Consider the following 144,179-nt stretch of genomic DNA (forward strand, 5'->3'; position numbering starts at 1 on the left):
GATTCTGCAGAAAGTCTTGAAGGCGATGTCGTCCATGCTACAAGATAACAAATGTATCGTCTACATATTGAAAAAAAGCAAGAGAGCTTGTAGACTGCCGACTCGAAAGCTGCTTCTTCAAAAGCCTCCATAAACATATTGGCCACTACTGGTGATAGTGGACAGCCAATCGCTGCTCCATCTGTTTGTTCATAGTAATTCTGTCGAACAGAAAGTAAATTAGAAAACTTTTGTCACAGTTGGTCTGAGTTTTTCCCTTATGAGTCTTAGAGAGTCTCTAAGAGGTACCCTAGTAAAGAGGGATACCATGTCAAAGCTCACCATTGGGTCTTCTTGGCCCAGTTCAGAGTTCTGGAGCTGCGGACCACATGGAAGTCGCAAGAAGGAGGCTGTGGGAGGAGGGGAAGGGGGGGGGGGATTATATAAAGTCAGCATCCATCAGAGATCAATCAGACTCCAGGAAAGCCTGAACATGGCAAGAAGTCGGCTTGCTGAAATATCGCACCTATTTGACGATGTCATCCAGCTGAGCACCCGAGAAATTTTCAAGACTTAACCAATCTCTTCACACTGAGCATGGTGGTGGTGGCAAATCATCCAATTGGATACACCAAAAGTTTTGGAGTGAAAGCAATCAATTTTCTTACACTGTTCAGGTGGTGCCACGACATCCCGTCCTTTAACAACTGTACAGAAATTGCAAAAATGTTGTGCTCAATAACAGCAGTGGTGGCAAGATGGTCTCTGCCGTTGGTAAGGGCCTGTGCTGGATTATTTCTTTTTCCGAGTCATCAGTCTTCCGACTGGTTTGATGTGGGCTGCTACAAATTCCTCTTCTGTGTCAACCTCTTCATATCAGAGTAGCACTTGCAACCCATGTCCTCAATTATTTGCTGGATGTATTCCAATCTCTGTCTCCCTATACAGTTTTTGCCCTCTAGCTCCCTCTTGTACCATAGTAGTCATGCCCTGATGTTTTAACAGATGTCCTATCATCTTGTCCCTTCTCCTGGTCACTATTTTCCAAATACAGTGGAACTTCAATTTTACATTCTCCGATTTTATGTTTTTCATGGTTCTACACCATAAATTTATAGTCCCTGTGAAAAACCCTATAAGATCTATGCTAAAACTTGCCTGATTTTACATTTCTTCCTAGTAAGGTTTACCATGATTATAAGTTCTTACTCAACATCTTGCTTGACTTCATCCCATTTCTTCCTATTGATATTTGATGTGAATGAATGAGTTATAAGTGGCACAAAAGACAGATGGTTCACACCACAGGTGGTGGTAGAGTTGAGGGAATATTTTAAGCTGTTGTGGAGAGGGGACACGTAAGATAGGAAATGCTGATGTAATCCATGATAGTTGTTGCCAACACAACTTGCAACATTTAGCTTCACTGTGCAATTATGATACAACTACTGAAAAGCAACAATATCAATCATCAACCTTTTAAGCTCAGACACTGAGTCTCAAAGACTACATTTGGTCATAATCGAGGAAACGTTGCCCATTTCCAGCTAGTGAACTCTTATTGGCTGGCAACTTGTTAAGTCACCCAATATAGCCAGCGCAGCCACCACACCACACTAACCCAGAGAAAATGAGCTCACATACTGGATGTGTGTTATGAAACACTGAAAATATACTTTTTGTGCAGGTGAGGTGCTATGATAGAGATTTCACATGGGAATATAACAAAGGTTTAGCAATAGCCCAATTTAAAGACTTCCGTGTATCTCATGTGCTGCTCTTGCAACAACTATGTACAATACTCATGTACATACTTCGCACCATACGCACACCAAACACAGTGGATCACAGAGGCTGGCAGCGGTAATAGAGGGCATGAAGTGAAACTGTCGCACCTGAGCTTTCTTTCATATTTACATTTTATATGGTATACAGAAATTCAATGAGCTGGCTTCTAATAAGCTTGTAATGTCAATTGGTATAGTAAACTAATTTTTTCACTCTGTTTCTCTCATAAAGCCTAAAACAACACCTTTAATGGTGGTAGGCATATGAAGTGTGAATCATAGGAAAAGCATTAAAGAATAACAGCAATGGTGACAAAGTATCTCATTAAGCAGATGTTCGCATTTATGCTTATACGAGGGTGGTTTGAAAAGTTCTCAGAATCACCACGAGAGGTCAGCACTAGTGCAACGAGTTGTTTACGTGATATTCATTGGACTGTTGCCGGTAAACACATGCCATGTCAGTGATCTTGGAAGAGAGCTGTGGTGGTGACGTGGCTCCATTGTTGTTCCCATGTAGTGCTTTGCGAAGGTGGAAAAAAAAAAAAAAAAAAAAAAAAAAAAAAAAAAAAAAATCGAGATTCGAGCAATGATTTAGTACTTCATAAAGAAAGGTATGAAAGCAAAAGACATTCATGACAATTTCCAGAATACATTGGAGAACTCTGCTCCTTCATATTCAACTGTTGCCAAGTGGACAAATGAATTTAAATTTGGTCAGGAGAGCTTAGATGATAATCTGCACAGTGGTCAGCCAAGGTGTGTCACTACTCCAGAAATCATTGCAAAAGTGCACAAAATGGTCATGGAGAATCGCCAGTTGAAAGTGTGTGAAACTGCCAGATTTGAGATGAATGTTGAAAATTATGTGGACTGATAAGGTAAAAAACTGAGGAGGTTCTGCACAGACTTAGAGAGGAAAGGAATACAGTGAAACCCCAATTTTACATTCTTGTGCGGTTGAAACTTAAAAAACGCAAAATTGAGAAGACTGCAGAATCAAGAAAAGTGTTAAAAAACCCCAAAATATGAACAAAAACACGTGTAATTGGCATATATGGTTAAAGTAGCAATCTCCTCCAATACTGTGTATAAAATCTGTCAAAGGGAAGGAAATTAAATATGGAATACAATGTTTATACAATAATTTGTGGTAATGAATTTCATCAGTTCTTAAAAAATAACAGATGTGTAACAGCAAGTAAAAGCTCATTAAAAAATTGAGATTGGTGTCTGGGTACAAGGTAATCGGGCAGTTTTCCGACATGCTATGACAACAAATTATACATTCAAGACTCGTGTTTTTGAGAGATCATCCTTTGTGCTCCCACAGAAAAAAGCAAAAACTGATGAACATCTTGAATTAAACGAAAAACATCACAGCAGTTAAACTACGAGGGTGGTTTGAAAATTTCTCAGAACGGAATAGAAAAAAAGTACTTAAATCACTGCAACTTTTTTTATTTTTCAATGTATTCTCCTTGTAGATACCATCTTAGTATATATATAGTTAAGGCTCACCAGCCACTTGACCATCTTCTTCTTCTGTGCGAATGCACAAACCGTGCCCGAACTTTTATGGGAATCTGCAACGCGCCGCGAGTAATGAGTATAATGGGCAGGGGCACTACGAAGGTGGTGCGGGACAATACATTGAGAATGTGGATTTCGTGGGAGACGTGCCAGAGATAAATCCCTGCAGTCACGCTATCTTCTGTGTCCTCGGTGGCTCAGATGGATAGAGCATCTGCCATGTAAGCAGGGGATCCCGGGTTCGAGACCCGGTCGGGGCACACATTTTCATCTGTCCCCGTTGATGTATGTCAACGCCTGTAAGCAGTTAAGGATGTTCATTTCATTGTAATACCTATCTAATAGCTAGCATGTCCACCTTTGTCACGGATAACAAAGGTGACCCATTGTGGCACGGAAGCAATGAGGCCTTGGTAGGTCACTGGAGGGAGTTGGCACCTAATTCCCGTAAATTCCAGAGAGGCAGAGATGAGCTCTGACGTTGCGTTCAGTCACTTCCCAGATGTGTTTGATCAGGTTCAGATATGGTGAGTTGGAGTGCAGCAAATCAACAAACTCACTAACGTGTTCCTTGAACCACTCCGTTACACTCCTGATCTTGTGAAATGGTGCATTATCTTGTGAAAAAATGCCACTGCTGTCAGGAAACATGATCGTCATGAAGGGGTGTACATGGTCTGCAACCAGTATGCGGAACACCTTGGCCATCATCGTACCTTGCACAAGCTCCACTGGACCCATGGATGCCCACGTGAATGTTTGCCAGAACATAATGGAGCTGCTGCCAAGGAGTTGTTCATCTGGAAGATGATGGGTTCATGCCCTCCCCTTAGTATGATAAGGAAGGTATCAGGATTCATCAGACCATGCAATGCTCTGCCATTGCGCCAACGTCCAGTGCCAATGGTCCTGTGCCCATTTCAGCCATAGATTTTGTGGTGTTAACATTGGCACATGCATGGGTCGCCGGTTGCAGAGGCCTATTGTTGGGAGTGTTCAGTGCACTGTGGATTCAGACACACTTTTACTTTGCCCAGTGTGAAAGTCTGGTATCAATTCCATCACAGTTTGCACCTGTCCTGTTTTACCAGTCTGCCCAGCCTACAACATCTAAAATATGTAACGAGTGTTGGCCGCCCAACTCAATGATGTCTGGACGAGGTTTCACCATGCGTTGAACACACCACAGCACTCCTCAAAAACCAAAAAGTCATGCAGTTTCCAAAATGCTCAAGCCAAGCCTCCAGGCCATCATATCTTCCCCATTCTATGCATGGGCAGCACACTCATGGATACTACATGCACCGTGTGTGTGTGTGTGTGTGTGTGTGTGTGTGTGTGTGTGTGTGTGTGTGTGTGTGTGTGTGACTAGCAGTCATTCCTAGTCAGGTGACGCTGCTATTGCCTGGATGGGTTTATATCAATAATAGGTCCGTGTTCGTAGGATTCTGGCTGATCAGTTTATAGCTGCCACTCACTATTGTTGTATGTACAATTCCACTTATCACCCTCTTGGTTCCTAGCAAAACCTTTTTTGCCGTTCCCATAATGTTCCTTATTTCCCTTATCATCTCACCTTGCATATACAGAGACAACTTTATAATTTCCATTGCTCTGAATCGGATTATCCTCTGCTGAGCTTTGTTTAGCATTTATACGACTTGTCACCTTGTAGCCATAATGGCTTGATTCTCAAAGTCTCTCCTCAATAGTACCACTCTTGACCACCACAAAAGATGGGATGGTGTTTGCTCATAGTTGTGCATGACAACTCAATTTAGTTTGCACTAACACACACATCTGTTCTTCACTAAGATAGACGATTAGTAATAGTAACCAGTTTGTCATCTAAGCAAATCTATAAGCACATTGAAACAGAACAACATCTACAATTACAGTGGTGAAGTTAATTGTTCTATTGTGGCACAAACAGTTCATATTTACATGAAAATGTAACAGTTCTCACTTGGCACTGTTCTTTAGTAACTTACTAGAGAAAAAATGCTCTGTGGTAATTAAATGAAATCCGTCTATAATGAAACTATGTCCAAGAATCACTAGTTTTGATGACAACATTCCCCACTCTTGCTAAACACAGATCAATAAATATTTTCATTAATTTGGGCTATAGAAATCACTCGAAAGTCTTTAATGTGTAAAAAATCTTGAATTTCGCAGATGTCAGTGCATGTATTTTCATGTAAAGAATGCACATGATTGTGGTATGGGCCAACATCGAAAGTGCATCCAACATAGATCTCACTCGTAGGCTGTCTAACTGTGAACTGACAATTTTGGGCATAAGAATAAACTTATTCCATAAACTACATTAGACTCCAAAAATTGGATAGTCTAGATTTTCCTGTATTTGGATGACCTACAAGAACCAATGTGATTCTGGCTTATAGAAAATGTTGCTGGTTAGAAATTTAGAAAAATAACTGGACATTATTATTCTTACACAACATGAGTCCCCTTGTTTACATGTAGGAGTGCCATATTGCAGATGTTAGTAAATTTCAAAAAATTACTAATTAGTGAATTAATTAATTGATGCTTTATTGTCATCTTGTATAGAAAAAATTAAAGTAACAAAAATATGTAGTCAAGGTTTGGGATATAACAATGGTTATGACAAAATGCAAGATGGAAAATGGGGCTGCTTATGAGTCTGAATGCTAATTATCTCTTCAATTCATAAGTTTCTAATAATTTAAATAACTTTACAGGAAAGTTGTAATGCTTATTTCCTGTTTATATATGGGTCAGTATACAGACTTATACTGATTGGCTCACAAAGTTTTCCCTGTACTGAACTATAGCACTGACTATAAATTAATTGCAACTTTTAATAAACATGCTCTATAGCCCACCCAAAAGGAATATCTGAACAAATTTAAAGGGGGAAAGCTTAATTACATTTTTGGAATATCAATACAAATGCCACATATTACAGAAAAAACAGTATTAAAAATATATCAGAAAATTAAAGGGAAAAGTCAGTTAATATCAGACTTTGAAAACAATTCTGATAGGTTAGTCACAATGCCTGCATCACAAAAAGACTGCTTATCTGATGTGTTCTTAGCTCAGGACTAATATCTACTTCACTGCATGGCACCACGATAGCTTTCAAAAGACGAGTGGCGAGTAATAGAAACTTGTTTTTGACACTTTGTTCTTTCTTTGTGGCTACCTCACCTGTTTGTGTTAGCAGTACACTCTGTAAAATATTTTGATGGATGTTTTCTAGGTACATTCACTTGCACACCGAACAGCTTCAGTATACTGTTGCTTTTCACTAGTATAATTATATATATCTGTCAGTTTCAATAGTCTGACTCATCTGGAACTTCATTTAGGGCGTTGGGTTACCCTGTATGTTATTTTGCACTATCTGCGTCAATAGCTGTGCATTCTCACTATGACATACTCTGTATAGAGACATTCTCCACTATTATGTTTAATTTGTGGTATTTCGGTTTGGCCCCTTCTATATTTTATTCTATGGTTTTATTAATTTCATTATACCTTTTTATTATTTTTATTTCTTGACAATTGCATTATATATATTGCATGCCTTGCTTTTATTGTTTGCTCTCTACTAGGCATATCTTAGCTAACACCATGCGTAAGGTGGTTTTAGTGTTATTAGTAGTTGGTGGCATTTTGGAGGAAACATGGATTTGCATCTGCGTTTATAGTTATGATTTCTTTGGTGGTTCCAGTGGCAGCCACTCTCTGACGTATGTGTGTCCACAAGAGTCTCATCACGGTTCACATGGCAGTCTGCTGACCAATCCTGCTGGGCTTATATGATATGTGGTGGACTTTAGACTTATATGGTAAGCTACTTTTGAAGTTCACAAATTGACATTCTGTTGCTTTTATGGCTTCATTTTGATTTCTTAAGTGCACACCTTGTGTTGTCATTTGCAGCTGGTTTATACGTTACAGTAGGCTGGTAGTGTGTGCTCATTTGCTGTTACATCCATGGGTGTTTTTTTTTTTTTTCAATAGGTCCCATTTGCTGGTTTTGGTTCTGGCTGACTCAAGACTACCCTTCCATGCCCCACTTGCACAGGATCTCTCACACTACTTGACAAATTTGCTGGATATTTTTCATGAGTGGTCCGACTTTCTCATATGCCTTTTATCCATTGTGGATGTGGAACACTGCGACTGTGGTGTGTTGATGATGTTTTTGGTTTGTGGGGCGCTCAACTGCGTGGTTATCAGCGCCCGGCGACGGCGACTGTGGTGTGAAAAGGTTTTCAGAAATTACTGCAACCAGTCGCCTTTGGTTGCAGTAATTTCTGAAAACCTTTTCTCATATGCAATCAAGGTATAACCCGATGTTCACATTTCTATGAGCCCTTCTAACATTAATTAATTTTATGAAGAATCCCTCTTTGTTTTCCTGTTTATAAGCACCTGAAGATGGGACTTACAGCCTGAAACCTGGGCCATGTGCACGATTTTATCCAAATAAAGGGTTTGTCAAGAATAACATGAGAAGATTTATTCATCACAAACAGATTAAGCTGAATATTTACCTCAATGTGTGTAATATTTTGATGTCTGAATTCTTGGTTGCATACACTTATACACTTAATAGCTTTGGAATTAAATTGCTTTCCACTTGAAAGTCTCATATTTTCTTCTTTTAGTAATGCACATTTCTTCTTAAGGATTTCAGTGTTGCTGTTAAGTAGAGTTGCCTTTTTTTTATAATTTACAGCTGTCTTCAGCTTCAACAGTTTACCACAAACGCAATTATGGGATGGCCACAAAAACTTGTCATTTATAAATTTTCAGCTTTCTTCTGCACACATTTTGTGCCACAGGAAGTTGCATTTCCACAACAGGAGGCCTTTTAAAACATGTTTCTGGCATTCCTTTCATGATGAATTAGTTGGCGTACGGTGTGGTCCTAAGGACCAAATCACACAGGAATGGTGTGGCACAGATGTCTGGTGACAATGAGGTTCTGTTCCACACTACTACTACATTAACAATTGAAGCAATTCACACAGAACTGTTGTGGTGAAGACACGTCACTCCATGGCATGTATCACGCCCGTTTATAGCCGCGAGTGCTACACCAAAGCGACGACTGGCATGCTGCTGCTTTTATTAGTTTTAAGTCAAACTGATGTGCCTCAAAAAGTTTGTTTTGCATAGATGAAGCAAAGGTACATTTGTCTCTGTAGATAGTTTTTCAGTGAAACATTTCCTTTTCACATAAAAAATTAAAAATCACTGTCTCGGAATTCACACACATTCTCTGCTACACAATCTCTCTCATTTGAGTTTGAGGAAACTAATCAGTATGTAAAAAATGATTCTTCCATGTCTTATAGCCCAAAATCACAGCTCAATAGTGAATTGATTTTAATTTGTGATTTTGATATTTCCAAACTATGTAAACCAATGAGTATATTTTAAAAAGTCTGTAGTCACCGGTAAGTTGATATTTGGTGGGTTTTAGGACATATATTGTTGCATAGAAAATATAGCAAACATATTGAAATTGTTTTTAATGATGGAAGGAGAGTGATACATCTTTTCAGTCCTGAGTAAATAAGCGATATAAATTGATGTTTGGTTGCGAGGAGCTACAACACGCAACACTTGACATATTTGTGGTTTGAGCTTCTCTTTTGTATGTGGTTTATGAAGTCAGTTACAGACATATTTTAAGTTAATATTACTTTAGGAATTATTTTCATTTTAAAACTAGAGGTAGAAAACCACAGATCCAGCAGTAGAGTTAGTGTAGACAAGAAAAATTTATGTATACAGTATACAGCTAACAAGTTCATTAATGGCACATTCAATAAATGCTTTTGTTTACATATTGCCAAACAAATGGCATGTATTCCAGAGAGCAATGAATGACAAATAGGATTTTTTTATTGCTGCAGATAAAGTACTGTGTATTCTGGATATTTTATGCCTACTTATTTTATGTTTACATATTTAGGTTTTCTTGCAGCACGCATGGTATGTTAGGTAAAACAGTATTTTGCATACTTCTTGAACAGATTATAACACAAGTACTTGTTCTTTTTCAGAAACTAGCACTATCTTTTTTATTTTCCTGGACAAACAATGTTGAATCTGTGTAGTTACAACATTGTGCTGCTAAAACACTGGTTTTTCTGTGTTATTTATTCCAAAAATAGAAACTTTATTTTGAGGACGTACAACAACCCAAGTCAAAACACCCAAGGTTTACTGCATTACAAATCTTCACAAGCAGTAGCAGCAGAAGGCAGAGAAAAATTTAACATTATTCCTGTTGCAATTACACTAAACAAGTACAGTCAAGCATTACATTCTCTGTCCTCAACCAACTGGTTTTGCCAGACAGACATGTAAATCCACTATTCGCTTGGTACTTGTTCACAGAAATGCTGTCTTTTGGTTGGAATATACTGACAAATGTCAAGTAAGGACTTTTCCTAGGCACTTTTTACTGGCAGAATTTTATCTCACAACATACAGAAACTAATGTTGTCTAGTGGAAGATTTCTTTTCCCAGTACCTCCTGGCTTGTCTGCAATGCTTTGACGAATCCATGGTTGCAGAGAATTAACCATCCTCCTTCCCCTTAGGGTAGTAAGATGAAATTTGTAGCCAGTTATATAGAATGAGCCTCTGTGCACCTGAGAAGTAACGTGTTAAGATCTCTGAAATCCTCTGGTTTCATCTTACACAGAAGGAATCCATTGCCTTTGATGTTGGAAATGACTGGAAACCAGTTTTCTGGGTGAAAGGATATTTTGTTCTTCTCTATAAGGACAAAATCTCTGTCACATGGTAGTAAAGTAAGCCATGTAACAAGGAATTTAAGTTCTACAAACAGATGGCCATATTTTGGAAAAGTGTTCCAACATTTTGAACATCTCTTGCACAATCAGCAATATTTAGGCTTATGTTCAAATGAATATCATATGAAAAATAGGAAATAGGATCAAACCGTTCCAGTTTTATTGCTTTTCTCTGAATGCTGTCTTTCACATTGTTTACTGCAATAAGCAAACACTTTTGAGACATTCTGTAAAAATGCTGGAGACATGTGGGATGTGTGTTCAGTGTTTTCATTATGTAGAATGTGCCATTTTCTTCCTTTTTTTCAGCCATAACAGATGTACCCAATATCTTCTTTGTTGCTCAAGATTTGTGAGTTACAAAAGTTCCTCTGAATCAATATATCCATATGAACAACACATTCTAATTCATTTGTAGCACAACCATCTTGCAGCTTTGTGACAGCACCACTTCAGTGTGAGTTGCTCACATCCCATCTGCACCCCATGTGGGAATTGAGCCTAAGGATTTGTGTTTCAGTTTACGCATCTAAAGACAATTTTTATGATATCCAAGCAAGCATTACAATTTAAGATAATGCAAAACAATGTGAAAAAGATAGGGATGTAGTTAGCTGCTCTATCATTTTCACGAATGTATGCTCAGAATTTGCATCTCCCGATGCTGCGAAATATTTTGCTACCTCGATGACACAGAAGTAGATGACATGTGACTAGGTACAAAATTCCTGATTATTTTTATTACCAAAATACTGTGATGGCAATTCTGCTGAGGCATCCAGCAGGTAAATCAATCCAAAACATCTAGAATATGCTTTAGGTCAAAATCAGGGGAAAGTTGAGTCACTACATTATCAGGCTATTTGAGTGTTGGGGGAGCAAATGATTTGCAATACTGCAACCAAGGAAGCTTTAAGTTCAAACCATGTAATTTGCTGCACTATCCCCCTACATGTTGAACTCGCACTGTCAAGCAGATCTCTGATGTGGCAATAGGACGACGAGTATTTGGAACTGACAGGAAACAAGCTGTGGACAGCAAAGCCAAGAACACAGCTGCAGTATACTATCCTGCAACCATATGGTTACATTCATAAGACTTTATTCTGTGCATTTTAATTCTGTAATGCCACTAATGGTATGAATTTGGGTACCCTAATTTGATGATCAATCAATCATTATAGTATACTGTTTGTTACATTAAATTTGTTGTCACAACTGGTCACTAGAATATGCAACATACACAGATGAGGGTTGGGGGTGGGGTGGAGATGTTGGTGGGTGGGGGTGGGGAGGGAGAAAAAATTCAATTTGATTTTCTGAAGCAAGCCTTATCTTGTCTGCAAAAATGTATACAAAACATCACTTTATATGAAACATACAATATACTGTTTTATACTCATACTTTTTCCACTAAGGAGCACAATTATTCAATATGGAATATCATCAGTTAATCACTATACAAACGACAAGGTTTACTAATCATCTTGATCGAATTTCACTCCTATTATGTGTCTCAGTTTGTCTTCTAATTCAGCCAGAAGTAAACTCTCTGCATGAGTCATTTTGGGACTCTCCAGCAATCCTGAAACATAATATATTAGAATAAAATGGTTAACTTCTGTGGATTTGGAGACCTGAAACATAATGTAACATTCACATACTAAAATGTAAATAATTAGCAAAAGACAATTTCATAGAAGAATTGAACAGCAAGAGGTGCGTGAAGAATGAGGAGACGTTTTTGACATACGTATTTTAGTTTTCAGGACACAGGTGATGAGTAGCCTCCTCTTACAACCTTTTATAGAGGATGGGAGGATTCTGGGAAGGAGGTTCCACTTTAACATGTACATATTACTATTTAACATTAAAAAACAATGATCTAAGAACCACACCTTACTCGTTGTTGTTGTTGTTGTTGTTGTTGTCGTCATAGTCTTCAGTCTAAAGACTGGTTTGATGCAGCTAAGCATGCTACTCTATTCTGTGCAAGCTGCTTCATCTCCGAGTAACTACTGCAACCTACATCCTTCTGAATCTGTTTAGTGTATTCAAGCCTTGGTCTCCCTCTACAATTTTTACTCTCCGAACTTCCCTCCAATAGTAAACTGATGATCCCTTGATGCCTTTGAACGTGTCCTACCAACCGATCCCTTCTTCTAGTCATGCAGTCCCACAAATTCCTCTTCTGCCCAATTCTATTCAGTACCTCCTCATTAGTTGCATGATCTACTCATCTAATCTTCAGCATTCGTCTAAACAATTTATTGTCCATGTTTCATTTCCATACATGGCTACACTCCATACAAATAGTTTCAGAAAAGGCTTCCTGACAAATGTATACTCACTGTTAACAAATTTCTCTTCTTCAGAAATGCTTTCCTTGCCATTGCCAGTGTATATTTTATATCCTCTCTACTTCGACCATTATCAGTTATTTTGCTCCCTGAACAGCAAAACTCATCTACTACTTTAAATGTCTCATTTCCTAATCTAATTCCCCAGGCATCACCTGATTTAATTTTACTACATTCCATTATCCTCGTTTTGCTTTTGTTGATGTTCCTCTTATATCCTCCTTTCAAGACACTGAAAATTCTGTTCAACTGCTCTTCCATGTCCTTTGCTGTCTCTGACAATGACAGTGTCATTGGTAGACCTCAAAGTTTTTATTTCTTCTCCTCGGATTTTAATTCCTACTCCAAATTTTTCTTCTGTTTTCTTTACTGGTTGCTCAATATACAGATTGAATAACATTGGAGATAAGCTACAACCTTGTATCACTCCCTTCTCAGCCCCTGCCATCTGATTTCTGTACACCTTTCTCATGGCTGTTTAAAACTTGAAGATCATCTCCTCTCACCCCCTGCAACTGACACCACCACACTCACAGCAGTAACTGTAGGGCAGTGTATTTGAGCAAATGCATGTGTTTTATGTCACTTAGTTCCAAAGGAAAACATTGTCAGAAAGTTTGGCTACATTTTCAGACTTGTTTAAATGACTAAGTTACTTATCAGTTCAACTGTATGGTGAAAGGATACTGTTACTCACTGCAGTATTTGTATTCCACCAAGAACTTTCCATATTACATTGAAATTACAAATGCTTCATAATAAATGCTAGCTCTTGCAAAACTCGCTATGTACAGTACAGACATATCCTCATGGCATGAAATTCATTAGTAACTGTCATGAGTAAACAGCATTTCTTACAGACTGTCAGATATGAATATTTTTTAAAATATTAAAAACTAATATGTCTAATCATTTTTTGTCATTTTGCATGTACAAACCTACAAGCGCTAAGAGAGAGCAAATATTTACAACTATATACTCCCAATAAGTTGTTTAGAGTGATATTCTGAGATGATATATCAAATTGTTAAAATTTGTGTGCAATGACTTCACTTCTCTACCCAAACTGTCAGCCAGTCCATTCCCTATGACACCCACATGACTTGGAACCCAGATAATAATTGAGCAAGCAGTATGACTAAGGTTATGGAGGAGGTCATGGATAGCAGATATCATAGTATGACAGGAGTAACATCAATCAATAGAAATTGCTCATTGAGTCACTACAAACTAAACTGTGGTTGAGGGAGGTCTCTTGAATAAAACATATGGCTCTGTTAATGGCTATCACCAGCTCCACCATAAAAACACTACACACTCCTGGCAACAAATTTTCTTGACCAGTGGAAGATGTAAAAGCATTTCTTGTTCTAGCTACAATTTTAGAGTTATCAGTGTAAATAACAGTAGCACCCTGACAGTCCTGAAGAAATGAAAGGAAAAAACACTAGCAGGTCATAAAGGTAACTTCAACTTTAGGTACTCTAAATAGATCGGCCCTTATTTGTGGCCTGGGTACTAATCAGCCTAATTTGTGGCCTCGATGCTAATCACTGACTTGGGGGGGGGGGGGGAGGGGGGGGGAGGGGACGACGACACTTGAAGCATATCCTAAGGGGGCTATGAGGAGGGCCTTGAGGTACTTTCCAACTGGTAATACAATCCAAGGGCAAGTTGTAGGAGGTCGGTAGCCCTTGTCTGCAAAAAGAATTTCGTAAATTGGATGATCAGAAAAGTGTCGAATGGTGACTGAATAAGTGAGCAAGAGATGGTATCATCTGAACTGAGGAGGGAAGATCCCTGCTTTGGCAAGGAGACTTCCTACAGGACAAGGGCAGGACTAGTCCAGAATTTTATTCAACGATGATGGACTAAGTCCAATAATATCAAAGACAAATGTTCCACAGAGTCATAAATTAGGCAACCATAATCCAAAGGAGATGAGACCAGAGCACAGTAAATATGGAGGAGTGTAGCATGGTGTCCAACCCAAGAGATGTGAGCAAGAAAGGAGAGAGACTTGAGTTTTCACATGCAACTGGTCTTTAGTTGATGAATATGGGGCAGCCACATCAGCTTTTTTTTTTTACAAAAGAAGGTTCTCAGAAATCAGGAGTGTGCAACAATATCCAAGCACTGGATATGCAAGTACAAGTTTGGGTCAGAATAGAGTATGGTAAGATGACAGAACGCATGACTCACTTTTTCATCAGAGATAATCTGGATCCAAGGGAAAAGGCCTGAATGAAGGCTCTTTGGATGGCCCCCAGAGCTGGCGTTTAGCCAAGGCTACAGATTAGGAACTATATCAAATGCAAATGTCATCCACATATAGCACCGAGTTGACCACTGGCCCAATGGACGCCACTAACCCATTGATGGCAATGAGGAAGAGTAACACTGGGCAAGGAGCCCTGTGGGATGCTATTCTCTTGGACTCATGGGGAACTGAATGATGTACCAACTCCAACCCAAAGCAAAAAAAAGACAAAAAAATAAATCAGGAGGGAGCCTCATAAGCCCCAGTCATGGAGGCAGTGTCAAATGTGGTGTCTTCTGCCTTATGTAAGTCAAAACAGAGGGCAATGAGTAGTTGGTATTTAGAAAAACACAGCCAGCTTGTCATTTCAAACATAAGCAGATTGTCAACTGTGGATCTTCTCTACCATAAACTACAATGTTATGGAGACTAACGGCTCTATGATTTGTGAACCCAGTATAATGGTTGGGTATCATTCTCTGACTGTTTGAAAAGAACAGTAGGGAAGTTAAGTGGTCAGTAGCTGTTGAGTAACACTCAGGTGTTGGATCAGCTAATTATTAATTAAATCATGGCTTGGGGCTGTATTGTGTGAATAGTCAAAAGCCTGAAGCACTTTCCAGTCAGTGAAAGGTTCATTACATAGCTCTGTGTGACCCAGGGTAAAGGATAGTAAGATGACTTCAACTTGTCTTATGCGTTTGAAAGGTAGTTCGGTAAGAAGACAATGCCAACACTGCCACAAAGTGGATCAGAAGGTGTTCAACAAGGATCAAAACATCAGTAGAAATATCACCATGATTGAAGAGACCCAGACAGTTGTTGATCTCCAGCACCCGAAAAGACTACACAGTTTAGTCCACACCTTGGATAGAGAGATACAAAGAGATATATTCTCAAGGATGAGACATTGTGCTGCCAGTATTCTTTCTTACTGTGTTTAATTTGAGAGATACTTAGTTTGGAGCCACTTAAATGTGACGAGAGTGGCCTGTGAAGGATGCTGGAGGGGCCTTCAATGGTGCTGAATATTGCAATGTCTTTGGTCCACTATGGCATCAGCCAGCAGTGGAGAAGGCCTGTAGAAAGAAGAATAGCAGTTTCAGTGATGCAGGTGATCACGTCGGACATGTCTCCCATAACCTCGCTGATGTAATCTGACAGGTATGCAATTACCAGTTTGGCCTTCGAAGAGCCTGACATGATAATTGGTCTGTCGGGTGATGACAATGAAATGACGGGATCACCAGCAACATGGTTACCGTCATGAAAATTATTGTATGGAAACCGCTGTAGTAAAGCCAAGAGATTGGGTGAAGAGATCATAAGAGTGATAGCTGAAAAGGTGCCATGGATGGTACTGAAGTGGATAGGAGTACCATCACTGAGGGAAAAAATAAAGATCAGAAAGAAGCTGGAAAATCAGAAGGCCTCTCCAAGACAATGAGGTACTTCCCCCACAGGGGGTGGCGTGTACTGAATTTTTCAAGTATTAGAAAAGGTAAACACCCTGGATATGGGTAAATAAACATTACAATTTGTGATCATTAAGGCCATTTACACTCTTACTGCTATTCCTTCTGATGTGGTACAGAGGAGAGTCCATTCACTGACAACATGTGTGTTTACCAATGTACAGACCTCTCCAGAGGCTCTTTCAGGGCCAGTATGGTTCTGACAGAATGCAAGGTAACCTCCAAGAGATGGGGAATGCTCAATGAAATGTGGTTCTTGGAGACCTACAGATATCACCGAACCGGAGTAAATTAGTGTTGTTGTTCTGGCAGGTGCCAGTAATGTCCACTGCACCCCCAATGAATTATCACATTATGGGTGTCCTCGTTAGGTGTGATGGGCCCAAAAGGATAGGTCACACACCAGGATCACTGTATGTAACCAACGGAGGTGGAAGAACAATGAACACTGATTCAGAGGCTGGTGGAGTAAGGAGGATCTGGAGCCTCCGGGGTCACTGGAATAGCCTTCTCCTGAGAGTTGTTCTTTCTCTCTTTCACTACTTTTGGTGAATGGAGTCTTGTGAGACCTTATTTGGTGTGGCAGTAGGAACCAAAGAGGAGTGAGAAACCATGAGACCCACAGTCCACGCTACCTTCAGCCACCGGAAAATGATGCTTCTCCAACCAGATGCGGGGTTCCTACAGATGGTGCTGGATGAACCATGAGAGGGGAGAGCCTATTGTTCCCAGGGTGTAATTTAATTGTGTGACTAGTGAAAGTCCATGTTGAAGGAATAGATACTTTAGGTACTGTCAACAACCTGGCCACAGTAGTGGCAGAAGTCAGTATCATTGAGACAGGATAGAATCATGTTTTTCTGAGCTTCAAACCAAGAGGGACAATAAGACCTCCAGTTCTTGGAGTTTGCATTCTTTAATTAGGGTAGTATATTTTGGGGATGGTGATAATTTCTACAACTGTCTGCAGACAGATAGCAGTGCACAAGGTAAGTTTTCATGAAACGGCCAACCAGTCTTTACCAATTGGGTTATATGTACAACAGGAAGACATAAAACTTCAAGAGTTGGGATTTATTTTATTTATTTATTTATTTATTTATTTATTGTTCCGTGGGACCAAATTAAGGAGAAGTCTCCATGGTCATGGAACGAGTCAATACATGAAATTATAACACGATATTAGAAACAGATAAAATGAAATATATATATAAAAAAAAAAAAAAAAAAAAAAAAAAAAAAAAAAAAAAAAAAAAAAAAAAAACAGATTCAGGTGACAAGTCATAAATTTAAATAAAGAAAATCAGCAATGTAACACTGGAATTTGCTTAATTTTTTAGCTCTTCCAGGAGCTCCTCGACAGAATAGAAGGAGTGAGCCACGAGGAAACTCTTCAGTTTAGACTTAAAAGTGTTTGGGGTACTGCTAAGATTTTTGAGTTCTTGTGGTAGCTTATTGAAAATGGATGCAGCAGAATACTGCACACCTTTCTGCACAAGAGTCAAGGAAGTGCATTCCACATGCAGATTGGATTTCTGCCTAGTATTAACTGAGTGAAAGCTGCTAACTCTTGGGAATAGGCTAATATTGCTAACAACAAACGACATTAAAGAAAATATATACTGTGAGGGCAATATCAGAATTCCCAGACTATTGAATAGGGGTCGACAAGAGGTTCTCGAACTTACACCACATATAGCTCGAACAGCCCATTTTTGAGCCAAAAATACCCTTTTTGAATCAGAAGAATTACCCCAAAAAATAATACCATACGACATAAGCGTATGGAAATATGCAAAGTAGACTACTTTTCCTGTTGAAGTGTCACTTATTTCAGATACTGTTCTAATGGTAAATAAAGCAGCATTTAGTTTCTGAACAAGATCCTGAACATGGGCTTTCCACAACAGCTTACTATCTATCCGAACTCCTAGGAACTTGAACTGTTCCGTCTCGCTTATAATATGCCCATTCTGTCTGATCAAAATATCGGTTCTTGTTGAATTGTGTGTTAGAAACTGTAAAAACTGAGTCTTACTGTGATTTAGCATCAAATTATTTTCCACAAGCCACAAACTTATTTCATAAACTACGTTATTTGATACTGTTTCAATATTACACACAAGATCCTTCACTATCAAGCTGGTGTCATCAGCACACAGAAATATTTTTGAATCACCTGTAATACTAGAAGGCATATCATTTATATAAATAAAAAAACAGCAGTGGCCCCAGCACCGACCCCTGGGGAACGCGCCACTTAACAGTGCCCCATTGGGACTGAACATCACTACCACTCTCAATATTGTGGAGAATTACCTTCTGATTTCTGTTCTTAAGGTAAGAGGCGAACCAATTGTAAGCTACTCCCCTTACTCCATAATGGTCCAACTTCTGCAGTAACATTTTGTGGTCAACACAGTCAAAAGCCTTCGTTAAATAAAAAAAAAAAACACCTAGCATTCGCAACCTTTTATTTAATCTGTCCAAAACCTCACAGAGAAAAGAGAATATAGCATTTTCAGTTGTTAAACCATTTCTAAAACCAAACTGAACATTTGACAGCAAATTATGTGAATTTAAATTCTCCAGTAACCTTGCATATACAACCTTCTCGATAACTTTAGCAAACACCGACGGCATAGAAATAGGTCTATAATTGTCAACATTATCCCTGTCTCCCTTTTTATAAAGTGGCTTCACTACCGAGTACTTTAATCGGTCAGGAAACCGACCACTCCTAAAGGAAAAGTTACATATATGGCTAAGTACTGGGCTAACATACATAGAACAATACTTCAGTATTCTTCTAGATACCCCGTCATATCAATGAGAGTTCTTGGTCTTTAGTGATTTAATTATTAACTCAATCTCCCTCTTGTCAGTATCATGGAGGAGCATTTCAGGTAACAGTCTCGGAACACTTTTTTCTAAGAGCACTATATGATTCCCTGTTGGGACTAGGTTTCTATTTAGTTCACCTGCTATATTCAGAAAGTGATTATTAAATACTGTACATATATGCGACTTATCAGTAACACGGACATTCCCACTACGCACTGATTCTATATCCTCGACCTGCCTCTGCAGACCAGCCACTTCCTTTACGACTGACCATACGGTTTTAATTTTATCCTGAGACTTAGCTATTCTATCTGCATACCACATACTTTTTGCCTTCCTAATAACATTTTTCAGCACCTTACAATACTGTTTGTAATGGGCTGCTGCATTTAGATTTTGACTGTTTCTAACGTTTTGATATAATTGCCACTTTGTTCTACAAGATATTCTTATCCCTCTAGTCAGCCACCCAGGATCTGAAGCATCACATCAGGGGTGGGAAATACAGCTACACATCACAGCTGTAAACATGATTTGGATCTTATGAGGAAGCAAATCTCCCTCAAAACTGAGAACGAATGCTCTAAGTGTTAACCTTGTGGTATGGCAGGTCTCAACATGCAAAACAGATTCTACACTTCAAGTGTTTGTGTTTTTCTTCATCTGTCAGCAGTGCTAAGTCCTGGTGTAAAATTATACCCATACCATTACACTCTTATGGGATGTTACAGTAACAGGTACATCAACCTATTTGCAAGGTAGTAACATCCAAGACTGGGTAATGTTCAGTATTTTAATTAAGGTGGAAACACTTCATTATTTACTAAGAGAAGAGAGTTCTCCAAATACGTTTTCAATATCGCCCTCAAAAAATATTGGCTTAATAGGGAGAAAGGATCCTCCACATGTCTAACCGAAAACCAGGAAATGAGAGGAACAAGTTTCTGGAAGCCACTTTATTTTGCTTTCCTCCCATGATGTGACTAAGGAAGGAAAAGTTCCTAAAATCATAATGATCTACACTGAAGATTTCATGTCTTCATGAAGAGATTGCCAAGAGCCTTTCAGTCACTCGCCAATAGCTTAGGTCATTTCAGGGTGCCATATACTCCCCTACTCCAAACGAAGGCTCTCCCCATGGGTGCCAGAACAATGGCTTGATGGCCACTGTGTGGAGTCTTGGTGCCCCCAAATGGACAAACACCCACTCTTCAGCATGCGCAGTGAGGTAAAAGTTAGGGCATGAATGGTTATGTTTCCTGCGTAATCAGTATGCTGCCACCACATGGGTACCTGACGAGGTTTCACATGGACTGGCTGCAATGCTGGTTATTGGACGACCTTGCCCGTATGGCTAGCACTTCTCTAAAACCTTTTGGAAATGTGGAGGTCAGACAAATATAGGGACCAAACATAGGTGGTATAAAGTTATGAAACAAAGTGAGAAAATCCATAATCAACGACCTATGAGCAAACGGGGAATCTATCCTAGAGAAAAAGTCTTAGAAAATATATAATTGGGCATTGAGACTACAGCACAGAAAAGAAAGAAGTACTGCAATGGCTTGGGGCTCAATGTTTGTCACACATGTATTCACCAAATAATTGTGAGCCTCCGCATATTGTTGTATGGGACCCAAACAAAATAGGACTAATGGGGGAGGAGGCGGGAGGCGGGTACTGAACATTTTCAAACAGCAGCATGAATTCTCAAGAAATATCTGAACTGACAGCTGCTTTAAGATAAAATGCGATGTATCCCACAAAACAACCTACTTACAAAGTATCAAGTACCAGGAGTAAGTGAGGGACCTACAAATACACTATATACTGATTATGTAGGGACTGCAAAGACAATATCTGACTAAATAAGCATGAACAGAGGCATTTAAACAGCTCCTCCTCCCCACACCCCACACGCAAATTGAACAGGAAGAATCTAATGCATGGTATAATGGGAAGTGCCTTCCGCAGTGCACTTCATCAGTTTGCATAGCATAGATGTAGAACAGGGTTCATATCACTGTCTAACAAGCCATATGGGATATGTTTAGAGTTTCTGTTATCCCCCTAAATCTCTTTGTGTGATGTCCTTCCTAGTCTTTTTTACGCTGAGCTTTTACTTTTTTTTTTTTTAAGTATCATGGTAAATTAAACCTATACCACATTTAGCATTTACATTTTTCACTACAATCTGAACTATGTTATTCTCTGAGACTTGCATTAGGCCACAATCGCCATATGCACCCATGTGTTCTAAAGGGAAACACAAATGGCCACTATGATGCACTGATATAATTTTGGGAATGCACAGCTTACCTAGAAATGAAGTACATAAAAAATCATTTATGAAACAGATCCTATATAACTGATTATCTGTCTGGAGTCCTTATCATATTGGACTAAACAAAGAAACACAGGAAACTGAATCAAAAGTTTGTCTCATAACACACAAGTTAAAAAAGTGGCTCATTACAAAGCTGACTCCTCAATATTATACTACAATAGATTACTGTTTTACCGTATTTTGTTGTTGTACAATCTAACTGTAACACATCATTTTCACAAGTCCGTCCTGTCAATTCATACTATGCAATATCACACTTAGGGATGTAGGCTCTATGGAGGGTGAAATCTATGAAATAGCACACCACATACAGAGAGACATCAGTCAATTGTTGTCGAGGTGACTGTGAGGTGGTCTAGGACATGCGCTAGTGCTGGCAGTTGCTCTGGAAACGTGCTGTCATTGCAGGTATTTACAACCAACAACTTGGTGAGCTGCACTTGCGAACTGTGTGGGCTTGTGGCGACAGGTTTGTTTGTGACAGTGGGTAACTAGGGGCAGGCTTGACCATTCTGTGTGTGGCCTAAGGGAAATGGACACACTCAAAACAAGTCTGTACTGCTTGTAAAAAAGGAAAACTATTACTGTTTGTAAACTGGATATGTTGGTTTCTATAAGCTTTTCTATAATTTTTGACGAGGTATTTTGTTATGACTGGTAAATTTTTATCGAACATTTTGAGACTCTCCTGATATGTTCTACAGTATAACACCACTTTTATGTGCCCAGAATTAACATTTTCCCACTGTTCACATCATTTTTTTTATCAGTCCCATCAAATTTGCTATACCCACAATGTTAATCTGCACCCAATTTTGCATCAACATATTTATCATTTTCCTGCGATTCACGCATTACGAAAAAATGTTTGTGGAGAAAAAATGACGCTAACATGATGTTGGCCATCTAGTAGTGTTTACAAATATTACGTGATTAAATTTCTTGACACCACGGCACTCTACTCAGCAGATTTGAACCAGTAAACATGTAAAAGTTGGAACAATTTGTGCCTTATCTCCCGCCGCTCCCAAGCTCTACTTGGCGTAGCGCATGATGAGAGTAATCAGCTTCGTTCGAATGAAGATATCATGACCAATCACAATCATTTCCAAACTATCTCTACTGTGCAAACGCAGTTTTGTGATTGTTGTGATCATGACACCTTTGTCGAACCATATTTAGTGTGATTCAGTGTATGGCCACTTGAAGTGCTAGTTGACAGTCATTCACTTTGCAATGCTCAAATGCTTTCAGTTTAAACACAGCAGGGGTTGCATATTTTATTCACGCTGAGCAAAATGTGTTTCGAGAATTTATTCGCTGCAGCCTACACCCAACTGTTTCCCCTTCTTTAGTCCTGCCCCCCTCCCAATTAATGTCCCCAAGGTGCCTTCAGTGTGTGCCACTTCCCACTGGCCACTACAACTCTACTACTTGCCAACCCTCCCTCCCACATTCCTAAAAGGCAAACTAACCTCCCTCTGAGCCACTAGTCACTCACTAACAGTCCCTCGCGCGCGTGTGTGTGTGTGTGTGTGTGTGTGTGTGTGTGTGTGTGTGTGTGTGTGTGTGTGTGTGTGTGTGTTTTGTTTCCTTGTATTTTATGGCATTCATTTATTTTTCATTGTTTCTTACACACACACACACACACACACACACACACACACACACACACACACACACACACTTTTTTTTCCTCTCCTCAGTTTCTTATTTTCTTTTTTTAATAACTTTTCTTTTAAGTGGTTCATTATCATTATTTACTATACAAACTTTCATTTTCTGCGTTTATAGTTTTTAGAGATCATGAAAACTGTCACAACATGTCTACAACGAATCATAATCTATGAATTTCAGGTTTACTGACTTCACAGGAGAGACCGAGAAAATGTTACCTCATGCCACCACCCACTGCACCCTCACCTATCCAGTGTACACATGAGGAAATAATAAAATTAAAGACATTAGAGCAACTGCAATAGTGTACAGGCTATTGTTATTCCTCTCCCAAGGATATTCGCCAAATTCCTTCAACATCTATTTTCTATTTACGCAAGGTCTGATGATTCTTTTTTCAATTTTGAGGACCTGATCAGTTATTTCATTTTTATTTTGGAGCAGCCTCACAAGCTGATGCTGCTTTTGAGATAGTTACCATTTTATATTGTTGGATTTCAATATCTCTTATCAATCATTTCTTATCCCATGTTCACAAGGTGAAAATTTCTTTATTATTTATTTTACTGATTCTATTTTTGATGTTACTGTCTTGCTTAGGCTGTGCATGATGATTTCTTCCAGGTATTTAAATTACAGCACTATGTTACTTATCTGATTTATGGAGATGTTAAGCGATCCTTTTGTTGCTTCTTGGTAAAGCAATATAATTATTATAAATGAAAAAGCACAATATTGCGTATATTCTACAGCAAGGTTGGGCAACCAGTGGCCCACGGACTGGATCCAGTCTGCAACTGGTTTCCATCTGGAAGAAATTCACAAAGCTACTCCTAATTATTTATTGACTGAGATTGCCTATCTCAATGCTGTATTTTGTTTTCCTAGTCTCTGTCTTGTTAACATTAGTAAATAGTTATTGTCCATAGTGGACATATTAAAAAACTACAACTGTTGAAACTGAAGGTAATCTATAATGAATTAACTCCAACCAGTTGTTTTCATAGATGTTAATTTTCCTATGATGACATTTCCAGATTCCTGGGAACTCATCTTCAGTTGTCTATACTTGTTTATGTTTCATCAAGAAAGTTCCTTTACTAAAAGTGTTGAAGAATTTTGTGAGGGAATTTTTAAGACAGCTAATGTAAAATGTCTTAAGTAAGCTACAAATGAAACAGTCTACAAGGAAATAGAATTAGTAATGAGTACAATCAAGAAGAAACATATTTCATTTTTTGGACGTCTAATCAGAACACCAGAGAACAGAATCACCAGGAGAATAACAGAAAAACTGTGGAATAGCAAGTGCAATATTAAGTGGATTACAGGAATCAAGGAAGATATGGATGAGCTAAAGATTACATTCGAAGACCTAAGAAACAAAACTGACAAAATCAGGAAAGAAACCAGACTGCAATTGAGAATCAACAAACAGACAATAGGAAGGGTGATTTCCGATAAAGAAAGAAGGATGAGATCCGAGAGAATGAAGAAGTACTGGGCTGACAGGAAACTGAAAAATTCTTTGTATAGAGTTGGCTAGAGTGGTCCAATGAAGGCCATAAAATGTAAATAATAGTAAATATACACTGTACATGACTTGTTAATTAATGTGAACACCTGAAGATTGAGTGAACGTAAAATGCATGTACTCAAAAAGTCTGTTCTAAGGCATAACTTGTTGGCATGGCAAGTCATGAAAGGGTGTCATTCATATCACTGTGTTACCCCATAAAATTAAAATCGCACATTCCAAAGTTTTACCTTTATGCACTAGGAGCACTGCTATTGCTACATGTGCATAGTTGGCCTGCAAGTTTAAGTAAGTATTTGAAACAGGCCTGTAGATCACCAAAGGTTGCCCATGCCAATTATACAAGATTAATCTATTTAGTTAACCATTTTCAGCTTGCAACACCATCATCAGACATTAACTGGCTATCAAATGTATACCTGTCCCTTTTTCCCCCTAAGGTAAGTCTTTCCGCTCCCGGGATTGGAATGACTCCTTACCCTCTACCTTAAAAGCCACATCCTTTCGTCTTTCCCTCTCCTTCCCTCTTTCCTGATGAAGCAACCGTGGGTTGCGAAAGCTTGAATTTTGTGTGTGTGTTTGTGTTTGTTAGTGTCTCTATCAACATACCAATGCTTTCGTTTGGTAAGTTACATCATCTTTGTAAGTTACATCATCTTTGTTTTTAGATATACAAATATGAAAAGAGTTTCATACGCTACCCCTTGTACAACAAAATCACAATCAGTACCAAATTTAACAGCTAAAACATTAGAAAGAAAAGTACAGAGTCAGGATCTGTTTTAGAATTTCACCAATAAATTTGTAAATTTATCCTACCTTCTTTCAGACACTGTCGAACTTCCATAGCTTCATAACGTAAACCTGCACTGTTGTTGAAATTAAAAGGTTTTGATGCTGTTGGCAAAATGAAATCATAGTTCTTTTCTGGTGTTGATAAACTTGTAGGACACCAGAAGCTCGGCAACTGCACACACAAAGGAAAACTATTATCATCATTGGAAATTATATGAATGTTTTGTAACACATATTTACCATTCAGCTACACAAAATATGACACTGACTAATTTGGATGCTCAGGCAGGGAGTGAATGAAGAAAAAAAAGACAGTAACATTTAAAATGAACAAATTTATCATACTGGTTTTGTCTGGAAGGGAATACAATTAGTAATTTTGGGAAATCAGAAAACTAATATAAATCAGTGTGAATCAACTTGCAACTGACTCATTATTTTTTCAAGATAAGTTTAGTTTTGAATACTGTGTTGTCTTGTTTTGCTTCACATAATTTGGATTGAGTTTTCTGAGTTCCATTAAAGATAGATAATTTTATATGAGCAAGCTTTCCTTTCATCAGTTCTCTTATGAAAAATATAAAACATAGTTACATGATAAGCAGAAAACAGCACACAAAAAGTACTTCAAACAATCCTTTCCTATCATACAAAACAATCTTCATTTTGTAGTGCCACCATCGTTTAGGACAGGGAAAGTTAGTTTTGTGCAATATTCTGAGCACAAGTTAGAGCCAGGTGTGGGCCGGATTGCAGTGAGTTACCCATACCAACAGTTGCGAAGTAGAAAAGAGGCCACAGGGCCATCAGATTGCTGAAAGAGTATACGTAGTGGTTTTGCATGTCGCAAATCACAGGCAGAAGGGGCCCACTGGCCAACCTAATGAGTACATGACGCAAAGTGGTGCATATGGCAAAACAGAGGCGCACAGCCGCGTATCAATAGGTGTGGGTTTCTAACGAGATTCATTCAAGTGTGGCAGCTCTCATGGATGGTGGGGCATGTCACACCACCAACTACATGCAGAAGTAGATGGGGCGCCAGTGTTCCAAACCAAGGTGGGTCGCTGGTTCGACCCTCTGAGGTCGGCGCGGGGTCCGTAGCCAGCCTGGACTGTCGTGCTGGCTTCAACACACGCCGGAGGCATCCTGAGGTGAGGGCCGCAGATTCGGATGCCAGATCGCAGACGCTTGTTGTCACCGTGATCGCAGCCATGCCAGCGAGGGATCATGGCGCACACCGTCTAGCAGTTGTCAGCAGGCCACTCGGCGGCCCCTCGTAGTGGCGCTGAGGCAATGAGGATGGGGACAGCTGAGTCGGTAGCCAGCACATCCTGATGCCATTGGAACTCCGCGGCTGGCCAAGGCCGGCTTGACACAGTATTGCATTGCATGGGCCGCTGGGGTGCTTCCTCAGCATTGCGGGGCCCTGTGACACAGACCGAGGTATACATGGGCACTGTGGGTGGAAAACATAAGTCACTCGGAAAGCTCAGACGAGTCTAATACGGTGACTTCTACCTCTTCCCGCTACATTTGGTGGCAGAAGTTGCCACTACATTTGGTGTCAGAATAGCATCTGTCCAGTACGACGATCAAGCCCACCGCCTGCATTACAGTCACAAGTTGTGAGTTTTGACAAGTTTTCTTTTGAGTGTTGGATATTTTCTTTCTTGTTTGTGTTTTTAGTATGGCCTGCCAGGAGCCACATTTTAGATGTTTTGCGTAGGTATATTATTATTATCTTCTTTCCTTTCTCAGACACTAGGTCTGGTTAAAAATGGAAAGTGACGCAGAACTTGATCAAGTGTGACTTCCTTTTAACTCTACAGTATATGTTACATTGCATTTAGGAACTTTCGGGTAATTGAACATGTATCAATAATAACAGATTTCTGTAGTTGTATATATAAGTTTGGATGTAGCTGTATTGTGTTGATGTACTGGTGGATATTGTGTGGTACGACTCCTGTAGTTGATAGTATAATCGGAATAATGTCAACTTTATCCTGATGCCACATGTCCTTGACTTCCTCAGCCAGTTGGATGTATTTTTCAATTTTTTCTCCTGTTTTCTTTTGTACATTTGTTGTATTGGGTATGGATATTTTGATTAGTTGTGTTAATTTCTTCTTTTTACTGGTGAGTATGATGTCAGGTTTGTTATGTGGTGGGGTTTTATCTGTTATAATGGTTCTGTTCCAGTATAATTTGTATTCATCATTCTCCAGTACATTTTGTGGTGCATACTTGTATGCGGGAACGTGTTGTTTTATTAGTTTATGTTGTATGACAAGTTGTTGATGTATTATTTTTGCTACATTGTCATTTCTTCTGGGGTATTCTGTATTTGCTAGTATTGTACGTCTGCTTGTGATGTGATCTACTGTTTCTCTTTGTTGTTTGCAAAGTCTGCGTTTATCTGTTGTGGTATTGGGATCTTTAATAATATGCTTGCTGTAATATCTGGTGTTTATTGTTTGATCCTGTATTGCAATGATGAATCCTTCCATCTCACTGTATATATTGCCTTTTCTTAGCCATGTGTTGGATGCGTCTTGATCTATGTGTGGCTGTGTTAGATGATACGGGCGCTTGCCATGTAGTGTTTTCTTTTTCCAATTTACTTTTTTCGTATCTGCTGATGTTATGTGATCTAAAGGGTTGTAGAAGTGGTTATGAAATTGCAGTGGTGTAGCTGATGTATTTATATGAGTGATTGCTTTGTGTATTTTGCTAGTTTCTGCTCGTTCTATAAAGAATTTTCTGAAATTGTCTACCTGTCCATAATGTAGGTTTTTTATGTCGATAAATCCCCTTCCTCCTTCCTTGCTGCTTAATGTGAATCTTTCTGTTGCTGAATGTATGTGATGTATTCTATATTTGTGGCATTGTGATCGTGTAAGTGTATTGAGTGCTTCTAGGTCTGTGTTACTCCATTTCACTACTCCAAATGAGTAGGTCAATATTGGTATAACATAAGTATTTATAGCTTTTGTCTTGCTTCTTGCTGTCAATTCTGTTTTCAGTATTTTTGTTAGTCTTTGTCTATATTTTTCTTTTATTTCTTCTTTAATATTTGTATTATCTATTCCTATTTTTTGTCTGTATCCTAGATATTTATAGGCATCTGTTTTTTCCATCGCTCCTATGCAGTTGCTGTGGTTATCCAATATGTAATCTTCTTGTTTAGTGTGTTTTCCCTTGACTATGCTATTTTTCTTACATTTGTCTGTTCCAAAAGCCATATTTATATCATTTCTGAATACTTCTGTTATCTTTAGTAATTGGTTGAGTTGTTGATTTGTTGCTGCCAGTAGTTTTAGATCATCCATGTATAGCAAATGTGTGATTTTGTGTTGGTATGTTCCAGTAATATTGTATCCATAATTTCTATTATTTAGCATGTTGGATAGTGGGTTCAGAGCAAGGCAGAATCAGAAAGGACTTAATGAGTCTCCTTGGTATATTCCACGCTTAATCTGTATTGGCTGTGATTTGATATTATTTGAATTTGTTTGGATATTAAGTGTGGTCTTCCAATTTTTCATTACTATGTTTAAGAACTGTATCAATTTAGGATCTACTTTGTATATTGCCAATATTTGTAGTAACAATGAGTGGGGTACAATATCAAAAGCTTTTTGGTAATCAATGTATGCATAGTGTAGCGACCTTTGTTTAGTTTTAGCTTGATATGTCACCTCTGCATCTATTATCAGTTGCTCTTTACATCCTCGTGCTTCTTTGCAACAGCCTTTTTGTTCTTCATTTATAATTTTGTTCTGTGTTGTATGTGTCATTAATTTCTGTGTAATGACTGAAGTTAATATTTTGTATATTGTTGGTAGGCATGTTATGGGGTGATATTTAGCTGGGTTTGCTGTGTCTGATTGATCTTTAGGTTTCAGATAAGTTATTCCATGTGTAAGTGTATCAGGGAATGTGTATGGGTCTGCAATGTAACTGTTAAATAATTTAGTTAGATGTGAATGTGTTGAGGTGAACTTCTTTAGCCAGAAATTTGCTATTTTATCTTTTCCAGGGGCTTTCCAATTGTGAGTAGAATTAATTGCTTGGGTGACTTCATGTTGCAAAATTATCACTTCAGGCATTTGTTGTATCATCTTGTATGTGTCTGTTTCTGCTTGTATCCACCGTACATGCCTGTTATGTTGTACCGGGTTTGACCTTATGTTGCTCCAGAAGTGTTCCATGTTTGTTATGCTTGGTGGATTGTCTATTTTAATGTGTGTGTTATCTACTGTCTGGTAAAATTTCTTTTGGTTTGTGTTGAATGTTTGGTTTTGTTTCCTTCTATTTTCACTTTTTTTTGTATCTTCTAAGTTGTTTGGTCAATGCTTGTAATTTCTGCTTCTTTTCATCTAACTGCTATATCGCTTCTTGTTGTGAGATTTTATCTAACCTTTTTCGTTTTTTGTCTGACATTTCATTTCTTATAAATTGTGTTAGCTGTCTGATGTCTTTTCTGTTTTTCTATTCTGATCTGTAGCCTGTGTTGCCATGCTGGTTTTGTGGGTTTCTTCTGTGTGTGGGTTGGTTCTGATCTCTGCCTAGTGTGTATATTTAGTGTAGTGAGTGTTCCTATATAAACCAGTAGTTGTAACTCTTCCATAGTTGTGTTTTCATTTATTTTGTTGTGTATGATTGTGTTGATAGTTTTTATTGTTGTTTCGACTTGTGGGTTATTTGGCGGTCTATGCAAGAATGGTCTAATGTCTGTATTTGTGTCTTTGTTTTCTATATATGTCAGCTGAAATTTTTCTTCTATATCTAACACGTGTGTCACTTCGTGTTCTATTTATGCTTGTTCTGGTGCCTGTCTTAAGATTTCATTTTCCTCTGATTGTTTAATTGATGTGTGTTGTTCTTTGTTTGTTTGCTCTGGGATTTTTGAGTCCATTACTGTATTTTCTTCTTCTTCTGATTGCACATTATTTTGTTCTAGTATTTATTGTACTTGTTGTTTGATGTTTTCTAATTCTGACTGGGGTATCCTGTTATTTTTGATTATTACACGGATCTGATCAGCTAGTCGTTGTTCTTTTAAAAATTTTAATTCTGGGTATCTGGTAATAAATGTTGTGTATACTTGTGATCTGTATCCAGTTGTGTTGGTTCCTAGGTTTGTTGCTTGGTAATAACAGAACATGAGGTGTCGGTTAACTTCATCTGACCATCTCATCCTGTCTGTTTTCCTTCTAGGGTGGTTGCAGGAAGCATATTCTGCAAAACACCTCTATTTGGATTTAAATCATTTTCCAGTTGGCTAGCACTGTCGTTACCATTGTGGGCGGGCATAGGGTTCAAGTGTCATCCCCGACCATGACGGCGCTTGTCCAAGGCTTCTTTAGTTCTATCCTGAACCAACTAATCACACTAAAAGGGGGTTGGCCCTATTAGTGGTTTGTTCTTTTCGTTGCCTTTTACGACTGGCAGAACATACCAGAGGCCTATTCTTTTCCCGGGCCTCCACGGGATTTATTATTATTATTATTATTATTATTATTATAAATGTTTTGTTTCGGAACTAACTGGGAACGAAAACAACACAATAGCAGAGTCAGACACGCGAGGTGTGTCGGAACCAGAAGTGGTACGGATTTTGTTGGAAAAAGTAGCACAATTGACAGCAGAAAATACATAGTTGAGAAATGAATTAACATCTAGAAGTGAGTGGGAAACCGCATCTGATCAGTCGTTGTTGCCTAGAGTGCAGGGGACTGATCCAGCTGCTGCGAGTTTGATTATTCCATTTTCTGGCAAGGTACCTGAGGATGTGCGCTCATTAGTGGAGGACTTGGAGACTTCAGTGGTGATGGATGGTTGGTCTCATGAGCAGTTGTTACATATAGCCAATATTAGATTAATGGGTGAAACAAATACATATTATGGTGTTCTGAGGCCTTAAGGAATGCAGGACAACTTAAGCAGTTAAAGGAAGGGCTTTTACAAAGACACAAAAAAACAGAATAGCACTTGGTACTTTGGAGAGAGGTTAAGTAAAATGCCAAAGAGGCAGGGGGAGACAATAGAGAAATTTACAGACAGGATAAGGGAAATTAATGAGTATACTTACGAGTTTGGTCAGAGCGATGAAGCGAATAATGTTCTGTTGCAGGAGGCTGAGCAAAGGGCACTTTATATATTTTTGAGAGGGTTACCGGCACATATGCCACGGAAAGTGCATGAAGGGATTTCAAAAGCTTTGTATTCGGTCATTCAGCTGTCAATTCAATGTGAGGAAATAGATGTGGCAACAGGGGTACGCAGGAGGCAAACAGTGTTTGCAGCAGGTGTGAAATGTTTTAAGTGTGGTTGTATGGGACATGTGCAGAGGCAATGTACCCAGTCACCGAGGAATAAAGGAAGGGGTGGAAATCGGCATCGGGGAGGATGGAGAAGTGGAGATAGGAGAGGTGGACAAGTGTTAAAAGGCAGAGGGGGCCCAAGACCCACCTTCGGTAGCTCTCGTTTAATTTCAATGCTACGAATACGTATGCAGAGGTGGAATGTTCAGTGGTAGGATCCACAGCAACTAAAAAGTTTAAGATTTTGTTGGACACAGGGGTGCAAGTGTCAGTGGCTACTAGGAATATAATGGGACGAAGGAAGCTAGACCCACCACGTTATAGGTTTCATGGAGTAGGGGATAAGGAGGTCACGCCTTTGGGGTCGGTGACAGTTGACTTTCAAATAGAGAAAGTCCGATTTAATGCCTGCATGGAGGTAGTACCATGGGTAAGCGAGGGCTATGACATGATCCTAGCAGTAGATTTCTTGCATCAACATCATGCCAAAATTGACCTTGGACAATGAACAGTGGAACTTGGTGGAATGTTATTTCAGCTAGGGAAAACTGTTGTCAATGCAGAGCTGTCGCGAGGGGCATTCAACATAATGAACAAACCAATTGAACCGTGTACATTAGCATTAAGGCTTAATTCACATGAGTGTGTGTCTAGTGCCACTGGGAAGTCGCTTTGGGTAGGTGTGGAGTAAAATCTACCTGTGGGTACAGTATGTGGTATTGAACCATTACAGGATAATGAAGTTTTGGGTCCATTGGGTTGTTTTGTGAAATGTAGTATTGTATGTGTACAACAGGCGAGTAGTTCCCATGAACGTTGATAATTTTAGCGCTGTAGATGAGAATTTGAGGAAAGGAATTTTAGTAGCATATCTGGATGTGTCAGATGACGAAGACTGGTGTTCGAGATGTAGGAGAAGCGATCAACCACTAGCTGCTGATAGAACTGCATTGCGTGACAAAATTAAGCATTTGAAAGGAGGAGAAAGATAGCATACGGAAGAATTATTGTGGGAATTTAAGGATTTGTTTTTTCCACAAGGGCTGTTACCAGCAACTCCATTAGTTCAACATAGGATACCGACAGGGAATTAAGCACCTGTTTACCGTAAACCATGTTGTGACTGTTGTGACTACTGATACCTCAATAATAAGACAGTAACAAACACATATCCCATTCCAAACATATCGGAGACTTTGGATCATTTAGGACAGTGCCAGTACTTTTCTATGATGGATTTGACAAATGATTATCATCAGTTAGAGGTGGCTCCAGAGGATCGTCCAAACACTGTTTTCTCTACTCCTGGAGGCCATTGCCAGTACATTAGAATGCCATTCGGTTTGAAAAACACTCTGGCAACTTTTCAGAGGTTGCTAGACAGTGTCTTGAGGGGTTTGAAACCATGACAGTGTCTGGTCTATTTGAATGACATTATAGTGTTTTCAAGTACACTCCTGGAAATGGAAAAAAGAACACATTGACACCGGTGTGTCAGACCCACCATACTTGCTCCGGACACTGCGAGAGGGCTGTACAAGCAATGATCACACGCACGGCACAGCGGACACACCAGGAACCGCGGTGTTGGCCGTCGAATGGCGCTAGCTGCGCAGCATTTGAGCACCGCCGCCGTCAGTGTCAGCCAGTTTGCCGTGGCATACGGAGCTCCATCGCAGTCTTTAACACTGGTAGCATGCCGCGACAGCGTGGACGTGAACTGTATGTGCAGTTGATGGACTTTGAGCGAGGGCGTATAGTGGGCATGCGGGAGGCCGGGTGGACGTACCGCCGAATTGCTCAACACGTGGGGCGTGAGGTCTCCACAGTACATCGATGTTGTCGCCAGTGGTCGGCGGAAGGTGCATGTGCCCGTCGACCTGGGACCGGACCGCAGCGACGCACGGATGCACGCCAAGGCCGTAGGATCCTACGCAGTGCCGTAGGGGACCGCACCGCCACTTCCCAGCAAATTAGGGACACTGTTGCTCCTGGGGTATCGGCGAGGACCATTCGCAACCGTCTCCATGAAGCTGGGCTACGGTCCCGCACACCGTTAGGCCGTCTTCCGCTCACGCCCCAACATCGTGCAGCCCGCCTCCAGTGGTGTCGCGACAGGCGTGAATGGAGGGACGAATGGAGACGTGTCGTCTTCAGCGATGAGAGTCGCTTCTGCCTTGGTGCCAATGATGGTCGTATGCGTGTTTGGCGCCGTGCAGGTGAGCGCCACAATCAGGACTGCATACGACCGAGGCACACAGGGCCAACACCCGGCATCATGGTGTGGGGAGCGATCTCCTACACTGGCCGTACACCACTGGTGATCGTCGAGGGGACACTGAATAGTGCACGGTACATCCAAACCGTCATCGAACCCATCGTTCTACCATTCCTAGACCGGCAAGGGAACTTGCTGTTCCAACAGGACAATGCACGTCCGCATGTATCCTGTGCCACCCAACGTGCTCTAGAAGGTGTAAGTCAACTACCCTGGACAGCAAGATCTCCGGATCTGTCCCCCATTGAGCATGTTTGGGACTGGATGAAGCGTCGTCTCACGCGGTCTGCACGTCCAGCACGAACGCTGGTCCAACTGAGGCGCCAGGTGGAAATGGCATGGCAAGCCGTTCCACAGGACTACATCCAGCATCTCTACGATCGTCTCCATGGGAGAATAGCAGCCTGCATTGCTGCGAAAGGTGGATATACACTGTACTAGTGCCGACATTGTGCATGCTCTGTTGCCTGTGTCTATGTGCCTGTGGTTCTGTCAGTGTGATCATGTGATGTATCTGACCCCAGGAATGTGTCAATAAAGTTTCCCCTTCCTGGGACAATGAATTCACGGTGTTCTTATTTCAATTTCCAGGAGTGTAGTATGAAGCAACATAGACAGTGGTTAAGGGAAGTCTTCATGAGGTTAAGAGCAGCTCATTTGACATTGAGTCTGGAGAAGTGTCATTTTGCATTAGAAGAAGTAAAATATTTGGGTCATATTATCAGTAAGGATGGAGTGCAAACAGATCCTGGATTTTCGGGAAACGAAAACAGTTAAGGACGTGCAGTCATTCATCAAAATTTGCAATTTCTATTGACATTTTGTGAAGGGTTTTGCAGATTTAACACAGCCGTTGACGAGATTGTTACAGAGGGGTATGAAATTTGAGTGGACAGAAGAGTGTCAGAAAGCATTTGACAAACTGAAAGAAGTGCTAACATCAAGTCTGGTTCTTGTGTTTCCAGATTTTCAAAAGGAGTTTATACTAGCATGTGATGCATTGAATCAAGCATTATGGTGTGTTCTTCGTCAGGAAATTGATGGGAAAGAACATCCTGTAGCCTATGCATCTAGGCAGTTAAATGCAGCAGAGAGGACTTACTCAACAACTGAGAGAGACATGGTTAGTGTAATCTATGAAATCACATATTTTAAATGTTCTTTATATGTGAGAAGATTTCGGGTAGTGACAGATCATGCTGCATTGAAGTGGTTGTTGGGGTTGAAGGATCTGTCCATCAGGCTCGCTAGATGGCCTTTAAGGTTTAGTGAATTTGACGATGATGTGGTGCACAAGCCTCGGAAGAAGCACGGTAATGCGGAGGCACTAAGTAGGTAGGTGGCAAAAGTAGAAGTCATACGTTATGACCTAGCGGTGTGGCAAGAATTACAGGACGCGGACAACAATTTTGTATTGTATCAGACACAGCCATAATTTAATATGTATGATGGTCTTCTGTGCAGGGAAATGAAGTTAGGGCCAAGGGTAGTAGTGCCAGCAAAGTTGAGGGAAGATGTTTTAAAGGAAGCACATGATCACGTGTTATCTGGTTATGGAGGTGTAGAGCGATGAATAGGAGAGTGGTGGAGAGGTATTGGTGGAGAGGTAGGAAAGTAGATGTGGATCAGTATGTCAAGAATTGTGCACCATGTGCGTAGAGAGCAGATTTGAGCCGGAAACAGATACAGCTACAACGATTACCAGAAGCGACATGTCCATTTTCCTTGCTGGGGACTGATGTCTTACGACCTTTCATGCGAACACCATCAGGGAACAGATTCGTTCTGAAAATAATAGACCATTTTTCAATGTATGTGGAGATAGTGGCTGTGCCAAATCAACAGGCAGCAGTGGTCGCACAAGTGTTAGTAAACAAGTGGATTTTGAGGGTTTGGTGTACTGGAAACAATTACTGATGAAGGGACCAACTTCAGGTCAGACTTAATGAAGGAACTGTGTTGTTGAGTGTAAAGAAGTTTAGGACAAGCACATTGCATCCACAGCCGAACGGAAGGACAGAACGCATGCACAGAACAATCGGGAAGATGTTGAGTTTTTACGTGGATTCTCATCACCATCAGTGGGACGAGTATTTGAAGTATATTGTACGAGCATACAATGCAAAACTCCATACAAATACCGGTTTGTCTCCATATGAGGTAGTGTACGGGTGAAAAAGGACGTCGCTGTTTGATTTGGTGAAGTTACAGAAAGGAAGGACCGAGGAATCTGTACATCAATTCGCAAGGACAATTCAGGATGTTTGGAAACAGGTACAAAAGGCAAATACAAAGGCTTTGGAAAGGCAGGAAGACACAGTAAAGCAGAAAGGAAGTTTACCGCAAAATAGAGTGGGGCAATGGGTAATGCTGTCCAGCTCCTATACGCAAAAAGGGAAAACGAAGAAGTTCCTCACGAGGTACCAAGGGCCATACCAAGTTGTTGAAACCACATCCCCCGTTAATGTTAAGCTTCAGCTGTTAACTAGAACAACAATAGTACAAATTGGGCAGTTTGTGATTCCAGGTGTGTCACAGGAAGCAAAGAGGAAGAAAGAGAGAGTGAAGAGAGGTGCTAAGCACAGAGAAAACCAGGAAGATAGAGTACAGCATGAAGTACCATATGCTTTGCAATCCAGAGAGTAGTAGAGTATTTGTAGTTTTCTTTTTTTTCCCCCTGTGTCATGTAGCATTGGGTTAGCGTAAAGTAATTAGACATTGTAGTTTCACACATTGTATGTATTTTCAAATATAGCTTGCTGCGGACAGCAGTCCTTTGGAAGAGGGAGTAAGGGTGATGGCAATCCCTGTCCTCAGGTCATTGAAAATGGAAGTGTAGTGTCTGACATACGTGGGGTATTGTTGGAGGAGAAATCAAACACAGTTCTGGAGAAATAAATGCGTCTGAGTGAATTTTGTGACAAAGCTGTGATAAATATGTGTTGAACGATGTCAGAGTCATACGATTCCCTGTTTAAATTTTTAGTTATCGACAGTGCTGGGTCAGGAATATCTTGTTTATTGCACCAGTTCATATAATGTAAATTTAAGGACGAAAGTAGTCACACAATCGGTGCTGAGTTCGGATAAAAAATAGTGAATGTTGGAGGAAAATCTGTGAAGCTACAAATACGGGAAAAGTGCGCAGTGCAGTTATTTTTAGCCAGAGGGGAAAGGAACAGAAAGTCCAGGGGACATCGTGGAGCCAAAGTTGCGCTTGCAACAGGTTGGGATGCATTGGATCTTCTCCACCTACGAGAATTTGCTAGTGGTAACAAGTCATTTTGAGCGGGGAGTATTTTCAGAAGCAAAACGTATAGATCTCGATGGGGGCGGAGTTCTAATCAATGGATCTAAGTGTGACATAATAGGACCAACCTTCCACCTGCCAGCATCAGTTTCAGGAGTCATGCAATTGAATGTTATGGCAGCCACAGTTGTACTGGCCAGAAGCCACTTTTAGAGTTTTTTCCAAGGCAGAATCTGACCTTGTTAAATCAAACTGTGGAGCCAGGTCTGTTGAGATCCATAAACCAGTTGATTTTAGAGCAAGAGGGGCGCATATCAGCCAAACAGCTTTCGCAACATGTCGCTCAGTGCAGGGAAAGATAAAGGCACATAACAATCATTCTGAGCACCTCTGTGCCAAGTGTCATTGCAGCCTTCACTTTGTTACATGTTGTTTTCTTTCTGATCAGGTGGAGAGCTCATTCCAAGAGGGAACCAAGGGTAGTCCAAGTCCCAGTGGATTGGATACTGAGGGCACGAGACAAGTAGGTAAGGGGTTGATCAAGCAGTGGTCGTCCAGTAAGGAATTTTTACGTTTCGTTTCATGTCATGGTTTTAAGGGGCACTAGACCACATTTAAGTTTTCTAATAGTAAGAAAATATGTCACAGGTGCCGACCCAAAGAAGTTAAGAGATAGTTAGGGGTCGACCCAGGGACCAGGTCTTTCCGAAGAGGGGAATAATGTAGCGGCACCACCGTTTCAGATAGGGAAAGTTAGTTTTGTGCAATAATCTGAGCACAAGTTACAGCCAGGTGTCAGATTGCAGTGAGTTACGCATACCAACAGTTGCGAAGTAGAATAGAGGCCACAGGGCTGTCAAATTTCTGAAGGAGTACACATAGCAGTTCTGCACGTTGCAAATCACAGGCAGAAGGGGGCCACTGGCCAACCTAGCGTGTTATGAGTATGTGATGCGAAGCGGTGCATATGGCAAAACAGAGGTGCACACCTGCATATAAATAGGTGTAGGTTTCTAACGAGATTCATTCAAGTGTGGCAGCTCTCCTGGATGGCGGGGTGTGTCACACCACCAGCTACATGCAACAGCAGAAGGGGCACCAATGTTCCAGTCCACAGTGGGTCGCCGGTTCAACTCTTTGAGGCCAACGAGGGGTCTGTAGCCAGCCAGCAGCGGGCCACTCCACGGCTCATTACTGCGGGCAGTCGTCCTGACTTCCAACACACGCCGGAGGCCTCCCGAGGCGAGGACCGCAGATCCAGATGCCAGATCACAGGCACTTCTTGTTGCTGCGATCTCAGCCATGTCGGTGAGGGAACACAGCGTGGGCCATTTTGCAGTTGTCAGTGGGCCACTCGGTGGCTCCTCAGAGCGGCACTGATGCGACAAGGACGGGGACAGCAGAGTCAGCAGCTGGCGCATCCTGATGCCATCGGAACTCCACAGCTGGCCAAGGCCGGCTCAACACAGTATTGCATTGCATGGGCCACTGGGGGGCTTCCTCAGCATTACAGCATTACGGGGCCCTGTGACGCAGACCGAGGTGCATGAGGGCACTGTGGTTGGAAACAATAAATCATTTGAAAAGCTCGGACGAGCTTTAATATTGTGCCTTCTACCTCTTCCTGCTACATTTGGTCATCCTGATTTATTTGGTGGCAGGAGCTCTGACTACAATTTTTAATATATTGCTTCATTAATAGATATAGAACTGTCTGCCCTCAAACCAAAAAGTTTCACAGAATAAATTAATAAATAGCAATAATAATTCTGTTGTAGTTAGTTCCAGGACTGTTCCAGTGCTAGTGTGATCCTTTGTCACTTGGTCGATTTATTAAAAACAGGTTTGTATGTTCAGTATGGCGAATTAAGAAAACTGCACACACCAAGTACTGACAATTCTCATACACACTTGCCACCCTTTTACACCAGAAGATGCTCATTCCCACATCCCACATATATGAAGATGAGCAGTCATTTTTGAATGCAGAAGATCTCACACACATGTAAAGACTGACAGTATTCTCTTCATATAGCTTGCTCTCCTATCAGATGACAAATAATCACACTACAATTCTCTCTCTGCCCCCTCTCCTTCACAATACTCTCCTATGTAATGTCTCTATCTATCCTTTGTCACTCCCACTGGCAATCGCCTTTTCACACATTCACAGATCATGGGCAAGAGAGCTCATCTGCAAGACCTGTTCCTTATACTCAGAAGCAGGTTCCCTTGTAAAAGCAACTGTGTCATAACTTTCATTTTCATGACAACAAGTCAGTTATATATTAGCCATTGCCAAGGTCTGTTTCATGCAAGCATGTTGTTCAGTAATATACAGTTAACTTCAACAACTGCCTTCAACAACTGCTTTATAATTCACAACCCGCAAGTCTTCGTCCACACTGGCACTACTTTCACAAGAATCTCTGCCCACTGCAGTTAGATTGTAACACTGGGAGTATTTTCTGTGCATTTAAGTAGTTCTGTGAAAATATCCCTTTGCTCCTTCATGTAGCCTTTGAAGAAGTAAATGCAGAAATAGTCTTTGAACGAGAATGTGCAGAAATAAAAATGAGGAGGAGGAAGAGGATATTCAGTCTATCCAATTTCATACCTTTTATAATTTCTAGTAGCCCTATTTTGTAAGCAGAATGAAACAGCAATGAAGAAATGTCTCCTCCATAAAACCTACACTTAAACTGCAGTTAATTAGACTTATATTTATTTCTACAGCCTAGCCTCCAAATAAGTAGCTGTAATGATAATCAAGTGTTATCAACAGAGTTCACCTCTGCCACTGTCAGGTGGTAAATGACAGCCATAGTCTTGCTGCTATACAGCTGCAGTGCTGGCTGTGAAGTCACTGGTGCTAATTTCCTCACAAAATATGGCAGTGATTTTGTCCCGTGTCCATTGCGCCCACTTCACCATCATGATGGCCAGGTTCCAGGCTATGCTGAGACACAAACCACGACCCTTACTGTTGGTGTTTTCAGATTTTATTCAGGTTTTATTCCTATGTATTTTATAATGCTATCTCAGGATCCGTTTGTCCTCATGACGACAGAAGTTTCATCGAAGATAATCCTGGGTTGATTTTCTGAATCATGTTCTGCAATGGCTGATTTTTTCAGATAGCATAGGGGTAAACACCTCATCTTCCACCTGGATTTGCTCTACAGTGTGTACTGTTTGCCTGACAGAAGTGACAGTGACATGGTATCTTTTACACTCCTGGCATTCTGAGCCCTAGATCATACTTCACAGTCCTCATTAGCTGTCATATTTTTGCTGTGGGCCTGAACACTGATGAACTGCTCTCTCTCTCTCTTCAGGGGCTGGCTAATCTTTCTTGATACAGTGTCGCAGAAAGGCAAAAATGCAGGTTTCTTGGTACCTTCTTTAGTGGTATTTCCCTGTGCATATCACCAGAAATGGCATGTGATGCTTGGCAACTACTGTGGCCATTTTCCTGGAAGAATCTTCGGATGTGGTTTAGTTCTAGTGGTACTGGCAGATGATGTGTCATTGATGTAACAATAAAAGCAACTTGGCTTAGTTGGAGCCGTGTCAAAGGTGATGTCTTTAAATTCAGCTCTTTGTCCCACTGTAAAAACCACTAAGTCCCCAACTTATAGACTGGAAAAATATTTGGGTAGCCTCCTCACACCTTATATGGGTCACTGTGTACATCACGTCGAAAACACCAATGAGTTTATCAGTTGAGTTATGCATCTTTGTTTTGGGGAAAGTGAAATAACAGTCAGCTTTGATGTGGTCTCTCTATTTATGTGCATTCCTGTCAGAGACTGTATAGATCTCTTCTCCTACTTGTTTGATAGTACGATTGTGAGATTGTTTAAGCACACGTTGACACTGTCATATTTATTATATGGTGGCATGAACAGGGAGAGTTCTCAAAACACTTGGATGGCATTCACAACCACATCAGGTTTATGTAGAGATAGATGCATTTCTTGACATCCTTGTTCAACAAAAACTCAATGGGCACCTCAGCCACAGTGTCTACAGAAAACCCATACACAGAGATTGGTATCTGCACTCTGAGCCACCACAATCTGACATATGTAGCATTACAAACACCATCATACATCATGCTAAAGTCATCTCAGACACAGAAAACCTGCCACTAGAACTAAGTCACATCTGAAAAGTCTTCTGGGCAAATGGCTACAGTCACTGCCATGTATCACAGCCCATTTCTGGTGATACGCACAGGGAAACTCCACCAAACAAGAGAGCATGAAATGTGCTTTTTTGTCTTTCTGTTGCATAGTGTCGAGAAAGATCAGCAGACAGCTGAAGACAGACAACAGTTTATTAGTATTCAGACCCCCAGCAAGAACATGACAGTTAATGAGGCCTGTGAAGGAGACCTAGGGCTCAGAACACCATAGGAGATAGTATGTCAATGTGGCTGCTACAATGTCAGGCAAACATTACACACTGCAGAAGAAGTCAGATGCAACATGAGGCGCTTATGCCTATGTTATCAGGAAAAATCAGCCTTGGCAGAACACACTTTAAAAGATCGAAACTGGATTATCTTCGACAAAACTTCTGTCATCAGGAGGACAGAAAGATTCTGGGACAGCATCATAAAAGAAGCTATAGAAATAAAAGTAACTGAAAACAACATCTCAGCTCAGCCTGGTACTTGGCCATCACAACTGCGAGTCAATGATAGTCATTTAACTCTTGACAATGGCTGAGGAGAGCTCAATAAAAAGCTAATGGGATTTTAACCACTTCCTTTAAATTTTTAATACCCCCAATACAGTGCTTTGGGAAACTTATTTTGAAGAGCAATTTTAGAAAGATATCTGAGGAACACCCTATCCAGTCTGTCAATACAACTGACAGTCCTCTTAAGTTTCACTTTCCTAAATCACTCCATACAATTCGAATAATTCTCGGTATGGTCCGAGGAAAAAGGCCAAAGGAAATTCACTTATCAGCCAACAGAGCTAGTGCTTATTCACTAGTGATTGAAATAGTGACAGGACTCTAAGCTCCAAGTCACTGTGTGCTACTCCCATTACCACCTTCCAGTAATGGAAAGGCACTAGAAAGCTATGGAGCAAAATCCCATACAATGACTGTGTTTGTGCACACAAATTACCCAATAAATTCTCACATAGTTACAGAAATATAAAGATTTTTAAAAATAATGAAACCAGAGCTTTGGAAAGCTCATTCTGAAGACTAATGTCACAGAGATCTGAGGAGTATCCTATAAAACTGTAGTAAGTAAAATCACCAACTGTTCTTTCTGCATTAGAGATAGAAGACTGAAGGTCGACAACTTATTGGGAATCCTCAGTGGATGTCTTAATGGCAGTTTTACTTCCCAATGACAATTCTGATGAGACAGAACTGCAACTAGGAAATCCTTACTGAAACAATAAAGGGCAATTTTGATTTGTTCACAAAGTATCTTCACCAATAAAGAAAATGTGATAGGTCCAAATGCAATTCATGTTAAGTTTACTACAAGTCTCTACCAATTACATAATTCACAATTTGCAGTACTCATCTCACTGTAGTGCAGGATTTCTTCCACAGGAAGCAAGTCCAGGTAAATATTCTTAAGAAAAGGGAAGACCCAAGCTCTTATAGGTCGTTAAGATTTTGAAGTGAATAAGGAAAAATACAACACAAGCTATTGCATGGCATGTGAAAGAGTACAAAAATCTCTTAGGATTTAGAGAAGATAAACGTAACTAAGGATACCGTACCTCAGTTGTTAAAACTGGCCAACATTTGATTGGACGAGTTATAAAATTGGTGTAATGGTACAGGCAGCCTCCAATAGCCTGCCTCATGGTCAAGACTGAGGCAAATAGTGCATCAAAAAAGACACTCTGACTGATGACTGCAAGTGCACTATGTCCAAATTTGAATTTCAGAGAAGTGATAAAAAACATATAATGGAGGAATTTCCACATGGTGTTATATGCAGATGTGGTGGGATGTCACAACAGCCCTGCATAGCGTGTGTTAAGGAAATAAAATAGCCACAAGAGCCGTTTAACATTCCACAGGAAAACTGTTACAAATATTAAAAAATGTCTCGTTAATCAGCTCTAAACATCACACACAAAATTGCAACAGTTATCTCATGATAAGTTTTACCTGCCCTAAGAACCAAAGAATATACCAAAGCAGTTTCAGCTAGCTCTCTCTTGGAGAACAAGGAAAGAACAGTTAGCTTAAACAAACCATAAATTTATAAGAATGTGGCCTAGATCTTCTAATCAAACAGTGCTGGTTATCAGTAGCAGGAAGGAGGGGAAAAAAAAGATAGAAGGAGACATCAGAGCAAACATACAAATAAAGAAAATGTAGCTGGAGAGAAATAAAGATGCAAGACCACATTAATTGCAGTTGAATTTACTAGCAGAATGTGACAATGGAACAAGCAGCAAGACACTGTACGTTCTTGTGAGATATACATAAACTGGTCGAGCATGGATGTGGGAAATGGAAATTAATCTTCCAGGAAAATGCCTCTGACGAAAAATTAATCTAATGTAGAAGGTGAGAAATTTTAAATGGTACCTACGATTTCCTTAACAGAATGACAATGAACTTTAAGACCGTGTGAATTAACTCCTAAAGGAAGTCGTCATGGGCTGCAGTTGCTCATGTTCTCCCACTCTTTAACCCGTTGTAAGAAGTTGGAGAATATGAGCTATTACAGCTTTTATGATTCCTAAAGCTGCTCTTTCTAACATAGGGCAGAGGGATACCATTTTTTTTTTAGAGGCAAAGAAGGATACACATGAAAAGCAACTTCAATGCCAGCAGAAGAGCTGAACACATCTTTGTATAAGATGGAAATGTAAGAGCAAAAATTGCTTAGTTATTCCAAATACAGAGCAAACACTGTAGACTTGTTGTTGTTGTGGTCTTCAGTCCGGAGACTAGTTCGATGCATCTCTCCATGCTAATCTATCATGTACAAGCTCCTTCATCTCCCAGTACCTACTGCAACCTACATCCTTCTGAATCTGCTTAGTGTATTCATCTCTTGGTCTCCCTCTACGAGTTTTACCCTCCATGCTGCCCTCCAATGCTATGTTTGTGATCCCTTGATGCCTCAGGACATGTCCTACCAACCAATCCCTTCTTCTAGTCAAGTTGTGCCACAAACTTCTCTTCTCCCCAATCCTATTCAATACCTCCTCATTAGTTACATGATCTACCCACCTAATCTTCAGCATTATTCCGTAGCACCACATTTCGAAAGCTTCTATTCTCTTCTTGTCCAAACTATTTATCGTCCATGTTTCACTTCCATACATGGCTACACTCCATACAAATACTTTCAGAAACGACTTCCTGACACTTAAATCTATACTCAATGTTAACAAATTTCTCTTCTTCAGAAACACTTTCCATACCATTGCCAGTCTACATTTTATATCCTCTCTACTTCGACCATCATCAGTTATTTTGCTCCCCAAATAGCAAAACTCCTTTGCTACTTTAAGTGTCTCATTTCCTAATCTAATTCCCTCAGCATCACCCAACTTAATTCGACTACATTCCATTATCCTCGTTTTACTTTTGTCGATGTTCATCTTATATCCTCCTTTCAAGACACTGTCCATTCCGTTCAACTGTTCTTCCAAGTCCTTTGCTGTTTCTGACAGAATTACAATGTCATCGGCAAACCTCAAAGTTTTTATTTCTTCTCCCTGGATTTTAATACCTACTCCAAATTTTTCTTTTGTTTCCTTTACTGCTTGCTCAATATACAGATTGAATAACATCAGGGAGAGGCTACAACCCTGTCTCACTCCCTTCCCAACGATTGGTTCCCTTTCATGCCCCTCGACTCTTATAACTGCCATCTGGTTTCTGTACAAATTGTAAATAGCCTTTTGATCCCTGTATTTTACCCCTGCCACCTTCAGAATTTGAAAGATAGTATTCCAATCAACATTGTCAAAAGCTTTCTCTAAGTCTACAAATGCTAGAAACGTAGGTTTGCCTTTCCTTAATCTTTCTTCTAAGATAAGTCGTAAGGTCAGTATTGCCTCACGCGTTCCAACATTTCTACGGAATCCAAACTGATCTTCCCTGAGGTCGGCTTCTACCAGTTTTTCCATTCGTCTGTAAATAATTCGCGTTAGTATTTTGCAGCTGTGGCTTATTAAACTGATAGTTCGGTAATTTTCACATCTTTCAACACCTGCTTTCTTTGGGATTGGAATTATTATATTCTTCTTGAAGTCTGCAGATATTTCACCTGTCTCATACATCTTGCTTACCAGATGGTAGAGTTTTGTCAGGACTGGCTCTCCCAAGGCCGTCAGTAGTTCCAATGGAATGTTGTCTACTCCCGGGCCCTTGTTTCGACTCAGGTCTTTCAGTGCTCTGTCAAACTCTTCATGCAGTATCATATCTCCCATTTCATCTTCATCTACATCCTTCTCCATTTCCATAATATTGTCCTCAAGAACATCGCCCTTGTACAGACCCTCTATATACTCCTTCCACCTTTCTGCTTTCCCCTCTTTGCTTAGAACTGGGTTTCCATCTGAGCTCTTGATATTCATACAAGTGGCTCTCTTTTCTCCAAAGGTCTCTTTAATTTTCCTGTAGGCTGTATCTATCTTACCCTTAGTGAGATAAGCCTCTACATCCTTACATTTGTCCTCTAGCCATCCCTGCTTAGCCATTTTGCACTTCCTGTCGATCTCATTTTTGAGATGTTTGTATTCCTTTTTGTCTGCTTCATTTACTGCATTTTTATATTTTCTCCTTTCATCAATTAAATTCAATATTTCTTCTGTTACCCAAGGATTTCTACTAGCTGTCGTCTTTTTACCTACTTGATCCTCTGCCGCCTTCACTACTTCATCCCTCAGAGCTACCCATTCGTCTTCTACTGTATTTCTTTCCCCCATTCCTGTCAATTGTTCCCTTATGCTGTCCCTGAAACTCTGTACAACCTCTGGTTTAGTCAGTTTATCCAGGTCCCATCTCCTTAAATTCCCACCTTTTTGCAATTTCTTCAGTTTTAATCTACAGTTCATAACCAATAGATTGTGGTCAGAGTCCACATCTGCCCCTGGAAATGTCCTACACTTTAAAACCTGGTTCCTAAATCTCTGTCTTACCATTATATAATCTATCTGATACCTTTTAGTATCTCCAGGATTCTTCCATGTATACAACCTTCTTATATGATTCTTGAACCAAGTGTTAGCTATGATTAAGTTATGCTCTCTGCAAAATTCTACCAGGCGGCTTCCTCTTTCATTCCTTAACCCCATTCCATACTCACCTACTACATTTCCTTCTCTTCCTTTTCCTACTATTGAATTCCAGTCCACCATGAATATTCAATTTTCGTCTCCCTTAACAATCCGAATAACTTCTTTTATCTCATCACACATTTCATCAATGTCTTCGTCATCTGCGGAGCTAGTTGGAATACAAACTTGTACTACTGTGGTAGGCGTGGGCTTCGTATCTATCTTGGCCACAATAATGCCTTCACTATACTGTTTGTAGTAGCTTACCCGCATTCCTACTTTTTTATTCATTATTAAACCTACTCCTGCACTACCCCTATTTGCTTTTGTATTTATAACCCTGTATTCGCCTGACCAGAAGTCTTGTTCATCCTGCTACTGAACTTCACTAATACCCACTAATTTAACCTATCCATTTCCATTTTTAAGTTTTCTAACCTAGCTGCCCTATTAAGAGATCTGACATTCCACGCTCCGACCCGTAGATCACGTTTTCTTTCTCCTGATAACAACGTCCTCCTGAGTAGTCCCCTACTGGAGATCCGAATGGGAGACTATTTTACCTCCAGAATATTTTACCCAAGAGGACGCCATCATCATTTAACCATACAGTAAAGCTGCATGCCCTCGGGAAAAATTACGGCTGTAGTTTCCCCTTGCTTTCAGCCGTTCGCAGTACCGCAACAGCAAGGCCGTTTTGGTTAGAGTTACAAGGCCAGATCAGTCAATCATCCAGATAGTTGCCCCTGCAACTACTGAAAAGGCTGCTGCCCCTCTTCAGGAACCATATGTTTGTCTGGCCTCTCAACAGATACCCCTCCGTTGTGGCTGCACCTACGGTACGGCTATCTGTATCGTTGAGGCGCACAAGCCTCCCCACCAACAGCAAGGTCCATGGTTCATGGGGGGGAGGACTGTGGACTTACACTTAATAATTTTGCAGATTCCACAAATGCCTGTAAGAGTGTGCAATTCAGACCTTAAGTATTTGTAAAACATATACAGGATGGCTATATGTTTACAACACATAACAGTAGTTTTATCTTTTGTACAGTAATACATGAACATTGTGTACACTTAGCTTTTTTCTAATTGATGATGAAGTATATTGTTTTGTAAAATACCAGGACGATTCAGAAAGTAACCTCCGATCGGTCACAGTGCGGGTTGTGGGGGGAGTAGCGGCGCCATCTGTGCGTTCACGCACTCAACAGGTCAGTCGGCATCAAGCCGTGGTCGAGTGAACGTCGTACCTGCGCTAGTTTAGTTTTTGTGGCAGTTTGAAATGTGTGCTGCAATAGAAAACCCCGCCAAATGTGAAGTGCGTGCTGTCATAAGGTTTTTACAGCCAAAGGATATTCTGCAGCAGCTATTCATCGTGAGCTTTGTGCCGTGTACGGACCAAGAGTTATGAGTGAAGGAGTTGTCCGTGAATGGGTACGTTTATTTAAAAGTGGACGAGAAAACGTTCATGATGAAGAGAGGAGTGGTAGACCATCATTGGTGACTGACGAACTCGTTCAGACAGTTGATGCAAAAGTTCGTGAAAATCGACGTTTCTCAATGTCGGAGTTGTCTACTGGTTTTCCACAGATTTCTAAGACTCTCCTGTACGAGATAGTGACAGCAAGATTGGGTTACCGTAAGTTCTGTGCACGATGGGTGCCCAAAATTCTTACCGACCACCACAAAACTCAAAGAATGGCCTCTGCATTAGACTTTCTGTCACGTTATGAGGACGAAGGAGAACCATTGTTAAACAGAATCGTGACCGGTGACGAAACCTGGATTAAGTACGTGAACCCTGAGACAAAAGAACAATCAAAGATGTGGGCACATTCAAATTCGCCGACCAAATCAAGAAAAGCCTCGCAAGATTTTTCTGCCAGAAAACTGATGGCAACGGTGTTTTGGGATGCCAAAGGGGTGTTGTTGGTTGAATTCATGGAACGTGGTACGACCATTAATCAAGACGTGTACTGTGAAACAATAAAAAAGTTACGACGGGCTATACAGAACAAACGCCGTGGTATGCTGACTTCCGGTATCGTTTTTTTGCACGATAACGCCCGTCCTCACTCTGCTCGCAGAACAACGGCCCTTCTTGAGTCCTTCAAGTGGGACGTTATCAACCATCCACCTTACAGCCCAGACCTGGCGCCAAGTGATTATCACCTCTTCATGCATTTGAAGAAATGGCTCGGGTCACAGCGGTTTGATGACGACGAAGAGCTCAAAGATGCGGTCACAGGCTGGCTCCAGGCACAAGCAGGTGATTTTTATGCAGAAGGAATTTCAAAGCTTGTGAAGAGATACGATAAGTGCCTCAATCGCTCTGGAGACTATGGAGAAAAATAGTGCAAAGATGTAGTTGTAAGATGTATATATTAAAATATTTTTATTTAACTTGGTGTATTTTTTTAAATCAACCGGAGGTTACTTTCTGAACGGCCCTCGTATAAAGAAAGGAAAGAACAGCTTAACCTTAATGACACTTGCCAGACAAGAAGCACAAAGCAAGGGAAAAAAGAAAAAGATGTGTTCTGTAAGGGTATCACCACTAAGCAGTTAACAATAATAATAATAATAATAATAATAATAAAATTATTATTTATATTGCCAAGTAAGTAGAACATTTAAATAAAAAGGTGGATAGTTGTGAGTGCAGTCAATGTAAAAAAGAATAGAAAAACATTCACAGTAAAATTACGTTTCCTTCGGAATTGGAAAATTGTAGATCTGTATACTGAACAGAAGGGGGGAAATAGTAAACTGCTTTTCCCAGTAAATTTATTATTGCCAACACTTGTGTCCCATGTTTCATTATTCTTTTCTGTAATTAACATTTCTCTCCTTTTGCTCTTTTCATTTACAGACTATAAATACAGAGGCAGTTTGTGGTAATGTAGCTCATAACTCAGACATCTGATGCTGTAGCTGCATGAATTACACGTTGAATCAAACAACAAATTGAAATTTCATTTGAAGGTAAACAATTTTTTTTTACATTTTGTTCAGTTGCCCCCCCCTCCCCTCCCACCCTACACACACACACACACACACACACACACACACACACACACACACACACACACACACACACACACACACAGTTGCTTTTCACAATATTGTTGTATAGTAGGGTTATCAATAACAAGTACTTCAATACTTTGCGATTCACAGCTTCAGGTGTGTAGTGATACAAATGATTGACCCATGGAAACTGCTTCACTTAAAAAAAAAGTTATTTTTTACACTATAATAAAAGTACTTACTTTTATACTACCTTTGGTCCCAACTATGTAAGCTTCATTTGGAAGAGTTACACGAGCATTTGAACTAAGAACTGCAGTTTTACCACCTTCATATTTTAAAACACAGGCCATGTTCCTGTCACATCCATTTTCATTTAACTCCCCTGCAGCTACAATCTCTTTCGGATGCACAGGTCCAAATATGAATAAAGCAAACTGCAGACAATAAACTCCCAGGTCAAGGATGCTGCCACCCCCAAATTCTCGCAGTCTGAGAACAAGAATTAATTATCAATCAGTTAAATACTTAGTGACAGAAGTGACTTAAATTATTTCAAATTATAGTAAGTAAAAACAACTCCAAGAGTGGAAATTACTATTGCAGCTGATGTTTAAAGACTTATAAGCTACATTTTAAATGTCTGTTTCTAATTGTTTCTATTGTTTTATTTACTGATCAAATGCAGAAAGTGATATTTAACACTCAAATCAGGCAGGAGATTAGCATCCATTAACCAACAGCCAAAACAGGAGCAGTTACAGCAATGATGGCAGGTGCACACATAAACACTAGGGAGAAATTCAATGACTATTGGACTTTTACAAGCGTTTAATCACCAGGAGCAATAGACAAGAAGTATATACACTACCTGCCCAAAAAAGGTGATTTCTCAGAAGGCACAGTTAAATATCAACGCGACTTTGTATATATACACACACACACACACACACACCATCGACAGATGTGCAAATGATTAACACTTACAGCATGGTGCCCGTACGCCATACGGGCGTGGCCACCCTGACGTTGGCGACGGTGCCCGTATACCGTACGGGTGAGCCTGTATTTGCTTCCATAAGTGCATTTTGCGCGTCTCTGAAGCAGTTTCGTCAACTAATGTGAAGGTATTTCATTCTTCTTCCGCAAGAGGCAAGCATTTATTGGCTATCTCATCCTGGGAGCAGCTGTGAGCACTGCAAAGACGAAGTTACCTGCAGTTCATTCACAGGTGTTTACGATCGTGAAAATATCACGCAGCGAGTTGATGGAGGCAGAGATCTTAGATATTCTTTATGGAGATGCAGTATCTGACATTGACGATTCTGACAAAGAGAATTCGTACTCTCCAGGCGAAAGTACAAGTGATGATTCAGGTACGTATATATCTCAATTGTTCATAAAGTGAAGAGTTCATTACAACATTTTGTATTGTGAGTAATGTTCATTACTTGATTTGCATTTAGTACCAATCTTAGTATTATTTTTTTCTATGCAGACAATGGTACAGACCATCAGTCACCATCTGTGGTACCTGGCCGTGTGTGGCTCACTGAGCACAAAGAGCAATATTGGTCGGAACTAGATGATCAGCCAGTACTGTCAGATTTCCAGAGAGTAATCGGCGTAGCATCGCATTTTTCAGATGCCACTGAGGAGCTTCGGTATTTTAGTTATTTCTTTGATGACGACCTTATTCGGCTCATCAAAAGTGAAACCAATCTCTACGCTGGTAACGTTATTATGACAATGAAACGCAAAGGTAGCCTGAAAATAAACTCTGTTTGTCATAAGTGGCCTGCAGTAAAATTGCAAGAGGTTTACTGGTCTCTCAGTATTATTTTGCAAATGTGCGTCGTCAAATTTCTGAAAATCAGTGATTATTGGTCAACAGACCCATTTCTGCAGACAGGATTTGAGAGTAAATTGTTGAGTCGCGATCGATTTTGCGCTACATTGTCGATGTATGACAATGCTATGTTCATTAGCAGAGGCAAAGAAAAGCACGACCCACTTCACAAAGTAAGGCCTTTGTTTGATTTCTTTATGAATAAAAGCAAAATTAGTTTTCGTCCAGGCACGAATCTGACAATAGATGAGGCAATGTTTCTCTTTCATGGAAGAACAAGCTTCGGAGTATACATGAAAAACAAACCCAATAAATATGGAATAAAATTGTATGCTCTCTGCGATTCATCAACTGATTATATGCTAAAGTGTGATGTATATACAGGTTCTGCAGGCAGTGTTGACAATAGTATCCAAGGCCTTGTGAAAAGGTTGTGTCCACAGTACTTTGGCAAAAGACATTGCATTTATATGGATAGGTACTACACCAGTCCAACTCTTTTGGACATGTTGTGGGAAAATAAAGCTCTTGGAGTGGGAACTGTAATGAAAAACAGGAAAGGTTTGCGACGAATATTCAGAACACTAAAACTAAAAAAAAGATAGTTTTTCAAAGGAAACACCATCTCTTGGCAGCGAAGTGGAAATCAACACGAGATGTTTTTTGTCTTTCCACAAAGCATAAGTCTACCAGCACTAGTATTCAAGTGAGGGCCAAAGGTGGGATAGCAGAAATTGTAAAGCTAGACGCTATTATTGACTACAATAAGAATAAAGCTGGGGTTGACAGAGCAGATCAGTTCTCCAGCTATTATCCATTTGCCCGGAAAACTTTGAAGTGGTGGTAAAAGCTGTTTTCCCACTTGTTTATAGTGTCAACTGTCAACACTTTTATTTTATATAAAGAGAACACTAGGAAGAATGTATCCCTAGTAGACTTTATTGACAGAGTGGGGAAGAAATTGGCTGAGAAGGGCGGAAATATTTTTCAGCAACAAGCCGCTTCATCCTCACAAATTGAGAGGACATTTGCAAGGCACATTCCAGGGAAGGTCCCACTGACTGCAAATAAGGTGAATACTACTAGGTATTGCAAAGTATGTTCACACAGGGGCAAATAAGAGATGGGTAAGCGCATCAGGAAGGAAAGTAGATGGTGGTGCAAGAACTGGCGTTGGTCTTTGCGTCCCACAGTGTTTCCAGGATTTTCACACAAAGGCTAACTACATCTGAACTATTAAAATACTCTAGTTTACAGGTACCTGCAGTTAAACAGTCCAGTGATATTTTGTTTTAAATTTAGATACAGTAATAATGGCAATACTCAAGAGAGAGATCATGTAAAACTTTTTTATCCCCGATATTTTTGTGTTACCTTTTTTAATTATAACAACCATTTGTATTTTATATTGTAAAATAAACTCACATTCATGTAAAGCTCTTACGTTTTCCTTTTAAATGATGCAAGAACCATATTCGTATCATTTTTCTGTTCTTTGCAATCTAATTTCAAACATCCATTAAATATGCCAGTTCACAGCCAAGTGCCAGGTGTAAAGAGGGCGGTGTTGAAAGTGTTAAGAGCTGCAGTTCTCTATGAGAAGTAGAATGGCCACTAGAGTGCATTAGTGTTGTTACCAGACTGGTCGGGCATATAAGTGCCATAAACAGCCTCAGATGTTGAGTGATCACTGTGAAGGACACACATGCTGTGTGCTCATGTGAGAATGTTATGAGCAGCTGACAATGTTGGAAATGGTCCACACCGCCGGTCTCCAGTTGGCTGGCTGGTAAAATAGTATGATATCCAAATTTGTGGCCTGATGTTCAGTTGCATGGGAACATTAAGGAGGTCTGTTCCTTGTCAAGGTTCTGGTTGACCACATCTAAACCCTACAAGGGAAGCTCATCATATTGTGCACCAAGAACATCTTAATTGCTTCACATCTGTGCCTGCCATCCAAGACCATGTAGTGGATTCTCTGCAACATTTTGTGTCATCCTACACCACTGGTCAGATACGAGCCTCAGCCAGACTAGCGCATTACCATCACATGCATAGGCTGTCATTAAGCCCACAACACAAACAGTTGAGTGTCTGCCCCCAGTAGCTGAGTGGTCAGCACGACAGAATGTCAATCCTAAGGGCCCGGGTTTGATTCCCAGCTGGGTCGGAGATTTTCTCCGCTCAGGGACTGGGTGTAGCGTTGTCCTAATCATCATCATTTCATCCCCATCGATGCGCAAGTCACCGAAGTGGCGTCAAATCGGAAGACTTGCACCCAGTGAACGGTCTATCAGCAGGAGGCCCTAGTCATATGAAATTTACATTTAACAGCTGAGTATGGAATAGTGCTGTGACTGGGGAGCACGAACTGCTGGTTGATGGTGTCACATTGCATTCAGGGATGAATCGCTGTTTTGCATATCCTTGATGATCATCATCATGAGTATGGCAGCAATCAGTGGAGAGATCCTATTCTTGCAATGTTTTGCTGAGGTACAGGAGTGATACTCCCAGTGTCACAGTGTGGGAAGCCATCTACTATGAATTCTTTTCACAGCTGTTAGTAACTGGAACAACATTGATGGTACAAAGTGTCACAGGCATCCTGTGTCCTCGTGTGTTGCCTCTCCTGTGACAGCATCGTTGTGCCATGCTCATCCACTCATGACATGTGCTGCTACAATCTGTCTGCATGACATTGAAGTACTCCAGTGGCCAGCAAGATTCACAGATCTATCTCTGATAGAACATGGGTCAGATCAGCATGGCTGTCAACTCTCAGTGCCAGTATCCAAGATATAATGGATGACTTACAACAATTGTTGGCCAGCTTGCCTGAGAAAAGAATAAGACTTTATGAGCCTTTCCCAACTGAATCACAGCATGCGTCCCGGCCAGAGGGGGTACTCTATTCTTTCACACATCCTCTCAACCCATGAAGTTTCATTGCCTCCTCCCCTTCTGGGTGCTTCACTTTTCTTTGATGGGCAGTGTATATGTATGCAAAATCACTCCAAAATCTTATCATCTCGAGAAATAATTGCAGTGAGAGATGATATTAATTATTAAAGGAATGATACAATGAACCTGTGAATATTAAAGGTAGATGCATGCTCTGCAACACAAATGAGGATATTGTTCTCTGTTACACTGCACTGTTAATTTGCTGTCTTTCTCCTAGCACCATTGTTTCAGAATTTTGCATATGAGAGAATCACTTCTGTAAATTGTGGGGGGTTCCTGCTATTTACATTTTTTACCCTTACAGTGTTGTCTATTTCTTCCATCACCTCTTACTCAGAACTGCCAGAGAGAGCATTTAGTTTTCAAATGTCATCTGATGCAAATGTTTTACCATTGATCTTCCCATCATCTTGTTCCCATATGTCTCTCCTCACCTGAGAAAGGAAGACGTAGTACACTGCATCAATAACAATGTCATGAGATGGAACATAACATGAAAGCAGCAGCGTACGGACACTGCCAGTGTTTTTTCCAAAGAAATCATCCCAACATTCTCCTTCAAGTGACCTTTGGGAACAATAAATTTAGCTGTTTGTATACAAATTTTAACCCAGATCTATCAAGAGATGTTCAGTACCTTACCCATGGTATCATCACATTCAGTTCTGGGGGATTTTTCTGTACAAACCATAAGCAGCCTCTCTGGTAATGCATTAGTGCATGACTCTTTGGTAGAACAATTTCGCATTTGCAAATAAAAACCAGATATTCAGTAGTATTTACTTGTCTTGCCAACTGGTTTTGTTGCTCACAAAATATTCTTAACTCAATAAGTTACTGTTCTCATAAAAGACAATAGCGTGCTGGCAAACAACTTTCGAAAAGATGGTCAAAATATGTTGTCATAAACAAAAGGACAAAAATTAACTTTGGCAATGAAACCAAAACACAGTGAAAACCATAAAAATAAAGAGTTAAATTTAAAGAGAGATTGGCACACAATATTAAAACCAAACCATGAAAACCTGAAAATGGAGAAAGGAGAAATGCACAATACAGGGGCTAGCAAAAAAGTATGGTCAGGCTTCCATAAAACATTTCTGATACATAGAGGTAAAAAATATGTTACATGAACATGGGTATGGAAATGCTTTATGTCAATGTTAGAGCTCAGTTTCTATAACTCTTCATCATATTACTCAAGGGAAACACACAAGAGAAGAATGTATTAGCACATTATGAAACACCTTCCTAAAGGAAATGTTCAGTGTTGAATGAACTGCTCACAGAAGTGTACCCGTGCACTAAAATCACTGGTGACACTGCCTGAAAATGCTGTACATGGCATGGATACAGCAGGGGGACAGGGGAGGTGGGTTGAGTGAAAGTGGTAAGTGTAGCCATATGATGGAGAGAATTTAGTGAAGTTATTGTAAGAGGGATCCTACTAAGCTAAGTTTTATCATTTCAAATTAAATTGGTGACTTGTAACACATGATTATTTATCTCATAGGTTTTGAACTGATTTAGTTTTTAAATTTTGTTTGAAAAGAGGAGGACATGGGCTGTGTTCTTTCAAGTAACTCCTCTCTTGTTGCTGGACAAAGGGACTCTTTGCCACAAAGCTAGGAAGAAGAAGGGTGATTAGGATGCAAGTTCTACAATATGTAAAACATTTACTAATTTTTGCATATAAGCCCCGATAAACACACATAAGTATCCAATGAAGAATTGCTTCAATTTGGCTCATGAAAATTAATTGAAGGGATGGAAAACAACTTTCTCAATAAGTATTCTTTATGAAATCCACATCACTCCTTGATCAAAAGTACTCACACACCTAATAGCAAGTGTGTCCACACTTCACCTTTATGACAGCTTGAACTCTTCTGGGGATACTTTCAACGAGGTGTCAATGTCCTTGGAGGATAATGACAGCCCATTCTTCCTCAAGTACTTAAACAAGAGTAGAGAGTGATGCTAGAGGATGCGGGGGTCTGAGTGAAGCCAATGTCCTCATCCCAATTCCTCTTGGTACAGGTTGGGACTCCAAGCCTGGGATATGGTGTGAAGCTGATGTTCTAACTCATCCTGAAGATGCTCCACTGGATTCGGGTCAGCACTCTCTGAGCAGGCTGGTCCATTTGAGGAATGTTACTGTCCACAAACCATATCTTCATAGATGCTGCTTTATGTCAGCGTGAATTCTCATACCGATATAAACAATCATTGTCTCTGAACTGTTCCTCTACTGAAAGCAGAACATAATGCTGTAAAATGTGTTCATATCCTTCTGCATTTAGCAGTTTCTTAAGTGCAATAAAGGTTTGACCTTAATCATGAAAAACACCCCCATATTGCATAAAATCTTCTCAGTTTTCAAGCCACATCAATTCGAATAAAATTCTCAAGCTTTTGGTAGCCATCTCTGCCGTTGTCAGGAATAAATGGAGTGATTGCTGGGGCTGCCACGGTTTTCCGCTTATATACCCATAATGGGAGCCTCTGGCACCAATTAGAGATGGCCAAAATGAGTCGTGCATGGAAGCTGATTGTGCAGCTCGTAGCACCACTGCCCTGCCATGGGACCGAGTGACTTCAGGTGATGCAAGGGGCCGGTGCCCCATTTAAAACTGCTGCTCCCTCCCTACTACAAGTGGCAAGCATTCATCATCATTGCTTCCTTTCAGCATCCAAAGCCGGCCCCCCTGAGTGTGTATCCTGGTCTCTGCTAAAATTGTAGCTGTTCATTCTAATCTCCAATGCCTCTTTTATAACAGAATCCCAGTATGTTGATGCATGCGCCATGACTCTTGTGCTTCCAAACTGTATTTTGTGTCTGTTTTACAAGCTATGGCCAACTTGTCAAGCTCCCTTTGTTTAATATGTCGTTTGTGCTCAGTACAACACTCTTCAACTGTGCAAACTATCTGACCTACATAAATGCTGCTGCATTCCCAAGGGACACCATACACACTGGGCATATGAAGAGCTATGTCATCTTTAATCAGGTGCAGCATATCTCTTATCTTGGTGGAGAGCTGAAACACTGGTTTTAGTCAATGTCTCTGCAGTAAACAAACTTGCTGCCCCTTGCACAGTATGGCAGAAAAGCAGCTGGCTTGGCCTCTTTTGCTGATTCACAAGGAGTCCTCCTCAACACAAACTACAGATTTTCCTTTCCCCACTATCGAATTCTAGTCCCTGCATCGAAATTATATTTTCCACTACCTTAACTATCTGAATTACTTCTTTTATTGCCTCACACATTTTGCCCTTCAGTTGGCAAATCCGACTCTAGATGAAGTTCTCTCCATTGCGTGGTCTTTTGAAATTTCTCATGATGCTGGTGCGCAAATAGAGGCATGGGGTGATGTCGGGGAAATACAACCTCTGTGTGCTGTTGACGACGCGTGCGGCGCGTCCCAGCCGGCTGACGTGGCCGCAGTGCGCTCCCACGCGCAGCCTTGGCCTAACCGTAAACAACCCGCTAAGAAACTGCACCAAAAGCCCCAGCAACTTCCTTCATGTCCGCGGTGTTTTACGAAACATTCACGCGAGGATTGTCCCCAACGTTGGGCTGTCTGTCACAATTGCAAAAAGAAAGGTCATGTGTCTTCCGTTTGCAAATCCGACCGCATACATGATGCTGATTCTGATTCTGTGTTGTCCGTCAATTGCACTTCTTCCCTTTCAGGGAAGTTATTCCTCACTGTCCAAATCCTTGGTCGAGATGCTCACATGCAGGTGGTTACTAGTTCTGCTGCCACTATAATTAATTCTCAGATGTATCTTCAGTTGGGTTATCCACTCCTGTCACCTGTCACTCGCAATTATGGACGTACAATAAACAGAAGATTTCTCTCTTGGGACAGTTTCATGCTGAGGTATCTAACAAATCCGTCGTTCGCACTGTTGCCATATTTGTGGTCAACCAGAGCAACGCGGAAAATCTTTTTGGTTTCGATGCCTTTTGCGGTTTTGGGTCCTCCATCGATGACTCTGTCAATATTGTCTCTGATGCTATTCCTTATGCTTAACTGGATTCCTTGTCGACGACAGTTTCGTCCCTTTTTTATCCTGGGTTAGGCCGTGCAAACAACTTTGAAGCCCATATCACGCTCAAACACACTGCTCAGCCTAAGTTTTTTCGGGCTCGGCCCATTCCTGTGGCCCTTTGTGATCGGGTTAAATGGGAGTTGAATCGTCTCACTACTTCAGGGGTCTTGCTTCCTGTCACTTCCAGTGAGTGGTCCTCTCCTGTTGTTGTCGTTGCTAAGCCAAATGGTGATATTCGTCTCTGTGGTGATTTCAAAGCCACTGTAAATGCTCAATGCCTCATCGACACTTACCCTATGCCCCGTCCTGAAGAACTGTTCACTAAACTTGCTGGAGGCCAGTATTTTTCTAAAATTGACCTGTCACAAGCTTATCATCAACTTCCTCTTGACGCTGCTTCCTGGCAGTTTCTGGTCCTTAACACGCCTTTCGGCCTCTATCAATACCAACGCTTGCCATTTGGGGTTGCTAGTGCCCCTGCTATCTTCCAGCGATTCTTGGAACAATTATTGCTCCCTGTCCCTGGGTGTATCAATTACATGGACGACATTGTTGTCACTGGCTCTACCACTGAAGAACATCTTCAAAATCTCCGCACACTTTTTCATGTCTTACAGACTGCCGGTCTTAAGTGTAATCTTCAGAAATCACAATTTTTTCAGGCATCTATCACGCACTTGGGGTTTCAACTCTCTCGGGATGGTATTCGTCCGCTTCAGCAAACTGTCGCTGCGATCGATGCCCTTCCTCACCCTACATCTGTTAAGGAACTGCAGGCCTTCTTGGGGAAAATAGCATACTATCACAAGTTTTTACCATCTGCGGCTTTGGTGGCTCCGCCATTGCATCGCCTGTTGCATAAAAACGTGCCTTTTCACTGGTCCGCGTCATGCGATGCGGCTTTCCAGAAATTGAAGACTATGCTGAAACAGGCCCTGTGCCTGGCTACTTATCAACCTGGCCAACATCTTGTTCTTGCCACAGACGCCTCTCAATATGGGGTTGGTGCAGTCCTTGCGCACCGTTTTTCTGATGGTTCGGAACAACCCATTGCTTATGCCTCCAAAACACTCACGGATGCCCAACAAAAGTATTCTCAAATTGAGAAAGAAGCTTTGGCCATTATTTATGCTCTTCATAAGTTTGCTGTTTTCCTCTATGGCTCAAAATTTCATCTTGTTATGGATCACAAACCACTTGTTTCCTTGTTTCATCCATCAACGTCACTTCCTGACAAGGCTGCACACCGCCTCCAGCGTTGGGCTCTTTACTTATCTCGTTTCAATTATGAGATTCATTTCCGGCCAACGGCTCAACATGCAAATGCTGATGCTCTGTCTCGCCTTCCCATGGGTCCTGATCAGGCATTCGATATGGACGAACTTTTGTGTTTCCACCTGGATGTTGCCGAGCAGCGGGTTGTGGACAGGTTCCTCATCACTGGGGACAGGCTGGCGGCTGCTACGGGTTCTGACCCTACCCTCTCCCGGGTTTTACGCTGTATTCAGAAGGGTTGGCCAGATCGCCCGTCCACTAAGACTTCTGATCCGTTGCGGAATTACTACGCTTTACGCTACCGCCTCACGGCTAGGGATGGTGTTATCCTCCTTTCCACTGACAATGCTTCGCCGCGTGTGGTGGTACCTGCGTCTTTGTGTGCTTCGGTCTTGTGCCTCCTTTACCAAGGGCACTGGGGTGTGTCTCGCACAAAATCTCTGGCGTGCCGTCATGTGTACTGGCCTGGTATCGACTCTGAAATAGCACACATGGTCGCTGCCTGCGGCCCTTGTGCGTCACAGGCCACTGCCCCGAAGTCATCTTTGTCACCGTGGCCTTCGCCTGAGAGGCCCTGGGAGCGCATTTATGCTGACTTTGCGGGACCCCTTTTAGGTACTTATTGGCTCCTCGTAATTGATGCCTACTCTAACTTTCCTTTCATTGTCCGTTGCACGTCGCCTACCACCGCGGCAACCACCAGTGCTCTCGCCCGTATTTTTTCTTAGGAAGGCCTCCCCTCTACTCTTGTTACTGATAATGGTCCGCAAATTGCCTCTTCCGAATTTGTGGATTTTTGTGCTCGTCACGGCGTTATGCATGTCACGGCCCCGCCGTTCCATCCACAATCCAACGGTGAGGCTGAACGACTGGTCCGCACATTTAAGGCTCAGATGCAGAAACTTCTGACTTCTTCTGCTGCTGATTATGCGCTTCTCCAGTTTCTGGCGTCTTACCGTTTCACCCCCAAGCGTGACCACAGCCCGGCTGAGCTCTTACATGGCCGACAGCCCCGCACGCTACTTCATCTTCTGCGGCCTTCCACCTCATGGCCGCGGGTGCCTTCACTTGGCCGGTTCACCGTCGATGACCTCGTCTGGGTACGGGGATATGGCAGGCGGCCAAAATGGAGCCCGAGCCGCATCTTACGACACCGTGGCCGACGCCTGTATGAAATCCAGATGGACACGGGTGTTGCAGTGCGTCATTCGGACCAGCTTCGGCCTCGTGTGCCGGCAACGCCTGCTCCGAATGCCACTACCCCACCTTCGGCTCTATCTGACGCTCGGGATCTTGGCATCTCTCAATACTCACAACGCAGCCCTCTCACTGTCATCGCGATGCCAGCACAAGAACGGACGCCACCAGGAGACGTGTCCATGCAGGAACCGGATGACCATCCTCTGTCAGAGCAAATCTACTCGCCTCCTCCTCCAACGGACGCCGACACATCGCCCATGTCTCCTGTCATATCAACTGGACTTGCTGCAACGGGCAGATTGGTGCATGGGCCCCCAGACCCCTACGTCTCCTGTCATCTTGACCCGTTATCATCGGGGACACTTCCGTCCGTACAGGAAGGCTCCTCCTCGAGACTTTACGGCGAGTCGAACAACGCCTATGGACATTAGCCATCTCCAAGACACCTCCATCAAGACCAGTGCAACAATTTCAAAGGGGGGAAAAGTGTTGTGACTTGCCGATCATTCAAAGTGCCGCTGCGCAATTACGCGCATCCTCTATGTGCGGCGCTGTCTGCCAGCCATGCAGCAGCTGCGCCACCTAAGCGGCCAGCTGAGCAGCGGCCGCTAGACTGGGACTCAGTGCTCATTCGAATGCTAACGTGTACACATGTCTTGCTTATATGTGTTGTGTCGTTCTGAAATATATGTGTTAAACTTGACATTATAACATAATGTTCAAACGCGATATTAGTGGTATGGTGCTCAATACAGTCATGTTGATGATATATCTATGTGTAATGCTGCAAAGTGATATGAAATGGAATGAGCATGTAAGGATAGAAAGTGAATGGTTGACTTATGGTTATTGGGATAGTTTTAGGACAGCAGCTCTTTTACATTGGAGGCTGTGTACAGGACATCTTGTGCAACCCTTTCCCGAATACAGCTTAAGTGTTTGGCATCCCCATCAGGTTACATTACAGGGATCATTTGAGCAATTTGCAGGCATGCTGCTAGATTTGTTAACACTAGGTTCAATCAACACACGATTGTGATGAAAATGCTTCATGAACTCAGATAGGAATCTATGGAGAGAAGGTGGCACTCTCTTCGTGAAACACTGGGAAAATTAGGAAACAGGCATTTACAGCTAACTGCACAATGAGTCTACTGCTGCCATTGTACATTTTGCCTATGGACTGTTAAGATGAGAAAAGAAATCGGAGCTTATATGGAGGCATATAGTCAATTGTTTTTCACTCGCTCCATTTGCAAACGGAATAGGAAAGAAAAAGACTAGTTGTGGTACACAGTACCCTCCGCCACACACCACACAATGGCTTGTGGAGTATGTATGTATGTATGTGTAGGTATTATGAACAAAACAAAAGTAAAAGAAGAGTAACAACTGCAGTTTACTCAAATCAGGTGATGCTGAAAGAATTACATTAGGAAATGTGGCACTAAAGCAGAAGAAGTAGTACACTTATGGTAGACTGTGGAGAGGGGTTGCGTTGGGTGTGTTGAGAGAGAGGGAAAAATAGGTGGGGAGCAGGAGATAGAGTCAGAGAAGGGTGGCTGGTAGCTCACACCAAAAGGGGGCTGTAGAGACAAAAAACCTGAGATGTCAGGCAGCATAAAATAGCTAGAGGACAAATGCAAGGCAGTAGAGGGATGCATCAGTAGGGGAAAGAGAGATGCCGCATACAAGAAAATTAAAGAGATTTCCAGAGGAAAAGGAGCAGCTGTATGAATATATTAAGTTTGCAGATGGCAAGCAGGTACTAAGCAAGAGGAGGCATATAGGCAGTTGTTCTTCCTTCACTCTATTTGCAAGTGTAACAGGAAAGGAAATGATTAGTAGACAAGGTACTCTCCACCATGCACCATATGGTGGCTTGCACAGTATGTATTTACATGTAGTTGAAAGAGAAAGGTTGAAGGAGCATACAGAAGGCTATACAAAGGAAATGAAATTAAATACTTTTCATGGAAAGGGAAGAGGAATTAGATGAATACAAGATGAAGATAATTATGGTACTCTGAGAAGAATTTGACATAGCTCTGAAGGACCTAAGTTGGAACAAGGCCCTTGAAGTAGATGACATCCCTTATGACTACTAAGATCCTTGAGAGAGCCGGCCATGACCGAACTATTTCATATTGTGTGCAAAGCATACGAAAGAGGCAAAATACCTTCAGACATCAAGAACAATGAAATAATTGTAATTAGAAAGAAGGCACATGGTGACATGCGAATATTTCTGAACTATCAATTTAAAAAGATATGGTCACAAAAACTGGCACAAATGATTTACAGAAGAATAAAAATACTGCTAGAAGCCAACTTCAGGAAAATCTAAGTTCCAGAGAAATGTAGGAACACCTGAGGCCATGTTGACCTACCTAGGAAAATGGGCTAAAGAAAGGTAGATCTATGTTTAAAGCATTTGTAGAATGAGAGAAATTCTTCTGACAACGTTGACTGAAATAACTGTTTTGAAATACAGAAGGTATCAGGGATATAAAACAGTAAGAAAAAGTTATTTACAATTTGTACAGAAACCAGGTTGCAACCTGCACAATATCCTAGGTCATTCCTATGCCACTCCCTCTCTCAATCACCTGTCACAGGGATCATACCCCTGTGGAAGACCCAAATGCAAAATCTGCCCAATCCACCCACTCAACACCACTTACTCCAGTCCTGTCACAGGCTTATCCTACCCCATCAGAGCCTGGGCCACCTGTAAATGCAGCCATATTATATAACCAGATCTGCTCCAACCAATACACAGCATTTTACATTGATATGACAACCAACAAGCTGTCAACTAGAATGAATGGCCACTGCCAAACTGTTGCCAAAAACAAGATGGACCACCCAGTAGCACATCATGTAACAGAGCACAATATGCGATATTTCAATGGCTGTTTCACAACCCTTGCCATCTGGATCCTTCCCAACACCACCATCAGCTTTTCTGAGCTGCAAAGATGGGAGATAACCTTTGCTCCTGTAAGCTTCCTGGCCTAAACCTAAAGTAACTTGCTGCCCTCCAACCCACACATGTGTAAACACACACACACACACACACACACACACACACACACACACACACACACACTCTCTCTCTCTCTCTCTCTCTCTCTCTCTCTCTCTCTCTCTCCCCATCCCCTGCCCCAGTAGCCCCACCCAATTTGTGTCCCCACATCAGCCAGTTGTGTGCTGTTATCTCACACCCTAGTCTATAAAATTACATGCTCATCCATATGCCACCTGTCCCCTCTACCTACACCTCTAGCTAGCCCACAGATAGCGCCTCCCCCCCCCCCTTTCCCTTCTCCCATGAGCCGATAGAAACGCAACTTCCTTCCTGTCTCCCATCTCTCTCCATCCCTCACTCCACCCCACACACCACGGCCTCACCCCAATTCACTAACTGTGGACCAGGAAAGGGCTGGCAATTGACTGAGCACAATGTAGAGAGACGTGTGTGTGTGTGTGTGTGTGTGTGTGTGTGTGTGTGTGTGTGTGTGTTTCCTGCAAGCTTGAAAAAGGAAGTGCATTCTGAAAGCTAGCCACACCCTGTATCTTTTGTTTGTGCACCTTTCAATGAATCAGCACTTCTGCCTTTCAGAGTGTCATCTCCTCTATTCCTAAAAAGACCCTATTTCTATAAAAGAGGAATTTTATGTATATTATAAATAAAAGTGCAAGGAAGTTTTCTCAGAATGTATTTGTTCTGAGTAACAGTGCACGGATGTGAAATGTGGACAATAATCAGCTCACACAGAAGAGAATTTGAAGTTCTTGAAAGGTGTTGCCAGAGAAGAATGCTGAAGATTATATGGGTAGATGAAGTAGCTAGTGAGGAGAAACTGAATGAAACTGAGAAAAAATTAAATTCATGACTGCTCAACTAAAAGAAGGGATGGGTTGAAGAGATGCACCCTGAGGTATCAAGAAGTAATCAATTTGGTAATGGAGGCAAGTGTGGAGTGTAAAGATTGCACAGGCCAACCAAGAGATGAACACATTAAGTAGGTTCAAATGGATGCAGGGTGAAATAGTAACACAGAGATGCAGTTGATTTTTAGGGTACAAAGTAACTTGAGGTCATAAGTGCACATGTCATAACCTTAGACAACTAACAAGAAAAAGAAGTTAAAAGCGGCTACATGTTAAGCCTAATTGACGGAAGGAAGGAGAGCTGAAAACAAGGACTTCCTCTTGGAGAAAGGTCCACGTAATACACCATAGAGACAGCAGATGTCCCAAAACAAAGATTAAATGTTCTTTGTCATATTGCTATGACACACTAAAAGTAAAATACATTCTTCACTAAAACAGCCGATAACTCACGTGGCAAACATACTCTAGAACATAAGCAGTTAAAAAATGGCATTCGGTCAGGAAATGGCGAACTGTCAAAGGTTGATGGTAATTACTATGAAGTGATTAGGGATCACTACTTAAATGACAGTGGCTAAAAAGACAGTGCCCAATACACAACCTAGCTAAAATGTTCTCCTCAAGATGAGAGGGCCAAAAGGAGGTCAGCACAGTTGTTGGGAGAGGTTTAATTTCCTGGAGCTTGTTCCTGTGCAGTGAAGACCAGTGGTGACACCAAAGTGACACCACCTGCTGACAGACGGCAACACTGAGAACAACCAAAGGAATTGATGAGCTATTAGACCAAGGTGTGAGGACTGCAGCCTTGGGAACAGCATCAGCAGCCTGATTTCCCAACAAACCGATGTAACCAGGAACGCACATGAACATCACAATGGTTCCCTCAATAGTGAGAAAGTGAAGAAGCTTTCTTCAACCCACTGCACTAAGCGATGGACTGTGTACAGCACACAGATGCTCTGAAGGCAATTGAGATAATTGGAGAATATGACAAAAAGTCTGTGTCGGCGGATGTACTGGGTGGCCTGAAGTGCTCTGCTGTAAATATTGAGCACTGCTCTGGAAGCCGATACCAAAAACGGTTGGTGCCAATAAAGAAGGCACACCTGACACTACGATCAGTCTTGGAGCCATCAGTGTACATGAAAGCGCTATTGCTAAGTTGCGTGCGTAGACCAAGACACTTACAGTGACAGATTGAATTCAAAGTAGTTTCCCTGGGAAGAAAATGAAGTCCAAGATGAACACTGGCTGTCACACAAAGCCAAAGGAGTGATGGGTTCACACCCACTGGAAACAGGGCAGGTAACGTGAAGTTAGCTGCTGGAGCAGTAGCCAAAAGCAACCTCTGGGAGGTAACAGATAAGAAGGGTGCACCCCATACTGGTGGTTGGGAGTCATCAAAACAGATGGCGTAGGATGGATGGCCACGAATGGCAGACAAATAGAATGCATATACACTGAGGAGAACATCACACAGATGTTGTTGTTGTGGTCTTCAGTACTGAGACTGGTTTGATGCAGCTCTCCATGCTATTCTATCCTGTGCGAGCTTCTTCATCTCCCAGTACCTACTGCAACCTACATCTTTCTGAATCTGCTTAGTGTGTTCATCTCTTGGTCTCCCCCTACGATTTTTACCCTCCACGCTGCCCTCCAATACTAAATTGGTGATCCCTTGATGCCTCAGAACATGTCCTACCAACCGATCCCTTCTTCTGGTCAAGTTGTGCCACAAACTTCTCTTCTCCCCAATCCTACTCAATACTTCCTCATTAGTTATGTGATCTATCCATCTAATCTTCAGCATTCTTCTGTAGCACCACATTTCGAAAGCTTCTATTCTCTTCTTGACCAAACTATTTACCGTCCATGTTTCGCTTCCATACATGGCTACACTCCATACAAATACTTTCAGAAATGACTTCCTGACACTTAAATCTATACTCGATGTTAACAAATTTCTCTTCTTTAGAAACGCTTTCCTTGCCATTGCCAGTCTACATTTTATATCCTCTCTACTTCGACCATCATCAGTTATTTTGCTCCCCAAATAGCAAAACTCCTTTACTACTTTAAGTGTCTCATTTCCTAATCTAATACCCTCAACATCACCCGACTTAATTCGACTACATTCCACTATCCTCGTTTTGCTTTTGTTGATGTTCATCTTACATCCTCCCTGCAAGACACTATCCATTCCATTCAACTGCTCTTCCAAGTCCTTTGCTGTCTCTGACAGAATTACAATGTCATCGTCGAACCTCAACGTTCTCCATGGATTTTAATACCTACTCCGAATTTTTCTTTTGTTTCCTTTACTGCTTGCTCAACTTCAAGTACCTGGGAAGCGTGATTGAAAGTAAGGGGGGAAACGCAATGGAAATAAATGAAAGGTGCAGAAAAGCAGGGCAGTTCTACAAATGCATTAGGGGGCTTATTTGGAGCAAGGAGGTGCCACAGAAATCCAAGGGAATTATATACCGAACCTACTTTGTCCCCATATTGGCATACGGAAGTGAGACATGGGTAATGCACAAAAGCGACAAAAGTAGAATACAGGCTAGCGAAACGAAGTTCCAGAGGAGCAGGTTGGGTGTAACAAGACGAGACAGATTGCGAAATGTGTATGTGAGGGAAAGACTAAAGGAGGAACCAGTACAGGACAGGATAGAAAAATCAAGACTGCAGTGGTATGGACACATGAAGAGAATGGATGAGGGAAGAATTCCAAAGAGGATGTTTGATCTGCAACTGGAGGGGAAGAGGCCCAGACGAAGACCAAGAGATAGATGGGTGAAGGGAGTGAAGGAATGTGTGACGAGAAGAGGAGAGAACTGGACGAAGGTGGAAGAGGGGGAATGGTGGAAAGACAGAACACGATGGAGAGGCTTGTGTTCCCAACAGACCCAGCCAGTGGCTGGAAACTGTCCAAGATGATGATGACTGCTTGCTCAATATACAGATTGAATAGCATCGGGGAGAGGCTACAACCCTGTCTTACTCCCTTCCCAACCACTGCTTCCCTTTCATGCCCCTCGACTCTTATAACTGCCATCTGGTTTCTATACAAATTGTAAATAGCCTTTCGCTCCCTGTATTTTACCCCTGCCACCTTTAGAATTTGAAAGAGAGTATTCCAATCAACATTGTCGAAAGCTTTCTCTAAGTCTACAAATGCTAGAAACGTAGGTTTGCCTTTCCTTAATCTTTCTTCTAAGATAAGTCTTAAGGTCAGTATTGCCTCACGTGTTCCAGTATTTCTACGGAATCCAAATTGATCTTCCCCGAGGTCGGCTTCTACTAGTTTTTCCATTCGTCTGTAAAGAATTCGTGTTAGTATTTTGCAGCTGTGGCTTATTAAACTGATTGCTCGGTAATTTTCACATCTGTCCACACCTGCTTTCTTTGGGATTGGAATTATTATATTCTTCTTGAAGTCTGAGGGTATTTCGCCTGTTTCATACATCTTGCTCACCAGATGGTAGAGTTTTGTCAGTACTGGCTCTCCCAAGGCCGTCAGTAGTTCCAATGGAATGTTGTCTACTCCGGGGGCCTTGTTTGGACTCAGGTCTTTCAGTGCTCTGTCAAACTCTTCACGCAGTATCATATCTCCCATTTCATCTTCATCTACATCCTCTTCCATTTCCTTAATATTGTCCTCAAGTGCATCGCCCTTGTATAGACCCTCTATATACTCCTTCCACCTTTCTGCTTTCCCTTCTTTGCTTAGAACTGGGTTTCCATCTGAGCTCTTGATGTTCATACAAGTGGTTCTCTTATCTCCAAAGGTCTCTTTAATTTTACTGTAGGCAGTATCTACCTTACCCCTAGTGAGATAAGCCTCCACATCCTTACATTTGTCCTCTAGCCATGCCTGCTTAGCCATTTTGCACTTCCTGTCGATCTCATTTTTGAGACATTTGTATTCCTTTTTGCCTGCTTCACTTACTGCATTTTTATATTTTCTCCTTTCATCAATTAAATTCAATATTTCTTCTGTTACCCAAGGATTTCTACTAGCCCTCTTCTTTTTACCTACTTGATCCTCTGCTGCCTTCACTACTTCATCCCTCAAAGCTACCCATTCTTCTTCTACTGTATTTCTTTCCCCCATTCCTGTCAATTGTTCCCTTATGCTCTCCCTGAAACTCTCTACAACCTCTGGTTCTTTCAGTTTATCCAGGTCCCATCTCCTTAAATTCCCACCTTTTTGTAGATATGGCAGTGTTAATTCGGCAGCTCCTGCATGGAGACTCAACTGGGCTAGCGTAAAAGTTACCAAACATATTCCATTATGGTGGATTGTATTATGACGCACATACATGCAGATCAATAAATGAAACACCCATAGTCTAGTTTCATATGTACGAAGGACCAGGAAGAGTGTGGTCAAATCTGCTACCCAGGAAGTACCACTTAGGACATTCAGGACATTGAGGGTCCAGGGACAGCATGCGGCCAGGTAAGAAACATGGGAAGACCAAGAAAGTTTTCTATCAAGCATGAGCCCCAGGAATTTCATAGTTTCAGTGAATGGAAGAGCAACTGGCCCAAGGTGTAAAGATGGTGGGAGAAACCCATTGCGTTGTCAGAAATTCATACAAATGGTTCTGTCAGTGTAAAAGAGAAAGCCACTGACAATGCTCCATGAGTGAAGACAATCAAGACATCTCTGAAGACACCACTCAAGGAGACAAGTCCGTGGAAAACTGCAATTGATCGCAAAGTCGTCGACAAAAAGGGAACCAGAGATGCCTGGAGAGACAGGTCATAATAGGGTTAATGGCTATTGCAAAGATGACGATGCCCAGGACGGAGCCTTGATGCACTCCGTTCTCTTGTATAAAGGTGTCCTACATGGATGAACCTATAAGTACCAACGCTGTCTTTTAAAAATTCCTGGAGGAAATGGGGCATGTGGTCTCGGAAACCCCATGTGCACAGAGGATACCGGTTCTCCAGCAGGTGTCGTAGCCTTTCTTCAAATCAAAGCACATGGCCACAGTTTATTATTTCCACAGAAAACATTCATCACATGGGTTGACAAAGTGATGAGATGGTCAACTGCAGAATGGCATGCTCTAAATCAACATTGTGTACTGGCTAGTAGATTGCAAGTAGAGTCACCATACCAGCCGGCATGAATCATACATTCCATCATCTTGCAAACTCAGCTGGTGATAGAAAGGGGACAGTGGCTAGAAAAAAAGTGTTTGTCCTTACTGGGCTTAGGTATGGGTAAGACAGTGGCTTCATGCCAGTGTCTGGGAAAAGTGCCATCTGCCCAAATGTGAAAGTATCTATGAAAGAGAAAGTGCTTGTCTGCAAGAGAGAGGTGTTGCCACGTCTGAATGTGAACATTGTACAGATCTGGGGCAGAAGATCGGCATGAAGTGAGAGCATGCTCTAGCCCCTTACAGTACAGGCAGCATTGTAGCATTGATTCTAAGAGGAGAAGGGTAACACTTGAGACTCGTCCACACCTTTCCGAGGGAGGAAGCCCGGGTGGGGGGGTGGGGTGGGTGGGGGGAGGGGGGGCTGGAAATCTGCGCAAAATAGCATCCTAAGGTGTTGGAGATAGCAATAGCGTCCACAATGACATTATCTGCTATAGGCAGACCAGTAATTGGGGAATGGACCTACGGACCTTGGTCCCAGAGAGCCAACGGACATTGCCCCACACAATGGAAGAGGGAGTGAAATCGTTAAAAGAACTAGTAAATGTATCCAGCTAGCTTTTTGCTATCCCAGAGAATGCCATGTCACTGCACATACAACTGTTTGGAGTGTGTTATATCCTAGCCAGTAATGCCAACCGAGCCCGCTGCCAAAAGGTTGGCAGCATCAAAGTCCGGACGTCGTCCGCATAAGCAGCGCCAGCGATACAGGAAATCGCCGCAAGTCTGCGCGCGCCACTGCTGGCTTCTGGCTTCTTAAGCGCTGGAGTCGCGAGCGCTAGCACAGTTCTGTATTCGCCGCTCAGTTGTATACTCACCACCGATTTGTGTACTTGCTAGTCAGTTGTGTGTTCATCGCAGCAGAGTTGTTGTTTGTCGTCAGCCGACGCTGACCTAGCCGCTCCGACTCGAACTAGACAGATTTCTGTAGACACGGAGTTCACTACTGTGTTTCTGTATCTTCGTTAATAAAGATAAGTACCGACTTTTATTTAATCAGAGTGTTTGGGTTTTCATCTTTCTGTTCACTGTTCCAGAGGATACCACACCTCCAGCAGGTGTCACAGGCTTTCTGAAAATCAAAACACACGGCCACAACCTGGTATTTCCAGAGAAAATCTTTAATGACATGGGTTGACAAAGTGATGAGATGGTCAACTACAGAACGGCACTCTCAAAATCCACACTGTGCAGTGGTTAGTAAACTGCAAGACTTGAGCCACCATATCAGCTGGGCATGAATCATGTGTTCCGTCACTTTGCAAACACAGCTGATGTGAGAAATGGGGCGACAGCTAGAAGGAAGGTGTTTGTTCTTACTGGGCTTAGGTATGGGTATGACAGTGGCTTCATGCCAGATTCTGGGAAGTGTGCCCTCTTCCCAGGTGCGACCGTACGTATGAAGGAGAATGTGCTTGCCCGCAAAGAGAATGGTGCTGCAACACATGAGCGTGAGCATCATTTGAAACTGGGGTGGAGGATTGGCATGAAGTAAAAATTATATAGCTTCCTCATAGTAAAATTCTGAGAATGAAGGGTATTGCTCGAGCTGTCTCCACTCATCTTCGATGGCGGAAGACAGGGTGATGGTGGGTGGAGCTCGAAATCTCTGCAAAATAGCGGCCCAAGGTGTTGGAAATAGCAGTAGCGTCCACATCATCTGCTACAGTCAGGTTGGAAATTGGGGAATGGATCTCGGTCCCAGTGAGTCGTTGGAGGTTGGCCCACATGACGCGAGTGGAACTGTTAAAAGAACTAGTAAATGAAATCCAGCTAGCTTTTTTGCTATCCTGAAAAACATGACAACACTGCACACACAACTGTTTACAACAAATACAGTTCAACATCGTAGAACAATGGTTAAAAATGCAGAGAGCATGTCTCCATGTGCGAACCGTGTCGCAGCATGCCTCAGTCCACCAAGACACAGGATATGGCGCGGTAAACGTGAAGTGCAGGGAATGAAATGTTCTGTGGCAGTAAGGTAAGGTATTCTAGCTGGTAAGGTATTCTAGCTTATCATCACAAATGGAGGAAAGTTGTTTGTTGAAGGTGGCCAGAGAGGAGCAAAGCCTCCAATTGGCCTTGAAAAGCTGCCATTTGGGTTTGCACATAGGTTGGTAGGACTCAGCAAACTGATAGCATACAGGAAAATATCTCGAGTATGTGTCAGAGAGAATGGACCTCTCAAGATGATGAGCAAGCTGGGCAGTGCAGAAGGAGAGATCTAAAAAGAAATAGGTGTGCAAGGAGTCTGAACGGGAACATGGGTGTTCCAGTGTTAAGGCAGATGACATTGAGTTCATTGAGAAGGTCAGCCAAGAGGGCATATCTCTGACAGGTTCTGGGAGAGCCCCAGAGGGGAGAAGGTGCACATTTAAGTCACTGAGCACCAAGAAGGGGTAGGGAGTTGCCCAACAAGCTGGAAGAAGTCTGTCCTGGTAACACCAAATGACGGAAAAATTTAAATGGTACAAAGGGAATTGGTGAAATGGGAAGGACAATGTGGACTGCAAGAGCTTGCAGCCGAGTGTTCAGGGAGAATGTTTGACTATGAATGTCATACCAAATGAGATGGAATTCCATCCTCCGGTGGAAGGTCAAAGTGGACCGGAAAGAAATGCGAGAGATCAAAGCAGTTGGGAGGATACAATTTTGTTTCTTGGAGGCAAAGAACAAGTGGACTTTGCAATTCCAAGAGCAGCTGTAATTCCTCCTTATTGGACTGAAGATCAGTAATGTTCCATTGGAGAAGAGTCATGATGAGGAAAGAGGAGGAGGGAGAAAAGGAAGGGGTATCATCTTGATAGGTGCTGAGTGCCTGCCTTCAAAGATTCTTTGCTACAGGGAGCAGAGGCTGGAAGATCCTGTTCAATGAGATCTACAGAGGCATCACAGTTCGCCTTTGGTTGGTCTGCAGAGTCCAAGGCAGGAAAATGGTTGGTGGTGCACAATGGCAACACGGAGGCCAACTAGGTGAGGGTATCACATGGCAACACTGTTGAAAAGTTACTTAAAATCCGTCTTGATTGCAAATTTTTTTTTTTTTAATTATTCATATGACCGGTTTTGGTTCATTCAGAACCATCTTCAGATCTGTAAAAATAATTACACAAATTTACTATGTCACCGAAGCAAATCTTTTTCATCCTATCTAATCAACATCAAATGTACCAGAACGTACCTGATATTTCAGTTACAAGAGTAACCCGTCCAAATCCAGCAACTTTCACATGCTACGTCACATAAAATTGGTTGGCAGAGTGCACGTCATTTATATTAATTATAACACTATTACCGACAGGTGGTGTCTGGTACATTTGTTACATTCCATTTGCACATACTGTATTCAGTAGATCTTTTTTATATTAAAAATATTTAATTAAAATATGTAGATGACAAAGTTAAAATCTGTACTTGTCAGGATTAAAAAACAGTAAAATTATCATTTTTATACGATCTAAAAAGCATAGGGCGATTTATATATCTATGGTGCTGGTGTGAACTTGTTTTCCTCTACGGTCTGCTTCCGTGGTTCCCGCCATTTTGGTGTTGTGCCGCGGTCCACTCAGTCATCCGATGTTCATCGCCGCGGGCAAGAGGGCCGCACAGGAGGGCCCCGTCAACGGCGCCAGGCGCTGCACGCGTCTTCCGGCTTCTCCACCGCGCACCATCTCTCATCCCTCGGCCTGGATCTCCACACGCAACAGTTGTCATCTTAGTAGGTCGTCATAAATGCTAAAATAGGCGTTATGATTGAATTCGCTTTGCTCATTGAGGATTAAATCCGGATCTTTATTTTTGTGGGTGTATATTTCAATCTCTTCGAATATGTTAAGGAACCGTCCCTTACGAGCTCTATGCAGGATGTCTAAATTGTTTTCAATATTCGTGACTGAGTGCTTTGTCGCAGCCATATGCGCCCCAAAAGCTGTTTTGTTTTGAGAGTAGGTGTGCTCCCTGAATCTGGTTTCAAAGTTCCTACCAGTCTGCCCTATATATTGTTTACAGCAGTCATTACATTTGATCTGCTGTAAACAATATATAGGGCAGACTGGTAGGAACTTTGAAACCAAATTCAGGGAGCACACCTACTCTCAAAACAAAACAGCTTTTGGGGCGCATATGGCTGCGACAAAGCACTCAGTCACGAATATTGAAAACAATTTAGACATCCTGCATAGAGCTCATAAGGGACGGTTCCTTAACATATTCGAAGAGATTGAAATATACACCCACAAAAATAAAGATCCGGATTTAATCCTCAACGAGCAAAGCGAATTCAATCATAACGCCTATTTTAGCATTTATGACGACCTACTAAGATGACAACTGTTGCGTGTGGAGATCCAGGCCGAGGGATGAGAGATGGTGCGCGGTGGAGAAGCCGGAAGACACGTGCAGCGCCTGGCGCCGTTGACGGGGCCCTCCTGTGCGGCCCTCTTGCCGGCGGCGATGGACATCGGACGACTGAGTGGACCGCGGCACAACACCAAAATGGCGGGAACCACGGAAGCAGACTGTAGAGGAAAACAAGTTCACACCAGCACCATAGATATATAAATCGCCCTATGCTTTTTAGATCGTATAAAAATGATAATTTTACTGTTTTTTAATTCTGACAAGTACAGATTTTAACTTTGTCATCTACAGATTTTAATTAAATATTTTTAATATAAAAAAGATCTACTGAATACAGTATGTGCAAATGGAATGTAACAAATGTACCAGACGCCACCTGTCGGTAATAGTGTTATAATTAATATAAATGACGTGCACTCTGCCAACCAATTTTATGTGACGTAGCATGTGAAAGTTGCTGGATTTGGACGGGTTACTCTTGTAACTGAAATATCAGGTACGTTCTGGTACATTTGATGTTGATTAGATAGGATGAAAAAGATTTGCTTCGGTGAAATAGTAAATTTGTGTAATTATTTTTACAGATCTGAAGATGGTTCTGAATGAACCGAAACCGGTCATATGAATTTAAAAAAAAAAAAAAAAAATAATAATAATAATAAAAAAAATGAAAATAAAAAAATTGCAATCAAGACGGATTTTAAGTAACATTATAAAATCACTGATTGCTGTTATCCCATAAGACATTATGTCTGTTTTTGCAAAAACTGTTGAAAAGGATCTTCGAGTTGGTGAAGGAGAAGACAGTTTGCCCTTGTTTGATTTCTTGCAACCTTTGTGGCTGGCAGATAATGATTCAGTTGTTTGCTAGCTGGAGGGATGTAAAAAGTCTTCGCTGGAGTATTTCTTCTGTCCTTTCCGGCCTGCCAGCTGTGTAGCAGGTGATTTTGCTGTGAGACAAATATTTGGTGGGTTGTTGCGCAGCTGGAGGAGGAGATGGAGATGGGAATGCTACCACAACACTGAGCAACTTTTCAACCATGGCGCTGAATGTGTGGTCATGTCCCTCGTGGAGTGATATGTAGCAAGAATGGTACTGTAAGTCCTGGATGGTAAAACACAGGGTTTTCCACCAGCTAACTTCCAAGTGACAGGGTAAGGCACTTTTTCCTTCACCCAGATCTCCCAGATGGCCCACACATTGAGATACATGGGCAATCTTTGGAGCAGGCTGGACAGCACGCCAAGTCCAGACAGTGATAACTTCATAGCCTGCTTTGATCTTTGATGGAAGCACTACTCTATCAAATGTGAGAAAAAGAGTGCGTGGGGGCACTAAGGATGCATCTACCTTATTCATCACCTAATGGATTGCAATGATGCCCTGATCAGACAGGTAGGTTTAGATTTCTGCTTCAGTCAGACCATCGAGCAGCCTAATGTAAATAACACCACACGAAGAATTCAGCATTCAATGGGCCTCAACACTAACAGGACAGCCGTGGAAGAGTGAAGCTGCAAGCAGATGTTGGACTTTAAAATCACATTTGGTCTCCAGAAGCAAAGTCCAGAAGCAAAGTCCAGAAGCAAAGTCCAGAAGCAAAGTCCAGAAGCAAAGTCCAGAAGCAAAGTCCAGAAGCAAAGTCCAGAAGCAAAGTCCAGAAGCAAAGTCCAGAAGCAAAGTCCAGAAGCAATTGGTCTCCAGAAGCGAGAACAGGATTTCACTGGGCCTGCAACTGCATCACCACCTTCAATAATAATACACAGATTAACAGTAGTGAAGGACTGACCACCTCTGGAGCATAATACCGCAAGGAACGCAGCTGGGAGAGTCTTTGAATCTTTAGCCTCATTCTGTTTACGTTACGAGACAGACTGAGATGGTGTGAGATGGTGATTGGCTCATTGTGAAAAAATCTCCCATGATTGCCAGTGTCTCCAATGGGGCACTCCTTCCAACCAACTGACAGGGGGGGGGGGGGGGGGGCACTCTCAAAGGGGTCTCAACCACCTTAGGTGGTTGTTCACACCTCAGGTCACATCTCCCAAACCCCTGAGAGAGGGGCCAATCAGCGATTGGAAAGGTAACAGCTCCAGCAATCACCCTTCCCTGGGTCTGACCTGTACCAAGGGTATGTACGAACCATACCTGTTACCTGTTGACCTGCGACTGGTGTCAAATGCATGAGCCAGCCTTCAGGAGTGCACAGGGAGGGAGAAGAAACAAAGAGAAATGTCAGACACTTAAGTGGAGGAAGGGAAGGAGATGAAGAATGAAGAAAGAAAGAAAGAAAAACAGATGAGGGGCTATACCAATGCTGGGCCATTGAAACTGTAACATGTATTCCCAAAAATATCCAAGACATGTTCCCCAACTCCAAGGGAGGGGAAAAGAATACAAGGAGTAGAGACATGCAGCATGGGAAGGGAAGAGGTTCTGCAAAGGCTAGCACCCTGTGGGAGCCAAGGTTGAACTTCCCTAAGAGTGGTCAGCCCCTTGTGGGGAGAGGTAGAGAGCTTGCAAAAAACCACCCTTCAGACCGTAGATGATGATGATGATGATGATGATGATGATGATGATGATGACGACGACGACAAACAACAGCACTCCAAACAAAGCATTATGTAATATTAAACAGAACATTGTGATATATTTATTCAAAAGCATAGTAAAAATCTGTTTAACATGAAGACTGGAGTTGCTCATAATTTACATCCACAATTCCAAATACTCTGATGAGTGTAGGAGAGTATACTGAAATATTCCTTTACTTAGTTTCTGAATTCCTGGGGAATTCAATTTCCAGTCTCATGCCTGCGCATAACCTTATTTTAACCTGTTGCATAAGAATATAAAATTGCATTCTGAACCCTAGATTGGGATGCACAGTCTATCTTCTTTCCATGTAGTGATTAATTCGAGGACTGATTGGCAGCGGATCTCCACTCTACACATCTTTCCAGTTTCCTCCATTTCTCCGTACGTCCCTACATCCCACATATTTCAAAATTTGGTCTATCTGCCTTACTTGTGGTCTTCCTTTAGATTTCTTTCAACTAACAAATCCCTCTATTATTGTATTGTTGTATTCAGGAGTCCCTCATGCCTCATCAGATAGCAAGTAAGTTACACTCTTCTTCTGAAAACTGACTTCCCTAGGCTTTTCTTCTCACCCCTTCTTTTAAGGAGTTCCATGTTTGTAAACATGTTCATTTACTTTAACTAGAGCATGCATATAACACATCTTAAATGATGTTAGTTTTTTCTCTATAATGAAATTATTTTTGCTTCTGTATTGCGATTATAATTGCTTTCAGTACAGTAAATGTTACGGCAGCTCTGGGCTGCTGTGTGCGTGTTTGCAATTACACTAGAAAAAGGGAGTTGCTTGAAGACCTGCAATCTCTGTGCTGTTACATGCACCTACATGCCAGTGAATCAGCTACACATGACTAGCCGACTTTCTAAGTTTTGTTTACTGTTTCTACCCTAGACTTTAGTTGTTACAACAGCATTTTTGTTCATTTCTAACTATCTATAAACTGAATTTTAAACAACATAGAAAATATATAATTTATCTTAGAATTTAAGCCAGGAGCAAAAATAATAAAAAAAACCTTTCGAATTTGCTCTTTATTAAAAACTTTATGTCATGTCATTGTATTAAAATGTCACATTTTTGACATACGACAACATATGGAGCTGGTATGTTGTCCCATATTAATCTTCTTAAAACAATGGTTGATATTTTTTAAAAATAAAAAAAACTAAGTCCACTTTTCACATATTGTTGAATTTTACTGCCATTTACTACAGCAGCAGCAGCAGCAGCAGCAGCAGTAGGAGTAGGAGTAGGAGCAATAGTAGTAGTTTTATTCACCCGTATTCAACTTTTTCCTGGTATCAATAACACATGCCACATGAGCATTCCATGTCATGTATGTTGTGAGTCATCTTAACTTTCTTTTTCCAGAAGCTCTCGCATGTATTCCCATAAAATGTATTTTAGCTACACACTTAATTCATTTATTTTTCCAAAACAATATAAATTTGCAATTGATTCAATCGTGACACATCTAATAGAAACACACTTTTTATATATACTCAAAGCTCTGTATCTATATCAAACAATTTTGCAGCTTTTAACTCTTTGGCACAACAGTAGAGTATGTTTGTATCATTGGAAGAAGAGGAAGAAGTGAAACTGAATATGAAAGGTAAATTTGAACTAGTTCTGTTACGAAGTATGTTACCAAAGTTCAACATTGTTAATCCTGTGCCCTAGAACAAGTGGAGAACTTTTCAATGAAAATAAATGTTATGCCTGTTGTGCAGTAATAAACAAAACAAGAGTACTGGGGCAAGTTAAAGGTTGGTATTAACACAAGCGATGGACAGCAGGGCGACTGGATTTAAATGCACTGACATAACAGTTATATTGCTGCAAACTTGCCAAAATTTAAATTATTGCTATGAATGTTTTTCACGGCACCCTGGCAATTTGAGTTGTGGCCTTATGTAATTAAACTAGGAGTAAATGGTATTGTTCACAATCAATTGAGGTAAGTTGTGTAGGTCTTCAAGTCACATGGGAGGTACTGTAAGACAAGACAAGAGTGGAATCGGCAATAAAATGACACCAACAGACAAGATCACCACTCTAAAGTAAAAAAATGGCAGTGGGAACAATTAACAAGTCAAACACAATAGACTGCAAGCTGGAAAAGAAGAATGGATAACTAAAGAAACTTCACACTATAATCAAAAATTGACACTGGAGGAGATTCTCAATAAAAGACAAAATATGACACTAGAAGACTCAGCATATGGAGGATGGGTGAATCAAATGCATAAATGCAAAACAGTGGGAAAATAATGACAGGAACATGGCAGAAAGGACTGAGGCTGTGACATCAAGACAGACGGCTATAGTAAAGCTTTGTTTAACCTGGACCAAGGTAGTTATTGGGAAGAAGTATGTGCTAATAACCAAGTTCCCATACAGGAAGTTTTGAAGTAGTGATTACCTGGGTTTTCCCACATCTCTCTATAATACACAGTTTCTTTTCCCCTGTTTATACTTTTTGCCTTCATTTTCTCAATTTTTTGTGTATCATATTTGTTTATTTACTTTCCCCTCATGTGCGTTTTTCTCTTGGAAGCCTCTATCTGCTTTAGAGGCTATACTCTGATGGCAAATAGAGAAGGCCTTCCAAGTAAGGGTAATAAGCAAAAATTAAATACCTCACAGAGATGAAAAGGCATGGGAGTGTCTTATCCAGAATGGCTGAATGCCAACAATGTCTTCAACCCAAATTAGAAACAGCTGGTATGAAACTTGCATGAATGTTTAACTATTCCATGCTTTATCCCAAATCTAAGCAACTAATGGTAGCACAGAAGCTGCCATCCCTAGAAACATAAGCCTTATACAAAGAATAAAAGATGTTATCAGAGACTAATTAAAGCATATGATTTAATTACAATGGGTAAAGTAAAGTTCTGTATCTACCTTATACGCTCCAAGTCTTCTATAGGAAAGCCAAAATTTGCCATCACTTGAATGACTTCACCTATGCTACCTGATTCTATTTCTTTCTTCAGCATGCTATATGCAGGGAAGAAACGAGACCAGACTGCTTCCATCATAAATAATCCTTTCCGCTTTGCTAATGATATCAACTCAGTTGTTTCTTTTAAGTTCAAAGTCAATGGCTTTTCACAGAGTATAGGCTTTCCATTATTCAACATCAGTTTTCCAACTTCAAGATGCTGTGACTGGATGGTTCCAATGTAAATCACATCTACAAAAATAACAACAAAGGAACTTTTATTGGATATATCCATTTAAAATTGGTCAAATGACACAAAATTAAAAAATTTTTGTCAAGCAAATTATAAATAATCTATTATCTCTCGCATTTAAAGTAAAGAAGTAGTTTTCATGTTTAAGATAATGTCCATCTCAAAATGAATAGCTAAAACCACAGTACACTGGAACAATCAATACAATGAAAAAATATACACAATGTTTCTAAAATCCCCTTCCAAACACTAAGAATATGTACAAGGAAACTATGTAAGCAATGATTCAAATATTTAGCCATGCCGGGGAAGAACAGCTTCCAAACCTCTGGCACAAATATTTAAAATAACGGGAAAAAAACCTTTTACGCAAAGTAGAATATATGGTGCAAGGGTGATATGTGACAAATTAAACCTATTTGCCAGACTGGAAGATGAACCTGAATCTCTACCTTTAGCAGGCAGTGTGCTACCAATTAAGCCATTCAGCCATGCCTGACAGGTCAATTGGAAGCTTCAGTCTGTCAACAGCTGCTCGATTCCCCTTCCAGACTTAGCAGCGAGTCACCTAGGTGAGGAGCTTTGAGATGGTCTTTGTGTGTTGTGATATTTCAACTGCCAGCATATTTTCCATAAAAGGAAGAGATCCTGGTTTGTATCCCTTTACAACACACAGTATTAACTACACAGATATGATTAATGTGAAACAATGCTTTCCACTCTTCCACATCAGTTGGGGACAGCAGTATTTACATTTTGTAATCAATTAATTAATGTGGTAAGGCATAAATAGGTGCTAAGGCAAACACAATCCACAGTATTCACTTCCCCCCCCCCCCCCCCCGCTCTCTCTCTCTCTCTCTCTCTCTCTCCCCCCTCTCTCTCTCTCTCTCTCTCTCTCTCTCTCTCTCTCTCTCTCTCTCTCTCTCTCTCTCTCTGTCTCATGTGTGCGCGCATGTTGGATGGGGTGGGGTGGGGGTTGTGTTTTCCACAGGCGGTCTGCTTCCTGTTCTGGTTCTATCATAGTGGTTAGCATGGGGCATTGTTAACACATTAATTGGTTACATATTTAAAAATTACCAGTTACAGTAACTTACAGTCTCCCCTTCGCCCATGTGGGAGTTACTGATTTCTGGTGTATGACATGGACACATTACACCTTTATACACAAAATGATTATCTCTTCAGAACACCGTACAAATGCTTTTAATCTCTAGCTGGAATTTTGAAACATACTGTATAATAGTTTATAGTCAACGACACTGTGTACAGAAGAGTGTGCATTAACTGCATGGGGGAGGGGGAGGGGGAAGAGATGTTTGTAAATATAAAAGGACTCAACTATGTGATTATTAGCCCCTTGATCCTCTCATGGCATCTGAAGATGTAGGTACAAGCCTTCTTTTCCCTCTCTTTGTTTAATAGCAATAAGAGTATCATATATCTTGCACTAGGTACATGAATGAGTAACTACCCTACAAAAATTCAGCTGTCAAAAATAAAATTAAGTTCACATGGTAAAAGTTAAAATGGCAAACAAGTATATGAAGCTATTCTATTGTATTCAGAAATAAAAATAGAGATGGTTTGTCACCCATGGCAGGTTCTCATGAGAAGAACAGACTGGGTGGAGCCTCGGGGCTAAACCAGTGGGGAGAAGTCCAGCCTCCCTCCACCCTTAGACCAACATACAATGATGTTGCCTCTAAATCTTGCTGTAATATCCACACTTTTTTAGGAGCGTAGCACACAGCTTACAGCTGTTTCATCATCTGCTATAATCTCTGACAGACAGTGTCCTAAGTCTATTTGACATCACAGGTCTTTGGTAACTGTACAAATTTTGAGGATATGGTAAATCAGTGTTTCTATACAGATGCATTGTGGGGATGCTGCTTGGCTTAGTAGAAATTCATTAGTTATTTTGGTATGTCCACTGCCAAGGTGGTCTAAGACAGTGTTTGATGATCTTTATAGTTGAGTCGGCATAAATTAATACCTGATAGTCACAGAGGCTGGGTGTAGTAGCTTTGTATGCCTACTTCAATCAGGCACAGTAACGTGATTTTGTTTGTTTGTGACAACGCCTCAGTGTTGTCACAGCTCTATAGACAGCTATTGATTTCGCCAGCAGCTGTTGGCACTCCACAGCTGAAAGTGGTAACATTGCATAAAGCTGTCAAGGATCTTCTTACGCCATCTCAACTATAGTTTATTGAATTGTGTACTATATTGCCATTTGTCTTCACATTTCTTCAGAATGTGGTACCTAATGCGAGTCCTTCAGACAGCAGTTTCAGTGTTTAAATTCCCTTTGCTTCTTTGGCTAGTTTGTCAGTCAACTCACTACCTGGAATGCCAATGTGACTCAGTGTCCAGCCTAACATCAACTACAGACAGCTATATAGAACATAAGAAAAGGCTGCAAAACCATGAATACAATTTCTCATCAACTAAAACAAGCATCATGCAGTTTTGTAGATTATGGTCTGCCCATCCCTGTCTATAACTATTTCTCCAAAATGCATGAAGTAGTGGACCAGTACCATTTTGTAGGACTACTTCTTGATAACGAACTTACATGGTTACCATATATAAGGCAACTCATGACTTCACTCATGACTTCCTGCAAGTAGGAACACTGTACACTATTTCCTTGGTAACAGGTTCCTGAGTTGTGCTTCAAAAGGTTTTGTTAAACTTTTATAAAGCACTCATTTTATCCAATTTGGACAATGGCAGCATTGTTTATGGACCAACAGCATAATTCAGCATATGTTAGTCCATGTGCAGCATCATTTTGATAAACATCATGCAAACAGTGCACTAAATATGAAATTAAGACACCCATTTAACTGTTACATTATTTCTGAGCCACAATACTAACATAATACTTACTGCTTATTCTAAATAGTTACAAAGGAACAGTTTCTTGTAATTGTTTTCTTGGACAATACACTACAACATCATGTCAGGCGAATTGTTTAAAGCTTAGCTCCTAATGAGCAACCTTTGTCTATATGTGGACTGCAATGTAATGAGTTAGTAGCATCCAGTATTTTGCTAGATGTTACTGAGAATTATGACTGACTGAAGGAAACAATACTAGTCTTCAGTTTTCAACACCAGGCATCTCATACAATAAGTACATCTTAACCACTTGCAGCCTTTGGTCTGTCTATATGCTGGGAGATATTCCACAGTTCACATGCAGATGCAATAAATGTCAAACTGTGTACCCACTGATCAGTCAAAGTGTATTATTCAGAGCAAAATCTACATACCAAGTAAGTTACAATACATGACATTCACATCAGGTTGCTGATTAGTAGACAGTCATAATTATTCCAGTTTCACTTTGCAACCATTATTTCTTGTTTCCATCTCCTGAAGACTTGATTTGATGAATTTTGCAGCCAACTGTCACATTCCATTTCACTCTTATTACTTAAGGAAATGTCAACGTTTATTCTTGCAAGCAACATGCATTTTGTTTTAGCATACAAGACTGAGAACCACAACTAGTAACAGTAGTTTCCATCATGATCTACGAAAGGGAAAATGAGAGAAACAGTCTAAAGCTCTGGGGACAATTAACTTATACAGGGTGATTCAAATGAAAGAACAGATTTCAGTTGTTTGTTATAGAGAAACTATGAAAGATAAACAGATTGTGCATGTCGTTGAATAGAAGAAGGTTCAAAGTTTTATGTTTGCACAGACACTATGCTATACACTCTACATGAGCACCATATGTAGATTGAGGAACAATGAAATGGTAATCCATTCCATTGCAAACCTGAATCAACAGGTCCCGATTTACTGTTTCAACAGCTTCAACAATTCAGTTTCTTTGGTGTGCGTACTGTAAGACCTTCGGTACACACACCATCAGATTATTTGACTTGTCGCTCTAACGAAGTAGGCGAGTGTCAGCAATATGTCTCGTGGTCTTATCGTGGCGTGTTTATCTTCTGCCGTTAGGTCAGACGATAGAAATGCCACTTGCACACTTAGAGTAGCAGATTGACAGTGACCAACTTTAAACAGAACTTGATTAATTTTCACACACATTTATTAAAATAATAAAAAGCATAGACATTACGTAACTTGATTCTGGATGCTGTTTACAACTGACAATATGAAGTTCCTTTGGTCTTGGTACGTTAATCTTATTCTCACATATCTCTGATACTTGACAAAGTGTCTATTCATTTATCTTCATGGTTATGTACAGGAATATGGTAATCTTATTAGGTGCAGACTGAAACTGGACTATAGAGTGGTACAGACTAATGTACACGTGCAGGCAGATGCAGGCAGATGCAGGCAGACTAATCGGAGGTCTGTATACTCATTATAATACCTCGCGCATTCAGGTATCACTGCGCGAGTGGGATCCGCGAGGAGGAAAGGTTCTACGTTAGCAGCAATCTCACTGGCTGCGTTACATATTAATAAGTGGATCGGCGGAAGCAGAATTTTGTCTGTCTCTAAGGCAGCGCCATCTCATAGTGCGGAGACGGACAAGTGCTGCACCTGCACTGTTGTGCTTAGCGGGGCGTGCTCTAGTGGAAAAGTTGTGTACGCGCTGACTACGCGGAACTATGTACACAACAGTTTCTAATGAAGGGACTGTATGAACTTCCCCCACTCTGATTTGCTTCATATTGACAGGCTGTGTAGGGCACAACTAGGACTTCAACATATCAATGAGAGGCAAAGAAAATCTTTTGACTCCATCTGTCTGAGATAACCTCTTAAGTCCAGTAACCAGTAGCTCCATTATCAAAAAGAGATGTGAACGTGCAAGGCTTTCTCTAATCTGTCAACAACTAGGATTCTACTACATACAGTAGCTACACATGTAGCAACCTTATCTGTATCACTTCATATTATTTTATAAGAAACCACTTTTCTTTTTCTTTCTTTCTTGGAGCCTTGGTACCACATGACATGGGGTTGGCCATGTTACTACTGATTTGGCAGAGGGTGGCCGGGTGTCCTTCCTGCCACCACCCCCTCCTGCAAAAATTTAAAAACTCGAGGTATGAGATTTTCATTGCTTTCCAGCAATACGTAAATAGCAGGATGCAGTTCTAAACCATTTTGGAGAAAACTGAATTTGAACATTTTACACATGTTTTGTATGATCACTAGTAATAAAGGATTCTGCAGCTGAGCGAGTAGGCATTTAGTTTCATAAACATGAGGTCTGTTGATTGAATCTTGTTTCTGGTATTCTTTTCTTCTTTTTTTAAATTTCATACCCACAATATTCCAGCAACAGATATGAATCATATGAAGTGAAACTGCATGATGTCCAAGCACCAGTTATTAATGAAACTCGTTTATTCAGTTAATAGTTCCAGGCTGAGAGGCCGTGGTCAATGTATAAAACAGCTTCCTGATGTTTTGCCTCCAATTGCGGGAGACATCATTGAGGTAAAACAGCTACTGCCACTAAGGCTTGAGAGGGCTCTCACATTTATAGAGCAAATTGAGGGCGTCACCATATGTCATGTGATGCCAACCGAGTGACAGCATCATTATTTTTGAACAAAAATAATAAACTGTCATTCTGTTGGCATGAAGTCAGCATCTATATTTTATCTAACTTAAACCTCCTCCTCTTCTATTAGTGGCAGTAGCTGTTGTACCTCTGAAGATCTCTGCCACAGTTGGATTGATTAATTAATTAATTAATTAATTGAGAGGGGTTATGGGACCAAACGGCAAGGTCATCAGTCCCACAATTCCAAAGTTAGTCACAGAAGAAAGAGAGTCCGCTAAAAGTGGATGGATCCAGTCACAGGAGTCAAATTATAAAATAATGAACATTAAACACACACAGTAAAGACATAAAAGGTGAGACCAAATCTAAAAACTGGAAAAAAGGGGGGGGGGGGGGCAGTCATGGGGTCACAGACCGTAAAGACTAAAAGAAGTCCCAACCACAACTAACCAGCCTCTGCTCCAAGAGTAAAGTATCTGGAAATAAAAACCACTTTCACAGAGGAAACTGAGGACCGGTTCAAACATCCATGGATCATCTGCTTATGTTAAATTTAAGGAATCGGGAAGACTATACTTAACTTGAAGGGTCAAAAGAAGGGGACATTCCACCAATATGTGAAATGATATCAGTCTGGCTCCACAACCACATTGTGGGGGTGGGTCGTAATGTAGGAGGAAACAACAATGGGTGAGCTGGGTATGACCAATGTGGACTCCTTCCAAGAGGAGTGGAAGGAAGAGCACCAAACTGCAGTATACTCCTCGATTGTGCGGAGTTTATTACTATGAGCAGTAGCGCTCCAGATGTCATTCCACTTTTGGGAAAAGAGAGATTTGGTGTAGATCTGCGTATCCGCAGCTGGAATTGTGAAAGGAGATGGGGTAAGTATCTGCTTCTCTAGCCAAACAGTCAGCCAGTTCATTCCCTGGGATGCCCACAAGACTTGGGACCCAGAGAAAGACGACTGAACAGGCGGAGCGCTCAAGGGCAGAGAGAAGGTCACGGATAGAAGAGACCGAAGGATGACAAAAGTAGCATCGGCCGATAGCCTGCTCGCTGTTCACGGAGACTGAACAAATTAAAACACTGTGGTGGGAGGCCTGAGAAACAAGGAGGAGGGGGCCCTGTGAATGGCTAGAAGCTCTGCTGTGAACACACTACATGATCCCAGCAATAAATGGTGTTCAAAGCCAGTAGGAGACATGAAAGCATACCCCACTTTATCGATTGTCACAGAACCGTCAGTGTAAAATGTGGTGGCAGCCTGGAACTCTGCAAGGATGACACATACAAGGCGCCGGAAAACTATCATAGGAGTGACAGAAATCTTAGGACCCTGGAACAGATCGGACCTAGTCCATGGTCTAGGCACCATCCATGGGGAGGTATGGGAGGAAAGATACAAGGTGCAGACCAGTGAGTGGAGATGGAGATCCTGAGAGAGGGAAGTGAGACGCATGCCAACCAGCAATCCCACCCAAGGGTGGGTGTTAGGAGGGACACATCCCTCGTTGGCAAAGATTACAGGGTACACAGGATGATCAGGGTATTGGCGAATGGTGATTGCATAAGAAACAAGGAGTTGGCTCCTTCATGTGTGTGGAGAGGGAATCCCCGCTTCTTTGAAGAGACTATCAACAGGACTAATGCGAAAGGCACCAATAGCCAGATGCAGCCTGCAATGATGGGCAGGGTCAAGCAGTTTCAAAGTGGAAGGAGCGGTTGAGCCATAAACCTGACTGCTATAATTTAGTCTGGACAAAACCAGAGCACAGTAAAGATGGAGAAGTGTGGAACGGTCTGCACCCCAAGATGTGTGGGCTAGGAGATGGAGAGAATTAAGCTTCCGCATACATGTAGTCTTTAGGTGGCGAATGTGGGGCAACCATTTCAGCTTGTTACCAAAAATAAGTCCCAAGAAACGGGACTGTGCTATAGCATTGAGGAACTGGTCACCTAAATAAAGCTGTGCATCAGGGTGTACTGTGGGTCAATGACAAAAATGCATAACCTGCATTTCGGAGGGAGAAAACTGGAATCCACAGCAGATGGCCCATGCAGCTGCCCATCGGATGGCACCTCGAAGCTGGTGCTCAGCAGATGCTACCGAGTGGGAGCTGCACCAGATGCAAAAATCATCGACGTACGCACTGTGATAACCAGAGGTCCAACAGAGGTCACGAGCCCATTGGTGGCAATGAGGAAGAGTGTGACACTTATCACAGAACCCTGTGGGATACCGGTCTCCTGAATCTGAGGGGTGCTGAGTGAAGTGCCGACTCGAATCCAGAAGAGCCGGTGAGAGGAAAACTTGCAGATAAAAATCAGAAGGGGACCACAGAAGCCCCAGTCATGGAGAGTAACTAAAATGTGATGGTGCCAAGCCATGTTGTATGCCTTATGTATGTCAAAGAAAACAGTGACAAGGTGCCAGCAAAGAGTAAAGGCCTGTCACATGGCTGATTCCAATCTGAGTAAATGACCAGTTGGAGAGTGTTCTGCCCAGAAGCCACATCAATATGGGGACAAAAGGCCCTGAGGTTTGAGTACCAAACATAATCTGAAGCTTACCATCCTCTTGAGCAGTTTACAAAGTACATTCGTCAGGCTAATTGAGAGATAGCTGTCGAGAGACGTTGGGTTCTTCCTGGGCTTAAGGATGGAGATAACTAGACTGTCTCCCCATTGTAACGGAAAAGCACCCGGGAGCCAAATGCAGTTGAAGACCCTGAGGAGATGTTCCCTCTGGTGAACTACAGTGTCTCACCACTGTGACGGAAAAGCACCCACGAGCCAAATGCGGTTGAAGACCCTGAGGAGATGTTGTCTCTGGGGAATATCCAAGTGTTGGTTCATCTGTTTGTGGACGGGGCCGTGTCTCAGGAACAGGTGAGCAACTGCAACAATTACCATTCATTGAAGGCTGCATTATAAGGCTCAGCACGGTGCAGGAAATTCTGCGTTTCTGCCGGAGAAAGGGAGCAGGATAGGAAGATGACGCCGATGCCATCGCAAAGTGTGCCATGAGGTGTTCTGTGAGGACCAATGGGTCAGTGCACAGAGCACCTTGGAGGTTAAGACCCTGGACAGTTCACTGTTGCAGAGCTTGGAGCAAACCTGCAATAAAGAGGCATACATCCCAGAGAGGAAACGTAGTGCTCCCAGCATTCCTTTTTACTCTGCTTAATAAGGTAACGAGCCTTAGCACGGAGATGCTTCAAAGCGAGGAGGTTGGTCTGTGAATGGTGTCGCTGAAATCACTGCAGCACCAGTCGGCGGTCCTTGACAGTGACGGCGACATCCTTTGTCCACCATGTTACCGGTCAACGATGAGGGGGACCTGTGGATCAGGGAACAGCAGTGCCAGCAGCATGAAGAATACTGGCAGATATGCATCATACGACTACATCAATGGAATTCAAGAGGGAGGTATCATAGTGCACAGTAGATATATATGAAGGCCAATTGGCACTGCAGAATACCCAACATGGTGGCAGCAGGGGAACACAGGCTCACAGGAAAGTGGTCACTTGTCGCAAAGGTCAACATGGGACGACCAATGTAAGGAAGTCACGAGGGAAGGGGAGGAGATTGTGAGATCGATAGCAGAGAAGGTGCCATGAGCAGCAATGAAGTGGGTAGGGGAACCATCATTGAGGACACACAAATTTAAGTACGTGATAAGTTGGTCATTTACGAGACCCCTACCCATTGAAGTGACATTGTCCCTGCAGTGGGTGATAGGCATTGAAGTCCCCAAGGAGGAGAATGGGGCAAGTGTTGCTGGATTAAGATAGACAGTTCAGGGAAAGGAAGTGGTCCACCTGGAGGGAGGTAGACATTGCACATGGTGATTGCCAGAGCTGTTTGCACTCAAACCACTATTGCTTCCAAGTTGTTACATAGGGGTATCCAGTCACTAATGACATCGGAGCGAATCGAAGTGCAGACCCCACCAGATTCTAACCTGGGGCTGGCACGGTTCCAACAGAATGCCCGATAACCACAAAATGTTGGAGAGGGGTCATAATGGAAATGTGTTTCTTGAAGAACAAGTCATTGATTGCAATTCCACTGGATGATCATGTTGCGAGAGTCCAAGTTAGACGTAAAGAAGCTGAGAGGAGGTTATGTCACTAGATCAGTAGTCGTCATCATCAAGGATGGGGTGACATCCACAAATAAAATATCAGACTCAAGTTGCGAGGGGGGAGATGGCACCTCCGGGAGGCACTGGGGGTGCCTTGTCACGGGATTTATGTTTCTTTTTCTTCTCTTTCAGAGGTGGAGGAGGGCAGGGCACAGAGGGAGTACATTCATCTGCAAGATCTGGGACCAAAAGAGAGCGGGTGAACTTGGGGCACACAGTCGGTGCATCTCGTGGCCGAGTGGTGGTAGGAGTCTTCCGACCTGAGAGATGGCAGGGTGAGGGGTCCCAGGAGGGACCCCGATCACCAGCAGGTGCTGAAGAAGGGGGCACTTCTTTGGCCAGGGAGGGGGAGCAGCTCCCGGATGGGAGGTTGTGGGAGCTGCAGGGGAGGGGGGAGGGGGGTGGGGGGAGGGGGAGAGGGGAGGAGGGACGGGGAGGAGGGATCGGGATGAGGCTGGGGTAAGGAAGAGGTAGGAGGAGGAAATGAAGTAACAAAGACGAAAGTCGAAGATAGTGACAATGGACGGAGTCTCTCATACCGCATAGGTGGAGGGACGTACAGCTTCAAGTCACATCTGTAGCACATAACCTTGACCTTCTCTGGGAGGGTATCCTCCTCAAAAGCCAGAATGAAGGCGCCAGTATCGGAGCTGTTGTCTCTGTGACCCTTCTGCACACGTCAAACAAAATTACACCACGCCACTCCAGATTAGCCCGGAGTTCCTCATCAGTTTGCAGGATGAGGTCCGTATGAAAAATCACTCCATAGACCATATTCAGAGATCGGTGAGAAGTAATAGACTGTGGAACATTGCCAAGACGATCACAGGTATGAAGGGCTGTGGGTAGCAGAAGCAGCTTTGATCAGCATGGAGTCTGATTGCATCTTACTAAGAGACTCCACTTCACCAAACTTGTCCTTGACATTTTCCACGAAAAACAATGGCTTTGTGGCAGTAAATGTGTCGCCTTCTGTCCTAGTACAGATGAGGTAATGGGGAAAAGGTTTCATACCAAGACAGTGAGCCTGGCTCGCCTCCCATGGTATAGCCAGGGAAGAGAGGGTTGTCAGGTCATACAGAGCAGCATTCAATGCGCCTTCACCATTTGAAGAGATGGCTGTTTGAGAACGGCCAGATTTTTGCAGCTTGATACACTTCATGTGCCAAGCATCCGCCCTGATATCACCAACTGGGGGCTCTGCCCATGGGTGCCACCCAGCCACAGCAAGGGCTGTCTGGCCATTGCTGGGAGTTCCGATGCTCCAGGAAGATTGCAACCACTCCTTGGCATACATGGGGAGGGAACATTTCAGGTATCAGTAGTGTGATCCCAGCCCCACCACATGGACTGGTTACATGTGCTGGTGACGTAGCAGGGTGGAAGGGGTCTACAGCAGGGAAGGGAGAGGAGAAGGGAAGGGGGAGAGGAATCCACACTGTAGATGCTAGGGAGGAAGATGCGAGGATAGGGAGGGAGGGCAGGGCGCCACACACAAACTCACAAAAGAACTGTAAGCCCCCCCCCCTGGGGAGGTTCCATAGTTGGAGACGAAATATCAAAAAGCACTTTTGTACATCTACCACGGACTCTCAGCCTGAAATCTTTAACTGAAAACAAAACTGGCTATGAAAACCTGTGGCATTTATGCCACATCTCTTCCCATGTTTATTACATTTTTGTTGCTTCGTTTTAATGCACAGTATAGGAAGATTTTGTTACAGGAGGCTAGCGAGTATGTAGGATCACAAAGCAGACTCATCAACCAACTTGCCAGGTGATCACATAGCGAAAGAATGGCTGGGCAAGCAAGAGCAGTATCATACTGGAGCAGAAAGAGAGAGAGTGAATTCACCTGCAATGCTCGACAACAAGTAGTGAATCTTTTATTATTTATATTTATTTTTTAAATGTTAATATGCAGTTACAACTGTGCTAATGACATTACTTGCACCGACTACTTGTTAATAATAATTTCAATATTACTCAGTTCCTGAGAAAATGAGGGTTACAGTTTCTAGTTACTGTCAGTACTTATTCATGGAAAGAATGGGCCAATTACAAGAATGTCCTGAGAGGGCAGGTGCCGAACTGCTTAGATAGCTCACTACCAGTCTATGATCAGTTTCTGAGTGGGTAATACATGAATCTGTGTATAAAATCTGATCTCATGTAAAGGCGGAACAGTTTGTTAAAAAATTGCCTCGGATGATTTACTTGTGCGATGTTATGTTAATCCCAGAAAGTCTAGAATCAGTTTTTGAGGTGGCAACACATGATTTGGTGTGTGAAATGCAACTCAGTATAAAAACAGAATCAACTGTTAAAGCTACCCCGGAAAACATATTTGTGCAATCTCATGTTGATTCCGAGATTGTATGAAGTGTTTTTGTGACATCTGCAGTTCTCTGAAAATAATGATTAATGACTGTGAGTCATGTTATGAATATTAGTGACAGACTGGCTATAGAAATAATTTTACTAATTTTAAAATTAACGAAATAAAACAAAATTATTTGGCATCTTAACATGTTAAATTATTATTATGCTTTGCATCTAAACCTATGCACTTGTCACATTATTATGGACTGTTTATGGCACAAGTGTTAGAGCTTGTGACCAAAGGAGAAGAAACCAAGCAGGATGATGTATTTAGAAGATATGAGGTAAGCAACTTGCTGCCAATTGTGCTACGGAAAGTGATTGTGGATATTTCTAGCTAAAATCCACCATGTTTCATAATCCTGGCACATTTTTAAGGTGGGAAGTTTCATTTACTGTAACCCACTGTGTAGCTTGCAGAGGTCAAATCTGTGTTTACTGTGAGACTACATTTTGCCATCGACCCTAATATTTGTTACGCTTGGCACCCTTGGTGTGGAAAAATAGCTTTAAACAGTGGTTAAATTTAATAAGATGCATTAAACCCTCAATGTTCAGTACAGCCTCTGCAGAGTGGATATGTCAATTTTGGGTTTGCAGCTGGAGGGACTGCACAAGAAAAAAAAGCTCAACAACTGTGTACCTCATTTTCCTGTTATGCTGCTGGAATACTGCAACGTTTTGAAAATTTCTGAAGGTGAGGAGAATGTTTCACTTGGCACAAGTGAACTTTATTTACAACCGCATGGAACTAGTGATGCTATAGGAGCAGATCCACCAGATGCGATGAGAACTGGTGGCAACTAGCAGTATGCTGTTGTATCCCCGTCTACATATTCTGTATATCAGCAGTGTAATGTAGTGTTGCGACTACAACAAGGTGGATGATCTAACATTCAGGACTGTAGAACTCAATGCAGAACTGTCAACTAATAGGCAGAAGAATAAGTTTGATGGCTTGCAGAAAGGCAGATGTGAAACATCAGTTGCTGTGACTTCTTGAATGGTTATTAACTTGTCTGGGAGAGAATTAACTGAAGAAGAAAGTTCAGTTCTGAGGCATGGAGGTACTTGTAGTGACAGATCTTGCACTCCAGATAGTATTGCACCACAATTCATAAGCTGAGCTCAAAACATTTGTAGTGTAGCAGTTGTATGGGTTGGCAGTACAAACTACATTGAGGTCCACCAGGGGCCACAGTTGCTAACCTGTGGGTATCAAACGCGTGGTTAGCAACTGGTCAATATCTCGTTAAATACTAAAGCACTGAGCTATGGGGGACAGTTCTCTCCAGTACGCCAAGTCGTGTACAGTCTCCAGTTACCGCCAAGTCTACAAGCTGCAGTGTCTGTCAGTTGTCTCCAAGACTTAGGCTCCGTAGGCCAGCTTTGGACTCTGCTTAGGCATCACTCAGAGCCACAGTGGCAGGACTTTAATATTTGAAAGGTCTGGTAATAACTTCAAATGCCTATATGTACTGGACATTTCACAAGAAGTAGTATCATTTAAGTTGAGTATTTCTTCATACTTAATAAATATTATTTTATTACTAATTGTTGGTAATCTTTCTGATTGAAGATAACCTACGCTGTCCTCCCGCAATCCCAACAGTAATTTTGCAGTAATGCCACTAAAGGTTCCCACGGAGGACATTATAACAAATGTGGAGGCAGGAATCCATCTTATCACTACAATACACGGTGAAATTAAGACAGAGACAGACAGGATATTATGCAAAAAAAATGTCACATAATAGTAATGTGTGTCTAGTGGAAAAGAAGGTGGTGAGGTAGGGCAATTCGGCTAAGAGCATGAATGTACTTACAGCACCAAGGATAATGCCATAGTTTTGATGAATAGCGAAGATTACCACAAGAAGATTAGTGACCTTTTGTATCCCACTGCTTATAAAAAGCTCAGGAAGGATCTTACAATGAAAGTTTTGAGAACCACCAATCAACTGGTAAAACAGTCTTCTTTTTCATCAGATGATAAAAAACAAATCTGCAGAATGGAAGCTTATCCACACAGACTGTATGAACTGCCAAAGGTGCATAAGCCAAAGGTTCCTCTCAGACTAACTGTGAGTGCCACAGTATCTTCCACCCATGAGGTGGCTCGATATCTCATCTCTTTGATGTAGCTGTATACTGGTAGAATTGACTACATTAAAAACACTGCCCATTTCACTGAAAAACTGAAGGAAAGTGTCAGCCCAAGTGATATTCTTGTCAGGTTCAATGTAGCATCCCAGTTTACTATGTTTCCTGTAAACAAAGCTGCTTCATACATCGCAGATTTTTTCCGACTGCTTTACCATAACTTATTTCCAGTACAACAATTAATTTTATGGACAAATTAATAGGGTGGCTATGGATAGCCCTCTTAGTGCAGCTGTTCCCAAGTTATTTATGAAGTTCTTTGAACAGCAGGCACTGCAGACAACCAGTAAAAGACCAGCTAAGTGGCATACTGTTATGTGGACAATACATTTGTATTATGGACTCATGATGAGGAGGAGCTGGACATCATCTTGGTGCATCTTAATGATATTAAGCCAAATATACAGTTTAAGATGGAGAAAGAGAGCAATGGTCAAGTTAATTTTCTGGATGTATCTGTAATCAAACAGGTGGATGGAACTCTGGGCCATAAGGTATACAGAATGGACACACACTGATCGATACATTCAAAAGGAATCAAACGTCATCTTAGACAAAAATGAGTTGTCATTAAAATGTTGGTGGATAGAGCCAGCAAAATCTGTGAGCCATATTTGCAAGATGAATTAAATCACTTATTGTCAGCTTTCAAGAAATATGGGTATGCTAGTAAGGAGATTGATCGAGCAGTCCATCAAAGAAGAGAGGAAGCCAGAAGTACTGAGCAATAAGGGCTGCCACCTGGAAAAGTTTTTCCCCTTTTCATTAATAAAATTATGGATTGCATAGGGAAAGTTTCGGTCAAATGTGGTGTCAAAATAACCTTTAGAATACCAAGAAGATTAATGGATATTTAAGAATGACTGAAGATCCACGACAACCCCTAGCAATACCTGGGATATATATAATACCATGCAATTGCAGACAATTGTATACTGGAACTATGAAAAGAGGTGTCAATAAATGCATAGGCAAACACAAAAAGAACTTTCATCTTGGGCATATCGAAAAATATCCCATAACAGAACATGTTTCTCGAGATGGGAACCACGAAATTATATACATTATCATGCATGCATGTATAGAAAAGCAATAGAAAGTTATAAACAACATAATGATTTTAACAGAAAAGAAGAAGGTCTGAAGTTGGACAAAATACAGATATTGACTTTACGCCAACAGAATAACAGTCTATTACTTTTAATAGCAATGCTATCCACAGAGAGTCACACAGCCAGTGTCATGTGACATATGGTGGTGCCTTTTATAAATGCGAAGCCCATTAAGCTTAGTGGAGACAAAAGTCAGGAAGCAGTTTTATACATCAACCACGGCCTCTCAGCCTAGAAGTTTTAACTGAAGAAGATGCTGGCCATGAAAGCCTACATTGTATGAGTAACCCAAGTTTATTTTGCAATAGGCAAACTGAAAAAACAACATGCATGCAAAGATTCAGCGTTCATTACAAGTGCTATACATTGCAATAATTATTGTTTCTCATGTTTCTATGATCAGTACCATCCTGATCTGTACAGTGCTCCACTGGTCACACTTTACACTTGCCCCACACATAGGTAAAATAATACAAATAAAATGACTACACTACTTGATTGAAAGTTCTTGTACATTCATTTTTTTCCAATCTCATTACGAACATTTTTTTCTCAGGATAAAGATTATGAAAATAATAAATGAATCATTGAATAATGACAGTTTGCACAGTCATAATAATTACAAAAAAAGTGCAGGCAGGAATATTCCATCCACTTCGGACTTATTGAGTACTAGTGACCATAAAGAATACGTAAAGAAACTTAAATTTTTCAAACTTTATTTTCTCGAACATGGCTGAGACTTGCATCTTCCTGTTTGCATATGTTGCAGTCATAGTCATGCCCTGCACATTCTGTCAATATGAATCAAATCAGTGAGGGTAACTTCATAGGGTCCCCATGTGTAGTTGAAATTGGTGGGACAAAGAGTGTCTTTTATGTACCCCTGCACCCCCCCCCCCCCCCCCTCCACAGAAAAAAATCTACAAAGTGTGAAGGCTTGTGACCTGGGTGGCCAAAAGCAATTAACAAGATCTTGTTGTCAACCTCCTCCAATCTAAAGTTTTGGAATGGTGGTGTTCAGATAACACTGTATCTCAAGGTGAAAGTGAGACATGGTGCCATCGTGCATAAAAATGGAAACATTGGAATGTTCGTGACATTCAGAAAACAACCAATTGGGCAACATGTCCAGATATGACATTCCTGTCAGCTTCCTCTGGCAAAAAGAAAGGTCTATAAACTTCGTGAACAGAAAAGGTACAAAACACATTCGGGTTCAGTGAATCTCTCATGTTCAACAATGACGCCAGAATTTTGTGTCCCCCAAATTCTTACATTATGACAATTTACTTTACCTAATAGATGAAATATTGACTTGTCCAAAAAGATGAGTCATCCAAAGAAAGTGTCCTCTGGCATACCCTGGAGAACCTAAATGCAAAATTCGTACCTTCTGTTATGGTCACTGAGACGCAACTGCTACACCCAGCTAGCACTCAAGCTTATTTCAAGGTGGATATTGAGTTTAGGTTTAGTTGAAAATTCAAGATTGAAAAATCAACCTGTTACACAGCTTATTTCAGGGTGGATATTGAGTTTAGGTTCAGTTGAAAATTCAAGATTGAAAAATCAACCTGTTACACAGTTTACATCAAGCTGTAAAAATTTAGCTTGAATTAAAATAATTTTCCTAAGCTTGAAATAAACTGTAATTTCCCTGGAAGGCTGTACAGCAGATGCGCGTGCAGCATAGCTTCCATAGATGTCCACGGGAAGCGCCACAAGCGTTTATAAGCCTTGCACTGACTCTGCTACGTTTACGGCCATTTTACCTTTGTGACACGCGTTAATGATTGTTGACTGTTGTGAAGTTTGTTTTATACTGGAAAATAGTTCGGCAAGTGTGTGGCATCTCGTGCCTTACTGCTACACCGGGTCTGAAGAGGATATATAGTGTATTACAGGTATGTTGGTGCATTTTTCTCTAGTGGTACGTTAATATTACAAATGTTAAATACTACTACATAACATAAAGAAATATCATATTCTTTTACGTAGAAAAATTGAGCCTGGATGAAAGTGAAATGGATTACCAGCTAAGAATACATATTACAAGTTGTTCAGCAAAAAGAGATCATTTTAAAATAGCTCTCTAGTACGTGGCACAAATAAATTAAAACTTAATGTTATTTTTAAAATCTCGCCTTTTTATATATATTGCCCTATTACATTTGTTTACTTGTAAGTACTTGCGTGTGTCACACCATGAATGAATAATCGTGAAGTGCGAAAAATTTCTTTGTGAATACAAATAGTAATGACATGGTGAACGTGAAAAAGTACATCAAGAACCAGTCACTACATAGGTTTCAGTCTTTTATATTTACATAGCTTTGACTGCTCTTCAATTGCGGTAATATGAAATTTCTTCCTGTTAATATGACACTCTTGCACAAAGTAAACATGCTCAAAAAATTCAAGTCAAAGAAGTCTTAAAGTTGGGGCAACAGTAAAATCAGAGTTGCAGTCTGTTATTACGCCATCAGTCTTGAGAGATTTTGTTGAAGCTGTTAATTCTTTCTGTGGTGATGGACACAAAATTTCTTGTGACTCATGCTTGGCAAAAGTTAAGCATATTCATAATAAGCGTAACATTACTTTTCATATTTAGGTTGATCAGTTTCAACTTTTTACATTTGTTATGTTTAGGTGTGGCTAACATTTTCTTTTACCTGTTACAGGATCATTATACCAGCAGAAGTCAGCGAAATTTGATCCTGCTCTGGTCTGTGTGCTGGGGCCGGAGGGGCGTCAGAATAATTAAATTTTGAAATAAAACAATTTTAAACACTTTGAAAATAAAAAATTTTAAACATAAATGTCTTGATAATTTTTTTCACACCATTTCCATTCTGATATTTATTTAATTAATTAGGTTCAATAAATTCAGATTAATAATTATATAGCTTAAAACAAGCTGTAAATACCAGGCTGTATTCCACGTGTGTAGATACAGCTGGAGCCAAACTTGATAAGTCAAGCTTGAAATATAGCTTGAACTCTGCCAACTTTGATGTTTGTTTCAAGCTTGAATCCAACTAACAGGCCTGAATATTCCAGATTTGATCAAGCTTATATACTTGAACTTTACATCTGGAAACAAGTTTGAAACCGGCTTACTGTGCTATCTGGGCAATAACAGTAACTTGTAAGGTTTCATATGCAGGCGTCCTTTCAGAAATGCCACACTGTTGTGTGAGGAAGTTAAAGTACTTGACTTGCCCATCTTGCAGACACCTCAGGGCTCAATGTGAATGCATCTCGGATATGCTTGACATTTTCGTCAGTCGTGTATGGCCAACCAGTGCTCTTGCCTTTGTATATGCTACTAACTTCCAAGAATTTTGAATGCCAGCCATAAATCTGCTTGACAGAGTTGGCTTCTTTCTGAATCAATGACAGAATGCTTGTTGCCCTTGAATAATGGATTGACTTCATGCAAATTCTAATATAACAAAATGGTTTCTTTTGTCGTGTAGCGACCATGTTGCTAAAAGCAAACAACAGTGCAGCTGTGTCAAAACTTTGAATCTTTCTTTATCCTGTGGTATGTGTAATGTGTTTTATCTTTTATAGTTTTTCTGTAACAAATAATTGAAATCTGTTCTTTTTGTATCATTTGGTATATTGGCTGCACTGCAATCTTTCTCTCCCCTCAACAGTAATGCTTTGGTATTTATCTCTGTTTAATAAGCATGAATCCACGTTTCACCCAGATGAGCTTCTCGCCATTTGCACTCCAATCCAATGGAAGTCTGAAGTAACATTTCATTTCATCCATGTAAGCTTTTGGCCATTTGCATTCCAATATGAAGTAACACAGTTGTCAGGGGACATATTTTACCCTCCATATATCCATGTAAATAGAGAGAGAGAGCTATGGAATGACTGACTATGCATGGAAAGTTTGGAAAAGCACATAACACGACATTATACTGTACTATATATATTGTACAGTATTTAAACTGAAAGAACATTACACATAAAACATCTAAAAACTTACCAAATACAGAAACTAAACATCACTCAAATGATTACCAACAATAAAACTATAGAAATTACAAATAAAATACTACGTTAAACAACATTTACTGCAAAATACATGACACCATCATCTGCTTTACCACTCATTTCATACAGCAGCAATAATGCCTTTGTCACCTATCATCTCTAATTTTGGTTCCTAATTGACAATGAGTGTCCAGTCGTTTTGGTCTTCTAGATCAATGTTGCACTGGAGAACATCATAACCAGACTGGACATCTTTGCTGTCATTACACTCATTGCAGCATTTTCATGAACTGAACATTTGGCCCAGCAATTCTTAACAGGGGCCAGACTGATGTTTCACTACACCTGCCCTACAGTGTTCAAATTTAGAGATTTCAAGAATATTTTCATTTTCTCATTTGAATCTGTTGTTGTTAGGCAGTAACAAATCTATTATTTTTGGGATGCATTATATCCAAATCTGCAGTGTATCACATTTTTATTGCACTTTAATTTTTCATAAAATTCTCAGGTGCCATTTTATAAAAAGAATAGATTGTTACTTACCACATAGAGAAGTTGTTGAGTTGCAGACACAATGGAAAGACTTTTAAAAATTTAAGTTTTCGGACAAAAGAGGCCCCCTTGCGAAATAGGAAAAAACACACACGCACGCGCGCACAAGCACAAACACAAACGCTGTTTCTGGCTGCTGGGGCCTCAATGTCTCCTTTATGTGCTGAGTAGCAATCTATTCTTTGCTTATTATTATTATCTCATCCTGGACTTCGTTGTTTAACATGACTTTTTCACAGACATTGTAGTTCCTTATATTACTCAGAATGCCAAGATATTTTTTTTTTTTAATACACTGCGCAACAGAATTAAAGGATCATATTTCCCTTTGTGATGCTTAAGTTTGAAAAGTGGGTCAACAGTATGCACAACCTTCCCTTGTAATGGGCAAGAATATGGCACCCTGCAACATCACCCTCGGGCTTGACAATGTTTGAAACAGCAAGGTGTCGACATATGAAAGAAAGGCCACAGCTCAGATGTTCTGTGACCTGTAAGGTGGATTAATGATATCACATTGGCACCAAATTTCATCACAATTCTGCCCATTGTCTCTGTGGATGTGTCACACAGTCGGTAGGTTGTCACACCTCCTCTTACCCACATTTCACCCCTCCTCTTGATGCCTCTGTGATCAAGATCAGAACTGAGATGCCTGGCATTGAAATCACATGGTTTTCTTATCAGTCGCCAGGAAAATATTCCTGATGTATTGCCGCTCTGAACAGGTGCGGAAAGGACGCAGAGGGTGGCATAAATGACACCACTGGAACCACACCTTTCCATGGGGCATTGTGTCCCATACATTTCACAGAGCAACTGGAAGATGTTCTTCACAACTTCTGAATCTGCTGACATCCTTGAATGTTTCAATGCCTCTCCATGGACATTGTGGGCCTGCACCCTCATCAAACTTTATCACACTCATCTGGAGTGTAGCACAATCCAAATTTTTGCTCTTGTGTACCCGTTGGAACTACTGAGGACTGTTCAAAGCTGTTTGATGAAATTTGAAAGTGATCTGAAGCTGTTTCTGCTTTCTCAGCACTTCTATTTTGTGTTGTCCTGTGGCATAATCACAGCGGATGCACAGTGACACATGCATAAATAAAATGGTGAAGGGTCCCTCTGGGACACATCAGTTCGGCAAAACCCTCAGAGGCACCCACTCACCTTCATTGTGAATTTTAAAAATGTAGCTGTACAGTCAGAACCCACGACATAGTCCAAGGCACTTGCAGACTGGCAACCTTCCTTTGGCATATTCCGATTCCAGGTGGCCTACTATCAGGTGCAAGAGCAACAGTTTAGTGGTGAAAGACCAGCAGAGTAACACATCTGCAGGAGCCTGAGAATCTCATCACAGATTCTGTCTGCACAGGTACATTTTTAAAATTCACAATAAAGATGGGCAGGTTTCACTGAGGGTTTTGCTGAATGGGGAGTTCTTGGAGGAACCTTTGCAATTTTATTCACGCATGTTTCCATGTTGCATCTCCCTGTGATCATGCTACAAGAGGATACAAAATAGGAGCACTGAGGAAGTGTAAGCACCCTACGCAGGCACCCTTCAGATCATGTTCAAATTACAATAAATGGTTCTGAATGGTCCAAAGTGGTTCCAGTCTCTACATGAGGGCAAAAACTGCAGTAATGCTATGCTCCAAATGAGTGAGATAACATTCAATGGGGACACAGCCCCAAAATGTGTGTACAGAAAGTTTGAAATGCCTGAGGGTGTCAGCAGTGTCAAAGGTTTTGAAGAATATCTTCCTGTTGCTCATCACACTAATAATTGTCATTTTCGACTGCGAAATGTTTCATTAATGCCATTTATGCCACTGCCTGCAGCATTTTTGTACAGATTCTGAGCGGTGTTGTGTCTGGAATCTTTTCCTCGGTCACTCAAAAGAAAATCACATGATTTCAATGTTAGGCATGGCAGTTCTGATCTCTGTTGCAGAGGCGTCAAAAGAAATGATGAAATGTGGGTAAGAGGGATTGTAACAACCTTCCAGTCATGCGCCATATTCACAGTGGCATTGGGCAGAATTGTGGCAAAATTTGGTAGTAACCTGTTATTCGTTAAGCTACCTTAGACACCACATGAACTTCTGAGCTGTGGCCTTTCTTTTGCAACACCTTGTGGTTTGAAGCATTGCTGAAACTGAGGTTGACATCGGGAGGTTGCCAAGCCTTTGCATCATTACAGGGGATAGTTGTATGCTCCTCTGAGCCAAATTTCAAACTTAAGCACTGCAATGGGTGGGAATTATGGGGTTTTGAAAATGTGATCCTTTAATTCTGTTGCTCAGTGTAGTTTTCATCCCTTGCACTGAAGAAAAACAGGTCTTGGGTAGAACCAGGAGAGTGAAGATATTTTCAATTTATTTATTGGACAATATTTCCAAGACAAAAATATGAAGGCCAGTTTTGAGTATGTGTGTCTGTTGGTGCTATACTGTAAGAGTATTTATTTCTACCTTGAATATGGATGTTCCTGCTCATGTCATCTAATTTGTTCACATCTTATGTAGTACATCTGTTTAGTTTGTTGAGAAAAGGATATCCAGTCATCATTGCAACAGATGATAAAATTATTCACAGGCTGCTATTTCAGTAGATTTTAGCACCACTCCTACAAACATTTTGCTCTCAGGATTGCTTGTGACACAATGAGACAGCTGGCACACTCAGGCCCTCTGTAACTTCTACACTTAGTTGTCATAGACCTGCTTCTGATACTAGTTTCAACTACTCTGACAGCAGAGAATACTCTGTTGTGAAACACATTATAGTACATGATATAGATTTATTTTTATATATCAGCAATCAAGTGATTTGGATCTCCAATTGCAACAACTTTCTGTTGATGCAGGGTGAAAGTTTAGAACACAGTTCACATTAGTCTCTTCTATTGTTACCATTTATTCATCTGTTCCAATTCCTTCTCAATGTTTCCTTTCTCTGTTCACATCTGCTTACTGATTTACTGTTTGTCTTCTACCATTCATTCAATTATCAATCCTATACCTAGCTCTTCTGTTCTTTTCCTTTCCTCCTGCCTCACTACAGGTGTATCCCTCTCACCCTGATATCTGAGTGACCTGCCCTTCCCTTTCAACCTTCCCCAACTTAACCCTCTGTCCTCCCCAAAGATGGAAATAATAATTCTAAAAGTTAGGATCTTGCTATCACTTTTATGTGTGTGTACTTTGTGTGTGTCTACTGGCTATACTAAACATTTTGCCTTCAGAAGGTAAGTAGTGAGTAGCAATTTGGTTTCGTAATTTGTTAGTGATCTGTCTTTCACAGAAAGAACTATGTAAACATTGTTGAGGAATGGATAAGCACATAGGCAAAACATTTAACACAGTAGCACAGTATCACCTGATTTTGTTTGTAATAGTTACTCTCCAAGCAGTCGGCTATTCCAAATGTATTATTATTATCATATTTTTATTTAAATCTGGGCAATTTCATCACATGACGATTTGATGAAATTTACCCAAAAAGACATTCTTTCAATCTGAAGAGGTACATGCAGTAAAATGCTGTGGCAACATTTTTAACAGTGACATGCATGCACACTAAGGATGTTCCTCAATTTAAAAGTAACCAACAAGTATTTAACACTGAAGGGTGAAAATAGTGGGAGACGTAGCTATACCTGTACATAAAAATTCATCTATTTTTAATTACATGAATATCAGGATTCACAAGTAAATTAGTCTGAATGATTGTGGCAGTAATACAATGAAATACAGATAATATTTCTTAAGCAGTTCTTTACTGCAGTGTGAGAGAAACCCCTGTAATGATAATTTCACTTACCAATATTGGGATCTTTCGCGAGTTCTTCGTATGAACCATACGCAGTTGGAATAGAATGGTGCTTTGCAAAATCTTGAGCTCTCTTCAGCTCCCTAGCAGCAACAGCCACTACTTTATGCTCTTCCTGTGGTAGAGTGCTCAGCGCAGTAACAAAATCATGACTGATTTTGCCAGCACTGGCAATTCCCCATTTGGTTGCCATCTGTAAATGTTAAAATTTGCAATTATTTGGATGGCACATGTATCACAAGGAAAAAAAATCACTAAAATCTGGAACACACTGTCAGTGATCCATGAAAGATTCCTTACAATAGCTGACTGAATAAGAATGTGCACAGAGAAGGAAATGTAGATTGTGGGTTAATTTCTGTGTAAAGTTAATTATTCACCACAATGCACATAATTTAAGAGACAGCAAGGCAATTTATTGTAAGTGAAACCTGCATGCTTTATTAAGCTAGGGACAACCCTCTACATATCGCTCCTGTAGAGACTGCAGAGGCACAGTTAGACTAATTACAGTGTGCATACAGGCATTGAAGCAATCATTCTTTTGGCCTGAACAGAATGGAAAGAGCCCTAATAAGAGGTACAATGGAAAGTACAATCAAATAATGGAAACTCCACGTTGGAATATCAACACTGAAAGAAAAAGATAGATTGCTACTTACCATAAAGATGACACGTCAAGTTGCAGAGAGGCACAATTAAGACAGGCAAATTAGCTTTCAGCCACAGCCTTCATAAAAAAAACTCCGACAAATTGCTGCTTCCATTATATGAGACAGCTGCATTAGGGTCCGAGCTGCCAGAGATGACAGTCACATATGCGTGAGGTGTGCTTGCTTTTGTGAATGAATGTGTGTGTGTGTCTCTCTCTTTCTTTTTCTGATGAAGACTGTAGCTGAAAGCCAATGTGCAAGTGTGTCTTAATTGTGAGTGTCTACAACTTAACATGTCATCTTTAAGCTAAGTTGCAATCTACATTTTCTCTACAATGGAAGGTACCCTCTGCCACACACTTCACAGTGGTTTACAGAGCATAAATGAACAGGATGGGCACAACAAAACTGGCCCAGAAAATTTTTGCAACTGGTGCAGCACTGACCCTTGTTAATGAGCACCATGCTTTTTATTCATTACAGAGCCCTTTTCGTGCCATTTTTCCACCACATTTTGCACTGCCCGGTCTATCAAAACACTTCCAGTGTTAACGCCTTATACAACCAGTTCCACATATGTTTCCCAAGAGTTGTGCTCTGCATAACACTTGATGATGAATGTGTTTTTTTGTGTTGTATTCAACTAGTCTCTCATTCACTGAAACATAATGACACAGCACAGTACTTGAGACAGAGGATGTGGGAGATGTGCAGTCATGTGACAGCAACAGACTGGTGCGTCAAAATGATGGTTTCCAGAACGTTTTGTTATTGGTCAAAGTCATTTCCTTGTCAGTCTTATAAATATTTTCTGAGGCTGTTTTCTTTTTCCCCACTCGGTAGATAATGATGAGAATAAAAAGAATGGTTTAATTTATTTTAAAGAGTTATTTACATTCTTGACAATGATAAACTCTTTTTTGCTGTCATTCTACCCATAAGCATTCAGTATTAGTATGGCATTTTCTGGTATTTAATATATGCAAGGTCAATATTACTCGTCCAACAGAAAAAAAAGTTTCAATTATAATGTCAGCGCATTAAAAAAGATGGATAAGAAAATCTTCTGCAGCCAAGGTCGCTTGTTTTTTTTTAATTTTATTTCACAATGACCGGTTTCGACAGAACCTTACTGTCATCAGCAGATCTGTGGAACTTCTTATTAACACACATGTATGCCACTAATACAATGTCAACACCTTCCACTCACTGTACTGGTGGCATGTGTGCACCTTAATACCAAATTCTGAAGAGCTGATGAAAATAGCAAGACTCTGTTGAGACTGGCCATTGTGAAATAAAAATACCAAATGGTTTTGGCTGCACAAGATTTTCTTATTCACCAATGACAGATAGCTCCCTACAAACATGTGCAACCTATATAAAGCATAAGAAATTATTTTTCCACTAAATTAACTTCTTAGATAATTGTATAGCTTTCTTTCCCCCCCCCCCTCCCCCCCCCCCTGAATAGTTCTTCATTAACGTTAGGGGAACTTCTCAATTGTTATTGCCCCTCTTGGAATCAGAGACTACTGAATTTGGAATTATGTTATACCACAACCAAAAATAGGCCTATTTAAATTAGTATCTGAAGAAATTTGAAGGAAAGGAGGAGGAAGAGTTAAATGCCCTGTCAATGATGTTGCCACTATAGACAAAGCACAAGCTGTGGTTGAGAGATGATGGTGAAGGAAATTGGCTGTGCTGTTCCAAGGGAACCATGCTCAGCATTGGTCCCAGTAAGACAGTCACCCCTCTAAATCGTGGCTGTGGTGACAGACTCATGACTGATCTATACCAAACACTGAGATCTATACTACATTGGAAGGTTGCAACCTGGTTATTAATTAGTGAAGGAGAAATTAAGATTGTGCTCCAAGACGGTCCTGCAGTGTAAATAAAATAACAGACAAATGACTAATAACTTAAGTATTATGATTAATTTCACATAGCTACATACAACATATGCCAACTACAAAGTTGGTGAAAGGAGAGCCACTATGTAACTATTATTCTGACATTCACCCTAATTGATTTAGGAAAAGTACAGAAAACTTAAAACTGGATAGCAGATGGGGATCTGAATTTCCATCCTTGTGAATAATATTTCAGTGTCCTATCACTGCACTATCTTGCTAAGAGAGGCAAATGGAAAATGGAGCAGGATTTAGAGGAATGTTTGATGTGAGTCGTTGGCTTTGACCAGTGACATAGGAAACATGCAACAAATACTGGAAACAATATGGTGACTATAACAAAATATTATTGATTTTTTTTTCAAATGGGCAAAGCTACAGATCTGTATCACCACAACTAGGTTTTCTGTTTGTATCAGAATTGCCTTCACCAACTTACAACCAGTCAGCTGTCAACCTAATGAGCTAAGCTATAGATCAATGTGTCACCACAAACAGTTCTTTTTCCACATTTGTTGGCTTCAGCAACTAACAACAAAATTGTGAATATATGCACCGAAAGGTGATGTGACAGCAGCCATTAACATTACGTCACTGGCCAAAGTCAAACTCTTATCAAAAAAAAAAAAAAAAAAAAAAAAAAATTGTGGCCCACTGAAGCCAAAGTTGAACAGTAGAAACATTAACTGTTAATTCATTTTTGGGGTCAACAGTACAGTAAAATTCATTGTATAGGAAATAGATACCACAAAATCTCTAGTGTCTTCGCAGTTAAACCTCAACAAAATTCACATTCCTTCAAACACACAAACAAATTATTTTAGCTCTGCCCTTAACAAGAGATGCAACTAAATCAGGTTTGTACCAAGTTTTGAAGTGTGATTAATGATGGATTCACCAAGATGCTAGTGGCATTGTGCTTACATTTGTGGTCTTTTCTTGTGCTCAAATATGTGTTACATCCACAAAGTTTCCTGTTGTGAACAGCTGGAGAACTGTGTGTTACCGGTATGTAAAAGATTTTGCATAGCACAGCTTAATATTTCATGATATATACCTGGATGGACCATACTCACTACATACTTAATACCAAATAATGAAAAATGTTAACATTTGTGCTGTTATTTCTTCCTACAATTTCCTAAAAAATTATTCACCTGCAGAAGAAGAGCTCATGAAGTGGGAAAAACGTAGGTTTTAAAGTTAGAAGAATCCTTTTGAGTGAATAAGCTATCATTGAGCAAGTAACAAAATTGTTTCTGTCGCTTCATTTTCGCCAATACAACTTTAAAGATGAATATGATCACCTTTTTACTGTTTTTTTTTTTTTTATAATTGGGTCATTATTATTCCTTCTCAACAGTAACAGCTTATAAAATATTTATATTTACATGTAAAGTCAATTTTACTGTGGAAAAAATAAGTAGCTATTTACTGCTTAGTTTTATGCCCCTCTAGTTTAAGTATTAGGACCTTTATGTACAGTAAATAATTATACTGCTGTTCATTGAGCCTTCAGCGCAATTTTCATATTATATGGTAGCCATATTTTTGTGTAATGTAAAGGATATTTACTCAGAGTTTATTTCATACATTATAGAGTGATATTAGACAAAATATAACAACTCTGGTTTATATGTGCACACTTAACACTCTTCGCCATTTTTTTTTTTGTTTTTTCCCAGAAATCCTTGATTCATTTGAAATACAGCCTACATGGTATCTTCTAAAACGGAGGACCATTCAAACATTATCCATGGAAAATATAATTGAAACTAAAGATTTGCGACTACCGCGCAATACCACAATCGGCGGTCGTTAAGTATGTGCGCAACGTGTAATCTCTAATATGAGAAAAGAAACTTACTGCTACATAATTTCTTACTTGTTAGAAGGAATTAGTCCCACTCCAGGGCAAGAGCAATCTGCGTTTACAACAGAGAATTTTAGCCTTGTAGCTAACTATTTAAATCAGTAGCAGACGCTGGTATCATTCGTTATATAATGGAGGCGTATAATATTCCACGATGATAAACTCTGACCCAATAGTTCTATATCCAAGTACGAATGCAAATTTCTGGGACTGTAAGAGCAACAATCTGCCTTCGGTACAAGAAACTGTGAGTGACCTAACGAACACAAGCCGACTGCTCAATTTCCGGCAGACGCTCGCGAACTGCACCATTAAATACCGGTATTAAATTCACGTTTTCCCTTCGTCTAAAATACAGGACCGATAGTATATTTGCGACGCACTCATTTCTCATTCCAAACTCATACCCGGCCGCGAACAGAGAACCTTCTCTAACGAATAACGTTATTCCATATTACGCCAGCAGCTTCATTGTACCACAGTTGCAGCTTATAATATTAGAGTAGATTATTTCTTTCTAATTGATTCAATTAAATTTAGCTGGCCTGAGTATTAATAGCATAATGATACTGTTAAAACAGTACCGGTAGGTATGTAGATCAAATTCTCTACGATTTCCTTATATTTTTGTTAATTTATACACTGGCTTGTTCCATATTCCTCAAGAGTCCTTCTTGACAGTACCTATGAGCATGGTATTCACTGTAATAGATTATGTGATAGGGTATTATTTGCAATTAACTCCATGTAACGACAAATCAATAATTTTACAAAAATCTTAATTGTAATGGACCCACATCCATGCATTCACAAGTCACAGGAAGCCACATTTGCTCAATAACAAGTCTTCAAACTTTTCAACACACCATAAATGACTGTCAACGCTGTGAAGTGCCGTAGTCACTTAGCCAACGGAACTGTAGGTGGCTCTGTTGTACTTCATCATTGCACCCTTAACACTAATTAAAGTATCAAAACTAATAAAAGTAATATTTAGGTTACCACTTCAGCGGCGATAAACATTCGAATCTATCAACTTGGTCATCAGTCTTCTGAAAACCACCAATGTGAAAGTACCAGCACGTAAATCCGTTCTTTGTTTTTCTTTATAAACATTAATGCCGGTTACAGTTGACCGTCCGTGACAATACACTGCCAATTTGAAAGCAACAGTGAAGAGTGATTTTATATATATAGGCGAGAAGGGAGTAATAAATGTGGTTCTTCGATGAAATTTCAAACTGTGCATCGCGTGGCTTGCAGAGTGTAAAAGTAGATGTATATGAGTAGTGCATTCTGTAGAGTATGTATAAATAACGTGTTGAACGATGAACCCGGACTCGGTCACCCAAGCTACCGATAATCTGTTCAGTAGAGGTGGGCGAACTGAAACACGTAACTGTTTCGACACAAAAGCTACCGATAATCTGTTCAGTAGAGATGGGCGAACTGAAACACGTAACTGTTTCGACACAAAAGCTACCGATAATCTGTTCAGTAGAGATGGGCGAACTGAAACACGTAACTGTTTCGACACAAATGAAACAGTACAATGTAATGTTTCGATACGCTGTTTCGAAACAGTGAAACAGTTTGTGTTTTGTAATCTAATAAACCTACACATTTTATCATCTTGAATGTCTACTCTATAAGTATGTCCATACAAACACAAATGAGGTGCGAGAGCGCTAATCATATCGCAGAAAGCATGAAACTATCACTTAGGCGTCTTGGCAGTTTCGTATTTCCTGCAGCAAATGCGCTGCTTTCGTGTCGTGTGACTTCCATACTTTTCAATTGGCTGAGAACAGCCATAGCTGAAGACAAGAACTACCACAAACGGAACTGGAAGTGGGAGCAAACTGCAGAAACAACGGATATGCTACTGGGATTCCCATATTCTGTTAGTATGGGTAATATACCCATCCTGCTAATTTCCATTCGCACAAAGGGAATCACTATGGATAATAGGCACAGTGACTATAGACTCACAAATAACGCCAAATAATTCGAATAAATAACAAAGTATAACAGAAAAATTTTTTGTCTTTCAAGGGTTTTCGAACCGTTACTATAAATTCACCATGCTTCCCAGCCTTTCCTGATCACCATTACACTATCAGTGATACGTCAAACAGATTGCTTGCAATTATACCTACATCAAATTTATGTATATGTCTAATAACTGTCACTCTACGCCTTTTTTTTTATTCAAAATGTTGTAGGCTTATTCGCGTTTCTTAATGTGATTACTGTACATGAACAGAGAAGCGTATGTTATAAAAAAGTGTAGTTTAACTGAATGACTTTCACATATTTATTATTTTGAATGTGAATAGTATGCGTTGTTTTATTGTTTGGTTAGTATTTATAAAGCAGATGTTACGCCATTTCGTAATAGGACATTCAGCTAGAAACGAAGCTTTATTTTCGGATATCTTCAGCTTCACGCTATTGCTTGTCAAAAAGATTTCGACACTCTTGAAAGTGTTTCATGAAGTGGTATGTTGTGTTTCAGTACCTGTGCCAAGCCCGAATCTCGTCCGACATAGAGCGGAATGAAACATCACTGTTTCGATACAAGCACAGGTGGACTGAAACAGCCTTATTCTGAAACAACGATACAGTTTCTGTGTCTGGCTCGAGATCGAATCTGGTCCGGTTATCCGAGACAGGGACGGAATGAAACACCACTGTTTCGAAACAGTGAACCACAGCCGTTCCGAAACACTGAAACAGTTCCACGTATCGATACACTGTATCGAAACATAGAAACAGTGGCCAAGTCTACTGTTCAGGCAGTACTATAAAAGCGTGAGGGGAAAGCACAAGGGACCTGTGATACGTTACGTCGACTCGGGAGAAAGTTTCTACTTGTGAAGAAACAATTCCCATCGCTCTCCATGTCAACAGGTCTTTCTGTTGCGTAACATATACAAACCATCTTTAACACAGTCATGACGGGCCCCGCGCTGGCCAGGCTCCAGCAGCCTCACTGCTCTGTTTTTCGTCTGATCTAAATTATCCAATAGCAGAAAGCAGTAATGTTGCGCAAGATTATGTCAACAGAGGGGAGAAGGGCGAATCCCGGGAGGATAGGAGGCTGCAGCCCACTCCCCATAACCACACTTCTTTCTTCTTAATCTTTAATCCTTATAAAAAAAATCTTAGCAACATAACTTTAAGACTTAGGAAATTTGAAAGTCTGCTCGTTATTGTTTTTGTTTGCTCTACAGAATTTAGTGATAAAGTGACACAAAAGTTCTACGAGCCCAGGCGTCCCCGGTTCTCGACAAGATTTGTGGATTCAGCTCTGTATGAAAATGAAAGTAATGGGCCAATGGTATACAACTGTGTGTGTTTTCGTAGGTTTGGAGACTACACTGGGCCCATTTCTCGTTCAAAAATCAAATGGTTCAAATGGCTCTGAGCACTATGGGACACAACATCTGAGGTCATCAGTCCTCTAGAACTTAGGACTACTTAAACTTAAGGACATCACACACATCCATTCCCGAGGCAGGATTCCAACCTGCGACCGTAGCGGTCGTGCGGTTCCGGACTGAAGCGCCTAGAACCGCTGGGCCACAACGGCCGGCTTTCTCGTTCCTTAAACCAGAAAACTTTTATTGACATTATTACCAACTTCCACCACAATATCGTCCTCAGAGATTGTTGAAAGAGATGGCCTAAACAGTTATTTGTTGGTACAGGTACTTTTTAACTATGCTAAGTGAAACAGGCGAATAGAAAGAATTCGCGAAATGTATTCGTAGTTGCAAATACGAACAACCATTTGCATAAAGGAATGATGACAATGAAAATTTGATCGAACTGGATTTCCCGTTTTACGTGAGCGGTCGCCTTAATTACTTTAGCTATCCGTGCACGATCCACGGCCAGGTCCAGACTAATGTATGGCGTCGTTCCAGCGCCACAACCTGTGTTCGAACACACATTAAGTAGTTCCCGCAAGGGGAGGGCATTTTTAATCGAAATTTGCTGACTGGTATCGGGTGATAATAAACGATACTGCAGTGCCTGTGTTGTTAAAGAATGTGGCTATGTTCCTTCGGACATTAACGCATGTCCGCAGCAACATTACATCGTTCTTCTTGAAAAGAGAGGCACTGCGATTTCGTAAAAAGAATTCCTTGATTTAAGGTTCGGGATATTCTAGCTCTCTTAGTGCTGTTTCTGCGATTCCAATGTACGTTCCTTTTTCGGCTAGTGAGCCTTTATATGGTTGTCAATCATAATTCAAAGTATTTCTGTAAAGTTTACATGCGTTTTTTAATGTTTAACCTAATCAGATACGCTGGTGTGCGGCAGTGAATACTGCCACTCGGGTGGCAATAGCATCACACGGATATTCCTCTGAACTCGGCCTCGTTGTATTTAATAATTCAGAAATATTCATGGAGAAACTAAAGTGTTTTGTGAATTCAAAAACACTTTGTATTGAACAGGCAATATGTACAACGTGATTTTGAAAAACAAAAATCGTTTAAAAATGATAGTAATACGAAATTTAAAAAATGTGATGTTTTGTTTTACACGGCCAGATCTTTAACAGAAAATCTGTAAACGGCGACGGCACAAATTTAGAGACCTATTTCGACATCTACCGATCAAAAGCAGGGTGACAGACTATTTCCTTATACTGATCATGAATTCACAGATTTCACACCCTTTGCCTACTGAAACTAACCTGTTACTGCAAGGTTCTAGCGATGTTCGGTGGAAGTTTTTTCACCTCATTGTTTAAGATTGATAAGCATAAGGTTCAAATGGCTCTGAGCACTATGGGACTCAACATCTTAGGTCATAAGTCGATAAGCATAAGGGAAGTAATATAAATGGTTCAAATGGCTCTGAGCATTGTGGGACTTAACATCTGAGGTCATCAGTCCCCTAGAACTTAAACCTAACTAACCTAAGGACATCACACACATCCATACCCGAGGCAGGATTCGAACCTGCGACCGTAGCCGTCGCACGGTTCCAGACTGAAGCGCGTAGAACCGCTCGGCCGGCTAAGTAATATACCGAAATGAGACGTGCTACTGGTCACAGAACCAGAACCGCCACGCCTCGGAGAAGAATATGGATATATTGATATCTTGCATCATAAAAATAAAATACATAATAGGCTGTAGCATATGATTACTAGCACGATCAGGGGGCTGGAGAAATTGCCACTTTTTTTAAAAAAAGAAGAGAAAGGCGTGAATCGCCGGGAAGCTTAAGCTGTTTGACCACAATTGTCTTAAGCTCTGTTATTTCAAAAGTGATTATGGTAGGATATTCCTCACACATCCTTGAGTGTGTGTGTTCGTCCATACATATCCTAGGCTCCGCCCGTATTTAACCATATGTAGAAAAAAACTAACGTCTTTTGGAGTTACTTGAAACACTTTTCAAATCTGAAGCCATCCTGCATCACACCAATGAATGGAAACACAACAAAATATATTCCAAACTCTGAGGCATGCTCACACGCGACTTTTCCAGTAGGTGATAAAATTATAGGTCAATATCTACTACTACAAAAAAGTAAATATATTGGTGTTTCAAGGTAAACCTTAGTAGCGGATTTCTGAAATACTTCTGTTTCCAACATAAGATTTAGATTACATGGTAAAAATGGGGACAAGAGGAATGTTCGACCGATGCAAGTCGTCAGCTTTGGCCAGTGACGTAATGTTAAAAGCTGCATGCACATCACCTTTTCGCGTATATATTGACAGTTTTGCTGATAGTTGGCGAAGCCAACGAATTTGAGAGCAAAAAAATAAATATAGATGTGGTGACACATTGATTTTTAGTTTAGCCCGAGGCACAGGTTAGACTGGAAAGTGACAGCTTGGTCGTGAGTTGGTGAAGCCAACGAATGCCATACTAAGAAATCCTGGTTGTGGTTACAGACTGATCTGTACCTTAGCCCGTTTGATAAATCGCCAATAACCACGTTGTAGTCACTATATTATTTACGGCATTTGTTGAATGTTTCCTGTGTCACTCATCAAAGACGACGACTCGTATAGAACATTCCTCTATATCCAAAAGCGTTAATTACTGTACAAGAAATTATGGGGAATCTAAGAATATAGTTATTGCATACTTATGTAAATCTGTTACATGCAGTGGCAGCTATGGTCCTTTAAACAGTTTCATACCGTTGAAGACTAAAGAAAGCCATTAGCAACCTTTTTTTTTAATTCGAGCAACAAACATCTTTGTAGCTTCCTTCTTTCAGCCTCCATCGCATTTTCGGGTCACTAGAGTAAAATCATCCACATTTAGAAGTTCTGAAAAATTAGACTTTCTGACATTTCTTCCTGAGTGATCAACGCAACATTGAGCAGCATTATCATTGCTGGCCTGAACTGTTTTTCTATAAATATAAAATATTGATAGCTATTCCGAATTACTCCACCTTAGACATGGAATTATAAAAACAGAACTTTAAATAAATCTAGTGAGACAACAATGAATTATTACTGTGACGTCATCAGCAACGGGTTAGGCTGTGCTCATATTTTCGTCAAAATTTCAAGGGATTTTATAGTTTGGCTTGTGGAAAAGAAGTTTACAACGGTATATTTTCAGGTCTAAAATAGTCAACAACATAAACGATATCTAGAAGACAGTAACTTCATTAATTTACTTCAATTTCTTGCTAGAACTACTGCTCATCCTCTAATTGTTCAGAATCACAAGCAAAACCAACAATTACATTACAAAACACATCATGATACCAACATTAAAAACAAGATAACTTCATATCGTCTTAAATCACCCTACTGTTTCAAGTAACCCCATTCACCGTATTGACTTTTACATCGCAATCAAAAGAAGAAAATTGATCTTATTACTGAGGTACCAACGTTCGATACCATACTTGTTAGGGGTTGCAGATATCGACTGGGGTCCGGAACGCCCTATACTTGCAATGTTAAAATAACGCTTATAAATTACATCTTTCCTCACAAAGTATTTGAGGTAGGAAGTTGAACTTTTTACAGATTATTTATTGGAATATGGGCTACAACTTAACACAAGGATTTTACAAAATTTTAGTTCAGTTATTAAAGATGATCTTTTTCAATTGCAATGAAAATTCACAACATTTTTTTGCAATTTTTTATTTATATATTCAAAAATATACAGTTTTTTGGAAAAAGGCTGTATTAAATTATGCAGAAGGTACTGTGTAACATTTAATGAAAGTTTGAAACAAATATGTTTGGAAGATCCTTAGAAAACATGTAATTAGTATGAGAAAATAAAAGTTTTGGGAATCGAGCGACAAAGATTGGATTAACTTTTTAGCGCATTCCAGGCCCATAGGATGGATTATCTTCATCCTCTGCAAACTCCTCCTCCAGCTTCCTCTTGTTCCTCCTACTGTTTACTCTTGCTTGTATTTCTAGACTCTTTACAGCCCTGTCTGCAGCCCGAAGGCGTTCCTTGTCTAAAGCAAGCATCGCTCATACCATGTTAGAACCTATCTTCATTCCCATATTTCTAAATACCTTGCACCTTACAATGTTGCCATCATTGAAAGTCGCAACAGCAACTTTACTTTTACTCATTATTATACTTCAACAAAAGAGAGACTCAAGAAACAGAATTAATTACGAATATTTTCGAGATAACGACAAAGTAAATAAACATGAAACAATCGACAATCACACCAGCGATATACACTCCTGGAAATTGAAATAAGAACACCGTGAATTCATTGTCCCAGGAAGGGGAAACTTTATTGACACATTCCTGGGGTCAGATACATCACATGATCACACTGACAGAACCACAGGCACATAGACACAGGCAACAGAGCATGCACAATGTCGGCACTAGTACAGTGTATATCCACCTTTCGCAGCAATGCAGGCTGCTATTCTCCCATGGAGACGATCGTAGAGATGCTGGATGTAGTCCTGTGGAACGGCTTGCCATGCCATTTCCACCTGGCGCCTCAGTTGGACCAGCGTTCGTGCTGGACGTGCAGACCGCGTGCGACGACGCTTCATCCAGTCCCAAACATGCTCAATGGGGGACAGATCCGGAAATCTTGCTGGCCAGGGTAGTTGACTTACACCTTCTAGAGCACGTTGGGTGGCACGGGATACATGCGGACGTGCATTGTCCTGTTGGAAGAGCAAGTTCCCTTGCCGGTCTAGGAATGGTAGAACGATGGGTTCGATGACGGTTTGGATGTACCGTGCACTATTCAGTGTCCCCTCGACGATCACCAGTGGTGTACGGCCAGTGTAGGAGATCGCTCCCCACACCATGTTGCCGGGTGTTGGCCCTGTGTGCCTCGATCGTATGCAGTCCTGATTGTGGCGCTCACCTGCACGGCGCCAAACACGCATACGACCATCATTGGCACCAAGGCAGAAGCGACTCTCATCGCTGAAGACGACACGTCTCCATTCGTCCCTCCATTCACGCCTGTCGCGACACCACTGGAGGCGGGCTGCACGATGTTGGGGCGTGAGCGGAAGACGGCCTAACGGTGTGCGGGACCGTAGCCCAGCTTCATGGAGACGGTTGCGAATGGTCCTCGCCGATACCCCAGGAGCAACAGTGTCCCTAATTTGCTGGGAAGTGGCGGTGCGGTCCCCTACGGCACTGCGTAGGATCCTACGGTCTTGGCGTGCATCCGTGCGTCGCTGCGGTCCGGTCCCAGGTCGACGGGCACGTGCACCTTCCGCCGACCACTGGCGACAACATCGATGTACTGTGGAGACCTCACGCCCCACGTGTTGAGCAATTCGGCGGTACGTCCACCCGGCCTCCCGCATGCCCACTATACGCCCTCGCTCAAAGTCCGTCAACTGCACATACGGTTCACGTCCACGCTGTCGCGGCATGCTACCAGTGTTAAAGACTGCGATGGAGCTCCGTATGCCACGGCAAACTGGCTGACACTGACGGCGGCGGTGCACAAATGCTGCGCAGCTAGCGCCATTCGACGGCCAACACCGCGGTTCCTGGTGTGTCCGCTGTGCCGTGCGTGTGATCATTGCTTGTACAGCCCTCTCGCAGTGTCCGGAGCAAGTATGGTGGGTCTGACACAACGGTGTCAATGTGTTCTTTTTTCCATTTCCAGGAGTGTATATTGAACCATCGCAGGTTAGCCACAACACATACTTTATCTCACATCACTAAAATGTACCTGATGAACACGGACGTTAATAATAACACCATTTGACCGCAGTGTAACAGCGCCACAGTGGGTCAGGCCCATGTAGAACAGATTTAAAAAAAATTTAAAAGTAGTTGTAGTCTTCGGAATTGAATAAATTATATATCTATTAAAAGGTAATAGTCTGCAGATTCAGAAAACGCAAAAAAGTAAAAATTGAACTTTTCATGATTTTGAGCCTTTCCGGAGCCCCTTAACAGATATCGCTCGACTCGCGAGTCGCAACTAGCGCCGCTTCGCGGCTTGTGACAAGTATCTAGCGAGCTCTCGACCACTCTTGCTCGGGACGTCCAGTAGTAAAGTAGCATAGTCTTCAGCTGACAGGAAGCAACCTCTAACAAGGCGCTTAGTCAAGCATGGCATAAGTAATGCCTCTCTAGATATGTTTGTAATTATATGTATGCAGCATATGAAGAAGCCTGTAACACAATTTAAGTACAAAATATGTTTCTATTTAGCATTGGCCACCTGTCATCATAACAACTGACGACGAGAATCGTAACAATTACAAAACCTAAATTCAGTTGCGAATTATCTGCACACTTGCACACGTAACGTCATTTGCTATTCAATGAACATAGATGCAACTTGCCGGAGATTTTCTCAGGGACTGGGCGTTGTGTTGTCCGTATCATCATTTCATCCCCATCGACACGCAAGTCGCCGAAGTGGTCAACTCGAAAGACTCGCACCAGGCGAACGGACTACCCTAGCCACACGGCATTTCCATTTCCATTCAAGAAGGCCAATGAAGCTTATTTAATTCGAAAGATACTATACCATAGACGTGCACAAAGAAAAAATCATGTGTGTACGTAGCCGTTAAGAGTGATAAAAGGAAGTAGATGCTTTCATCTTCATAACTCTGGTGACACCTTCTCCATCACGCATTAAAATGTCCAATACGTGATCAGCTGCTTTATTGGTCGATACATTTAAATGTGCTTGAAGGTAATTGCACATAATTTTGACAGTTACAATCGCGGTTTGATGAATTTACGGTGCAGATTTCGTAATGCAACGTGTTTCGCGCCAAAGGTTGCTGTATGTGGAAGAGCGGCACTGTATTGTGATAGGGAAAAGTTAACTTGTCAGCGTTAACAGAAAATTTCTTTTTCAACGCAATTTATCAATGACGCACTTCAAATGATCCTAGAATTCACGATAAATGAAAGAATTAGAATTATTAATATTCGTAGCTACAATGCAGCACTTGCTGCAATCACTTCTGTGGCCAAAATTCAGTCACAATTTTATGTGATGTGCAGCACTTTAAGAACACATTTTGTATTTTTGGTCAGATCCAATGACTTCTGCGCATGGTCGTTTACCATGTTACGCGCAATTATATTTTTGTGATGTCTACACTACCGTTCGCTATAGACTGAATAAACAATCAGCTCAGTTATGTACTACCGATAACAATGAAACGCTTGAAACCGCTATTGAATGAGAACACGCTAATCCTTTTGTACGATCTTTCACTGCGATGAAAGTGTTGTGTCTAGACAAGACAGCCTAGACACATATGAGAGGGAGCCGAAAGGCACGCGCTTAAACTCACGCAGGCTGGCGTGAGGTCTGAAACAGGATACGTAATGAATGCTATAAAGAAAAGTACGTAGCTTCTGGAATACTTAACTTTAATTCACATTCGTAGAACATCGCTCTTGATGATACATTAATAGAATCTCAATATCTGTGCTAACTATCGTCTCGGCAAATGAGAGCGTAATTCTCAGTGAACCATGGCTAGCAACGTCGGCTGTACAACTGGGGCGAGTGCTAGTCAGTGTCTCTAGACCTGCCGTGTGGCGGCGCTCGGTCTGCCATCACTGACAGTGGCGACACGCGGGTCCGTCGTATACTAGCGGACCGCGGCCGATTTAGAAGCTACCGCCTAGCAAGTGTGGTGTCTGGCGGTGACACCACAGAAAGATTGTTGTGCAAGAGTGGAAAATGAAAACAGAGAGATTTTTATGGTTGTTATCATCAAGAAAATTTTAGACCTTCAGCGTGAAATGATGCAGTTCAAACTGATCTGTCCGCTATTTTTACCACTGCTGATGATGAGCCACCATTCGAAAGAAATACGGCGTGATTTTTTAAATACTGGTACAGTCAGACCCATCTTGGTTTTATATTCCTCACCGGGTCCTTTAGCATATCCATTATCATTTCCTAATGGAGACACTGGATGACATGCTAATTTGTTCCGTAATACACCAAATGTGCCCACTGTGAGACAGCCTGGAAATACAGTTATTATGCTGCAATATGCATGGCTGTCGCCTTTCAATTAGAGATGGTTTCAGCCATTTACATCAATCACAAACATTATTTTTGCAGTAGATTGTTGATATGTATGTGCACAGTTGGTCGAATTTCGACCACGGACGGTACTAGTATGTAGAAAGCATATAACATTCAAGCATATAATAGTCTAACAGGACATCTCGCCATCGCCTCCGTCTTCACACCCTTACCGGATTTTTTGGGACAAAACGATAAAGATACGTCTTGCAACGCTGAAATAACTCTGATTATAAAAATAATCATAAACAGCAAAATTTACTTTTGTGCAAGGATTTTAGCTCTGTCATCTTTTGACGCTGTCTTACCACCAAATAATTCCCTTATCTCATGCATGCACTTGTTTTTGTACTGGCTTCCGCGTCCAAATATACGCATGTTACTTCTGAGCACGTCAACAATCAATAGCAGATACAAGACTTTTTCTTGGTCAGGATGTCGGTCGGATATGACGGATGATGGGGTTGTGCGTTAAGCTGTCTTCGGTCGAAGATTTAATCATTTGACCGAAAAATCGCTAAAAAGACCTTGAAACGTAGTAGCACCCGTTGTTTTGGATCGAAGCAGAAGCCATCCTCACATCAACATATCAGCCCTTTCTCTTTCATACAGCACTACTGAGTAAACTAATTCATTCAGCACGGGTAATGTGTTCCATCCTACGATGGGGCTCATCATCGTGGCAACCAGCTTTGAAATAACGCAGTTTTCTTATGGATGGCCGAAGAAAACATTTCAGACACACCGCCGTTCACAATCGAAAAGAAAAGGCCTCAGGGGGTGGCATAAAGGGTGTCAATCTCTGATTAAAAGAGCAATCTTTTGACCGTAAACGGCCTGTGCGGCCGAGCGGTTCTAGGCGCTTCAGTCTGGAACCGCGCGACCACTACGGTCGCAGGTTCGAATCCTGCCTCGGGCATGGATGTGTGTCATGTCCTTATGTTAGTTAGGTTTAAGTAGTTCTAAGTTCTAGGGGACTGATGACGTCAGATGCTGAGTCCCATAGTGCTCAGAGCAATTTGAACTTTTTTTTTTTTTTTTTGACCGTAACGCAATAACGCTGCGAGAAGCATCAGATTTCTGAGAGATATTGGCGATTATCAAAATTCGATTTCAAGCCTGGAGACCGCTCCCAAGAAACGATCGAATAACAGTTTTGGCGTTCGCTCAATGTTCTGCTAAATATGTGAAAGGGTGAACCATTTTCAATAGTTAAAAAAAGAGCACACGTACATTTATGAAGATACGTGAAGACTTCCATCGAACACCACTAGAACCTTGCAGTAAATCTCTTGCCTCATGTCAGCGTAAGCAAGCAGAAGGTGTGAAATTCGCAAATTTCGTGATCAATGTACGGTAACAATCTGTGGCTGTGATCGGTAAAGGCCGGAACAAGTTCCTATTTAGGTTCGTGCCGCTGCTGTTTACTAGTTTCCTGTTAAATCCGAGTGCGACAAATGTAAATGAGCGTATGGCGTCAGTGGGTGGGAGTTCCATGGCGGGAAGTTCGATCGCCAAGTGCGTCTTATTGAGTGCGACGCCACATTGGGCGACTTGCGCGTCGACAATGAAATGATGATGAGGACAGCACAACACCCAGTCCCTGAAGGGGGAAAATCTCCCTCCGCAGCCGGGAATCGAACCCGGGCCCCCGTGCGTGGCAATCCAACGCGCTGACCGTTCACCTATTGGGGCGGACTGACTGCGAGAAACAAAAATATTATATTTTTCTAATTGTACAGGGTGATTCAAAAAGAATACCAGAACTTTAAAAATGTGTATTTAATGAAAGAAACATAATATAACCTTCTGTTATACATCATTACAAAGAGTATTTAAAAAGGTTTTTCTTCACTCAAAAACAAGTTCAGAGATGTTCAATATGGCCCCCTCCAGATACTCGAGCAATATCAACCCGATACTCCAACTCGTTCCACACTCTCTGTAGCATATCAGGCGTAACAGTTTGGATAGCTGCTGTTATTTCTCGTTTCAAATCATCAATGGTGGCTGGGAGAGGTGGCCGAAACACCATATCCTTAACATACCCCCATAAGAAAAAATCTAAGGGGGTAAGATCGGGCTTCTTGGAGGCCAGTGATGAAGTGCTCTGTCACGGGCTGCCTGGCGGCTGATCCATCGCCTTGGGTAGTTGACGTTCAGGTAGTTACGGACAGATAAGAGCCAATGTGGTGGCGCTCCATCCTGCTGAAATATGAATTGTTGTGCTTCTTGTTCGAGCTGAGGGAACAGCCAATTCTCTAACATCTCCAGATACTGTAGTCCAGTTACAGTAGCACCTTCGAAGAAAAAGGAACCAAAAACTTTATTGGCTGAAATGGCACAGAAAACGTTCACCTTAGGCGAGTCACGTTCATACTGAGTTGTTTCCCGCGGATTCTCAGTGCACGCTGAACAACTGTCGTCGATTCACTTCTGCTGTACTCAATAACACAAAAAGCTTTCTGTTGAGCGGTCGCCATCTTAGCATCAACTGACGCTGACGCCTAGTCAACAGCGCCTCAAGCGAACAAATGTACAACTAAATGAAACTTTATAGCTCCCTTAATTCGCCGACAGATAGTGTTTAGCTCTGCCTTTTGTCGTTGCAGAGTTTTAAATTCCTAAAGTTGTGGTATTCTTTTTGAATCACCCTGTATAATGACTGTTTTTAAACGATTTTTTTTTTCAAAATCGCACTCAGGGTGTTTTTCAAAACACAAAACAGTTTAGTTTCTCCAGAATTACTTCTGAATTATCTGGTATAATGAACCCGCCTCCGTAGCCAAGTACGCGCACGGAGTGGACATATCCATGTGAAGCTAGGAGTCCTACAGCACGTGTCACGAAATTCTGTTCCGTCCAGGGGATGGAATAGAGATTACCTTGCCCTTCCCACTTTGTAAGATCAAGAGTAAGAACACCCTGTTCACTCGGCTAGTTTCAGAGAGTAAAATGCCTATGTATGTAGTCGTCACAGTCTTCTTATTTCAGTTTGATGGTCAACAGCCTTAATATTCATACAAGTCAATCTAATACAGGGTGACACACGGGAGACGGTCGGTTTTTAATGAAATAATACTCAGGAAACTTTAAAATTAATGCATTTTCATTTACACAAAATCAAAGCTCATTATTTGTCATTTTAGTTAACAAAGTTATTTGTGAAAAATAATGTCGTGAAGGTGATGTCCATCATTTCGAATGCAGGACTCAAGTCTCTTCTCAGAATCCTCCATCACACGGACTAAAATCTCTATAGGGATGGCAGCAATTTCTTGAATTATTGCATTTTTCAACTCGTCCAACATGCGTCTAAGAACTGTCATTGGTTTGCGGTGTGCGATGTTGCCCCATCATGCTGTAACCAAAAGCGTTTTAAAGGGATTCGTCGTATTCTTAGTTCTAGCTTCAAGAATGTTTCAAGCATATGAATGTTTTCTTAAAAAAAAAGTGCAATAATGCCAACAGAGCCAAGAGCACACCAGACTGTTACTTTTTCTGAGTGTAGAGGAAGCTGGTAGATAAGGTGTGGATGCTCTGGAGCCCAGTAACGTAGGTTTTGCTTATTCACGGTCCCGTTTAAATGAAAATGAGCTTCACCACTCATCAATAAAATTTCATTTTCATTCGATCCCAAAATCACTTGCATTCAAAAAAATGTTCAAATGTTTGTGAAATCTTATGGGACTTAACTGCTAAGATCATCAGTTCCTAAGCTTACACACTACTTAACCTAAATTATCCTAAGGACAAACACACACACCCATGCCCGAGGGAGGACTCGAACCTCCGCCGGGACCAGCCACACAGTCCATGACTGCAACGCTTCAGACCGCTCGGCTAATCCCGCACGGCTTACTTGCATTCTGTAAGTGAAGTCTTCTCGTACATCAAAATCAGTTTCCTTAAGTTGTTGGACACTGAGCATTTTGTAGGGATGGAATTTTCATTCTTTATGCAAAATTTGTCTAACCGATTCACGATTGATTCGTAACTCACTAGCATTAAGTCTAGCTGACCGTCCTGGGCTTCTGACTGCCGCTTGACTTACCCTTTCAACATTTTCTGGTGTCGTTATTCTGCATCTCGGGTCAGGATGCTTCCTATCCAGTATGTTTCAAGTTGATCTGAAGTTTTCCACGCATCTGAGGATTGTGTTACGGCTCGGAACAGCTCCGTGTCGACCGACATTAAACCGCGCATGAAACAATCGCTGCGTAGCAATAATAGACTCCCCACTTTTCACGAAACTGTAATAGACAAACACTCGACGTTGCAAGTCCAACTGCTCCATAGTGACTGAGTAAATGAAATGGTGCATTGTGTGGATCAGAACTATCCCCACCACGGCCACCTCCCACCACCGCGCCCTCAGTACTACGCAGTTCCAAACCGTCTGTCTCCCGTGTGTCACCCTGTACTTAATTTAGTAAAGCAAAATTTTATTAGACGTTATCTTCATGTTCGACGTGGAAATAAAATAACACATTTAAAAATATTAGTACATATTGCGCAAAGGCGTTAGAGAGCCTATATGCGATTATATAGTGCGGACACACTGATCAGTACTATGGGCCTCACGTTTCTTTAAATCGACCCTGCCAAGTGTACCGTGATTCTTACGCAATAGTACGTCACGAAAACCGCTCATGGCAAGGTACGATATTGAATGTACGACAGTAATCTAACAACAATTGTGCGCGGTATTTGGGATAGTATCTCATGATGGGTACACCTCAGTGCAGTGAGAAAAACAGAGCTACACTATTACATACATTATACAGACAGTCCCTCCTATGTACTGTAGGCCTACGAACTATGCACCAGGCTACATGCTCAATAATTGGTTCCCAAGCTACAATATTGGCAGAACCTGAGGATTTATGAGAAAGCTATAGTCAATAGTAATGGAAATGAGTTAGGTGCGAATCCAGGGTTCGGTTTGGGGGGTAGAGGGGTGGTGGTGATGCGTTGCAGCTTTTTACTATTTAGGCGCTCTACTTCTTACTGTTCCCCCTTCCACCCATTCCTTTATAACATACCGTTATGTCCACATGTGACGTACGTCAGAAGAGATGCCTAGAATTTTAATAATAACGAAAATAAAGGACAAAACGCTTTAATTTAATCATAATAACTTTTTTAGGTCAGTGATTAGTAGATTAGTAGTAATTTTGCGACTCCGATTACATGTCCTCCCCCCCCCCCCCCTCCCTCTTCCGCACCCTTGGATCTGTGCCTGAAATGAAATTAGAAATTAATCTTGAGTTTCTGACGAATATTTCTCTCTGCTAAAGGCTACTTAGGGTCAGACCATATACTGATGATTCTCCATCTTGATATGATCTATGAAACATACCATGTCTATGGATGCATGACATGAAAAATGGAGCAAAGAATCAACTGACTGTTATTATATCCATCTTTAGAGCTTCTAAATTCTAAGCTCTCACCATCCTAACATTTGTTTCACGACAGAAGAGGAAAAAATGGCGAAGTTCCTTCTCTAGTTGTAGGTAGTTATGAAGGGTCAATACAAGGGCAGGTAAATATTAGGAAATGCATCACTTCCGGTCACTGAAACACTTTGAGAGGCACTGAGAAAAATTGCAGGGTCTTGATAGCCTGAAGTAGGTTATTATTACCGGTTCTAAAACATTCCATTCTTATCACATCTGATTTCAGGTTACACTCTTGGGCAAGGTCACGTCCTCCCAGGAAAGGCCAGGAACTGATCAACGTCACCCAGACAAATTCCTCCAGGCAAATGTGTGGTAGTAGTTACATGAAAAAAATTGGTGGGAAGCGCCAACATGTCTCTCCTAGCCAATGGGGTCACAATTAAATAGCAGGAGACCCCAACCTACCCCTGGACCAATGAGATCATCCCCTCTCATATTATCTTTCGTAACTAGGAAGATTTGAGTGGGAGAGATTCACTCTGGAACTGAGTAGCAAAGGGAGAGGATCAGGCTGTGTCTATTTATTAATAACAAATTACGTTATATCATTTCACTTGGGTGCTATTTCTTAATAACAATTTAATATTTGATCATTCGAAGTACCATGAGAGGCCACACCCTGCCAACTGTGTAAATACTCAGAAGTATTGGAGCAAGGTGGACTCTGGCACAAAGTACCGTTATCCAAGATGGAGGCGATGATGTCATCCAAGATGACAGCTGTGACATCATCCAAGATGGCGGATTATGGCGGGAAGTTTGAATTTTGGCGGGAAGATAGGTCAATTGGGCTACCTCCACTAACCTAACTCCCCTCCCCTCCCTTCCCCCAGAAAAATGACAGGAAGATCAAATTCCAACAGGATAATCCATCACACCACAATTACCTCTGCTAATCTGCTAACCTAAGAAAATGGCACGAAAGAAAGCTCAGGCTGTCTCCATTAACCTGTCATCTGATTGCCACTTCATCCTAGGAAATGCTGCCAAGTGTGAAATTTGGCGGGAAGATAGGTCAATTGGGCTATCTCTACTAACCTAAGAAAATGGTGGGCAAGAAAGGGCATTTGGGCCACCTACACTAACCTAAGTTACCCGATCGCAACCTCCTCCTATGGTTTGGTGGGCATAGGACTTGACCTGTGTTGGATATAAGTCTTTATTATTTTGCATGCACTATTTTATTTAAACAATTAGAGGCGCTACCACCATCCAGTTTGGTCACCAAGGGGTCTGGTCTCCAACTGACCTAGTACACAGTACCACCACCAGAGTATTCCAATGTATTCCAAATTTTCTCTCAGTTGTTCTGCCACTAATGCTGTTGAGTCGGGAGGTCGGTAAAAGGAGCCAATTATTAACCTAGCTCGGTTGTTGAGTGTAACCTCCACCCATAATAATTCACAGGAACTATCCACTTCCACTTCACTACAGGATAAACTACTACTAACAGTGACAAACATGCCACCACCGGTTGCATGCAATCTATCCTTTCTAAGCACCGTCTGTGCTTTTGTAAAAATTTCGGCATAATTTATCTCTGGCTTCAGCTAGCTTTCCGTACATAAAACGATATCAGCTTCGGTGCTTTCTATCAGCGATTGAAGTTCCGATACTTTACCAACGCAGCTTCGACAGTTTACAATTACAATACCGATTGCTACTTGGTCCCCGCATGTCCTGACTTTGCCCCGCACCCTTTGAGGCTGTTGCCCTTTCTGTACTTGCCCGAGGCCATCTAATCTAAAAAACCGCCCAGTCCACGCCACACAGCCCCTGCTACCCGTGTAGCTGACTGCTGCGTGTAGTGGACTCCTGACCTATCCAGCGGAACTCGAAACCCCACCACCCTATGGCGCAAATCGAGGAATCTGCAGCCCACATGGTCACAGAACCGACTCAGCCTCTGATTCAGACCCTCCACTCGGCTCTGTACCAAAGGTCTGCAGTCAGTCCTGTCGACGATGCTGCAGATGGTGAGCTCTGCTTTCATCCCGCTAGCAAGACTGGCAGTCTTCACCAAATCAGATAGCCGCCGGAAGCCAGAGAGGATTTCCTCCGATCCATAGCTACACACATCATTAGTGCTGACATGAGCGACCACCTGCAGATGGGTGCACCCTGTACCCTTCATGGCATCCGGAAGGACCCTTTCCACATCTGGAATGACTCCCCCCGGTATGCACACGGAGTGCACATTGGTTTTCTTCCCCTCTCTTGCTGCCATATCCGTAAGGGGCCCCATTACGCGCCTGACGTTGGAGCTCCCAACTACCAGTAAGCCCACCCTCTGCGACCGCCCAGATCTTGCAGACTGAGGGGCAACCTCTGGAACAGGACAAGCAGCCATGTCAGGCCGAAGATCAGTATCAGCCTGAGACAGAGCCTGAAACTAATGAGGAGGTACTGATAAGAATTTCTATGAACGTTTTTGTACTTCCTTCTTTCGTCGATCAACTGAGGTATTTCTTTTGTTACCCATAGATTGTTTGCAGTTACCTTCCTTCTGTCTACTACTTCTTTCCAGCTTCTGTGATTGCCCTTTTTAGAGGTCTCAGTTCCTCTTCAAATAAACTACCGACTGAGTTATTCGTTATCGCAGTATCTGCAGCCTCAGAGGGCTTCCAGCATATCTCTTTGATCCTTAGTGTTTCCGTATCCCTTTTTTGTGCATTGATCCTTCCTGACTAGTGTCTTAAACTTCAGCCTACTCTTCACAAATTACAAAATTATTATCTGAGTCTATATTTGGTCCGGGGTATGCCTTACAATCCAGTATCTGATTTCGGAATCTTTGCCTAACCATAATGTAATCTAACTGAAATCTTCCCGTATCTCCCGGCCTTTTACAAGTATACCTTCGCCTCTTGTGATTCTTGAACAGAGTATTCGCCATTATTAGATTAATTTATTGCCCCATAACAATTTCTTCTACTTCTTCCTCTACAGTCACATTAAAGTCCCCCATGACTATACGATTTTTATCTCCCTTTATGTACTGAATTGCTGTTGTGGTCTTCAGCCCGAAGACTGGTTTGATAAAACTCTCTATGCTAGTCTATCCTCTGGGAGCCTCTCCATCTCCGAATAACTACAGCAACCTAGCTGCTTACTGTATTCATCTCTTGGTCTCCCTCTACGATTTATACCCCTCGCAATTTCCTTCAACACTAGACTGGTGGTCCTTTGATGTCTCTGAATTTGTCCCATCAACGGAACCCTTCTTTCGGTCGAGTTGTGCCACAAATTTCTTGTCTTCCCGGTTCTATTCAGTACCTCCTCATTAGTTACCTGATCTAACCATTTAATCTTCAACATTCTTCTGTAGCATCACATTTCGAAAGCTTCTATTCTCTTTTTGTCTAAACTGTTTATCGTCCATGTCTCACTTCCTTAGATGGATACACTCCAGACAAATACTTTCAAAAAAGACTTCCGGACTCTTAAACCTAAATTCGATGTTAACAAATTTCCCTTAATCATCAACGCTTTTCTTGCCATTGTCACTCTAGATTTTATTTTGCTGCTCAAATAGCAAAACTTATCTACCACTTTAAGTGTCTCGTTTCCTAATCTAGTTCCCTTAGCATCACCTGATTTATATCGCCTATATCCATTATCCTCGTTTTGCTTTTGTTGATGTACATCTCATACTCTGTTGTCAAGACAATTTCCACTCCCTTCAACTGCTCTTCCAAGTTCTTTGCTGTCTCTGACAGAATTACAATGCCATCGGCAAACTTCAAAGTTTTCATTTCTTTTCCCTGAACTTCAATTCCTACTCCAAATTTTTCTTTTGTTCCCCTTACTGCTTGTTCAGTATACAGGCTGAATAACATCGGGGAGAGGCTACAATCTTGTCTCACTCCCTTCTACACCTATATCTACATCTACATAGTGAAGTGTTTCAGGTTGGCTTGGGCTGCGTGGTAGTTTGTTATACTTCGCCTCACACACCAATACCTAAATAAGATGCTGCCTGAACACTTATTTTTTATACAATGAATGTTGCTTACTGAATATTCGGTCGCCCTTAAGTATTATTAATCAGGGTACAGCTAGTCTGTGCCCTGAATCCGTGTGCCTTCTTCCTCCAACTTGGCTCATATTTCACCTCCTTACAGGCTGCAAATAAAGCTGCTGAAAATTAATTTCTCTTTCTCATCCATCCTACCACATAAATAAGAAATGGGATGCTACTCACCTTCTTATATTATCCTCAAAATTACAACTCAATACATGATAAATGACAGGTACAAAAAATGTTCAAATGTGTGTGAAATCTTAAGGGACTTAACTGCTAAGGTCATCAGTCCCTAAGCTTACACACTACTTAACCTAAAGTATCCTAAGGACAAACACACACACCCATGCCCGAGGGAGGAGTCGAACCTCCGCCGGGACCAGTCGCACAGTCCTTGACTGTAGCGCCATAGACCGCTCGGAAATGACAGCTACCAACTCGTATACTGCCCCTCTGTACTACGTACATAACAGATCTGATATTCAACTTAATAATTAACTGTTACAACACATTTATTGTCTTTGACATTTTGCAAATAAATGGTTCAAATGGCTCTGAGCACTATGGGACTTAACATTTGTGGTCATCAGTTCCCTAGAACTTAGAACTACTTAAACCTAACTAACCTAAGGACATCACACACATCCATGCCCGAAGCAGGATTCGAACCTGCGACCGTAGCGGTCGCGCGGCTCCGGACTGACCGCCTAGAACCGCTAGACCACCGCGGCCGGCTGACATTTTGCGTTCTTAGATTTCATGGAGCTCTTTCCCCCTTACCGCCCGCTCTATCTCCACCTCAGCAGGTAGGGTCCTCTGACTGCTATCCATTTCTGTACAGTGACTGGATCGTTAACTCTGGTATTAGCACCTACGGTTTAAAAGACTTCCCAATAGTGGTGTGCTCACCACTTATCGACTACTCCGTCACGAACATATTTTCTCTGGCATATATAAATAAGGACATGATACCTCTCACCCGAGGAAAGGGACGTATCCCTGGCAATAGATACTCCGCGAGCCACCGTAAGGTGCGTGACGCAGGGTACCATGTACCACTACTAGTCACTCGCTCCCCTGTTCCACCCGCAAACAGAGCGAGGGAAAAACGACTGTCTTTATACCTCCGTATGAGAGCTAATTTCTCGTATCTTATCTTCTCATTCCTTACGCGCAATATACACTCCTGGAAATGGAAAAAAGAACACATTGACACCGGTGTGTCAGACCCACCATACTTGCTCCGGACACTGCGAGAGGGCTGTACAAGCAATGATCACACGCACGGCACAGCGGACACACCAGGAACCGCGGTGTTGGCCGTCGAATGGCGCTAGCTGCGCAGCATTTGTGCACCGCCGCCGTCAGTGTCAGCCAGTTTGCCGTGGCATACGGAGCTCCATCGCAGTCTTTAACACTGGTAGCATGCCGCGACAGCGTGGACGTGAACCGTATGTGCAGTTGACGGACTTTGAGCGAGGGCGTATAGTGGGCATGCGGGAGGCCGGGTGGACGTACCGCCGAATTGCTCAACACGTGGGGCGTGAGGTCTCCACAGTACATCGATGTTGTCGCCAGTGGTCGGCGGAAGGTGCACGTGCCCGTCGACCTGGGACCGGACCGCAGCGACGCACGGATGCATGCCAAGACCGTAGGATCCTACGCAGTGCCGTAGGGGACCGCACCGCCACTTCCCAGCAAATTAGGGACACTGTTGCTCCTGGGGTATCGGCGAGGACCATTCGCAACCGTCTCCATGAAGCTGGGCTACGGTCCCGCACACCGTTAGGCCGTCTTCCGCTCACGCCCCAACATCGTGCAGCCCGCCTCCAGTGGTGTCGCGACAGGCGTGAATGGAGGGACGAATGGAGACGTGTCGTCTTCAGCGATGAGAGTCGCTTCTGCCTTGGTGCCAATGATGGTCGTATGCGTGTTTGGCGCCGTGCAGGTGAGCGCCACAATCAGGACTGCATACGACCGAGGCACACAGGGCCAACACCCGGCATCATGGTGTGGGGAGCGATCTCCTACACTGGCTGTACACCACTGGTGATCGTCGAGGGGACACTGAATAGTGCACGGTACATCCAAACCGTCATCGAACCCATCGTTCTACCATTCCTAGACCGGCAAGGGAACTTGCTGTTCCAACAGGACAATGCACGTCCGCATGTATCCCGTGCCACCCAACGTGCTCTAGAAGGTGTAAGTCAACTACCCTGGCCAGCAAGATCTCCGGATCTGTCCCCCATTGAGCATGTTTGGGACTGGATGAAGCGTCGTCTCACGCGGTCTGCACGTCCAGCACGAACGCTGGTCCAACTGAGGCGCCAGGTGGAAATGGCATGGCAAGCCGTTCCACAGGACTACATCCAGCATCTCTACGATCGTCTCCATGGGAGAATAGCAGCCTGCATTGCTGCGAAAGGTGGATATACACTGTACTAGTGCCGACATTGTGCATGCTCTGTTGCCTGTGTCTATGTGCCTGTGGTTCTGTCAGTGTGATCATGTGATGTATCTGACCCCAGGAATGTGTCAATAAAGTTTCCCCTTCCTGGGACAATGAATTCACGGTGTTCTTATTTCAATTTCCAGGAGTGTATGTTGGCGACAATAGAATCGTTCGGCACTTAGCGTCAGTTGTCGGTTCTCTAAATTTTCTCAGTAGTGTTCCTCGAAAAGAACGTCGCCTTCCCTTCAGGGATTCCCATTTGAGTTCCGAAGCACCTCCGTAACACATGTTGTTCGAACCTACCGGTAACAAAACTAGCAGCCCGCATCTGAATTGCTACGATGCTTTCCTTTAGTCCGAACTGGCACGGATCCCAAACTCTCGAGCAGTTCTCAGGAATATGCTGCTTCCTTTTCGTGCCCATCGACTCTTGTAACTGCCATCTGGTTTGTGTACAAATTGTAATTAGCCTTTCGCTCCCTGTATTTTACCCCGCCACCTTTAGAATTTGAAAGAGAGTATTCCAGTCAACATTGTCAAAAGTTTTCTCTAAGTCTACAAATGCTATAAATGTAAGTTTGCCTTTCCTTAACCTATCTTCTGAGGTAAGTCATAGGGTCAGTATTGCCTCGCGTGTTCCTACATTTCTCTGGACTCTAAACTGATCTTCCCCGAGGTAGGCGTTTACCAGTTTTTCCATTCTTCTGTAGGGAATTCGTGTTAGTATTCGGCAACCATGACTTATTATTTTCATAGCTGTCAGCAACTCCTTACTGAACTACCCGTTCAGTGTCCTCCTATACTTCCTGTATCTCATCTTCTGCGTACGACGTGGGCTTGTACACCTGAACTATTGTTGTCGGTGCACTTGGACAGGAGCCAACACTGTTGTAGACAATGAACCAGACAGCACAGATGTTAGAAGCTGTAATAATACTACCTGAAGCAATGCATGAAAACACTTTTAAATCTGAATTTTCCCGTACATTAAGAACACGTTATTTGCTAGTAACTCTCCGACTCAATCACAAAACTTTTCATATTCATATTTCATTCATATGGCGACAGTGCAGCACTCTATCGAACATGTTAGCTATGTAAACACGTGTATGTACTAGCATCCGGGGCTCTACGCGTCTGCTGGGTTGTCGAACATTGAGGTATATTGGACTGTACTAATAGTTCCCTGATGATTCTGGATGACAGAAGCACTTGATAGGTTTTCGAAGGTATATAGCGTCAGGTGTTAAGGAAATTCACGTTCGATTACGGTTTGGAAATTCTGATTTCCCGTCATCCCGAAAGAAAAGCATGCTAACCTCAAAGAGATGAATTCGTAGTTAGGTGGTGTGACCTGCAGACTAAAACTGAAGAAACTGCAAAAAGGCAGGAATTCACCGAGATGGGACCTGGATAAACTGAAAGAACCAGGCGTTGTAGAGAGTTCCAGAAGGAGCATTAGGGAACAGGGTAAAGGGGTACAATAGGATAAGTATAGCTTGGAGAGATGAAATAGTGAAGCCAGCAGAGGATCAAGTAGGTAAGAAGACGAGGGCTAGTAGAAATCCTTGTGTAGCACAAGAAATATTGAATTTAATCGATAAAAGAAAAAAATAGAAAAATCCAATAAAAGAATTAGGCGAAAGGGAATACAAATGTCTAAAAAACTAGATCGATAGGAAGTGCAAAAAGACTAAGCAGGAATACCTAGAGGACAAATGTAAGGATATAAAAGCACACACAGGAAAATCAAGAGACCTTTGGAGAAAAGAGAACCGCCTGTATGACTAGCAAGAGCTCAGATGGAAAACCGGTCTTAAGCAAAGAAGGGAAAGCAGAAAGATGGAAGGAGTATATAGAGGGTCTATACAAGGAAGATGTACTTGAGGGCATTATTGTGGAAATGAAAGAGGACATAGATGAAGATGAGAAGGGAGATATAATACTACATGAAGGATTTGACAAAGCGCCGAAAGACTTAATCGAAACAAGGCCACGGTAGAAGGCAACATCCCATTAGAGCTATAGATAACCTTAGGAGAGCCAGCCGTGACAAAACTCTTCCGTCTGGTGAGCAAGATGTATGAGACAGGCGAAACATCCTCAGGCTTAAAGAACAATATAATAATTCCAATTTCTAAGAAAACAGGTGCTGACAGATGTGATAATTACAAGACTATCAGTTTAATAAGTCACCGTTGCAAAATACTAACACGAGTCCTTTACAGAAAAATCGAAAAACTGGTAGAAGCTAACCTGCGGGAAAATCAGTTTGAATTCAGGAAAAAAGTAGGAACATGAGAGGCAATACTGACCCTACGTCTTCTCAAAGAAGGTAGGTCAAGAGAAGGCAAACCTACGTTTCTATCATTTGTAGACTTACAGAAAGCTTTTGACAATGTTGACTGGAATGTTCTCTTCCAAATTCTGAAGGTGGCAGGGGTAAAATACATCGAGCGAAAGGCTAATTACAATTTGTACAGAAACCAGATGGTAGTTATAAGAATCGAGAGGCACGAAAATGAAGCAGTGGTTGAGAAGGGAGTGTGAAGAGGTTGTAGCCTATCCCCGATGTTATTCAATCTGTATATTGAGCATGGAGTAAAGGAAACAAAAGAAAAAATTGGAATAGGAATTAAAATCCAGGGGGAAGAAATAAAAACTTTGAAGTTTGCTGATGACGTTGTAATTCTGCCAGAGACAGCTAAGGACTTGGAACAGCAGTTGAACATAATGGACAGTGTCTTGAAACGAGGATATAAGATGAACATCAACAAAAGCAAAATGCAGATAACGTAATGTAGTCAAATTATATTGGGTGATGCTGAGGGAATTAGATTAGGAAATGAGACACTTAAAGTAGTAAATGAGTTTTGTTATTGTGGAGCAAAATAACTGATGATGATGGTTGAAGTAGAGAGGATGTAAAATGTAGACTGGCAATGGCAAGGAAAGTGTTTCTGAAGAAGAGGAATTTGTTAACATCGAGTATAGATGTGTCAGGAATTTTTTCTGAAACTATTTGTGTGGAAGTGAAATATGGACAATAAACAGTTTAGATAAGAAGAGAATATAAGCTTTCGAATTGTGGTGCTACAGAAGAATGCTGAAGATTAGATGGGTAGATCACATAACTAATGAGGAGGTACTGAATAGAATTGGGGAGAAGAGAAATTTTGTGGCACAACCTGACAAGAAGAAGGGATCGGTTGGTAGGACATGTTCTGAGGCTTCAAGGGATCACCAGTTTAGTACCGTAGGGAAGCGTGGAGGGTAAAAATTGTAGAGGGAGACCAAGAAATGAGTACACTAAGCAAATTCAAAAGGATGTAGGTTGCAGTAGTTACTCGGTGTCTTTGAATATAACTTCAACAACAGGTGGTATACGAGCTAAGAAACCGTCTGCTAGCAGAAGAATTCATAGCGTGAACGAATGGGTTGTTTAAAACAATCTTACAATCCGTGAATCCATATTTCACAGTAGAATCAGCTGGACAATACTACCCAGATATTCCACTGGATTTCTAAGTCGGACGTCAAAATATCACGAGCAAAGTGGTGTCTGTTATGCAAAAAGACAGCCAGAGTTTCAGCTAAAATAGACATTTACTTAGTCAGTGACCGGTTTTGGGCTATACCCATTCTCAAACCAACCTTAGGGCGAAACCGGGCACCGACTAAATAAACATGCGTTTTAGCAGCAACTCTGATTGTCTCTTTTTGCATCACAATCTAAAATGAGTTGCTGTTTCATAATACCCAGCACGCTGGAGTGATGCAAAGTGGTATCGTTTCAACAGATATCGGAAACGTAAATGATTTACTGCAATTTCTTGAAAAATGGGAATTACTACTGTACCGGTATACATTACAATGTCGATGTTGTATTCTCTAGGTGTGGTTTTATGCTTTTTTAAAACGAATATTGTACAGACAACACTGAATTTGACGTTGAAAATGTGGTGTCACCGCCAGACACCACACTTGCTAGGTGGTAGCCTTTAAATCGGCCGCGGTCCGTTAGTATACGTCGGACCCGCGTGTCGCCACTATCAGTGATTGCAGACCGAGCGCCGCCACACGGCAGGTCTAGAGAGTCTTCCTAGCACTCGCCCCAGTTGTACAGCCGACTTTGCTAGCGATGGTTCACTGACAAATTACGCTCTCATTTGCCGAGACGATAGTTAGCATAGCCTTCAGCTACGTCATTTGCTACGACCTAGCAAGGCGCCATTACCAGTTACTGTTGATGCTGTAAAACGTGTACCGTCAAGAGCGATGTTCACCAATTATGGATTAAAGTTAAGTATTCCAGAAGCTACGTACCTTTTTTGCTAGTCTCAATTCCTTGTCCTGTTCCAGACCTCACGCCAGCCTGCGTGAGCTTAAACGCGTGCCTTTCGGCTTCCTTTTAGTGGGTTGGCTGTCTTGCCAATCCACAACAGGAAACAGCGAATATAGTACCGAAATCACTGAAATTAGTACTCACCGTTAAGGACAACATGCTATTTGCCAGAAACTCTTCAGTCCAGCAATAAATCCGACATGATATTCCTAACTTTGCTCTTACGGTAACATCTCGGAGCTGTACTGAAAGCCGACCCCGAGACATGAACTTTGTGTTTCAACAGATACTTTACGTCATAGGAGAGAGGTTTGAGATATGTCCGCCATTGACTCCTCACAGCGTTCCATGTTGCAATGTGCAAGCCGCATAGGTTCACGCACTTGGATGTTCTAAAGGTACTTGACAGAGAACTTCTAATTCAGGAAGACGCAAAGTCGATCCTCCATTGCTCCATATGTTAGTAGAATAGGAAACGGAACGAGTAGCAGTGATATAAAACGTACTCTTCAACGCGTTGTACGTGGCTTGCAGGATACAAATAGTCGCTTTTGTAGCGTCTGTAGCTTAGCAGAAGCAACGTGAACGTTTTTAGCTTGGAATAATACGACTGTTTAGCTGTATGTTAAACTCCAGTCATTCCTCATATAAACAGAAGTCAGTCGAGTATTCAGACGATTGTAAGCGACTTCTCATATAAATCATAAGTATTTTACGTTGTAGGTATAACATCCAACATGCCCAGCGGATTTCTTATGGTACTGTCTTCTGTGGTTTGGCATCATGTGGACCTGTCAGCCATAAGAGTTCAATGTCACCGTCGCGAGAGTTGATTTGTTTTTCTTAGCGCAGTAGAAGCATGAGATGGAGAAGTGCTGTTTGTGATTTCGGTCACTCAGTATTTATAAGGTCAAAGTTTGATGATAAATGTCGCTGGTTTGCAATCGAAGACACATGATAGTGCAGGACATCCATTCAAAAATTCTGCAGAAGATGTGCAGTTAGTTAACTGTCAGGGATATACAGCGCGTGCCTCCACAGCACTCCCAAACATTTCCGATGAACGCAGTGACTCCTTCAACTACACGCTTGCGTTGGAATCGTTTTGCTGCACAAGGCTGCGAAGTAAACCAGATGTGACGGGGAAGTTTCTTTTGGAGTCTGATACAGCGTTTCACAATTGGACGTTCCCTGAAATTCGTTCGCACATAATTGCATCATCCTGCAGCTAATAGCATGCATTTAACATAGCGGAGGTACCATGACTATACGTAGTAGACTACATGAAAGTGAACTATATACTCTTTCAAACGAAAGTAGCGCACTTCAAGCCTCTTACGACAGATGCTCACCCTTCCGGAAGACAGAACACACTTCGCTACACTGGACTGCGAATATCCCTCATCTCAGTGGACATAAATGACAAACAATTGTTCCAAGGCATTTCTAAATCATTTCTGATTAATACCAGTGTCAGTAGCATTGGTCTGCAATAGAAAGATTGAGCCCTACACCATAGTCAATAATGATGGTGTTTGAAGTACCTTAGCTTATCGATAGTACCGGAGCCGGAGGTTAGAAAATTCCTTCGGGAACCGCGAGTGGTACTCTGAACATCACCATCAATGAAGGACATCCAATACGCCGACCAATAAAGACTTCGAGGACGGTAAGTGGCAGGCACCTGTGTACCAGACTTCTAGTCGACTTCTGCCTCGTTACTTGGTGCCGAATGTTACACCAAGTTATTATACACTACTGGGCATTAAAATTGCTACACCACGAAGATGGCGTGCTACACACGCGAAATTTAACCGACAGGAAGAAGATGCTGTGATATGCAAATGATTAGCTTTTCAGAGCATTGACACAAGGCTGACGCCGGTGGCGACACCTACAACGTGCTGACATGAGGAAAGTTTCCAAACGATTTCTCATACACAAACAGCAGTTGACCGGCGTTGGCTGGTGAAACGTTGTTATGATGCCTCGTGTAAGGAGAAGAAATGCGTACCATCACGTTTCCGACTTTGATAAATGTCGGATTGTAACCTATCGCGATTGCGGTTCATCGTATCGCGACATTGCTGCTCGAGTTGGTCGAGATCCAATGACTGTTAGCAGAATATGGAATTGGTGGGTTCGGGAGGGCAATACGGAACGCCATGTTGGATCCCAACGGCCTCGTATCACTAGCAGTCAAGATGACAGCCATCTTATCCGCATGGCTGTAACGGATCGTGCAGCCATGTCTAGATCCCTGAGTCAACAGATGGGGACGTTTGCAAGACAACAACCATTTGCCCTAACAGTTCGACGACGTTTGCAGCAGCATGGACTGTCAGCTCGGAGACCATGGCTGCGGTTACCCTTGACGCTGCATTACAGACAGGAGCGCCTGCGATGGTGTACTCAACGACGAACGTGTGTGCACGAATGGCAAAACGTCATTTTTTCGGATGAATCCAGCTTCTGTTTACAGCATCATGATGGTCGCATACGTGTTTGGCGACATCGCGGTGAACGCACAGTAAAAGCGTGTATTCGTCATCGCCATACTGGCGTATCACGCGGTATGATGGTAAGGGGTGCCATTGGTTACACGTCTCGGTCACCTCTTGTTGCATTGACGGCACTTTGAACAGTGGACGTTACATTTCACATGTGTTACGACCCGTGGCTCTACCCTCCATTCGATCCCTGCGACACCCTACATTTCAGCAGGATAATGCACGTCCGCATGTTGCAGGTCCTTTGCGGGCCTTTCTGGATACAGCACATTCTCCAGATCTCTCACCAATTGAAAACGTCTGGTCAATGGTGGCCGAGCAACTGGCTCGTCCCTGTACGCTAGTCACCACTCTTGATGAACTGTGGTATCGTGTTTGAAGCTGCATGGCCAGCTGTACCTGTACACGTTATCCAACCTCTGTTTGACTCAATGCCCAGGCGTATCAAGGCCGTTATTACGGCCAGGAGTGGTTGTTCTGGGTACTTATTTCTCAGGATCAATGCACCAAAATTGCGTGAAAATGTAATCACATAATATATTTGTCCAATGAATAACCGTTTATCATTCTCGTTTCTTCTTGGTGTAGCAATTTTAATGGCCAGTAGTGTACTTAGAAGCACGCCCTTGTTGAGCGTCTGCTCGTATGTAGGCGCGTCTGCCACAAATCGTCGACAGTGAAACACTTCTTCTGCACAAACTGACAAAATTATATTTATTTACAGAGCACTCGTGTCAACTAACCTTTTGCTTGCCTGTCCAGATTTCTACGGCGGCAGATCCTTTGGTCACCCTCCACCTATCATTAGCAGCGAGGACGTAACATTTGGCTTCTCGAAGCACTGAGGTCACGTTGTCGAATCTGTGAAGTCACATCGTTTTACCACCTTTGTCGCCCGTTTTCTACAGCTTTGTGGACATTCTTGATTGAGTTTTTACCATTTGTGGTTGTGGATGTTTCTGTTCCAGATCCGTGGTTGCGATTTTTGTTCAGTTTACTTGTTTGTGCTGCCACAAAGTGATTTAGCTTCAGCATTTTTTGCTTTGCTTTGCTGTCGCTTCTCCACCCCAGGCATGCCTGCCGCGCACTTAGCGGCGCCACAATTGCAAGCGCATTTGGTATCTATGTTCGATGTAACACAGCTTCCACAGTTTCAGACGCAACAAACGACGTAGCTTACTGAGGCGATCGTCGGAGGCTTGATTCAAATGCACATTGCAGCCAGTGAGAACCACAATCAGTCGCCACCAACTACGGCAGCGCCACAACTTACGCAGCCATCATTTGCGCTTCCGCTTCGCCCTTTGAAGAGGTTAAAGAAGACTGAGTTGAGTACTTGGCCCAGTCTGAAGCTCGTCTACCTGCACTCCAGATGCCAGGTACTGTGTCAATATATATAACTGCTGAAAATCCTCATCCACTTCACGGCCAGAATTTTTGAATTATGAAGAATTAATTCACGCTTTGAATAGATCAGAAAGTCCGTATGGTGGCTGCCAGTTTAAATTTTTGTGACTAAAGAAGCAGTCAGGGCAGACTTAGAGAGAGTGGATGACAGATTTACAAGGGCTTACATATGCAGTGTAAGTTTAAATATAAGTGTGGCAAGTGTTGTAGTGACCTCATGATATGTGAAGCGATTACTCAGATCGTGGCTGAAAATAAGGGAAAGGATCACAAGTATCCCGACCCTTCCTTGCTACAAGTTTTCCAAATCATTGACTGTCAAGACTCCTGTGACAGTGCCATAGCGTTTTCAGTCCGTCACGTTTGTACTGTAGCGCCTAGAAATAGCATCGCGAGGCCACGTAAACAGTCCGTTTCTAAGACCGGTTTTGTCCGCAGCTCGTGGTCTCGCGGTAGCGTTCTCGTTTCCCGAGCACGGGTTCCCGGGTTCGATTCCCGGCGGGGTCAGGGATTTTCCCTGCCTCGAGATGACTGGGTGTTGTTGTGTCGTCTTCATCATCCCCATTACGGTCGGAGGAAGGCAATGGCAAACCACCTCCGCTAGGACCTTGCCTAGTAAGGCGGCGCGGGTCTCCCGCGTCGCTCCCCTACGCTCTGTAAAGAAGTATGGGACTCATCATCATCATCAAGGCCGGTATTACACTATCAAATTTCTTTTTCAAAGATTTGATCAAAGATGTGATCATATATACCGTCAAATATATTTGACAAAGATCTTCGACGTAGCGATAGAAGGGGTATTACACTGTCATCATATATTTCGTCAAAGTTCAAGATGGCTGACAACAACAACCGCAGCAATTGCATGTACCACAATTGCACTGTGTGCACATGCGGAAGAGAAGCGGGGGAAAAAAGGAAACATACTTGGGTAAAGCCGTGGGTTTTACGACGACACGATAAAAGCATTCAACAAAACTTGTTACGTGCCGTACATCAATTACTTAAGAATGGATGAGCATACATTTTCTGTATGTGCTCAGTGAAGTGTATCCACATATCACAAAGCGCAATATTCACTTAAGGATTGCTACATCTGCAGAAGACAGGCTCACTGTAACACTCCGATTCCTTGCTACAGGAGAGGGTTAGGTTAGGTTAGGTTAGATTAGGTCAGGTCAGGTCTCCAATCTTCTTAATCTATTTTTGTATTCAGGGTGCATCGCGTTGTAAAGCACCTAATCAGCTTCATACATCTCTATTAATTTTGTAGTTGTCGGCACACACCAATTGTATTTACCGGCGATGTTTATAAAAACACTACAGACGACAGAACGCTGCAGCGATGCTAGCGCTCCATGTGGTAAGATGTCACATTGCAGTGAACAGAAGACAAGCGACTTCTTCGATCAAATCTACAGCGAGGCCCTATATTTGATCAAATATTGGACGACATTTGACTACGTTCCATATTACACCATAAAATATCTTTGACAAATCTGACAGTGTAATATCGGCCTAAGTCAAGCGCACAGCGGCCAACTCGGACTCAGCAAAGCCAGCCACGAAAACAGTCATGACGGCAAGGTACCGGCGTCAAATGTTGCCCGTGCTGCTCTTTGGCGCATAAGCGTCACTTACGCCCATCACGAAACGCAACTTGTTTTTCACGTGGTAAGAATGGACATGTTCAAGCTGTATGCTTACAGAAAAGGAAGGCTCCCTCTCCTGACACATGCACATAGAAGCCAAACTTGACTGCACATGCTGTGCATTCTGAACCAAACAAAGCTTCTACTGTGGAACAGAAATGTGGTGGTTCTCAGTTCAAAAGATCAGTAGCCTCTTCTTCGGTGCAACGCCGCTCACCGTGGACGTTATGATAGGCGGCCAAACCATTCAGTTGCAATCGATTTCTTTGCTCCATTGCAATACTTATGATATTGGCAAGCCCAAAACTGCAGAAATAGCACACTACCCTTACAGCAAATGATGGGTAAGACATTCTAGTGGTAGGTTCTTGCAGCCTTCCTGCCATATACCAGAATTTCCAAATGGTCGTGTCATTTCAGGTTTTGCGTTTACGGAACAGTGCAAATATACACTCCTGGAAATTGAAATAAGAACACTGTGAATTCATTGTCCCAGGAAGGGGAAACTTTATTGACACATTCCTGGGGTCAGATACATCACGTGATCACACTGACAGAACCACAGGCACATAGACACAGGCAACAGAGCATGCACAATGTCGGCACTAGTACAGTGTATATCCACCTTTCGCAGCAATGCAGGCTGCTATTCTCCCATGGAGACGATCGTAGAGATACTGGATGTAGTCCTGTGGAACGGCTTGCCATGCCATTTCCACCTGGCGCCTCAGTTGGACCAGCGTTCGTGCTTGACGTGCAGACCGCGTGAGACGACGCTTCATTCAGTCCCAAACATGCTCAATGGGGGACAGATCCGGAGATCTTGCTGGCCAGGGTAGTTGACTTACACCTTCTAGAGCACGTTGGGTGGCACGGGATACATGCGGACGTGCATTGTCCTGTTGGAACAGCAAGTTCCCTTGCCGGTCTAGGAATGGTAGAACAATGGGTTCGATGACGGTTTGGATGTACCGTGCACTATTCAGTGTCCCCTCGACGATCACCAGTGGTGTACGGCCAGTGTAGGAGATCGCTCCCCACACCATGATGCCGGGTGTTGGCCCTGTGTGCCTCGGTCGTATGCAGTCCTGATTGTGGCACTCACCTGCACGGCGCCAAACACGCATACGACCATCATTGGCACCAAGGCAGAAGCGACTCTCATCGCTGAAGACGACACGTCTCCATTCGTCCCTCCATTCACGCCTGTCGCGACACCACTGGAGGCGGGCTGCACGATGTTGGGGCGTGAGCGGAAGACGGCCTAACGGTGTGCGGGACCGTAGCCCAGCTTCATGGAGACGGTTGCGAATGGTCCTCGCCGATACCCCAGGAGCAACAATGTCCGTAATTTGCTGGGAAGTGGCGTTGCGGTCCCCTACGGCACTGCGTAGGATCCTACGGTCTTGGCGTGCATCCGTGCGTCGCTGCGGTCCGGTCCCAGGTCGACGGGTACTGGCGACAACATCGATGTACTGTGGAGACCTCACGCCCCACGTGTTGAGCAATTCGGCGGTACGTCCACCCGGCCTCCCGCATGCCCACTATACGCCCTCGCTCAAAGTCCGTCAACTGCAGATACGGTTCACGTCCACGCTGTCGCGGCATGCTACCAGTGTTAAAGACTGCGATGGAGCTCCGTATGCCACGGCAAACTGGCTGACACTGACGGCGGCGGTGCACAAATGCTGCGCAGCTAGCGCCATTCGACGGCCAACACCGCGGTTCCTGGTGTGTCCGCTGTGCCGTGCGTGTGATCATTGCTTGTACAGCCCTCTCGCAGTGTCCGGAGCAAGTATGGTGGGTCTGACACACCGGTGTCAATGTGTTCTTTTTTCCATTTCCAGGAGTGTATTTGGCCTTAATTTGTTTGATTCGTTTGCGTTGTATGTGGTAGACAGTTGCTCCCTTTCATACGAACGACAGTGTCGCTCAGTTGTGTGTGGAATTCAAAGAATTATTTGCTGATGGCTTCCGCAAAGCCTCTAATTTTGTTGCGCATTTCATCATCAAAGAAAATACAGAACCTCGCTTCTTCACTGCTCGCGCTGTACCTCACATGTTCCGTGAACAGTTTGCTCGTGAGCTTCCACAGTGGCAGGACACTGACGTCACTGCACCCATCACGGCCAGTCAGTGGACGTCTCCCTTAGTACTCGACTAGAAGTCTTTCGGCAAACTGCGTTTTGGTCCGAACTTTAAGGCAACAGAGAACCCTCAAACAACGATTGCTTCATTTCCTTTGCTTCGAGTTGATGAACTTATGGACCGTTTGGGAGCTAGTCGTTACTTCCCTAAGATTGATTTATACGATGCCTACCATCATATCCCTTTACATAAACAGTCAAAGCAAATGTTTGTCATTAATACACACAGGGGACTCTTC

At 41.8% G+C, this 144,179-nt stretch overlaps 1 protein-coding gene across 2 annotated transcripts; it reads right to left on the reverse strand.

The window, feature by feature from the left end:
- Positions 1 to 11,461: 11,461 nt before the first annotated feature.
- Positions 11,462 to 108,566, reverse strand: LOC126094535 (trans-1,2-dihydrobenzene-1,2-diol dehydrogenase-like). 2 transcript variants are annotated; one of them, XM_049908959.1, is made up of 6 exons: positions 108,412 to 108,566; positions 103,946 to 104,147; positions 79,925 to 80,216; positions 49,859 to 50,108; positions 25,455 to 25,602; positions 11,462 to 11,720 (listed from the first exon to the last, which is right to left on the reverse strand). In XM_049908959.1, exons 2-6 carry the CDS (start codon positions 104,145 to 104,147, stop codon positions 11,614 to 11,616), a joined length of 999 nt encoding a protein of 332 aa, XP_049764916.1. In that variant the 5' UTR covers positions 108,412 to 108,566; the 3' UTR covers positions 11,462 to 11,613. The 2 variants fall into 2 exon arrangements, with proteins under 2 accessions (XP_049764916.1, XP_049764918.1); XM_049908961.1 differs by having other exon boundaries at positions 108,394 to 108,488.
- Positions 108,567 to 144,179: the final 35,613 nt, after the last annotated feature.

Source organism: Schistocerca cancellata, chromosome 8 (assembly GCF_023864275.1).
Source record: "Schistocerca cancellata isolate TAMUIC-IGC-003103 chromosome 8, iqSchCanc2.1, whole genome shotgun sequence".
Lineage (NCBI taxonomy): Eukaryota > Metazoa > Arthropoda > Insecta > Orthoptera > Acrididae > Schistocerca > Schistocerca cancellata.

Bases quoted from the DNA above. Each gene is read 5' to 3' on its own strand.
- LOC126094535 (XM_049908959.1), bottom strand. From the start codon at position 104,147: ATGGCAACCAAATGGGGAATTGCCAGTGCTGGCAAAATCAGTCATGAT. The intron at 25,603-49,858 runs GTAAGTACTTTT...TTGTGTGTGCAG, and splicing joins GGACCAAAGGTAGTATAAAA to TTGCCGAGCTTCTGGTGTCC. The intron at 11,721-25,454 runs GTAGGATAAATT...ATTATGTTTCAG, and splicing joins TCGACAGTGTCTGAAAGAAG to GATTGCTGGAGAGTCCCAAA.